Consider the following 144179-nt stretch of genomic DNA (forward strand, 5'->3'; position numbering starts at 1 on the left):
TGCAAGTTGGTAAACCAAGGGAGACTGAGGTCAATGGAAACCATGTTTAGTATATATTTTTTCATGAAGTATTGTACAATTGTGGTCGTGGTGACCACCATCGAAGCAACATTCCTTCCCGCTTTCCAGCAACTCAGAGTTAGTGTTTTTCATATTGACACCACTTTTTCGTATTAAAATTTTTACTCATGTATATTGTTACAATCGCCCCTTAATGAAAGTCGATTATGACACTTGCGAGGGTCAACTGTAGTTCTTTATATATATAAATATATATTATATATATATATATATATATATATATAAATATAAAATGATATCTTGTAGTAGTTCTAAGGTGGATTCAGCCATCAAAAGAATTGACTTAATAATTACTATTTTTGCATAAAAAACTGTTAATTATTGTAAAACTAAACTTGCTTGCTGTTTTAAAAAAATATATAATTCTGAACAAAGGTATCCCGAAAGAAAAAACCCAACAAAGTTATGAACAGAAAGACGCAATAATAATTTTAAAATATTTTAACTATAACCTTAACCTTTTTTTAAAATTAAACTATTAAAAATTGGCCTTTGTTAAGGTGAGAAAAAACGCGAAGGATTACATCGATGGCCATACAATTTTGTTTACTGACAGTATAGTTACATCCGTAGTCATTCTCAAAAATTAATTCCATAAAAAATGCCAATGACTCATTTGTAGACATAACTTATTAGTTATTACATTTCATTGAAGTATATATTAAGCTTTAACGAAGCCAAATTTTGAAAATGGCATAACTGTCAAAACCAAGATATTGTCTATTAGCCCTTTGATTCATAAAAAGGCTTGGCTTCGTCCTCCAATTTTTGTTTTGGTTTACGTACATACATTACAGGTTTCCGTAAAGAAACGTTACAAAAATTATATTATAGAAGCAAATTTAGTATGTGTTACCGAGCTGTGCAAACCCAGGAAATGTAACTTCTCACGAATTAGTGAGACATAATTAGATAAACAAAAATTAGTATGGTAAATATTTGCTTGATTTTTCTCAAAATGGCAAGACAAGAAAAACCAATTTGATACAAGTAACAAAATCCAATGTGTTTGTATGTAGCTGTGTGTATGTATGTATGTATGTATATATATATAAAATGGAACATCTGAACACACTGTACAGGCTAAATAATTATGGCATGAAAATGAGAACACATAGTGGGAGTGTGAAAACGAGCCTGACAGAGCGTGGGAATGTCTGCAAGTGACTTGGTATTATACCCAGGGGAACGGGAGAGCTAGTAGCAAGTTTTGTTTAACTCGAGTGCTAGAGTGGTGGGAGGGTGAAGGGGGGGGGGGTGGAGTAGTTGCTTCAGAGGGAGGGGGTTAGGGGGTGGGCGGGTAATTGATTTGCCTGGGCTTTATCCCTAGGAAAGCACTGGAGAGAAGTGAATGGTCGAGTCGCATGGGCGTAGTGTTTACGTGGGCGAACAGACTCCACACAGAGTGGGTGAGAGGGGGGGGGGGGTGGTAAAAAGTACGACATTTAGCCAACGCTCCATCTGTGGGCGTCTCGGCTATGAGATGCAGTTATGGGGGAAGGGGTGAGAGGGGTTTAAAGCACTATGTCATTTCACTCCCATTTTACCCAAAGATAAACACAGGCTATTTTTACTAAAAAAAAAAAAGTTACAGGCGGAGTTGCAAGAATGTGTCACTATCCACAGAAGCTATGTTCTGAAGGGAAAAAAATATATAAATATAGTAAGAAAATATTTACGGAAGGTTTTCTACCAATATGTTCACATAAATCACAAATTTGACTTTTCTATTGCTCTCTCAACAATTTTAAATATTAACAACTTTTTGTAACGTTCATGAACATGTTTGTGAAAATATAATAGGACAGCTACCACCCAGATATGGTACATTTCATATCCATAAGTCGTTTTCTTTAAACATATATATGGATAAATATCATGGGTGCGTTGATAATATATTTACCTATATTTAAGGTAGTAACTTCCATAATGTCCAAAATGTCTGGAAAAGTTTTTCCAAAAATATTCTAAACCTTTGACGCTTTCCATTGCCTTACTTATAGTATACGTCCAACTACAGTGCAATCTAGCTAAACCGAACATATAGTGTACATTTTTTGACAACCATCACCAGTTTACGAATACACCTAATTCAACTTAAACAAAGCCTGCTACTTCCTTGTTACAACTGACAAAACTATTCTAATATTAACGGATAGAGACGACTTGTAGAGAATCCCCAAGCGACCTCAAGACTGCTTGGAACGCACTGTAGAAGTGCGGGGGAATCAAGGATCACAATGTGCAGTGCAACAGACGCCGCTTCACCTCTAAGGACCGTGGGGGTTGAGTGGCAAGACAATTGCGTCTCAACAAGACGGTTATGGTTCGATGCCGGGTTTTTCGCAAGTGGGAAACGCACGGCGGACGTTTCCTAAGGCGGGTTTTCTCGAGATGATCCCATTTACTCCACCCACATCCATTCATTCCGCCAGAGACCCATTTTTATATCATCATAGATCGTTCTTGAAAATTACATACTTTTTTATTACTGCCAAAAATATCTATATAGCTGCAACATTTGAGAGTATCACTTCTGTACGAAAATGTTGAATAAAAATTCAACTTTGTGGAAAGTAAAATATTATTGTTTGGTGATTGTTAAAAACTAATTCAATTTTCAAATACATACATCCTGTTTTTACTTGCAAAATGATTGACACTAGGATTTGGAAATATAAATTTACTGTACTTACACTACTAGGTAGCACATAAAGAGGGAAATAAATGCTTCTGGTTATATAATATAATCCCAGCAGTAATAAAAAGTGTATTTTACAATAACAATGATTAATTACGTGTTCAGAGTTTTGCTGTCCATAAGCTATTTAAGTGTTTTTAAACAAAAAATAATACTATGGGCTTAAAAGTACCTAATACCACGTAGCACATTTAGTCGTATCAAATAAAATTTTCAGTTCAAATAAACATTACATTAAAATTTAATATATACTAAATTAGAACTCTAAAGCGTACTTATAAGAGGAAAAATACAACGGAACAAAATTGAAAGTATTCAGGTTTTAAAATAGACAATTAGTTTATTTTACAGTTATAATAAAAAGGTTCATTTCACAAAAACGAAACTTACATTTTGCCATAATGCTAAATGAGGCATACAAAAATAAATACCTTAGGTGAAATATTTAACAATATGTAAAAATCATATGCTTGATTAACATTTAAGTTTCCTCAAAATATTTTGAAATATTTGCTTACTTGTAAGTCTCAGAGCACAATAATGAATACCAGGAATGTTACTAACCAGTTTGCTACAGTCAAGTGTAATAAAGGCTCTACAACGAATACCTTCTTAGTGTATACAACAATCTTTTAACTATGAGACAAAAAAAATTCATATAAAACATTGTTCCATGTTCAAAGTCAATAGATTGTAACTTACCAGTAACAAAAGTAACGTCACATACCTATTTAAAATTTTAATAAATGTGTGAAGCTATAAAAGTTCAATGTTTGAAAAAGGCACAAATGTTTCAACACGATACAGCACCACACGCACTAACTGCATCAAGTCATGTCCACTAAAAGGTTCATTTACCCTGTCACAATATAAAACTTTTTTCTTGCACTGGAAATTTGTCTTTGAAAGCACCAAGCTAGACCTGGGATTGTGAACCAAGTGTTTGGCCTTAGTATTGCTGCATTGGAATGTTGATTATTAAAAGCACCAAGTTACAGTGGATCGTAGTCCATAAATGATGGTATAAAACTTTATACACAACTGAAGTGTTGGTCTTTGAGAACACTAACCTATAGAAAGCTGAGAGACAGAAATAATTATCCATGGCCTCTGCGCTAAGGTTCTTGTCCTTGAACCCACCAAGATGGTGAGGACTCCGATAGTAAAGACTTGAATAAACTTGACTTTCTGCATTGGGATGTTGGTCTTGGAAACATCTACTGATTTTTATCCAAAAATGATTGTTCATAGCTACCTATACAGGAGTGTTGATGTTTAAAGAGCCCCAAGATACTAAAAGAATGATCACCACAGACTTCCTGCTACATGATTTCTGTTTTTCAGAGCAACCAAGATACCAACAACAATGATCACCACAAACTAACCTGCACTAGATATTTGTCTTCAAAAGCACCAAGGTTCCAGATATGGCCAGCAAAACTTGATCATGCCCAAAATTTTCTGCACTAAAAAAAGTTTTAGTCCTTGAAAGCACCCAAGTAGCGAGCAGATGCAAGCAAGGAATGACCATCTCCGACATTGTGCAGTTGTTTCGATCCTTAAAAGCACCGAGATACCAGGTATGGCCAGAAAAATTCGTTCACGCCCAAAATTTCTGCACTTTAAAAGGTTTTTGTCCTTGAAAGCACCCAAGTAGCGAGCAGATGCAAGCAAAGAATGACCATCTCCGACATCCTGCAGTAGTTTCGATCCTTCAAAGCACCGAGACACCAGATATCGGCCGTACCAAGACGTCTTGCACCCGTGTTGAAAGTAAGAAGACGATGGGGACTGCAAGAAAGGCATTGCGACCCGGGGACTGGTCCTCGAAAGAGAACGGGCCGACGGGCCTAGACCTCGGTGCCGTCCTCGCCCTCGTCCTCGAACAGGGGACCTGGGGGGACCTCGACGGCCAGCTTCCTGGGCTTGGGCGGCGGCCTGGGGGGGATCTTCTGGGGCGGCCGCTCCTGGGGCCTCTTCCTGAGGCTGGCGCCCTCTGGCGGCGCGCGGGCCCAGTCGCCGGGCGACGCGGAGGGCTGCTCCTCGATGGGCGGACAGCGCAGAGGCGTGGACTCGGCGGGGCTGCCCAGGGCGTTCAGCGACAGCACGGAGCTGCCGTCGGCGGTGGTGCGCGGGCCCAGGTTGTCGTACACGGGCTCCAGCCTGAGGCCCAGGCCGTCGTGCGCGCTGCCCCAGCTCGGCACGCGCGGCCGCCGCGGGATCGTCACGTAGCCCTGGTGGTGGCGCGGCGAGAAGGGCGACTGCGAGCGCGAGTAGGGCAGCGTGCCGAACAGCAGGTGCGGTGGCAGCTGCTGCGCGGGGCTCTGGGGCGGCAGGCGCGAGCTGTCGGGGGCGGTGGAGGCGGAGCTGGCGGCGGGCGACGCCTGGCCGCCCCCGAAGGCGAGCAGGTCGGGCGGGTAGGCGTCCATGCCGTCGTGCGGGGCGCCGCGGTACGAGTAGAGCGAGTCCACGGAGCGGCCCTCCAGGCGGTCGTCGCTGTCCGTCACGCTGCTGGGCTCTGGAGCAGAGAACCGCGCCGTCAGACACTCACACCGCACACATGCATCACTCGTTACTGGCTTTTGCTTCTGCAGTTTCCGAGGCTCTGGGGTCGTATCCTCATAACTAGAGACCTGCAAAATTTCGCGGTTTCGATGGCCTTCAGGATAGACTGCACATACCCCTGCACACTGGGCCAAATAACGCAAATTCATTGGCTGCCGACTTGTGAGTCGGTCTCAACTTGTTTTTTTTTCTGATTCGATCCTTCTTTGGTTGAGGGTTTATAACTGGTTGAGATTCGTCCAGATGAACAGTAATCCAATATAAAAATTATCTAAGAGGTATATGTGTCTGAATTCTAGCCTATCACCGAATGAATCCGCGAATTTTGCAGGTCTCTACTCATAACGAGATAGCATCGGTTGAGAATAAACTGATACGAACTTTGCTAGAACCCAGAAAACAAAGGTGCGGGTTTATTCGCTACTTGGTTATGATGAAATAAACTTTGAACCAAATACATTTTTTTTCTTTTCAAATTGAATGTGAAGCAAGTAGGTTTCTAATTATCTGGCAACCGACTTAAGGACTCGTAAACCAAGGTTGTGTTTGAAACCTGACCTGCACTCGCTCCCTTGCATGGAATTTGAATTAAATAAAGCCAGTTTTAAGCGGCAATCCTAGTCCTCGTTGTACGTAACACGGTAAAAACAATTCTCCATAAAAACAATATTTGTGATTGGGGAATACGTAGGGAAAAAAATGAGTTCTTTTTTTATGTTTGTGAACTCCACATTTACGTTGGGTACCTACAGTCTCTCACAGCAATGTTCTGGAACTCGGCTGAAAGGCACTCGCGGCGGTGGGAATGTGATAACTGCGCGCGCTGCCGGGAACAACGCGACTGCCAGAGGGCGAACAATACGTCAAGGCGCGGTGAACTCGGCAACAACTGGCAGCGCGCGCCCACAATGAGTGTCCCTGCCACCCTTCACCGCAGTTCCACGTCCCTCCCGCGCGCCTCTAAATTACAAGTCGGACAATACCGCGCGGCCTCGCCCAACCTCCAGCCCGGGGCGCCTCCCGTCAAGCGGCGTGGATATGAGGCCTAGCGAGCGGCAATCTGCGGGATTTTGCTCGAGTGGACGCCGCGCCAAGGAGGAAGTACTGTCAGGAGTGGCCTCGTCAGCTGCCTGCTGCCGCCTCACTACACCGCGAGCCGCGTGCATCATACAAACGGGAAATGTGACCTAAAATAGGGAAATTTTACCTAAAATTAGGGAAATTTTACCTAAAACGGGAATTATTTCCTGGAAATACGGAAATTTGTAGATGTGTAGGAAATTTTGGAATATCTAGGAATTTTTTGGAATATCTAGGAATTTTCGGAACCGAGATATTTTTGAGGAATTTCGATGAAATTTGACACCGAAAACGGCCGCCTTAACGTCAGAGGCCGGTCGGTCATTGACCCCAGCACCACCACCACCACCACCACCACCACCACCACCACCACCACCACCACCACCACCACCACCACCAGTCCCAGAAAATACACTTCTATACTACTGTAAGTTTATTTTTTTTTCTATTGTTGCATACACAACTTTTTAGATGTTTGAAAATTAAAAAAAATACGTGCTGCAAACGTATATCTTGAGTTCTAACTGGACGATACGCGCATATATGGACTCTTCCTGTTAAAAAATTTCCGTTCCGCGCGCATTTTTTTTTAAAACTAAAATTTCACCCTCAACTCGCCTTCAAAAAAAATTAAATGTTAAAAGAAATTATTTCACGGCAGGCTTAACTGTTCAAGAATATGATATTAAGGCCGTGTGATCTCGTCCTAGCCAAAGTAAAAGTGTGGGATGGACGTGGATTGCCTTTTTATGATCCCTTCTCTCTTTTTTTTATACGTGATACAAATTTAGGTCACCGCTTTAGCTCCCGAGCGGGAAAGTATTACCTCCGCAGCGCAGAGCCGTAAAGGCGAACGATCATTCGATACACGTGCGAAGGTCGACCATAAAAACATCTCTCGCACGAACACCTGCGCCACCTGTGATCCGCTGCCTTGCCTCGCCAAATGAAATGCAGTCATTAAAAAAAAAAACTTTCAAACGAGCAGCCTACACTACGCAAACGAATTACACGGGCCTTGAAAAAGTCTTTGTACGTCAGTACGTTCTATTTATAACACCATGTCCTTTCAAACGCTTTGAATACTGGTGCAACTGCGTGAAGGATAGGTTTTTTTTATTTTATTCACGAACCCGAAATACATGTTTGTGTTTCGTAAATTATTTTTTAGTTACTTTGTTATTTATTAGTGATCAATTTCTATTCAATTTACTCTAATAGGGCCAAGTTGTTAGAGAAAAACAATCATTAGATAATTCACGGTTCAGAAAAATCTGATATGTGTGCATTGACGAGAAAAGAGACTGGAACATTTTAATATATTTTATTATTTGAAAATTAGAAATCTCTCGGCTATTAGGTGGACATCCTCAAAGTATATTTTTAATGCGATCAGAATTTATTTTTATTTCAATAAAAAAATTAATACACTTAGTTTTTAAAAGTGAATAAACACTATAAAATAACTTCTCCTACAATACAATACAGATTTCTAACCCCATGCAGGTTTCTATCCCCATGAAGATTTATAACCCCATGAAGATTTATAACCCCATGAAGATTTATAACCCCATGCAGGTTTCTAACCACATACAGAATTGCCTGAAAATTTGTGATTGTCAATTGTTAATACCTATGAAAATACTGGTAATATTAACAACAACAAAAAAAGGGTGCGTATACAATAGATAATAGTAAGGAGTGTAGGTAGTAGTTTTGGTTGAAAAAACAAACACAACAGTTACACATCTTTTGCAGTTCAATAAAATTTGTTAGTAACTTAGGTTAACTATTAATGCATCAATTATATACATGCGCCCCACGTTTATTTTTAATATTACAAGTATTTTCATCGCTATTAAAAATTCACAATCACAAATTTTCAGGAAAATCTGTATGGGGTTATAAATCTGTATGGGGCAAGGAGAAATTAATTATACTTTTTAGTCCGTTTTAAAAAAGTGGTATATCTATTTTTGTTACAAAAAAATTCTGCTTTTTAGTCTTGTGTGTGTATTGTAATCCAGTTCTAAACTATCTTTAAAGTTTCAAGTCTCTAGCTCATCGGGAAATTAGTTTAAAATCTATTTCAAAATTTGAACTCAACAAACAAACAGAGACAGAGACAGACAAAGAGAGACAGGCATATGGCAGACAGGGAGACAAACACAGAGAAAAAGAGACAGACAGACAAGAAAGAGTGTTAATAAAAACGTGATAAAATCTGTTTTCTTTCAGCTGTTGGACTGGTTAGACCTTGACATGAAAGTTAAATCGGAGAAGAAAAAAAAAACTAACTCAAATTCAATAAGTGGCACCCTCATGCATAGCGTTGACTACATTCAAACCCAGTGACATTGACATAGAGCTTATATTTTCGCCAAAGAGTAGTAAGTGTGTAACAGAGTCGGGGGAAAAAAAATATTTATGAGTAACTTCAACAAAATGTGAAAGCTTCATTCAGATTCTTAAAACAATTGTTTTTGAATATTTTTCTGTACACTTACCAAATTTTACTAACTAAAAAATTTAAAAAAGTTAATTTATGTTGACGCTAATGTACTTTTCCAACTTAAACAATAAATAAGACAGCGTAACAAATAATATGGACATTTTAAAACAGGATGGGATGATTTGATTCCCTCTGGCTCAATTCGTATGGCCTTCACAATAATTAAACCATTTACATTTTTGTTGCAATGAGAAAAAAAATGGAGAAAAGATAGACAAATTTTAATTGCAGAACTATTTTAAGCTTTTCTTATTATTTTTTGTACATGTGTACATTATATATTTAGGTATTATTTTCTACGACATGTAACTAAATATGGCTGTTAAATCTGTGGATTAAAATTGAAATTTATTCACAAGGCAGTGCAACTATAAAAAAAAAATACGTCAGCCAATAAATAAACTGTAAGGATTCAGGTGGTTGAGTTTAAGACTCGGTTGACAGCAGGGGCGCAACAACTAAATTTCCAAAGGGGGGGGGGGCAATATACCTTTTTTATAAAGAATCATCGATCCCCCCCCCCCCCTATTGAAGCTGGGGGGTTTCGGGGCGTCCTCCCCCGGGGAAAAATTTGTATTCCAAGGTGGAAAATGGTGCTATTTACGCAGTTTTATTATCTAAAAATTGATTACACAGCACTTTCTTTCCACCCGTTTGCCCCCACTTGAAGGTTTCAGGTTGTTGTTGCGCCCCTGGTCGAGACTGAGACTCGGGTGCCCACAGGAGGAGACCTACTGTAGGTGGAGCCGGCGTCCAGCAGGCTGCACTCGGGGTCCGTGCAGTCGGACTGCTCCACGCGGCGCGGCGGCTTCTGCACCGGGTTGACGGCCGTCAGCGGGAACTTCTCGTCGGCGGCGGAGAGCGCGCCGTGGTTGGCCGGCGCCGACTGCGGCTCGGAGCAGCCCTGCTTGGCCCGGCGCCGGCGGCAGCACAGGCACAGCAGGAGCCCCGCGACCAGCAGGCAGACCGCCGCCCCCACGGCCAGCCCCACGACGAGCCCCAGGGTCCCCGGGTCGTGTCCGCCCCCCGCGGCGACCACCCCCGTGGTCTCTGCGACCCGCAGCGCCACGGCGCGCTCGTCCACGCCGCCCGGAGACTTGGCCACGCACAGGTACTCGCCCGCGTCGTCGGGCCGCGCGCCGACCACGGTGAGGTTGAGCCAGCCAGCGTCCGCCGCGCGCAGCAGATACCTGCCGGGCTCCTCGGCCAGCACGCGCGAGCGGAACACCCAGTGCAGCTGCGGGGGCGGCGAGCCGGAGGAGCGGCAGCCCAGCGTGGCCTCGCCCCCGGGGGCGGTCTCCACCCGGGGGGCGGACACGGCCACCTGGGGCCGGCACGCCAGGTCCTCCGCGGTCAGCTGCGGCCAGGCGCGCCCCCTGAGCGCCGCCGGGTCCCAGCAGCTGGTGGGAGCCGCGTACAGGTTCCTGCCCAGCGCCCAGTCCACGAAGGGCTTCAGCAGGCAGTTGCAGTGCCAGGGGTTGCCGTACAGCTCGAGGCTGAGCAGGCCGCGCCCCAGGTGCTCGAACACCGCCGGCCTCAAGGCGGTCAGGTTGTTGTTGCCCAGCTTCAGGTTCTTCAGCTTGGGCACGTTCAGGAAGGTCTTGAGGCCGACCTGCGAGAGGCGGCAGTCGGACAGCTCCACCGTCTGCAGGTACAGCAGGTTGCTGAACAGGCCGTCCTCGAGCTTGCTGAGCGGGTTGGCGCTGAGGTGCAGGTCCGTGAGGCGCGCCGTCTCGCGGAACACGAGCGGGTGCAGCGCGGCGATCATGTTGTGCGACAGGTCCAGCAGGGTGAGGATGCTGAGGCCGGCGAAGGCGCGCTTGTCCACGGAGCGGACGCCGCACGCGCGCAGCTTGAGCCGGTGCACGTTGACGAGGCCGACGGAGAGGAAGGCGTCGGCGGGCAGCACGGCGAGGTGGTTGCGCGACAGGTCCACGGCCTGCATCTCGCCGCTGAGCGAGGCGGGCACGGCGCTGAGGCCGGCGCCCGCGCAGTCGGCGGACTTCTTGCCCGACACCCAGTGGCAGCGGCACGCGGGCGGGCAGTTGGTCCAGCTGTCGTCTGCGCGCAGGCTCCACGCCAGCAGCAGCAGCAGCAGCAGGGGAGTGCCTCGCATCGCGCCGTCAGCAGCCGCCTGCGAGCACACGGTTCCTCTCGTCTCACTCACTCCAGTTCCCAGGGTACAGCTTTACCGTCATCATATTCCTTTTTTAGATGTCACTTGTTTAATACTCCTTATACATTTCCTTTCAAATACAACTGTCTATTATATGATATAAACTGTATTATATTATATAATACATTGAAGACTGTCATGCCAAAACGTTGTAAGTACCAAAACGTTGTAAGTGCCAAACCGGGCGAATTGTGTATTCCTGTAAAAATAGGTTGTAAGTGCCATGCTTTTTCATGTGTTAAAAATCGGTGACGATTGTGGCGCTCCAAGTGGCAAAATATATTATGTGAATCTCAAAATGTTGTAAGTGCCATAGTGCGAGTGCAATCACATTTTTCCTTCTCCTGAACATTTTAGTCAATGGCACTTACAACGTTTTGGCATGGCAGTCTTCATATATAGTCTTGTGTATGTCTATTATAATTTGTGTACTATAGTTAAAATATACCTACTACTCTTGCAAACGTTAAAAAAAGATTATATCCAGAGTAGTTTTTAAGTAATATATATATATATAACCCATAAATAAGTTTCTTTATAAGCTATCAGATAATCTGCCAACACACAGTCAGTCCCCGTCATCACAGCATCACACCCGCCGAGTTCACTCATCACCTTTCCATGACACACGCGACTATTCAAAACAATACTACTGAAGTCACACTTCTTCGCGCGCGTTACGGAAAAAATGATGAGTGAGTTTTTACGATGCAACGAAATTTTTACAGGAAGATGGTGGACCTATGTGTATGAACTTAAACCCATATATAATCACATATAGGACATACCAAACATTTTGATGTGCCAATGAAACTTTTATGTCAGTGAAACTACCCTGGACTATATTTGTCAAACCAAAATAATCATAGTAAAGAGTAATATCAAAATTTACAAAGTTAAGGATATTGGCATAGTAACAATTAATATACATATTCTCCGTACAAATTTCTTTCAGGAATCTTAGCACAGTGGTTATAGCGCGTGGTTAATATGCTAGATAGCTAGAAGAACGTGGATCGAAACTCAGCAGTGAAAAAAAATATATAAATTTTTTTTAACTACATATCACAGGATTATACAAATTGTGGTCTAAGCAAATATATTTAAACTACTTTTGATTTGTTTACCGTATTGCTATTACATTAAATAAATAGCTCAGACCATTGGATTTATTTATTTCATACTAGGTAGGCCTAAATCCTTTATTTTTACTTATGGTAATAGTAAATTAATTATGGTTTTTAGGAAGTGAATTTCCATGAAATCGCATATAAAATAAATATCACACTTTATAATAGTACAATTATCCTTTAATACTCCATTTATAGTCATCTAACGTGTGCGGAAACTATTAACTTTTTAATGAATTTTAACAATGTGGGCAGTATTTTAATAAAATTCATTGTCAAAAATAAATTCCAAGCAGAGGTTTAGAATTTTTTTCAAGTTTTTCGTTTTAATCAGAGACATTTCATTATAAAGTCTAACGTTTCGCTCTGCAAATCGAGTGATTCGATAGTCGACGTAGCTGCTCCAATAGCGAATTCTAGCGGCGGGTGCGGAAACTACGTGAGAGTCGCGTTCAGATATTTAGTGATTGATAATGAATACTGGTCCTTATAATTAAAAACCTTTATTGTGAATATTATTGATATAAATTGTGTTAAAGTGTATTTTAATGTGTATTTATGATAAGTTTATGTTCGCTTGTGTATGATTTATTTTCATTACAAATTATTGCATTTTTATTTAGTAAATAATTACAATTAATTAGAATAAATATTCTGCACATTTAGTGATTTCATTATAAAAATTTCTCTAGATAAGTTTGCTGAATTAAATAATTAATTTTATACAAATGTTAATATTATTTGTGAATAATGAGTATTTATTTAATAAATTTTTACTACAATAAATCAGTGTCTTAAATTAAAAAGTATAACTTATAACGCGTGTACATAAGTACACACACTTTTTGTTATACATTTTTTTTTCGCCAGGTAGACTACAGGTTTCATCATGAATGTATTTACGATTTGCAGTCATTCAAAAGGTGGGTAATGCATGCAACCTCGCTTCAAATATGATTTAACCTCCCTTTAAGAATATTACATTAAAAAATACATACAATATTGTTGGAAGATTTCATTGGAGTTTAACGAGCCCATCCATCGTTGCATACCAAGGGAACAAAGTTACTCAATCTTTAGGCCTTACAATTTATCATTTGGATTTTAAATAATTGAGTAAAAAAAAATAGTGTGTTGGTTGAACTGAATAGTAACTGGCTTCTACAAATAGTTCACCCTGTAAAGTCTATGGTGTTCATTATTTGTAATTACAGGTGTAATAATAAATGGACGAGTCGTCCAGGGCCTGCCAGAGGTCGCTGTTGGTCGCGGATTGGTCCATCAAGTCGGTCGACCGCGAGCCAATAGCGAGCGGGGAGCTGCCGGGACGGTATTCCTCCCCCCACCACCACCACCCGTGAGCAAACAGACTAGGAAACACAAACGCAACAAGCCCCAGACCCCTGTCCCTTCAATGGCATTTCCCCCGACGAGGCTGCTCTGTACCCCCCCTCCCTCGCTCTCAACCGGCATGGAGATGACAGTCGGCGGGGGATGCTGTGCTACAGAGGGGGGGGGGGGGGGGGGAGAGAACGGGGCGACCACATTCTTCAACGCCGCTGTCCAAACATTCGACACACCCGGAGGATGAGGAGGGGAGAGGGGAATCGAACAGTCGACAAGGCACTGTGTCGGGGAGCCTCTAGCTGAGTTGGGGTGGGGGAGGTATGGGGGAGGGAGGCTGCCTAAATAATCCAACACAGGCGAAGCGTCCCAGCGCACTGCCTCAAACACCCGTGTACTCAGCCTGGCGCTGCCTCCTAACTGCCTGGGTTTCAAGGGCGTTCAACCGCAGCCAAACATTATCTGGCACCTACGATAAAGAAATGCCCTAATTGCCGACATTTATGACCCGATATATGATGATGTTTTCGACATTCTCCATTACACTGTATGTCATTTTAACTTCAAAAACAAACCAAACAAGAAAAAATATCAAACACACAGAAATCAGGCTATGCCAAAAATATTTAAAATATGAGACAGCACAGAAATTTCCGTGGAGAGTAATTAGTCCAAACATTATTACACAACAGACGGACACAGTGGGCTAACGAAGTCGAGACAGTAGCAACAAGAACAGTGTAAAAAGACAAAACACGACCTTGGACAACACAACTACAAGTAGAGGAACCCAAAGATTGTAAATAAAAAAAAGATAAAATGGACAGCACAACGACAACACAAGACACGCACGGGCGAACCCAGTGGTGTAGCAAAAACAGCATAGACGAACACAGTAGCCTACGCTTCGTAAGACATCAGTTGCGACGTTTCGGGAACTGAGATGCCTATGTTCCCGTCGTCAGGCGCAAACAGACTCCACCTCACACACATTTTATTATAGTTGCTATTATATTTAAGGGTTATCGTAAATTTATCATAATAGCTGTTTTTCATCTCATGTTTCATCATAATTTTTGTCAACCATACATTTTATAAAGATATAATATTAAGCATGTTTCAGGTTTATTATCACTTGCATCATATTTCCACTTCAAAATAACATTTCGTAATTATCGCGTGATTGAAATTTCGACAAAACCAAATGCAAGATAGCTATTCCTGTACAGTGACACCATGAAGAGTAATGACAAGATAGCTATCCCTTTACAGGAACTACGTGAAAAGTAATGACCAGATAGCTATCCCTTTACAGGGACACCATGAAGAGTAATGACAAGATAGCTATCCCTTTACAGGAACTACGTGAAGAGTAATGACCAGATAGCTATCCCTTTACAGGAACACCGTCAAGAGTAATGACAAGATAGCTATCTGTTTACAGGAAAACCGTCAAGAGTAATGACAAGCTGATATAAACTGCCAGACCAAGCGCAATGAAGCCTCATTAGGTCGCCTTCACGAGCACCCGCGACCTTTCATTTACGGCCGTGACCATCAGACTCTCAGCGGAGATGGCGCTTCATAACCGTACTGACGGGAGAGCGGGATAAACGAGGCTAAGAAATACGGCCGGTTAAACTGAACGCAGTGTGCGACGTGACTGAGGAAACATGGATTCATATTAGTTCGCAATTACATGAACCATTAATAGAGACCGGAAAAATTTGCGGTTTCGATGGCCTTCAGGATAGACTGCACATTCCCCTGTACACTTGGGCAAGTAAACGCAAGTTCATTGGCTGACAACTTGTAAGTCGTCTCAGCTGGTTTGTCCGTGATTCGATCGTTCTTTGGTTGGAGGTTTATAACTGGTTGAGATTCGTCAAGATGAACAGTAAGCCAATAGCAAAATCATCTAAAAGGTACGTGTGTTTGAATTCTAGCCTATCGTCGAATGAATCTGATTTTTCCGGTCTCTAACGATTACCGAAGTTAAAAGCCTGCATTTAACTCAACAGTCTGCGTCATTTAACGTTTTTTTTTTTCGCATTCACAGTTTTCACGTAACAGTTATGAAATCGTGTAAAAGCAGGTAAATGTTTTTTTTTAAATTAAGAATTTTAAATGTCTTCAGTGTCCTGACAAATGTAGTCATCTTCGTTAGAAAGTCTCTCACAAAACAATGGCGGGTGGCGGTGGATGTGGTGTGGTGTGGCTCTTCCAAGCCAGCACTCCGGCACTCGCTCGCACATGCGCGCCTGACGTCACAATTGCCGCCGTCAACAGCCAATTAAGCGCCGGGCACCCTCCCCAGCCCCGCCCCCACAAGAACACAAGGCTGGCTGTTCCGCCAATTACGAGCAACGAAGACAGGAGCGCGCGTCCCTGCAGACCACAACTGAGGCGAGTCTACTGGCTGCTCGTAGGCGAGTCTACTGGCTGCCCGTAGGCGAGTCTACTGGCTGCTCGTAGGCCAGCGTGACGTCACCACCTGAGGACTCGCTTATTGGCGTGAATACGTCTTTAAAAGTTGCTTCCATATTAGGAGGCAATTCAAAAAACGAATGATAAAATCGGGGGATACAGTTTGGTGTTGCAGCTACACATCTATCACCTCCATCCGAAATTTAATTACACCACTGGATAGCTAAAGGATCAAAGAATTCGTTGAGCTAAGTGAGGACTGTGACGTATCGCGCGCGTTGGAGGGGGAAGCGCCACCATTTTGAGGTCATTTTTCAGCGTTTCGAGATTTCCATTTAGTATACCTTTTGACTCGGAGAAGCTACGACGTTCGTTTGAAATTCAATCGTCAGCTCTCGTCAAAATCTATCGATTTCATATATAAAACATCAGTGTAAAATAGTTACAGTGAATATATATGGTGTTAAAATAAAAAAGGCGTATTTCATATTTTTTATAGAAAATATTACTTGTTACGTGCACGTTTTCACGTACAACACACGGCCGTGTGCTTGACACAGCCACACCCCATTTTTATTTTTTAAATCGTCTATCACATTGTATTCTATTAGTCTCGGTAAATATACATCCATATATATATAGGCCCCTAAATATATAAATGTTAAGTTTGTTCAGAATCTTAAATCTCCGAAAGTTCTTCACCGACTGCGTTTAAATTTTGACAACGGTGCATTCTAATACGTGCGTGTTTCTATATCTCTATGTCACACCCTTGACAGGTAAATAATACAAAAAATATAGACAGGTAAATTGATATATAAATGAATGTTTGTGTGATCGTCATCAGTTTTTTTTAAGATAAATATATAGATAGGAAGATATAGACAAAGAGATAGAGACAGAGACATACAGATAGAGCGAGATATAGAGAGAAAGATGTAGAGATATAGTGTGTGATATGGAGAGATATGAATATATATATAAAGATACATAAATATTTATTGGGAGAGAAACTTAGTGAGATTTATAGAGGGACAAATAAGGAGAGAGAAAGTGTACATTAGCCTATATTTATTTGTATAACAAAAACAAGCTACTGGCGGAGAACTGGACTGTTGGATACGCCTCATCAAGCTCGGGCCATGCGGCGCGCAGTGGCGTGGCCGGGACGCCGCAGGGAGGGGCGGGATGACCGCCGGCACGCGCGCTACCCGCGGGATCGATGGGCGGGTAGTATCGAGCCAGGCGCCCGCGGAGAAGCGACGTCACTACTCGGCGCCTCTCCCCGAGTCCCCGCTTGGACGACATCAACGACAAGAACAAGACACAGCGGACATGACACGACAAATATCAATATATTAGCAATGGAAACTTCCCGAACAGGCCGTTGGATGCATCAGGGGTTTATGCCATTTAGGCGTAACACAAATGACATAAGTGAACGTGTAGTGTGAAGACAGTCTTCAAACCGAACGTATAGGGTGAAGACAGTCTACAAACAGAACGTGTAGGATGAAGACAGTCTTCATACCGAACGTGCAGGGTGACGACAGTCTTCAAAATTAATTTGTAGGATGAAGAAAGTCTTCAAACTGAACGTGTAGTGTCAAGAAAGTCTTCAACCTGAACGTGCAGTGTGACGACAGTCTTCAAAATTAATGTGTAGGATGAAGAAAGTCTTCAAACTGAACGTGTAGTGTCAAGAAAGTCTTCAAACTGAACGTGTAGTGTGAGTATAGTCTTCAAACTGAACGTGTAGTGTCAAGAAAGTCTTCAACCTGAACGTGCAGTGTGACGACAGTCTTCAAAATTAATGTGTAGGATGAAGAAAGTCTTCAAACTGAACGTGTAGTGTCAAGAAAGTCTTCAAACTGAACGTGTAGTGTGAGTATAGTCTTCAAACTGAACGTGCAGGATGAAGACAGTCTTCAAACGGAACGTGCAGGGTGACGAGAGTACTCAAACTGACCGCTAACAGGACACAGCAGCTGAGGTCGCAGCAGGAAGCCAGCAGGGAGGAGTATCGTGGACGACAGGCACGCACTGCGGGGGGCGACCTCGCGTGACGGCGCAGCTCTTCCAGGACCTCGTCAAACATGCCGTTATTAATGAGCCGCGGGCGGCGGAGGGGAGACCCCCGGCTCTGGCGAGACCCAGCGCGGTCTGGCGGACACACGGACCCTGCACACTAGCGGCGCTGCTATTCCAAACCCAGGCGTTACTTCTCTTGTGATGCGACATATGATACACCTTCCGACTTACAGGCACACCCACCAGTAATCCCGTTTATTACAACCATAAAATACTAGACTGAAAGAATACTTAACAAGCTTTGTTCTGCTTGATAGTGTTACCTTAGGTATAGTCTGTCTCGTATTATTATTTTTTCTTTCAAATTTGACATTTTCGAAAGTAGTGTAATGACACTCCTATAATTATTTATTAAAAAAAAAAATTGTAACATGCCCACCGACAGTCCTAATAGACTTTACTGGTGGGCACTACACAAGAGACGAGACACAAGTTGTCACTGCTGATAGTGGACTCCCGCCCTCGACAGTAGCGTGGCAGGAAACACGTGCGTAATGGCCACGTGTGCAACTGTTGTGTGTTAACGGTGTTTGCAAACAACTTCATGTGGTTGTCAGCGTTCGAAAAAAAAAAACACCGCGTGACACTTTGCACAACGTGAACACCTGCGTGACTTCGCAGTTAGAAATATATTTGAGTAAATATGTAAACTAAATTTATGACCTAACAACAAATTTAAGAGAGCTGTTATTGTAAATTTACAGTAATCGTTTATTATTTACAGAAATAAATATAAAATGAAAAAACAAAAAAAAACACCTGGCCTGTGATTAACGATTATTACCCCCTTTCTCGACGCTTTGTTAACTAAAAAAAAAAAAAAAAAACTGTTGGCAAATTATAAAAAAAAATCTTGAATATTCGTTTATAATAAAAAACAATGTTCGGATCTTAGTATGCTGTTCCTTCCGTCCTCCCCCTCCCCTTTTTACAAAAACCAACAGAAACGCAATACCCCGAGCGTGAATTGGTTTCGACAGTTCCAAAGGTCAGCAGCGGGTAAAAATTCGTGGACATCCAATAACCTCCAAGGCCAGCCGAAGCACTTCCGCAAAACGAAGGGGAAAGACAAATGGGTGGGGTCATCAAGGAGGAGACCTTGTGGAGGGGGAGCGCAGTCAGGGGAAAGGAGTGAAGGAGGGGGAAGAAGGGAGGGGGAAGAAGGAAGGAGGAAGGGGAAGGAGGGGAAGTTTTACGAGCAAGAGACCAGTCGAGCAGATCGTCTTCAGGGGCGTCTTCCCCCAGCGCCGCCGCACCACGACCAGCCCACCCTCTTAACGCATGGCACGCCAAGTAATTCCAGCGCCGAAACGAGGGGCTCTGGCGCCGCTATTACGACCTGGAGGAGAGAGGCCGCTTCCATTTACGGCCTTCGCTTCCCGGACAAACACAACCTGATCCAGGCGGGGAAGAGGAGGGAAAATCTATCCGCAGGAACCTGGAGGTAATCAATGTTTCCGCCTCAGAAGACTGGTCGTTCCTTTCGGAGGTACACTCAGCCCGACGGCGAGGTTGTCGACATGCCGTTTGTGCCATTTCCAATATTGCCTATCTCAAATTTTACTGTTCTCCAAAGTAGTTCCAATTATAGGTATCCATTTCAAAAATAATGCTTGCGAAGTATCTATACAACTTAAAAAAAAAATCAAGAGCGCAATTAATTAATAAAGAATGACTATAAGAAATGGTTCTTAATGTCAAAAATTATTAACAGTTCTTTATGTAACGTAAGTTATTTGGAACTTTTTTAAGCATTGAAAACTGCGCGAGTTCGCTTGTATAGCATTCTGGGTTGATAGGTTTCCGATAACATTATTTCCACGCAAACTTTACGCTTCTAAGGCACAGCTACAGCGTTACAAGAAATGACAGCTACAGGGAGTGACTAGTCAAATCAACAATCTAACTGAGGCTCTGTGCCAGTGGACCATTCTAAAGTCATGCGGGGAGGTCCGTGCGGGCAGTATCCCCCAAGACATGAAAACAAGCGAAGACTTAATGAAACTACAACAACTTACCAAGGTAAGGTGTCAAGATTATTTTACCCCTCACTGGGCTGCCGTGACATACCTCCAGCCTCCCCATTTCGACCCGACAAGCCTCGTGCACAGAAGCGGTCGTAATTTTGTTTCCACGTAGTCTATATTTATTTAATGTCTGTTTGCACACGTGTTACTGTAAATATGTTATTCATACAATCTGGACTGTGTGTTTCACGTTTTAGTGACGATTTGTATGTAGGTTACGGCTTGTTTTCATAAAAACCCAACAATTTACTTGGTGAATAAAATATTAAAAATAATAAAAACCTAGTCTACTAGTTGTTATTATTATCACCTGCGTTAACTTTTAAAGCTTAAAATAACGTTTAGTTTATCTGGTGAAAATAGTTGTGGCCCAATAACAAATGAACGAGACCTATTGGAATACTACTGTATTTCAGTCAGTCACTCTTTTCACGCATTTTCCAAGGGGCCTCTTTTATAAGACTTACTTTGTACAATCTGACGTAGGTAGTTATCTAGGACGTTGTGTAATGCAAAAACTGCCTTCTCATTGGCCGGTTGACGAGACATACAAGCTTCTTTCACCGGGGAGAGTCAGTCAGGTGACGAATAATGTAAACATTAAACCACAAGTATATTGGCTGTGTTATATCTTTAATACGATGATGAACAACTTGAATCATGCGAAACAATACCAGCGCATAATCTTGTTCAGTTAATTAAAATAACAATCGGATACTCTGAAAATGTGATAATCTGATTGGTGTCGAGGAATACTTGCTTGACGCTGATATATCGCACACGCAGATGGAAACCACAAATAACATTATACAATTTTACATACTAGGTGACGCATAAAAACAATAAATCTGATAAAGCAAACATGCACTTCGCTATTTTTATATTTGTTTTCGTTTCGGTCAGATTCGACAACACACACTTTTATCAGATTTATCAAAATATTTTAACTTCCGATATTTTTTCTGTTAATTTTCTGATGAAAACTTTTCCGTAAAAATACAACAATTAAAAAAAAATAAGTTCAGAGCCGTTAATTAATGGGATTGATTCAATAACGACATTTCAGCATTCCAAGTATTTTGTTACGTGAGGAAGGTGTTATTTGTCACAGGTTTGCTTTTGTTAGGTAAGTGACATTTAAAATGATGTCAAATCTGTCAAATCGTTCAAAAGGTTGGTTGGGTTAAGTTAATGAAAAGTCGCTACTCCAAGGGGCATGCATTTTTCACGAAAATACTTCCGAGACTAGCTGTGTGTTAAAAACACTGTAGCATCGTCTCTGTTACATGATCAGTTGGGCTTTTTTCATATACAAACATTAACTGATCCGACTCAAATAAGGCATTGGCTTCTCTTGCAGACGGCCGCAAGCTACAAAGAAGAAACCTCTGACGCGGGTATAAATAGCTGCTGTCTAATGAGCGTTTTTAATTAATTTTTTCTTGCGAATAATGCCTGCCTTCACTTATCTGGCGCATGATGCCAACAAAAAAATCGCAAATACGTTTAAGTAATCTCCGGCATCCTGGTAAAAGATAACATATTGGGCGCCTTTTTTAACTTGTGATACACATAATAATTTATTTTACCACCGCTAATAAAGACTGGTACAGAAAAATCCTACCAAAGAAATTATGATATCAAAAATGTAAATCCTATTGTGGCTCCGAATAGGTCGCAAGATATTTCAATGTCTATGCGTCGAACAAATAATGTTTTAATTGATGAAATCAACATGAAGTGATTTGGATAGTTAAATGCACCTAATTATTTCTGCAGAGATAATATAAAATAAATACGCGACAGGAGGTTCAAGAATGGCCAAAAATCATTGTGAATTTAATTTGACTGCTAATCCACAAATTAATTTTTTTTAGGAAAAAATTAAAACAATTTATAGTTTCAAACAAAAATAATATAACATGTCCCAAGTCAACTTCAAAATCAGATGACACCGGTTGTATTCTAAGTATTTAAAAATGACACGAGTATTTAAAGAACCTCGTGGGATGCCAGATGGACACTTCTGTTGAAGAGAGTAGAAGTTTTGTTACGAGGAGGTTTGTTTGTTCGCAGGCAGTCTGAAATAACTCTATCCTGTAGGGGATAAAAGGCATGGGCGCAGTAAGGCAAGGGTGTCGTGTCGATATGTAGACGCACGCAAGGGAAAATAAAAATACGGATCTGGGTACCCTCTTTTAGCGCAAAAAAAAAAAGCGCGGGAATTCTGCCACTCTTCACAGATCGTAAAATTCGGGCCGGTCCTCAAACAGGATTTCCCTTTCCCCTCCCCTCTTCCCCCCCTCCTAGGGTCCTCACACCATCTTTCCCCAAGTGCTAATACCCGGAGTAAACATCCCCTGCAGGACTTACTACCCCTATCTCCCTCCATTACTCCAACCCCCTCCCTTTTCGCGACATGCCATCGCCCCGTTCTATTTAATCAGCCGCTGGGGAAGCGACGATACGGGATAGAGGGAGTGGGAAGGAGCGATTACCGACCTTATCGACGAGCGGATGGTTCGAACGCCATTGAAGGGCGCAAAGCACGGGCGGGGGCTTAGTGCAGACGACAGAAACTTCGCGCGGAACGACACTTCAAGGTAATAAGCATGGGGCGGATACTCGCGACCATTTCAAAAGAAGGGGGGAGGGGGGTTTGTAACTGAGCTTAACACGAATGACTGGAGCTGAGCTTGCACCGTCATTATTCCCGCTAAACTCACTGTTATCGCTTGCTAAACAGCAGTTCTGGTAATTTTTTTTTATTCAACCCTCACGTTCGTTTTGAACTAGGAACAAGTGGAAATGGTTTCGACTCCAGTGTCAAAAAAAAAAAAAAAAAAAGCCCGTCTGTTTCTGGTGCAGACACTGCGTGTGCGAGATCGAGATTGTCCGAGCGCCAAACGAATAAGACATCTGCTTCATTTAGCAACTATTCTCAGCTTCCGCTGTGTGCAGTCGCGAGCAAGACTCATCACAGTTTACTGTCAACGTGACCAAATTCAATACTATGATCGTCAACCTTTTGGCATGGTTTACTTTAGAAAACTTATTTTGGCTTCATACCGTATATAATGATTCAATGAATAAAATCTTAAGTGTTTTTTTCTGAGGACCTAAAGAGGGTAGTTTCTTAAATTAGTTTACATCTATTTCGTATTTTTGTATAGGATAGTAAATAAATTGATAATAAACCACATTTGATTTTTTATAAATATTTTTTATCATAAACTGCTCCTTATTTAATAGTATTTTAACGTATTGTTTAATTCTTTTTCCAGTTAATGAATTAACACTGCCTTTCTGGAATTTTCGAGCGTCGGGTCAGCCCGGTACGACGCGACTCGTCACAGCCGCTCTCGTCGGTTCGAGAAGAGCGCCACAAGCATATAAGCAGCGACGCCGGCCTCCACGGGAGTTCCGAGAGTTCGGAGAGTTCGGAGAGTGAAGGGAAGTGCGACATCAGCGAAGAGGGTGAGAGACCCCTTCGAGAGAGGCGTAGTAACAGGATCGAAAGAGTGCAACTGAGTGTGTGTGTGTGTGTGTGTGTGTGTGTGGACAGGCGCGAGGTGAGGGGCGAACCACTGTTGAGCCTAGTTCCAGTGAGGAGTGCGAACTGAGGAACTTGACAGACATTGAGTGACTTGCGAACAAACATTTTTAAGTGCCAGTGATTGGTGATCGAGCATTTTTAAGTACAATTATTTATTAGTAATGTAAATATTAGTTATCGTTTTCGTGAAACATTGTTGTGAAACGTTTATGATGCGAAAAATACGGAGAATAGGTTGCGGACGGTGCAGAGAACTGATCCTGTGAGCGGGCTCCACGTGGCACGTGCGGCTCAGGTGTAACCCCGCCACGCTGCAGGGATAGGCGGGTCGCGCCTGCGCCTGACGCAATCCGACTGGCTTACATCTAGTAGGGGAGTATTTGGGCAGAGGGCAACACTACGAGGTATGAGCTTATTTTAAAGTAATAATTCGGTTAACTCATGTTTTATTTAGAAAACTCTCATTTCTCTCTTTTTCTCTATCTCTATCTCTATCTCTTTCTCTTTCTCTATCTCTTTTTATCTTTCATTATCTCTTTCTCTATCTCTCTGCCGTTTCACCCCGTACTATCTACTTTCGAGTCGAGGCTTTGAATTCACGTGTACTGAGTTACACGTACTCTTTTTTAATTTACTTGATTTCCTCTGGCGTTATTTCCTTCGAATCTTTAGAATGCCCAGTATTTGACGGTACTTGACTGGCCCACGCCTAGCTATGGCCGGTACATGAAGCCCGGCAGGGTGGATATCCGCTTCTGTAGGCGCGCCTGCTCCGTGCCCCCCCCCCCCCCCCCCCCAGACAGACGCCACGGCGCGCTTGCTTACGGAGCGTCTCCCGGCGTCGGGACGAAGAGCAGGCGCCCGGAGATCGACACTAAATATAACTACAAGCGGATGCGAGATTTTTCTCATATTAATAGAGTTGGTGACTGTAGTCTTTCCACCCCCTCGGTCCGATCATGTTCATTCTCTAAACAAGAGGTTATCTATCCCTGCGTTAAATGTGTCAGGATGGAAGTAATTTGCCAGGAAAAATTCGGAACAGTTATCGTATCCGTAAAATGCTATTATACCCATTTTGTAAACATATGTTTTCAGTACACTGCCAAACGTGACCAAGTCAAAAAGTGGCAAAACGTAATAGTAAATTACTATCGCCTAGTAAATGGCAGAAGTAAAACTCAAAAAAATGTCCAAGTCAGTATCTCACTCAGTAGATAAGAAAAAAAATTATGCCTTTTTGACCAAGTCGCAGTAACTAAAATAGTTTTGTAAAAATAATCATGAAGTTTTCTGATTCAGACTGCCACATTTTTACTAGGTATTTTTGGCAGTGTACCGACCATATATACCTACATACAAACCTGGAGTTTGATGATGGTTTAGAACCATGAAACAAAACAAAATTGTTTAGATATATTCCGAAAATAACGTCTCCACCTCCCTGTTCATGTTGACAGATAGGTCCTTGTTGCAGTGGAAGTCAACTTCCACGTATATCTGAGAAATTTCAACTTGCCGACCTCGACGATATCAGCGGAGGTCTCCAAACCATCGAACTCGAGACGACTTCAACACGTTGGTATCGACTGTCGACCTCAACGCACCGCTCTCAACCTTTTATCCTCCAGATGTCTACAGTGACAAGTCACTTTCGACACATCGAAACAAATTTGTAAGTAATATCGACCCATCGATCCCGCCTCCTGCGACACCACAGGCGCACGCAAGCCCTCCACCACCGACCACATTTCAATTGCAATAAGGCGCGGGTGAAGTTTTACACTGCACTGCAATTTCACGCTCATTTTTACTTACCATTATATTATGACGTTTTAAAATAAAATCATTGAAATATATTTCGTTCTAAGATTTGGCTATCATAGATGAGTTTCTTATGTGATTTTGATAATTTTAAAGACCAATTTTTTCCCTTCGTATTTGTTTATTTTTTGGTTACAACCCTTCATTTAATAAAGAACCGATTGGAGTTATAAAAATATCTGACGATCTTGCTTTTCGATATCTGTAAGAATATCAACCAAGGACAGGCATGACAAACTTTATTCTAAATCGCCACTCATTAGTATTGGGAGTGGAAATGATAAATGGTGAATATTTTATTCTCTCTCGTCATTACTGTTGAGAACCATTTCTGTAGGTTTAACATGACACGGCTCGCTTGCACTCGCTACTCCGGAACAAAAATTCAACGGACGTTTACCAAGTGTAATTAATACGAGTGTGAAAATCACGCAAGTTATAAAAAAAATTACGACTGTTCAAATTTTTTTTTTTCGATAGAGAATCAACAAAAATGCAACACAGGCATCTGCGTTAAATTTTACAGAAGCAGCCCTCACAGAAATGTTTATGACGTGAAAAGAAAGAAAAAAACTAAAATTTTCTGCTGTCGCCGCAATACGTCACAGATAGTTGTCAGCCGGGCTGGGATTTTCCCCCAAACGACACGTTTAGCTGGGAGTCACAAAGTCACAAAGCGGAGGAATGTAGTTTGTCGGAGGAACAGGGAAAAGAAAAGAGAGGGGGAGGGGGTTGGCCATAAAAGTAGCGACGCCGCGCCACCACAACTTCCCAGGCCATCACAACTTCGGTAGCGTTATAACAGATCGCCGAGTTTTTGTCTTTCCGCGAGAGGTATGGTCGAAGAGGGAGGGGGGTGTAGGAGGCAGAAGGGGCGCCAATGAAGAGGCTCCAACTCTAACCCTTCCCGAGGGAGGGGAAGTCGGTTGTTGACAGACCTAAATAATTCCCTCCCCCGACTCGACCACGGGCAGGATGTGTGAGGAGGGAAGAGGGAGGGCGCGGGTATAGTGCCACGCGGAAACTTCTGGCGGCTGCGAAGTCGCTCTTCCCCGGCTGGTTGAATAATTGATGGCGCGCCCGGGGCAAAACAAGCGCGCAGCTCCGCGCATGCGCGCAGCTCCCCCCCCCCCCCCCCCCAGATACTCCCGCGGGAGACAGAGACGTCCACCCCTCATCCACCCCACTCGCGTCATTCCCATCCACCAATCCCCTCCCGATCCCAATTACTTACCGCTCGCTCTACGTCCCAAGGTCGCGTGAAACTACAACCCTGGGTTGTTTCGGGTGGGAGGGAGGGAGGGAGATTATACCCGTACTTTCTGACGTGATAACGTCTTATAAATCGATGAACGCCGGCTGCACGCACGAAAAATTGTCACGTTCCGCCTGAGCCGAGCGTGCAAGATCCGGCCAACCACGGTGCGAGAAAATCTTTTATAATATCAAACAGGTTAAGGCGGGCTTTTTAACTAATTGTTCGTTTTTATATTTAAACAAATTATTTAAATTAAATTTGCAAAAAACTGTAAATAATATTTGAAAATTAAAAAAATATGCAATTTTTTTATCAATGTTTTTTTATGACGTTATCACGTAAAATTACCGTCCGTAAACCGACTTTATAGACAACCCACATGTTTCCTTAATTTTTACTTGAACGAAAAAAAAAAATATTCGCCACATCTACAACAGTACTGAAGTGGTTTCACGTAGAATACTGTAGAGATTTTATCATTAGAGAAGAGACGATGCAACACTATTTATGTTACTGCCTTAACCGTTTAAAAAAAAAATTAAGTACAGTACACTCCCTATTTAACGCGGTTGTCGGGGGACATAACTTTTACCCGCGTTGTTGCATAACCGCGATGTTTCGATGTGACCAAGGTCAAAAGGCATAAAACACCGCCTGTGTTCTAATAGGTCGGCAAGCACGCACAGTATAGACGGCCCGCCTTTGTGCGGACTTTGCATCCGCAGTTTTCACTAAACTAAAAAATAAAAATAATAAATTTTAAAGATAAATATTAAATGTTAATTTTTTCTTTCCGCATGCCGCGCACAGTTTGTCGCACGGCCTACGAGCGCGCCACACGCCGCCATACACACGTGCGGCACACAAGCTGCTGCCAGTCTCGGGGTGTCAGCCACAGTATCTGCTTCGTCTGAGTGTCCGTAACAAAGTGCAGTGTGTGCGGTTACACACGATTCTGTGGTCAAAGTCTTCTAAATAGAAAGGCCATAGTAAGTAATACTTCAAACCGAATATGAATCGCAAAGTACCGAGTTTGATTGACAAAATAAAAATTCTAGATTTACGTACTTACAGATAGCGTGTCTTTTGCAAAAGTATGCAGCAGATACGTGAAAAACGATTCTAGCATTCGTACAATATAAAATAAAGGATCGTCTATCGTGTAAAGTGGTTAAACTTTGTTATCCATGCTTACAGTAAATTATAAATGGTCACATGTGGGTTACAAAAATTGCGCCAAAATAATTTAAGCGCAATCAGTGGCGCCGTATTAAAAAGTCTGTTAAACGTTGTCTTTACTTATTCCATCAAACGCTGTGTCGAGTTGCTGAGTGTGTGTGGCTCGGATCGGCAAGTGTTATATTCCCCAGCCTCTGGTTAAAGGTCGGGAGGCCGCTACACATAAACATTTCCGGGGCTTGTTTACTACCTCACGGCAAAAGTGGTACAGTATGGTTCACGTAAGTATTGGACCACTGGGAATTCCTCGGCAAAGATTAAAGATTAAAAATACGCTAGCTGATTTACTTTACTATTTAATGTTAAAACATTATACCAAAGTAAAAAGATGAACGTGTATAATACAACGAATAATATTACGTCTGTAGGTTCAAGTTGTAACAAAACATTTATATGTCTCCGCTTGTCAACACACGTGACCACGAGAAGTGTGCAGACGGAAATGAGTGAACTACTCAAGGTCACCAGACTTCCCCCCCCCTTTCGGCTTAATCGCTCGCCCCTCTCATCACTGGCGCTTATATTCCACTCCTCCCGTCTACCCGGGTGTCTTGGTCGCATATTCTCGGCTCGCCTCTCCCCTCCCAGCGCTTGCCGTCAACCAAACCTATCCAAAATCAATCCCCAGCCGAGTCACGCTGGATAATGTCGCTGGACGGTGGGCTTTATCGGGTCCCCTGTCCGATGCTTTATTTGTGGGTTAAAAAAAAGTTAAGAACTAGTGTTTCAGAAAATAACACTGGGCTGGATTGGACCATAATTTGAAAACACTACAAGATAGAGGAATAATGTACGGAGATATCTTTTTTAGAATTTCACTGCGGAAATTTTCTACGCCTAGGCTTTTTTCTGCCCGATGCTTAGTTTGTGAGTTACAACGCAAAATTATCCTAATCGGCTGTCAACCATTTATTCCATTATTATTACAGTAGAACCTCGTTAATCCGTGACGCGCTAATTCGGGAATCGGATAATCCGGGACGATTTAAAAGTGCAGAAAAAAAAAGAGAAGTAAAAATTGTCAGCGCTTAAAATTAACGTCACGCGGGCCGTCCGCCGGCAAACACTGCAAGCCTTCGCATGGGCCGCCAAACTCTGCAACGCTGTTTGTACCGACCCTTTGTGTCGTCCACCTTTCAGCTGTCACATTTGTCACTCTTTAAACTTGAGGGGGATGTCCTGACTTCTGCTTCCCGTCTCCCTTTGTTTGTTTCCACCCGCCAACGCACGGCAGGCGCCTGGCGAGTGACGTGTCTGGCTGGCATTCGGCTGGACGAAGTGGGATAGGTGGGGGGAGGGGGGGGGGGTAACCCAAAATTTATGTGTGCAAGTTCAGCACAATCTTATCTTTCTCTCTTCGGCTGTTGTAAATGACCCTGAACTAATGGCTAGGCAGTGCCGTATTATTTTAAGCCGAGACTAATTCGAAGACGGCCCTTACCGTGAACAGATTATCCGGGTTTATTACTTTTTTTTTTACAGGATTTTAATTATCCGGGCATCGGCGGGTCCCAATTAACACGAATAATGGAGAGTTTACTATTTTTTATCCATCTGCTGCCAAGGCGCAGTAAGCCTCGGTAGATGATACGTCACATGACCTTGGCCGTAACCCAGCTGCACGCCGGTGTCTGAGAAGCTTGACAAGACCTTCCGGGCTTTTAATCGTTAGTCCGTGAAATTCGGTAATCCGTGATTATCTCGGTCCCGACCATCACGAATTAACGAGGTTCTACTGTGTTATTATTATTACTATTCATTTCTGATTGGGGGACATGGTTTGACCCGCGATATACCCGATTCCGCGATCCATCGGGGCGCGGTATACCGGGAGTTTACTGTAGATTTGCGGACTTTATTTTAACGAATAATGCACCTGAAATCTTGCCACTGACTGCGCAGTTACCTCGGCAAAATAATGTGCGGAGCGGAGACGAACCTGAAATCTTACCAACAACACAGCAACATGAGGTAATAGAGACGATTCAATTCAACAGAAAAAAAAAAAAACTAAATTTGGATATCTGACTTCTTACTGAATATCGTGTCTCCCAGAATTTTTTTTTTTTTTTCGAAATGTGTAAAGTTACATCCAGTGTGAAGTGTCGGACCAGAGTGTGCGAGGGACAGTCCCTAACTTCTCAGAAACCAATACCCGGCAAGTCAACCCTTACACAGCTCGCTGACGGTAGGGGGCAAATGGAAAAGTTTCAGCGGAGATTTTTCAAGCGCCCCAACTCTTAAAATAAGTTTTTCAGCACCATAACTTCGCGATAAAATTATGGGATTTTTTTTTTTTTGCCCCACAACGTGCAAAAAATTCCAGTCCTCTGGAGCATGTAAGGTCTAGTATTCCACGGCCGTGAGTTAAAATAAACATAGGTTACTAGGCAGAGAGAGAGAGAGAGTGACGTATATAGAGATGCTTTGTGTGTGTATCTACTTGAAACAAATTGCAAAAAAAAAGTAAAAGAGGCATAGCAATTCATTACCTGGTGAATAAAATTAATCATAAAAGCACACCAAGAACAAGAATCTAATTTTTTTTAAAGACAGCTGTGTTTTGGATAGTTTTTTACTTCTTTTCTGCTGTGACACTCTTTTTGAGTGTCCCTTCCCTCTTCTTTTTCTCCTTGTGTTTTTGTTTGTTGACGGATGATGCGCGCAGTTGGTGGACGCGTTCCTTTTCTGTTTGCAAATGCCGGTTTTGTTGTGGCTTCTGCCTGGTGGCGCCGCACGGCGGTGAGTTTGGTAATCCCTGAGGTGTTGTTTTTTTACGCGCGCGGCCTTGGGTTGGCAACTGCGTGGTCAGCTGTGGGAGAAGTGGTTTCTCTGGCGACTGCTGGGAGAAGTGGTAAGTCTTGCCGCCTCGGCCGCTTTGGTGTGACGAGGTTGAGGTTTTTTGAGAGGGGAGTTGGAAAAGCGGCGTGTGAGAGGCAAGTCTTGCCATGGAAATTTTGAGAGTTTCAGCAAGCAATGGTTAAAATGGGTTGGCTGTTGAACTTTTGATGCAGAAAAGCGATCAACGAGCGTCATCACGGAAATGTTTTGATGGAATCCGAGATTGTGTTTTTTTTTTTGTTTTGTTTTGAAATACTGTAATACGGATCTACGTAATTACGTTTTGCTAACGTGTGTGTTGGTAAAGTACGAGAATAGGTCAAAGTTGTGGTGTCCCAGTTATTGGGTCTACGAGCGTACATCCCGTGTATCTGTTACAAGATTTTAAGTCCAATTTATTGTAAAATTTTTCTAAGAACGGTTTGGTAACCAAGATTATGCTAGGGGCACGGAGAAGTCTAATGGGGCGTTTGAAGACAAGAAGGGACGTTCTAAAGTTGTCCGCAGTCGTCTGACAACGGGACTGTGGCGTGAGAAAGGCGAAATCTACTGAGGCATGCAAGATACTTCAGATTTCGAGTTGGTGCTCTTAGTTTTTGTGCAAACAGCTTTAAATTGAGGGATGCAATTTTAAAGGCTGTTCGTCATTGTAGAGGCTTCTAGAAAACTGTAACTTTTTTTGTTATAAAATTTTGAGCCTTTCAGGGTACACCACAGTACATCAATTTTATTTTTACGCACTTTGTAAATTGAATTTATAATTTATAATTCTGATAACGTCGCTGTTTAATAATGTCTTTTGTGTGGTAAATGAATGTTTTGTGTTGTGAAATTCAATCACTTTTATATATATGTTATATATATTTTTTTAATGATGAACATTTTATCATATTTTTATATTTATTTGCTGATTATCTGGTGAACTTTTATCAGTCCTGTGCGGCTGAGGATGGAAAGTGAATATAATACGAGGATTTGCTAAATCCTGGCAATTGAGTACAAAATTATAAACTGTGGTGTAAATTTTATTTTTGCGCTAGAGATTTTTGAGGCACAAATAAATTTGTTTTGAGGTTTGGTCTATTAAACCATTATTCTTATTTATTACCATATCTTAAATATTATTCCTATTTGTCTTTTTGAAACTTAGTACTGTGTTATATAGTTAATTATTATAAATTTTTGATTATAAAATTACCACCTGAGATTAGTAAATCTTTTTATAATAACATTGTAATTTTGTGTTCTATAATAATTCTGTGGGGATCAAGGGAATTGTTTTAGGGGTGCACCTTGGGGAGGGACAAGAAAGAGGTTTCTTTATGAGTGAAGTCACTGATAGGTATGGTCTTGTTTTTTGAAGCTAATGCATGTGAATGCAGTGGAGCCGCCTGGACCCTCTCAGAGTTTAATGCCCTTGGCCCCATTTTTGGCTGTTAATGCTTTTTTATATGTGCATATTGTTGGTTTTTCTCTTTTTTAATATTTTTTTATTTAATTGTTTTTGTATTGTAATTTGTTTATGAAGTGGAAGTTGTTGACGTTGATTTTAATTTGGCCAATTACAACTAGCATCACACTCTATTCCCTTTTTTCTTACAACGCCACCCCCCCCCTCCCCCCTTTACCTTTTAATTCTTAATAAGCTCTGGGGGTGCCACACAACAAAAATTAAGGAACTAAATGCGATGAGGAATTTAATGTGCTTCCTCTCAAAATAGGCGGAGCTATAAAGTTAAATAAGCGCGAAGGCACAACTTCAAAGAATCTTGTGAAAGTGTAGTTTGGTGTGTAGCCAGGCTACCATCAATTTTTTGAAAAAAGCTAGTTTCCTTATCTTATAAATTATCGAGGAGAAAATGTCAAGTAAAAATTAAATGCAATACCGTAGTAAACCATTAAGTATAATTGACCTTGGCCTGACCTTAACCTGGGCTCGGGCTTGACCTTGGGACGTACTTGGCCTTGGCTTGGGCTCGACCTTGGCCTGACAACTTTGACACCACCTTGGCTTGATCTTTGCATGACCTTTACCTAACCTTGGCCTTGACCCTGTTTGGACCTTGGCTTGGTCTTAACTTTGGTTTGACCTTGGCCTGACCTTGGCCTGGTCTTGGGCTCGACCTTGGCTCTATCTTGGCTTGGCCTTGGCCTGAACTTGACCTGGCCTTGACTTGAGCTTGGGCTTGACCTTGGTTTGACCTTAGGTTGACCTGGGCCTTGGATTAACCTTGGATGTACTGAACTAAACAGGAAGCATCATGCTCACAGGATCAAACCACCAGGATCATGCCATTAGGATGAAGCCTTCGGGAACCAGGAATAATCTTCAATAAATGAAATGGAAAAATTAGCGTAATTTTAATGCTCGTTGGCTACAGTTGTGCTAAACAAAGAGATGCGGCGGCGACAGTGTGAAAATACCGGTTTGTGATGTAAGCTTTAAACTGTTATTTTTCACGAACCAGTAGGAATTAAGAAACCACCCCTTCAGGATAAATTTAAGGACGAGTGTAGTGTATTAAAACCACATTTCCTGATCTATATTCTTGCCGTTCTAAAAAGCCGCGATGTCCGAGTATTACCAATTTCAGGGTATATATACTGCGCGGTCCTCTGTATAATCGGGAAAATAACGCAAATTCAACGGCTTACTGACTTGTACGTCATCTCAACTGGTTAATTACCTGAGATTCTATGCTTCTTTTGTTCAATGTCTCTCACTAGCCCAGAGTCTTACAGAATAACAGTGAGCCAATAGCGAGAGCAGCTCGAAATGAATCCGCGAATATTCTTAAACTCGGTACTGGACAAGTAGATAAGAACCAACATATTTTTATTTAAAGAAGGAATGTAGATATTTTTGACGTGACGTCTAATAAATCTATGAACGCCGGCTGCACGCACGGAAAAGTGTCCCGTTACGCACATTGTCCCGTTACGCTCATTGTACGCTTGCGCCGCATATCTATCTCTCTTCCACTCGATTGGAACAACCATCGATTTGACTTTTTCGAGGCACATTAAACTTAATGATTCAATTTTACTCACAAAAGTATGCAATCATTTCATCAATTTTTTGTTATGACGTTGTCACGTTAAACTATCGTCCGTAAACCGACTTTACAGAAAACCAATTTTTTTTTTTTTAAACTTACGTGTTTCTTTTCATTACTAGCAGGCCAATGAGATGGCTCACACTATTCCGTCTATAAGCCGCCCTCTCTCTCACTTGTACAACTGAGCGAGCGACGAGACGAGCTCATCCCAAGGGGGCTGAAGGAAGGTTACCTCTCCCCCGCAGGTCGCATGCCAGGAGGTAGTTGCGTCCGGCGTCAAACTCCCCGTCCTCCCGGCGGAATGAATCGCCCGCCCTTTCCCGGAGACGGTTTACACGGACCTGATGGGGCCGCAGCGTCACGAAACACAATTTTCTTCTCCCCCCTACCCCCCCTCCAACTCCTTCCTCCCTTCATTTCCTGGTTTCTTTGTATTTGGGTCATCCGCGAGCGAGCGAATCTCATCCCCCCCTCCCACCCACGCGGGCAACGTGATACAGCAAGTGGGGAGGGGTGGTAACTACCCTCGTGAGCTACATACAGGCCAACCCGAGACATTTCTTGCAAATATATATTTTTTTATTTATGGTGACCTAGCTTTTTTTTTTGTGTGTCAGATTACCTGGGACCCACTACACAAAATAACACGTTTTTAAACTAACAAAGTCAATATTTTTACAAGATTGCGAACACACGGCCGGTTACGACTTGTAAACTTCTAATGTCAAGTGAATTTTCCACAAGTGTGCAAGTGATTTACTCGTGGGCTACCAAAACAAACCCGGATTATTGAACTCGTTCAATTTTCTACCTAGCTTACGTCTTAGTAAACTTGTAAATGTAACCTTCCTAATTAATTCTCCTAGAAAGATATGGTCTAGTACTTGCTCAACATAGATTTTTTTTAAAAAAAGGAGACATGAAATAATATTATATACAGATTTATGATGCAACTAAACAATCATTCTTAGCGGTACATTAATCAAACAAGGTTATGTTGCCAAATTTTTTAAATTAAAGTGTACCAACTAACTTGTCACAAAGATTAAAAAACGTATTTGTTAGTGAAAACTTTCTGAACATATATGTGGAACGCCTGTTCGTAACAACTTTTGATTTCAATATATTATTTTCTTGTGAAACGGGTCCCTGAGAGTCACTTTGGCCTTGAAAGTCCCAAGACACGTCAAAGACATTATGGAAACACGTGGGAGGTATGAAGTTTATTTCCAAACACTCGGTGTACTGAACTACGTCATCAAGTCGGTGTAGCGATACGGCGTGGCCAATTAAGACCTCACAAGGCTTCCTCCAGAAACGAGCCCTGTCACTTGGCGAGCGAGCAGACGCCAATCAAAGCAACCTACAGCTATTTTTTTTTCCTTCTGATGCGTCGTAAAAAAATTATGCGTTTGATCTTCCGTCGACACAATGAACTTCAAACGATTTTGAAGTGTCTGTGTTCGCCACAGAGCCGCACTCAAGTCTGGCTTGGTACGAGGTGAAAGGTGTGCAATTGTGAGGTGCGACGACGATCCAAACAATTGAGTGATCCAGTTCAAAAGCGGCACATCACACAAAACGATAAATTAACAAGAAGTAATGTGAAGATAATTGACACATAGATGACATAGTGGACAGTCGAATCTATATTCGAAGCATTATCGTTGGGTCGGGCGTATATGCAAACTGCGTATATCGTTGTGCGCGGCGATATATCTCTGCGTCAGGAAGCCCAGGCTGCCGATGAAGAGATGGGTGTCACTCGTTTCTTCGATTTCTTCACTTTTGGTTTAGGCATTATTCCTTGTTGCTTGCGTAAAGACATATTGTAAATGGAATACTAAAGTATCTTTTTTACAAAACGTCGTTTACAATCTTAACGTGAAAAATAAAAGTTGTCTGGAGCACATCGACCAAGTACTTTCGTTGCTGGCTCGCTTGCCACTGAACGCTGGTCGCGCCCACTACGCATTTCAGCGTTCGCTCCCACAAGGTTACGTCGTTGCGGGGGCCACGAGGGAAGTGGTCGTCAGAGCGGGCTTCACGATGGAGTTATTATTGGTTTCGAGTGTACAGTTTGGCCGCAGCGGGCGTTAAAAAATATCATATTTTCGTTTCGCCAAGATTATGTCTGACCACCCGTACGAATCATTAAGACGTCCGTCGAATTCATGTAAAAAAAAAAAAATTAAAGTTAAGAAATTGATTGTTGGAAATACAAGTTTCGTTACTTTCAACTCCTCTACTGTTTATTCGTGACTTTCTTGACCCATCCTTCGGTAACCTTATTTTTTTCTTTACTTCCGTGACTTATGTGACCTGCAGACACCCTGTTATACCGTGCACGGGTTTGGGCGATTGGATCGAGGTCCATTTTGTTTTTATTCTTCCACGTCGGGATATATTGTGAGACCAGGAGTGCATTCGTCCTTGGTGGTGGGCGGGTACTATTACCACCCACACAGGGCGGCAAGGACCCCTCCCCCGCGCCCGGGAAAAGGAAGGGGGTGGTGGGGGGTCGACAGACGTGATGCGCGACCCACGTGCGCGCTGGAGACTTCGACGCAACATCTACACACGAACCTTCCGCGAGCAGATTGTCCGCCACGGTCTACATGCCATTTGTGAGCTGGTGTGCTTACTTAGACCAACTAATTTATCAAATTCAATCAATTTTAACTCACTTCTGACTTCTTGTAACACATTAATGCACCTACGCTTATAGAATGTAAACTATCTAATATTTCACCCACTATCTCACGAAATAAATGTAATCCAGACTTTCATGTTTGTATCTGTACAGTGCCAGCTGGTTTAGGGCAAAGTCTGTTGGCTTGCATTAATTAAATAAGGGTTCGTGTGCAAATGTACGCGCTTTAGAAATTATATTTAACTTGGCGTTATAAAAAATGTACTTTAATTTTGCCTGAAAATAACTAATAGAAATAAAATAATAAAAGGGCTGGAGTGATATTATACATTCGGTTGGTATGGTATAAATTAAATTAAATTAAACAATTTACATAAAACACTCAGTATTTAGTACCTATCAATAAAAAACACGTGTAAAATTTTAAATAAATTATAATAAATAAATATACTATACGGTTTTTCAAAATTATTAATTTTAATTTATTATATTATATGGTAATATTTTATGATTTTGAATGCAAATAAATTATACACACGGTAAAATAATCTTAATTTAATTAATGATCTTGAAAATACACATGAAAAAGTTTATAAACACAATTTCTATCACTAATATTTACAATAACTAAATATATGGACCAGTATTCTATATCAATCACTAAAAAATAATTCAAACGCACCAATATAATTTTAATATTTTTCATGTAGCCTTTTATTCATCTTACGAAAATGCCGTGAAATCTCACGTTCATCGTTCTTTCCATAGCGCGCCTAAAGAAGCGTGACTGCAACAGCACGGCCCTGCCCGGACCTGCGACCGGCCGCTACGCTAACCAGGAGGCGCGGGGCGGAAGAGCACAATTACCGCGCGCTACGGAAACACAGGAGCTGAGGAGCGGACCGGAAACGCTAAGTGGGAGGGCGCTAACGCGGAACTCCTCGTCCTCTTGCGGAAGAGACCCCCGTCTCGGCAAACAAGGCTCTTCGAGGGAACGAGTTCAATTTGGATTCTGCCGAACGAACAACGTTAACGGAACTGAGATCGCCTCCGCGCCGGGATGCTAGTGCATGTACAGTGCGGGCCAGAAGTATGGCGAGCCGTCAGCACGGCTATGAGCAGCCCGAGGGGCAGAAGGGGTGGGAGGGGAAATAGTGTTAGCTATCACCTTTAAAAATATTGTTACCTGTGAGAAAACAGATAGTCCAATTAATTAAACGGTTTCATATTACTACTATCAACACAATTTAATTAAAACATTTAAAATATCTGTCTGCAAATTAATAGCTCTTTCGTTCAGTCCACAGTTTAATCTCCTCGCTGGAGCTTGGCTCGTCAGTGGTTCGCCCATTACCTCTCACTTGTCCACACACAGTCTCGCGCCACTCGGTCACACACGCACGGTCCTGTCACGCTGCGTCGCGTAACTCTCAAGAGGGGGGGGGGGGGGGGGGGGGAGGGTCTCGTCCTCTTCGCCGAACTCGCACTTCACTCAACCCGCCTGTTGCAACTCCCGCGCAGGCCGGCGTTACCGCCTTTATAACCGTTGGTCGTCTTTCTGGAACTGACTGCAGTATGAAATGTCGCGTCATCCCAATGCTTGACGCATCCAGAACAACGGCGCGTTATTCACGCCACTACGCGCGCTGAATTCCCAGGCCACTCAGAGAAAGATGACAGCGCCGAGGAAGGATGATTCGGGGGCAGGAGGTTGCGAGGTCGGGCCGCTCTAATCCCCGACGGTATGCGCGCGTGACGTCAGCCGCCCTGGTTGAATGACCAGCAGGCACCTGGTTCCAGCACTCTTTGCAACAATATTAAAGTAGCTTTGCACATAATGCATTATTTTTGAACCTATTTCGTAAAGATAAAAATTGTTATGATTAATCCTTAGAAAATAGACATCTGCCATCACGGACCTTTTCAAGACCTCTACAATCCTGTAGTACATCAATTTGATGTATATGTAATGTATGAATCAGCATAAGCCATGTAAGCGCCCAAAATGCTTCTTTTCAAGACTTGATTACAGAACATCGAGATTTCTCAATTTAATATGAATGAATTATACACATAAACCTTACGGAACAATTTCTCTGAATGATGGTGAAAATCGCATCAAATTCCATTGTGTAGTTTAGAAGTAGTAAGCGAACAAACAGACGCGGATATCGACTTCGTTTTAAACTGTTTAATGACAGCAGTATTTGGGATATAAATATTGAGGCGTAGATATCAGCGATGTAACAATTCAATATCGATCGCTTCCGCGTATTGAAACGTTACTGGGTTGAGGGGGGAGGGGTGAGGGGGGGACAACCGTTATCTCCAAGATGCTAGAGAATTTCATATAAAAAAAATGTTCCGCTCGCATTCTTCGAGTTTTTCGAACTCTCGGTGCTGCGACTCCACCTCGGAGGGAGGGAGGGAGGGAGGGAGGGAGGGAGGGAGGGAGGGAGGGAGGGAGGGGAGTTCTGCTCAACACTTCCCTCGCTCCTCGCTTGTTTCCTTCCTCCTCGCTGCTCCTGGCTCCATCTCCGAGGACCAGAGTTCGGGAGTTCCCAGGACCGCGCCAAGACTCTTGCAACAAAGGAGGATCTGGAAACTACGGAGAGGGGCAGCGGGCAGGAACACCGCACACGAAACTACTTCCCCTCTCCTTCCTGTTTCCCCTCCCTCGCTGTCGAGGAATGCAGGTAGCAGTGAGCCAGGGATGTTTCGGTCGCCTAGGATTCATAAAAATGACCTAATTTCACGTTAAAAAAAACACAACTTTTTTTTACGTACAATTTATTTAAATTAAGACTACCAAATGATTACTCAGTAACATCTGACCAGCAATACGTGGGCACAGGTTTTCAACATATAGAGAAGTAATGGTTAAATAAAAATTTTAGTTAACCGTTCTAACGAAGACACATTTTTATTTACAATTCTCGCTAGTGACTTATAAGTAAAAAAAGCATTAATTAATTTTTGAAGCAGGAATTATACCCGAGCATTTCAATATCTCGACACTTTCTGGCGCAGGATGATTGATTGATACATATGAACAGTTCCTAGGCCCGTAAAGTAGAGTACAGTGTTCCGAGTAGAGTCCAACTCTGTACTCTCATGGGCTGTAGCACCATGCGTCACTAACAGAAATAAAATACATTCATTTTCCTCCTATGCACACGACTGTCCCACGCGCTGTTTAGAAATCACTAGGTTATAAAACATGGCGGTCAAATCTTGGGCGCACAGGTCGGCGCGCGTCGAGGCTGTAACGGAACGCCGCCTCCAGACAGCCTGTTGGAAGGCGTCGACCCCGCCTCGATGGCCCGGCGATAAAGCCCACAGAACCAAGTCTTCCTTCTTTATTCCTCTCGCGCTGCGCGTTAAAAAGCACTAAAAAAAAAAACGCCCGACGATAACACGGCCAGCCGCCCGCACCAGCCGAGGAGGTTCAGAACGGGCGCTATCTACGCGGAGGGCGGGACCGGCGATGATACGTCGAGAGCCGTGTGGGCGGGAAGACGTGGGACGTCCCCTCACACCCCCCCTGGCCCTGGGGGAGAGTGGATCACCTTCCCGCGACCTTCCTGCAAGCCGGCCGTCTGGACTCCCTGTCCGAACAGGCTCGCACAGGCTCGTACAAGCTCGCCACTCCACCGCGCATACTCTGTCCAACACTTCATCCAGACCATCCTGTCTCCTGTCAATTCCTACACGTAATGCATGCCAATTTGCATCCCGCATGAATGCGCCCAGGGTTTCCCCTGCGTCTGTGCAGGTTTTACCTGGGCCCAACCTATCTAGTTAAAGTCCAGATTTAAGAGTGAGGGGAGTTAGTCATGGCGCCAATCGCTGCCACGGCTGGCCAATCCCCTCCTAGCACATGATGCATGCGACCCTCTCCCTGCATGGCTAATCCCCGCATGACTAGGCGTATAGGCTTCGGCCTGAGACGCACCTAGGTCCCTCCCTAACCCGGACCCCTCCAAAATACACTTAGTTTTAGTTAGGTTAATTTTTTTTTAAACAACGATACACACCGCCCGACGGTAGCATGCTTGGCATCTCTGGAGACATCACGGAATAGTCGTGTAAATACAGCTCACTGTTTGGAACCGACACCATTGCTGTACTACTATGGCCGTCATAGAAAAAAAAATTCAGGAATGAGTAACAAAAATGAATACTTACACGGATAACAAACCAATATCAGATGACAAATGTTACTTTCCTCGACAACACAGAGGATTTCGTGGAAAATATTTAGAAAACCTAACAGCCCAGACGAGCACAGCATACAGGATGAGACGGAATGCCACCGAGAAACTACGGCTGCAGGTTGTTTAAGGTGGGGGTAATTGTGTTCATCTACGCGTTGGTTACAGTCATGGAGGTCAGTTGCTTATGAATATCATTGAGGAGGCGCATACAAATTTCATAAATTGTCCTTGTTGGGTCCAGATAAAGTAGTCTGTACCCATGAATTTAGTTCCTTTTTATTTGAGTTTTTTCTAATTAGTTTTTTTAATGAATTCTAATCTATTTTATTAATACGGTAAAATAACTTTCATTATTTAAAACAGATTAAAATTGGCGAACGAAACGTTATCCAATATGGCGACGTATATAACTTTATAAAATACAAAACGGTAGCATTTAAAATAATGGATTTTTCTGAAATTCAAAATGCCGGCTGGGGTCAATGTGATCCGAGGCTAAGGTCATCCAAGATGGCGGACGGCTTCGACTCCACCCCCTGGACCGTGGTGCACGAACCCCTGTTGTCTACCGACTACTGTCGAGAACCAGGGAGTGGTACAGCAGAGATGCTTAAAAATGCTGGGTGGAATTTTTTCATAAGTACACCGCAAAACCGCGGTCAGAGAACAAACAGTAGCTTCCGCGGTCTAGATTTCTGAAATTCTCTCTCGTGCGGTGAAAAATAAAAAAAATAATAAGGAACAAAGAAATTGTCAGGGAAGAGAGAAAAGATAAAAGCCGCGGGAAGAGCAGACAATTGCGACGGTCGGATAATAAATCTCAAGCTCGCACATAAGAATGCCATCCGCCAATCCTAATTAGTTCCTGCCCTCATCACTATCTCACCCCCTCCCCCCCCCCCCAAACAGGTCAGGAGCACAGCGACGCACATGCATTCCTAATTAGAGACGCAGTCGGGGTCAAACCTTCTCCCCTCACTAACCCCCCCACCCCCCGGCTCATGTTGATGCTGGAGTCACAATGGCGCGATGGAGCGGCGCGACAGAAGCACATCGCGTTACTGTGAACATGAGGGTTTCGCCCGCGCGGCAACCAAAAAGAACACGATTGTATATATAGTCGCGAGGGTTGTTATTGCGTGGCGGCGTAGGGGGGGGGGGAAAGAGCACGCGCGCTCCATGACAGTTACACGCCTGACCGGACTAGCACAGGCTCTTCGCTAACCCCACACCCCGTTACCCCCTTCCCCGGCGCCTCTGGAGGGTTAGGGACCTGCGTGATGAGGCGTAACTGGGACGCCACTGTTCTGGGAGCTTCGGGTGTCACTAGGTGTCATGTGTATGTCATATATATGTATATATGACACACACATATATGACACACACACATATATGACCCACACACATATATGACCCACACACACACACACACACATTATATATATATGACACCAGCGTGGCCGTTGCAGAATATTCTGTGGAATTTCAACCTGTGTGTGTTTTGTAAAAAAACCTTAATTATTTCAATATGACGTGTGTATATATGTATATATGTATGTGTATATATGTATGTTTATATACATATGTATGTAAGTATATATATATATATACATATGTATGTAAGTATATATATATATATATATATATATATATATATATGTGTAAGTGTATATATATATTAGTATTCCCTCAGGAAACAAAATTACTTTAAACTTTTACGTCTGCGAATTTCCGTCGCGAAGTTCTGGGGCCGAACTCCGCGCCACCTCGCCGCTATGAGGAGGGATGAGGAGGGGTGAGGAGGGGTGGATAACACCGGCCTCTTAGCGGGTCGCGACGCCGTAGAAACACTTGTTTGCGATCGTGCCAAGAGCCTGGCGGCGTCCCAGGAACAGAATCTCTCTACAAGAAAAAAAACCAAACTGCCGAGGATTGGAAACGCATTACCGCTGCAACCTTGTCCTCCCAGCGCCAGCAAGCGAGCCAAGCTACAGAACACGCGCGAAGTGAACACACGTCTACCCGGGCCGGAGGGACTGCTACCGAGGTACGGCATACTGGTTCTAACAGAGCTACTGCTGTAACCATTTCCTGTGTTCCGATATTAAAGATTTGCCTGCATTAAGACAAGAGACCACACATTACAATATTCATAAAAACCGATAAGATAATTTATACTGACAGTATTATTAAAGGTACACTCATTCAAAAAATTAATCAAATAGTAAACGCCAACGAAGCCAAATTTTGAACGTCAAACGACGAAAATTTGCTATGGAAAAACTAACGTTGAAACCATCCTGTTCCTGTCTCTTGCTCAAAAAAAAAAAATCACAAGACGTGATTCAGTCATTTTCAAACATTATCACTTTCGAACAAAAAAATATCACTCCGAATTATAAGAGAAAACAGCGCGAGAAAGTATTTTAACGTAAAAATAAAGAAACACAAACCTAAAATAACTTTTTAGTACATTTTCTGTAACAGAATTATTATTCTTTTTACAACGCACAGTAATTTTTTTTTGTTTGGAAGAGAGATTGTGATAAAATGTCTGAAACGTCAACTATCAATATTTAACGTGTGAACCCCCAGCCCGGTGCGTGGCAGGGAGAAAACAGTATTGCATGCAACCACTTATACACACTTAAATCACGCTCACGCTCTGCCACGCTCGGATAGACATCTCGCACGCACAACATTCTTGCTGATTCAGCGCGTGGCAATGACTCACTTTACTGGCGCCTCCCTGACATTTATCAAATAAATGTTAACGAACAGCAAACTGAATTTAAAGTTAGCATCCAGATACCATTTGTTACATTTAATATATAACATATTTTGTTTTCAAAAATGTTTTGTCAATTTACAAATGTACCTATATAGGAATATTATAAATATTCACCATACATATTTTTTTTAAACCATGTTATTCAGTTTTCTCAATAAATATCGTGCAAAAAAATTACGCATGATTTCAATTTTTTTTTTAAACCACAGAATGATTAATTTATATTCATAATTTAACTACCTAGATTATGGTGCAAGATGATGTAATTCATCTCAGAGCTTTAGAATAAAATTATTGCACTATTTTGAAAAGGGTAAATAGGCACTGTTTTGGTTTTAAAAAAAAGTATAATTGCATTGGTTTCAGTTAACTCAAGCGACATGCGAACAGAGAGTAGATTTAAACACACAAATGTTTAGCTAAACATGCACAGAGTTCAGAGGCCCACACTTAGCCATGTAGATTAATGTTCAAAGTACGTGAACTCAGCACCCAATCTATGAAGATCCCTGGATTATTTGTAAACTTTTAGATGAAAATTGTTAAAACAGTGTGAATACGCAGCAAGTACCACACCGGCCGAGTTCGCGCGACGCAAGGCTGCCAACCCGACAAACAGCAATCACGCGAAAAGCCCCCACTGTCGATAGAGCCGGACAGGACCGTAGCACGGCCGATCAAAGCGGGCATCTGTGGGGCAGGAGGAGGGGAAGATGAGGAGCGGGAGAGGGGAAGGGAAATGTAATCACGGGCCTGAGCGCATGCGCACAGCCTACAGGTGTTTGCGCCGAGCAAGAACTCTGATTGCTAATTACCACAACAGTCCAATTACGAATTTATCACCACGAAGCCCTGGCTGGTTCTTGTTGGTTCAGTGTTTTCGTTTGTTAACTGCTGTGGAAAGGCGCGCGAGAGATAATAATTACGAACCCTTGCGCGAATTTTTACCCCCATTGCGTAACACTCATCAAATATCTGTGACGTGAAATTCATTTGTGACAGGACAGCAAACGCAAGGGCGGGATAGTGTTAAAATTCACAAATATATCCATGAATAACAATGAAAAAAAAAAAAAAAAAAAATTCGTGTGAAACCCCACACTGAAAAAAAAAGTGTAATTTTACACTAAATTTTCCACTTAAATGTGTTCATGTATTTTTTCTTGTGGACAAGTAAAAATACTATAAATTGCTATGGTTTGGTAAATATGTTGGTGTAATTTCATACCGAGATATATAAATTTACAGTATTTTTGTCGCAACTGTCAGCTAATGTGTGTTTCTTCTAAATATTATTTTATTTTTTGTAGTATACAGCTCTTATAGCTCTTTCAAGCAATTTTTTCTTTCAAATTTTACCACATTTAATTGTTTAAGTAAATACTTCTAATAAGTGAATTAGAAGAGTAAAGAACTACTGACTTTTGCTTATTAGTCTATCGTATTAACCCTTGCACCATTGTGCACATTAGTAACCATTTTAGGAATGGTAATACAGTAACCTAATTTTGTGTTTTGTAAGTATAATTGAAAAATACAATACATTACATATTTTGGAGTACTTGGTAGTATTTAACTTAAGCCTACTCTGACAAATATTGCACATTTACAATGGCTAGCGTCTGGAAAAATTCTCACTGGCTGCTGACTTGTCTGAAATGGTTTACCTGTGATTCGACACTCCCTTCGTTGAAGGTTTCTCACTGGCCCATAGTCAATAGCGAGAGCAGCTCAAATGTATGCGTATTTTAATTCTAGCCTATAGCGGAATGAATCCGCTGGGAGCGGACGAGTAGTTCTGCTCCAGTATCTCGTTTTTAAGCTGTATTTTTAGGAGAGTGAATATAGCTAAACCACGCGATTTCAGATTAATTTTTAGGCATGATATCCGGCACAGATTCTTTAAAGCACTGAAGAGACTTGCATTTTACCTTTATCTTCGTTTCTCCACCATATTATTTTATGGTTAAGGTTAAAATATCACAATTGTTATATGCACGACGAGAAGACTGCGCGCCAGTTCAGAACCTTGCGCTTAGAGGCGATACCGCGCTAGAAGCACAAGCGAGCGTCGCACTTATCATCCCGCCTCACTAAAAATATTCACCCCTGACTAGGCAGGCCCCTTAAGAGCTCTTTCGTGTAGCTTGTAATACTATAAACGTTGATAAATAACTCAAAACTTAAATTCAGGAAGAAAAAAATTCTAAAATATAAGACTGCGGGTCTTAATACCACTAACGTTTAGATTGATAGCCACCATCTTACAAGTTTACCGGCATAAAATCATACAAAATAACAGGAGGGAAAAAAAAGAATGACCGATAGAGACCGAATTTTCTACTTGAAAAGGAGAGACTTCCTACATCTGCAAGACGACAGTATGGAACATGATTGGTCCGCTGCTCCTACAACTCGCCCCTAACAAAGTGCATCTTGGCCGGCGAACAAAACAAACGAGAGAACATGCCGCAGATGTTTCCGCAGCGCAGGGGAATGAAATCCTCGACCGTCTGAAAAGAGAGAACCCCTATTTCACTGTGGTTAACCCCAATCCCCTTTCCCCCTCCCCTGCACAGGGAAGGAAGCCCCGCCCATCTGTGATTAAAAGCGATCGCTCTGGACTCAGCGGCGAGAAAGCTTCTGGAAACAAGGCGCGTGATCGACCTATACAAAAAAAAATCTTGATTGGCAATTTCCCAAATTTTAATATAGTTGTAGTAAAAAAATCGTGGATTAAAGGGTAAATATACAAATTTATTTTGCTTGAAATATATATCGCGTTTTTATTTCATTAGGTTTTAAATAAAATCATAAGTAACCATATTTAATAATTCATAAAATACTTTTTTCTACTGAACAAGTCCTTAAAGCAATTTTTTATGAACTTTAAGGATAATTTTGACGTCAGTCCTAGCATGTACTAAACGCATGAAATAATATGGTATACAGTTTTGGAATAACGGTTCTATGTAACCTTAAAACTCTTCATTAGGTATTCTTAAAAAAATGGTTTCTATGATTACAGTAAAACCTAATTTTTATTAATTTATGAATGTTATATTAAATAAGGAGTTTGAAAACGAAGGCTGCATACGAACTATATACCAAATGATTTCATGCGTTCAGTACATGCTAGGACTGTCAAAAACATTTGCCTTTAAGTTTATAAAAACCGTTAAATAAGGAATTGTTTGGTAGAAAAAAAAACATTGTATAAAAGTTAAATATGTTTATATTATAAATTGACTCAAAAACTCGAAATACAAGCAAAATAGGCTACTACTGCCTTAAAGCCGATATTACAATAGACCGTCGGCTACATCCTCCATCAATCACGTGACATCCAGCCAATCAATTCGTCCGTCCATCAAAACCTTACCTAGCTTCAAATACCAATGGACGAACTGATGAAATTATATAACCTCCAAAATGTTTGCACGACATTTTCTGTCAACTATTATCATTTCTGTGAAACTGTTTCTAACTTTATTTTGCAAATTTTAAATATTTGATATTTTAAACAAAAACTTATAGAGAAACAGAAGTGCAACTCGTATTGCAACAAGAATACATTTTTTTTAATGTCTGGAACATAAAAAAGTTAATGTAGGTACTATAAGTTCACAGATAGCTTATATAATCAAACTATCTCTTACATAGTCATAAAACTATCTAGCTTTTAAAGAGTGATTTTCTCAAAAACAAAACTAAGCCTTCTCGTCAGTTGGCAGCAGTGAAATGAAAAATTCCGGCTTAACGTTGGCGTACATTAAAACAAGGGGGGAAACCGATTATGAAACACGGGTGCATCAAGTTTGGGTTTCATTTTTTACGAGTTTTCTGAAAATGAAAATGCTCATGTTAAAAAGTAGGTTGGAATGTGAATACTCTCAAATATAGCAACATTAGTTAAAGCCTAATGAAATAATAAGTTCATCAGTTCTTTGTAAATTTTCGTGAGAAAAACCATTAGAACACAAAACATCTTACCGGAGACCATATGTGTAAAAAATGTAACCGGTTATAATAACTAAATTCACAAGAATTCGGCTCCCTGCAAATTAATAACTATACATAAAAACCAAAATTAAAATTTTTGATTACGAACAAGGCTCATAAATCTAAGAAAAAGGAGCTCAGCGTAAGCGTTAAGGAAGCCTAATTGCACGAGCAAGAGAACATTAATCATCCGAAAGGAAAAATCAATCCGACGGCCGGACAAAAGCAACCGCCTCGCTTCCAGACGGAAAAACAAAAGCACCCGCCGATTGCTGGTCTCTGGAGAGAAGAGCTGGCTGGACGAGTCTCGATAAGCGACCACTCGCAGCTCCCCGCTTTCTCGGCGGTTCTCCTGCTATCATTCATCTTTATACACGACGTCCGCCTTCCACGCGGCAATCCTCCCCGCCTTCGTACACCGGGCCGGGGGTAAACTTTTAATACCACCCCCCACCCGCAGCCCCTCATGCCTAGAGCTGGCCACAACTTCCAGGAAAACAAAGAATCGGTTCCAACTTTCGTCGCGGCAGCTACTTTATATAAAGTTCCTCCGCTTCGGCAGGCAAACGAGACAAAAAGGAGGTTACAGGAGGAGTGATGGTGGTGGGGTTGGGGGGGGGGGGGGGAGTTCACAGAAGTCGAAACAAACTGTAATATCTTAACGCCAAAAAGTGTAAAGGGGAAGGAGGAGGGGGAGGGATGGGGCGCAAGAAGTTAACTCGGCGCCGATAGCGGGTGAAACACGGCCGAATATCTGCCTCGCCCGAACGCCACTACTTCGGAGGGGCTGTTTCACAAACGATTAAAAAAAAAAATTTGAAGAGATCGATGGAGTTTTATCGGGATGAAAACTTTTACACTCAGGATTTTCATCTGGATGAATTGGCTAAAGGACCCCGCCTACCTGAACACACATATGGTGTGCAAGTCTACTAGGAAAAAAAATAGGATTTTTAAAACTGCTGAAGATATATGAATGAAGTCAAGTAGCTTGGCCTCTGGGTTGTAGCCGTGTCCCTGGCGAATAATTCACCGACGTTTCGGTCGACATTACAGTCGCCATCATCAGGGAGCAGTTACCTACTCAACTGCTCCCATATGATGGCGACTGCAATGTCGACCGAAACGTCGGTGAATTATTCGCCAGGGACACGGCTAAAACCCAGAAGCCAAGCTACTTCGGACAATTGCCGTGAAAGCCTCCGAACGTTATTAAGAATTAAGTCTGTTTACGAAAATGATTTAAGAACACACCTAAGGCGGAGGAATATTTCCGTCCCCGTGCTTCGGTTTTAACTGTATTTTTGACGTGATAGCGGCTTATAAATTGATGAACGCCGGCTGCACGCACGAAAAAGCACGACTCATTGTCACGTTCCGCCTGAGCCGAGCGTGCAAGAACCTGCCAACCACCGTGCGAGAAAATCTTCTATAATATCAAACAGGTTAAGGTGGGCTTTTTAAAGGCAGTAATTTAAAAAATTTGATTTATTTGTCCAATTAGTCATTTAAAATTAACAATTTATTTACATAAATTAGTTATCAGTTTATTTCTATAACTAATAGTTTGTGATTATATTTAAACAAATTATTTAAATTAAATTTGCAAACACTGCAAATAATGTTTGAAAATTAAAAAGTATGCAATTTTTCATCAATGTTTTCTTTATGACGTTATCACGTCAAATTATTGTCCCTAAACCGACTTTACCTGTTTGATATTATAGAAGATTTTCTCGCACGGTGGTTGGCCGGATCTTGCACGCTCGGCTCAGGCGGAACGTGACGAGTCATGCTTTTTCGTGCGTGCGGCCGGCGTTCATCGATTTGTAGGACGTTATCACGTCAAAAAATAAAACTTATTATAATTGACGACGGTATACAAAATAAGATATCTAATGTTTACGAAGTCTGACACAGGCGCCATCTGTCCTGCGAACTATATACGCTATATCAAAGTAGTGAACAATCGACCGGCTCCCAGGGGAGTCTATTCGCGTTCGATTTCCAGCGCAATCGAATGCCAGTTACTAATTTTTTTTTCCTGAAGGTGGTACACGTGGCGAACGTTGCTGCGAGCAGGCGGGTACTTATTTCTCGGGGGCTCTTTCTTACATCATTACTTCTCATAGTCTCTAATGACCCCTGTGTGAGCGAGACCTTACACATGTGTGCATGGACACCAATCGCGGGAGAAGTGAAACTTCACACTTCAATAATATTCCACTCGAACGATAAAAAAACAAAACAATGAAGTAGTCTACACGAAAGAGGTTCGCAACTGTTAACAAACATGGCGACGCAGAAACCCGCTAAACAGTCCCCCTCCCCATCCACCCTGCATCGAGCGCCCCAATCACCAGAGCGTTGCACTTCCCGTTACGTCCAACGTCATCGCCACGACCTACACGAACTGTCGTAAAAAAAAAAATAAGTTTCTCGTGTTTCCGTCGCCGGTGTCACACTGCATGACGTGTAGCACATTCAAACGATCGCCTCCGGCGTTAAGCCCCTCCCATCGACGGTTTTTTTATCCCTCCCATGTATCGGTTTACCATCCCCCCCCCCTCCACTACCATAGCGGGAGACCGGAGCAGCGGGCGGTGAATGCTAGACCTTATCGCGAGGACGAGACCCACCACACAGACCCCTTCACTGGCGTCGTCTCGATGATCGATGACACAGCCTCGCGGTGACGCGATGCATTTGGAATGGCCTCGGGGCTGGAGGGGGGGGGGGGGGCTGATTTCCCGATAACCCGATCCAAGCCTCTTCCCCTCTTCAACACACCTCTTTCTACCATTTTATTTTTACCTTCCAAAAAAAATCATCTTCGTGACGTACTTCGTTCCGAACAACGCGGTAATAGATGTTGGTTATTTAATATATCTCATTCTTTATTCCAGTGGCTCTCACGCAGTTGTTGTCGGGTCGCCATTGCTTCCTCGCATTTCTGACTGCGATGTCAACCGAAACGTCGGAAACTATTTCGACCAAATATGACGCGACCGAAAATCCACGAAACAAATATATATATATATATATATATATATATATATATGTATATATATATATATATGTGTGTGTGGTGTGTGTATGTATATATATATATATATATATATATATATATATATATATGTGTATGTATATATATATATATATATATATATATATATATTGCCTTGCTGGAGCCACGGTATAGCAACCGTTTCCTCGACAGCTATAAAGAGGTGTGTACCACACGCCATACTAGTAATTATTAGTATCCCCAACAACATTTAATCTTTCTCGGGATTAAACTGGTGAAAAGTTGCGGAAAACCACGCTGGCTTTTTCTCTTTAACTTTCTCCATAAAGCCCGGCGCAGCTCCTGTTAAACGAGCAAGGGGAGGGGGTTATTCATCAACCTCCTTCGACACGGTGTCTTCTTCCGGTAACCACACCTGCGTCACACAACACTTCTTAACTTGTTCTCTTTTTAAATGGCTTCACATTTACAAATTAATATGTGTAATTAAAATAGCTTATATTTTTTATAGTTACAAGCCAACGCTACAGTCATAAACGTTTTCCTAAAGAACCAATAAATAATATTAAATGTAAAATATATATATAAATATATATTTTAGATTTAAAGCAATTCTATAGGTTAATATACTCTATGTTCGAAATTTATTTTAGGAATTGTTTTAAATTTTGACTTATTTTTCACAATTGTTAAACTTTTGAGGATTTTGGCAGGTAATTTTTTTTCTAAAAGAAATTAAAAAAAATTACCATGCACTAAGAAGAAGCATTGCCTTGAAACCTTCAAATTACTTTCAATTCTCCTTATTGACACACTATAAAAACATTTTTTTAAAAAGTAACTTAACAGCTAATTAAAAAAAAACGTATATTCACACAATAAGTCTAAAATTATAACAGTGCTTAATTTAAAGATACAATAATCACCTTAAACGGAATTATGTACCGCCTTAAAGACTTCGAGGGAGCCGAATAATGTAGCTCTGCAATATTAGAAATAGTCAGAAACGAAAATCACGATTGTCCAGATATTACGGCCTCTGATATATTTGACAAAAAAAAACATACAAAAAATACATTGGTTATTGTTTTTCTAAAAGCTTGTGATTATTTTCATAACACAGTGTAAACTTTTAAAAATTACTCCAAGTACGCATAAAATAGATTAAAAGCACTCATGAAAAGCTATCTTTGGTTAATTTTTAACCCTTTAAGAGGTAAGAGAAACAGCAGAGACCCACTGACGATATGAGCTCCATTGGTGAGAGCAAATAGTGGATTTATGAAAGTGTGTTAATTTGTGGACAGTCATGACAATAATTTATGAAAAATGTGTACATAGTAGTTGAATAAAACTCCAATTCATAAATTGGGCTAATCTTCAAGACCTCATTCCCACTCTTAACAAAATTTATTTTTTTTATACGCCGTACATATATTATTTCATGGTAAGTAATTATTTTCGATTTTCATGTTTTTTTTTAAATTTTTAAATCATTATTTGTATTATAATTATTTTTCGTTACTCCAAATGTCACAAATTGTATTTATCTAACATTTTGCAGAACCATTAAGAATTAAATGTTTTAAAATGTAACATTAATTCATGTTTCTGGCCCCAAAGAGCATTCTGGTCTCAAGTGTAGAGAAAAATAATCAGACTCTTAAGTAATTGCAAACACTCACTTGAAGTTCAGAGAAAAATAATTTTTGAGTTCTTAACTGATAAAAAGAAGCACTTACCAATCCTCATCGCTGTCTTCAACTGCCACGTGGTCACTGCAATATGGCCCCAATTGACTTCTGGAACACAAAAAACAGGTTCTTCAGTTGATTTCCTGAACCTTTGAAATAATGCTTAAAATTCACAGGACGTGTGTATTAAAAACACATCTGCGTTTAAAAAAAAAAAGTGGAACTGCGGAATGATGGAACAAAGAAAGAAACTAGTCAATGGGGATAATTGTACTTATACGGCAAGGTTAAACCCAATCATGCTTACACGGTGAGTACAGGTCACGAGAAGAGTTTTTGCGAATGAATTACACTGGTGATATTTTTTTTATGTCTTTATCTGCGCAGTTCCCCTTTGGGCACGGATTATTCTCCAAACACCCCCCCCCCCCCTTTTTACCTTTTTAATTTTTCGTGCTGTCCTTAATTAGAGCAGGGATTTAATTTGCCTGTAGATCTGGTAGAGGCACTAATCCGATTAAAAAGTGGTGTTCCCTTTTCGTCCTTAGTTTTTTGCCCCCTTATTTACCGAGTTGTAAAGGACTTCTCTGTTTACTCTCTTCACCCAACTGCCCTTCAATTTCCGAAGCGAAGGGCATTAACCCGCGTGTGGCAGAGACTGTTGGTATTTTACTGCAAGCGTTTCACTGAAGTGTACACATTTAAAAAACATTTTTGAAAAATAACGAAACAGTAAAGATAACAACCAAACAAACAACCAAATAAAATTTTAAAAAGGGAACTTAATAAGAATTATAAGAATGTAAGAATGAAAAAAAAAAAAACATTAATTTTAAATGGCTTAGATTTTAAACTTTAACTAGAAAACTGGCAGATTGTCAAAATAACCTGTGCCGTTAAGATTCTTCACATAATGGTTGCTGTTAAACAAAGTGTACTTTAAAATAATACATTCCAAGTAGACTATGTTTTTTTTTAATTTTAAGGACTTTCGAGAATTTTTTGTCTGTTTGTGGTGGTTTACACCAACTTATTTATCTTCACACAATTGTTGCTTGTTTTTTTGCCAAAGAACACAAATTTTCGGAGTTTTTATTCAATGAAGAAAGCTTTGCGTGGCTTCAGTAGTTCGGGAAGTTACGTGTTCGAAATATAGGCTTTTGTAAATCAGATAATCCAGTTTTGTTTATTACGAACCATATTTACGTAAATTTATGGTAAATTTAAAACAGCGTGGAGTTGGATCCCGTTTATTTCAAAGTGAGGATTTTTATAACCGTATGAAATGACTTATTTCGTTAAGCCTGAGATCACATTTAACAACCTTTGAATCCTGAGCGCAGCTTGTAGTATTTGTCTGCATTTGTTCGTCCTCACACTTCTTTGGCAAGACTTCGCAAACCATTTAGACTTTCCTGCCTCTTTGCTTTTATCCCAGCAGCTTCATCGTGGATTGGATTTTTCGGGACTTTTATTGGTAAGTAAAATAATAAGTGTTGACGCGCGTATGATACAGACGATCCTTCTGCTGTATGAAACATCAGTGAAAATTCGAATTGTGCGTTAAAAAAACAGTTAGCCGTGTGCAAAAAAAAATTGCGGCTGTGTAAAGTTCCGTGGTGATGTGTGAAAACTTGTTTTATTTCCGGGAAAGTGTTATAAAGATGTGAACAAACACAATAATTGTGTTTCATAATGATGCGCCTAAAATACAAAGTGCATTATTCATAATCGTTTACTTTTTTTTCAATCAGTAAACACGGGGAAAAAAAATAAAGTAACGTGTTAATGTAAACACAATTATTTTCTTGTCACACGGTGGCTTCTAATAACTTTGACAGATCGTAAATAGTTTAGTTAATTTTTTTAAAAACCTTAACTGTATTTTAATAAAATGCGTGTTGTATTGGAAACTTAATTTCACGGGGTCGTGTTCAGATCACCTCCCAGCACCAAGGACTTCCGAAACCGATGCTACAACTTGTATTAATATATCGGCTTTCTTTTTTTAATGAGGTAACAAGGGGTTGCCGTGAGACGGTGTTTTTTTTTTTCGGGATACTCAGCTTTCCCGGATGAAAATATAATAATTTGGCACCATCGAACTGATCTGATGATGGGAGCCAAGAGGTGGAGAGTGGAAGTCTTGCAGAGTCTACCAGCGAAATCCTCGAGTTTTGGGGTCTTGTGGTTTGTTTTAACGAAGTCCCACACACCACGCCTGGTGACGAGGGGCATCCTAAAAACATATACTTGTAAAGGCGATTTTTAATCTGCGATTCGAAACTTTGCAAGATTTGTGCACGTGGTTCGTTAGTTGCGTGGCTGCCCTGGAGGCAACATGCTGGCGTGGTGTGTGTTTATTCAGTCCCGAACCACGAACCAGGAGAAACCGGCGCACCGCGAGGCGACAGCGGTTATCGCGAACCGCCCGCGCGGGCTCCCGGGGCGACAGGAAATGGCTGAACATGCAAATGCGCGCGCCATCCATAAACATGGCTTCTGTCCTCGTGCGCAACAACACCGCTCCGCTGTCGACGAGTCGTCGCCGCTAACTCGCGAACCTCAGCTCCGCTGTCGACGAGTCGTCGCCGCTAACTGCCTTCGCGCGCGGACTCGCGAACCTCAGCCACCCCGCACGCTCTCCTGATCGGCGAACGATAAACGATAATAAACTAGTGAGCGTTACAAGTGAAACTTCAACAGACACTAACGGCGCTATGGGTTTCCAGCTAGAAACTTTATAGCTAACTAGCTGCCCGACCCGGCTTCGCACGGTTGTATTAATGGGGGGAAAAATGAGACCAAATCTCCTATTTACAGTAATAATAAATGAAATAAAATGAAAATTAATTAATTTTGACAAAAACTTAATACAATGCTTACCGAAGAAAAAACGAATAGCACCGATGGTTTCCCGACTCTAGAGCACAAAATGTTGTCATGGAGACTAAGTACCCACTGTTTCCCGGGCTTAAACACCAATCAACATTGATAATCAGTTTATTATTAAATATAAATTATTAAGACCATTAATCGAAATAAAAACCATCCTATATCTCAAGTTGGAAAAAATTACACATAAATGCCAATTTTCATCGAAATCGGTTGACTTGGTGAAGAGTTCACTGGAAACAAACATCAGGACACTGGATTTATATATATATTAAGATGTAACATCTCAGCTGTCGGTACACGGCATTCGTTATGAGTGATTTCTCGAATGGAACGGAAGCCGTATGGAACAGAAAGTGTACCACGGCACTGTCATCTGTGGAAGATGGCGCGAACCAAGTTCACAAAGACAAAGAAAAACTTTATATTATGTATTATTTAATGCATTTTAATAAGATGGGCAGTATTTAAATAAAAATCCTTGCCGAAAATTAGGTCCAAGCCGGGGTTTAGTTAGTTTTTTCCAGGGGTTTTCGCTTTTATCGAGCCATTTCATTACATAGCTGAAAATTTCGCTCTGAAAATCATAAGATTCTTTAGACTATACACAGCTACTCCGGCAGCGAATTCTAGCGGTGATTGCAGAAACTACGTGTGATGAGCGTCCATAAATTTCCGGTGCCGAATCTTGAAAGCACTTAAGGGTCTTGCAATAAGATATAATGTCACGGTCACCGCCTAATGCACTGGGAGAAGACTTCACGCCAGTCCAGAGGAGACACCGCGCTAGAAGCACCAGCGCAGATACGCCCCTGACGAGGGGTGCTTCCAGACGAGTTTATACCGCGCTAATAGATAACTCGCACCAGCTAACCGACTGGAAAGCAGAGTTCCAAACGCACTGCTGCCATCCTGCCGGGTGATGTCTCCGGAGGACGTGCCCTGCTCGGCACGAGGGTCACGGCGCGCTAAACACGGCACGCGCGCACGCGAGCACGTGAGCACGCTAGCACGTGACTGGCACCAGGCGAGAGCCAGGCGCTACGCCGGTGTCTGCACCCGCTCAGAGATCCGCCAAGCACGAGTATTCTTCCGATGTTTAATCAACCAATTTGTCCACTTGGTGTTGGGTGTCAGTGGGTGTCAGTGGGTGCCAGTGGGTGCCAGTGGGTGCCAGTGGGTGTCAGTGGGTGTCAGTGGGTGTCAGTGGGTGTCAGTGGGTGTCAGTGGGTGCCAGTGGGTGCCAGTGGGTGCCAGTGGGTGCCAGTGGGTGTCAGTGGGTGTCAGTGGGTGTCAGTGGGTGTCAGTGGGTGTCAGTGGGTGTCAGTGGGTGTCAGTGAGTCGGATTGTGTGAATTAACGTGCATTCCTGGACCTCTTATGTTTTTGCACGTACACACCCTCGCATATCCCTTATCCCGTCATACTAGGACAGTGTAACAGCAGTAATACCTGGAATTCTCGCTAGAATGTGGGACGAGTCTGATTATCTACCTTCAGACGAAGTGCGCTGGAGGGGGCATTGGGCATTTGTTAACGGTAGTTCTTAAATACGTATTACAGCTGACCCGAAAGATTCTAAATTCATTAACGTTATGCTATTACCTCGTGAAATATGATGAATCGTTAAAAAAAATATACTTAATAATAGTCGTGTTTGGGTCCCAATTCAATGATTCTTAATTTCTTGAAAATAAAATAGTTTTGGAAAAAATGTTTATAGTGTTACTAGCAAACTAAATGACGAGCAAATGTTGTAGTATTACTTTTAAACTTTTTTTTTCAAAACGCTTCACTCCAAAAGGACAAAGGAAACTGCCGGTTCCCCTACTTTCAGGATGGATAAAATGCATTGTTGATTAGATTCTTAATCTGTAATTAGAATATATTATTCCAGGAGAAAACTATTTTTCCAAACCGACAATCAACTTTTGAGACAAAATTTATCCTTCACGTTGCTCTTAAATGCCGCGAAGAGTAAGTCGGGGAGGGAACATTATTACATTATTACATTAATACATTAGTCATCAAGTGGCGGAATCCCAAAACCAGGTTGGCACAACTGAATAGGAAGAAAGTGGCCTCTAAAACAGCTGTGCGATTAAGAAATGCCAAAATCCAAAATTAGGTTTTTAATATAAGGAAAATACAGATATATGTGTGTATGTGTATACACACACGCGCAACTCTAATATTCTAAGCATGTTTTGTATTTGAAAACGTTCCAAAGTCTAGCCTAGTTTTAGTTACACTCCACCTTTGACACCGGCAGCCCGTATTCACGTCCGAGCATGAGTGACGCAACCCCGCCCGCCTGCCAGGAATGCGCAGGGCCAGCATTCAGAGTGTGGACAGCAGTGACGCAACGAGGCGAGCTTGCGCCATTGAAAACTTGCGGGCAGACACCTTTGTGTGTGTTTGTGTAGCGGAGTCGGGGGAGAACTGACGAGACAGGTGTCGGGTCTTATCGGCGAGCTAGCGCAGTCACCGCTCCGACTGCCAACCAACTATCCCGTCAATAAGCTACCAACAGCATTCAAGTCACATCATGATTATCATCTATACAGCCATGTCTACGTACATTTTTATTTACGTGACTCGTAAGAAAACATATTTATTTTTACTTTCTAAATCTAATAAATTCACTTGTACTTTGGAGAAACTTTTTTTTCTTCAAATTTTAAAAAGGTGCAAATCAGATAAAGTTACGCCTCAGATGCGAAGGCATACATGAGACCTCGTTCAACGATGCAAGTTCATTTCCAACCTTTATGTTGATTCACTGTGTGCAAATGCAAATTGGAAAGAAACGGTTGATTCTTAATAGGAACTAGTGGATCAAACATTGTATGTATGTATATATAAAGCGTTAATGTAAATAAACAGATTGTGAGCTAAAGAGGGCTGATGCCAATAAGACTGCAGAAACAAAAGTGTCACCGCTTACAGCAGGTAGCATCCTGTTGATATAAATATCCTTATATGTAGATAGTCAACGTGAAATAATTGTTCTGTATTTCGTTATTACTGTATTTATAATTTAGTCAGAACTCTTAATTTACATTTAATAAATTGAACAAAAAATAGCGTATTGGAGTAATACTGGCGGGATAGTGTCTGCAGACGCCGTGATTCGCGGGTGTACATTAGTGAAATCCAAAGAACGTTCGCCTTTTTCATCGCGGAAAACGCCTGCCACTAAGCGTGTCGTTAGAGAACTAAGCGCACAGACGGTTCTGGGGGTTGCTCGTGCTAAGTCTCGATCGCTGGGCCAATCAGAGAGCAGCGAGCAACAACCAGGCGCAGCGCTGTGCCGAGTTCCGACTAATTTATCGACGGGCGAAAGCCGTTGGCGCCAATTAAACTTGCGTGTGAACCCTCGCCGAAAGCATTATCCAATGAAGCAAGCGATTTAAATTACTTCCTCGCAACACACAGAACACCAGTCGTTGGCTTTGCAGAGAAGCTGTACAGGTCCAGGGCTTGTGACCCACATAACCACACAACCACATAACCACACAACCACATGGGGAGGACTCTGTGGCGATTCTGCACGCAATCATCGCGAGAAAAAAAAAGTGAAAACTCATTCCAACTTTTCACAATGCAAAAATACGCATTTACCCGTTTTCCAAAACTTTTACAGTTAAAAAATAGTTAACTACATGTAGTTTAAAACTATGAAAATATCACAAAGTCGATGCTATTCTAATTAGTCCTGAAATACTTCGTTTTATTTGGGTGTAAAGGATTTATTTTGTAAGACTTATTACAAAACTATACCACTAATAACACTGGTAATTTGCCGCTTTTTAAAAATAAACGCTATCAACAATACTCAAGATTATATAAAAATAACAAAAAATTCAACATAAAATGATAATCTTGCAGTTTAATTCAACGACAATAAGTCACTAGAACAGTGATCGGAAATAAAAGTTAAGTAGCTCAATCATCTCCCGGCCAAAATCAAAACAAAGGTTCCGTTAAATTTGCAGCAAATATAGATAAAAAATATCGCAAAAATAAAAAAATACCCTAACACTCAGTATTCAGCACGCAGGTATGTACGCGCACAATGCATATACAATGCAGTAAAACAGTTAAAGTAGCGCGGGTATAAGCCTCACGAGCGCCGAGAAACTTATTTCCATTTTTGAGTAGATACGAGTAATAGTGTGCAATTCAGCTACGAGTAGTTAACCGTAAATATTATTCATAGCCAATTTAGCTTCATACATAATTTTTTTTTTAATTCTCCAGATCCGTTTACCATGTGACAAAGTATAAAAAAATAAAGATTAATAAATAAAGCAAGGCAGTAGAATCTTCCCCAGAGAATTTTTCATTATTCCTACCGAATTTTTTCGGCGCTGTCGGCATGAATGTTTTATGTTTCTTCTAGGCGACATCAGCCCTACTTCCGAGACACCTGATCCCTTTAAGCCTTTCTGACCTTCTACCCTATTTCCTGGCAATCCCTAGCTCTGAAATGCTTTTATCCGAGCCGTTTCATTATATTTTTTTTCAAATTCCGGTCTTCTAATCAAATGATTCGATAGTCGTTAACTGCTCCGGGAATTGAATTCTAGCGACGGGTGAGGAAACTAAATGTAATTCGTGTCCAAAAATGTTGTTGATGTATTAGGTTTCCGACTCATTTCGGTATTTGTGGATTAATTTCATTTCCATTTGTATCGTTTAAAATTATTTCGGTTATTTCACATTAAAATGTACAGTTAGGAAACATTACCAGACATTTAAATTATTTCCTTTGATTTATCTCGTTACAATATACATTTATCACGCTCGGCATTATTTGAAAAACTTCTACATTAAATTTCGTCTCCGAGTTTCCTATTATAAGTGTATCTGCAACATGAGAACACAAAAAAAAATTGATCGTTACAGAGGTTAGACGTAACATATCTGGCGATTAATGAGAGGGCTTACATTTCATTTTTATTTTACGGAATGCCTTGTTATTCATAATGACCGACTTATATAAATAGTGTCACCTGTGGAAAAAAAATAACTGGTGTTTTGCTATGATTTCTTTTTCAGAATAACCACAACTGAAGACATGCTAATTTATGTTTTTTAAAAATCTAAATATGGTATAATTTAAATATATCTATATAATAAAAGTTATTATAATTAAATGTGGTAGCCTATACAAAATTAACGTTATCAATGTTAACAAGCGTTAAGACGGACTATACCACGAGGCAGACTCGGCGAACGCGAGCTGCCGAAGAGACCAAGTCATCCAGATACGCGGCGTTACTTCGCTTCTGTGGGATTGAAGGCAGGGGGAGACGAAGAGAGGGAGACGAGGGCAGGAACAGGTGTAGCGTGAACACGCGACCCGAACAGCCGCGACCCTGGGCGTGGCAGAGCAGAGGGTGGGGTGCGGGCAGACCCACAGCACCTGGCCACGAGGCGAACAGCTGCTAGGCTGGTCGAGGTTATGTTCGGCCGGCCGTGGACCAATCACGTGCGGACAAATTCTTGTTTTCTGCGCACGAGGTCATCATTGGGCTAAGATTAACCATCGCGGCTGTCTGAATCAGACCTAAAAAATTTAAGAAGTTACATTATTTTGCTAACATTATTGAATGGAAACAAAAATGCATTAGTTCGAAAATATAAAAAATTTAAACGAAACTTGAAGAACCAAAACTATATAGGTATAGGTTTTCATAACCTCTGCTATGTACCAGCTGGGTCAACCAAGTGATACCATTTTGACAGTTCTATCAACGAATAAGCAGTTCGATGCAGTTTGCACGCGCGGCCAATAGAATGAAACTCTATTCCACCGACGAACTTTGACTGATAGTTTTTCGTGAAGAAGAAAAGAAGATTTGAAAACATTCACACGCCTTGCGGTTGGTGCACGTTGTTGGAGATGGAGCTAAGCAAATGGTTTATTGTCGTCGGGCTGAAAATTCCTAAACTCGCCGCCATACTTGTCATCGTAGCGAAATGATTTCATTGAAATAATTCTGATGCCGTCAATAATTCACGTAAGTTATCGCCTAACTAATATTATTCAACGTGAGAAACAAATTATTATTTTTTGATTGTGTTAGCAGTCGAACGAGGATGATGAATACGCGCTTGCTTGGATCACAACACTTATTTCAATACACGCACGAGAACATGAGAGTGTTGGCGGTGCCGCCTGTAGACGCGAGGCTGTGTACTGGACCCAAGGTTAGCAGCTGAATTCGTCGTGCACATAAAGATGAAACCAGAAGTACGCGTGTCATGAGATCGCCTCTAGGACAAGTGTGTCCAGGTTCGTCGGGACGGGAGTGCAAGGTCAGAGACGGTGTACTGCACGTGACGTCACTCCGCAGCCTGCGCAGAAAGATGCGCGGCGCCCGTGGACCAGGGCCGCAAGCCGCAGCTGCCAGCAACAGGCCGGAGGGAGCCGGCAGATACTCAAGGTCGCGTGGCAGCTGCTAGCTTCCCCCCGCCCCTCCTGCACGGCACACATGCCCCTCCCCACGACAAGGGGCAGATGGGGCCAGGTGCAAGCGACGAGCCCCGACACAAACTTGTTTACTCCTCGTATCCTCTCCCTCCCCAGCCGGAACTAAATAAAAATAGAAATAAATGGACTCGGTAATAGATGGACATCATGATAAGAGAAGGGGGAGGGAGAGAGAGAAAGAAAGAACCCCGAGACACACCTACTAGTTTTTTTAACAGATTGACTTTTTTTTTCAACTGTAGAGAGAACACAAGAGAGATTTTCAAAAACCACAACCGTATGTCCATTTACAAGATTATTACAAAACTCGTAATTTAAAAAATAATAATAATAATTAAAGACAATGACTTCGCGGGGGATAATAATTGCATCAGTCGGCCACTACTCGCTTCAGGCATTCCACTTTTAAAAATTTAACCGCATAAACTATTTATAGCCCTAAAATTGTCATAACCAAGATAGACTTTTGGCTTCACTCTCTTGCCCTTAAATGATTACGGATACCTATTCATTATTTTTTTTCAACTCAATTTTTTTGTTAAATTCGCGTGATGCAGTGTTCGACTTGAAAACATTTGTTTATGTAAACTAACTTCCAAAAAAAAAAAAAATATATATATACTTTCCTTTTACCACCAATTTTTTAATTTTTCGTTGACCTACCTGCAAAAAGAATTTAATATATTGGCCAACCAAAAACTTTCCAAAATCTAACGGACATTAATGCTTTCAAACTGTACTCAGTCTTATGTCATTTGTTGACTTCTTTATGATGATATTAAAGTTTATCTAAGAGAAAACTAGGGTACTTTTCTTTCGGGTTAAAGCTGCTTACATTTTCTAAAGCTGTGGACACCCAAATAAAGAACACTGAGTGTTCTAACAGACGTGTAATCCCGCTAAGCCACGCCCAGGCCACTGGGACTCCAGACAAGAAGAGCTTTGCTTGGGCACATCCGGAGCTGACCTCCTTCCACTAACAGAGCTCTGGGAGGGCGCGTAAACCAATACGGGCTTATGAGACCAAGGGCTGATCTAATTCCCCCCTCGCCAGCAGTTTGCCCAAGGGAGATTGATTGGAGTAGGAGAGACCAGCTGTCCCGAGGAAAACTCATTTGTTAATGTATCTCCTTATTTGTGGGGGCCTGGTCCGAGTAGAGCCGTAGAGCCGTAGAGGCTGGTTGGGAGCACCGACGTAACATCCAACCAGCCCGCACACACGTGACACGTTCGCTTGACCAACCTACATCAAGGATGTGTGCCGACAAAGTTAACAGCGGAAAACTTCCTTTCTTTCTCTTCATGTAAACATAACCAAATAAACACAACTCAACTTGACTAAAGGTCAACTGATTTTAATGGGGGGAATAAGAAATGAAATACAGCCCTATTATCTCAACATTGTTTCTGCTGCTAAAAAAAAATAATAATTTTGTTTTTTTCGCTTAAAATAGAAAATTTTCGTTCGTTGAGGCAAAGATCGCACATTAAGATATTTTTAAAGACTATTAAAGTGAGTTTATCGACAATGTTATTAAAATTTAAATTTCCCAAAAAATTTTTTAGTAAACAATAATTACTTCATATTTTGTAGTAGCATCCAACTAAAATATATCAAATAGCAAAATTTTGAAAATAAAACGGTAGTAAATAGCTTTGGACTTAAAACAGTTGAGATCAAGATTTGTTGATTTTCGTTACTGTCTCCTCCCCTTCAACGCATTATTTAATTGTACGTTAGCATCCAATCACTAGAAAAAACTTCTAAACTTTTGGCATAAACACGGATAAAACGCTAATATCGCATAACTGGGCTCGTATTCAACCCCACGAGTGTTCTGCCAGCACCGTGACGTAGATATCGACTAGGCTCGCAGAGGCCTGAGGCGCTCTGTACCTACAAACCCTCGACAGGGAGATCAGATCGGTATCTCGACCGACGGCAAACACGCAACACGCCGCAAAAGATAATCTATGCAGGAAATCAACATTTTGACATTCCTTCAAAACATGTCTATTTGAATTAGAAGGAGAACGCAGACGATACCAATCAATACGCAAACAAGCGAAAGAGCAGCGCAAGAGTTGGCCGACATTAAAATTCCTTACTGCACAGCACACATACAGAGAAATTCACCATTTCCCGTTTACTGCTATTGCTTTGTATTTTCTCGCGTGTTTCACCTGTGCTTTGGAACAATTCTATTCATGGTAGAGATTAATGATGAATAAAAAACGATATTTTATTCATAAAAAAACTGTTTCAAAAAAAACATCACTAGGAAATTAACAATTATATTAACTATTTGTAGCACCTGTCACTTATCTTCAAGCAACCACTAAATTAGATACTATTTTTTTAACGAAGCCAAAATATTGACAATAAACGAAAAAAATTTTTTAGCTCCGCCCGTTTGGCTCGGTCTTAAACTTTATGTTCTTTTTCTCTAATACGTTTAATTAAAGGCTATTTATAAAATTTTAACTTGATACTTCCCTTACATTGTTTGTTCTGCCACAAATATATTTACCATATAATATTACACTAGAAAATATCTGTTGAAGATATTGGTGGTGGAGAAAAGGTGCAGGGAAGGTATCCAGTTGCATTTTTATAAACTTCCCCTTAAAGAAAGGAATAACGGAAAAAGTTCAACTGGACACGTGAACTAGCGCACCACGCCAGTGCTTGAAGGAAACTGCCTCGAGGCGCGAGCGAGTGTTGACAGGCGGCAAGAGCAGAGCAGCGCAGAGTGTTTACCGCCGCCGCTCAAAGGAGCGCTGCCGTCGCGCAGACAAACATGGCGGCCCTGCCCCCTCTCCCCACTCCTCACTCCTCCAGTGTCCGGCCCACACAAACAGTCGCAACCCGATGCTTTCACGGACGTTCATATTTTCTTTGGATATCAGCAAACTCTGCGGTATTCACACACAACCTAACAACCTACAAGTCGTTAACGTTTCTTAAGTAAATGTTGGCAACCTTTTATTTTAGTCGTTCTTTTTTTTGCAATACGGAGCAACCAAAACACTAAGTTAAAATGCTTTATATCTTGTGTCAAAAATTAAAAACTGATAGCCGCAAATAAATGAGTGTTTGAAAACTATAACCTCGGTTACAATTGCAAAAAAAAAAAAAAAAATACGTGCACACGTCTGCACATGCAGCCATGCTTCTTTCATTATTACAAAGTATAATATTATGCCATTATGCTCAATACGCCACTCCGTTATTACACCAATCATTTCATATATACTGGATTAAGAATGTTTGTAAAAATTACTTTTTATTTAGGTTATTATTATTTTTTTAAATTTAAATCTTTTCTTTATATGCGTTCCCTAAAAATAAGGGAATGGTCATGACATATCGTGCACCAGGAATACGGTCAGGGTATACAGGCTTCAAAGAAGTTAGCGCCCATACACGCACACATAAACTAGTTCTTTTCTCAATAGTCTTTCTTTTCAGGGAGGTTTTTATTTACAATTTGCTCACGTATTTCCCTTTCCTTTTTCTTTTTTTTGAAACAAATTCAAATATAAATTTAGAGTTACCTAGCAACAAAAATCACGAAAGTACACGCGTGCACAAGACTGCACACACATTCCACAAAAACTAATTCAAGTCAAACTCCGTGACAACCCTTTGGAATTGTTTTATAAATATCCACAATAAAGGTGTAAAAATTTCCATACACTGGAATTAAATTTCTTTAAAACAGAACAAAAAAAATTTAAGCTGTAAACAAATTGTTTTAGATCATCGGTCGAATGCAAAACATTCCCTTATAAGTCCTTCTGGCGGTGCTGTTTAGCATAGGGAGTTAGGGACGAACATAAGAGCTGTGTAGTGTCAGCCCCGGTGCCGCAGGGACTGGTAGAGGGGAGGGGGGAGGGAAGTTTGCAGGCGGAAACCGGAAGCCGTTATAAATATAGCTCCTTCGGGCGGCGGGTCCCAGGGTGGCAAACCTCACCCCGCTAAAAGCCGAGGCGGGGTCACCAGGGCTGGAAGTAAACAAGGGGAAGGGAGGAAGTTAGGGAGGGAGGGAGGGAGGGAGAGAGAGAGAGAGAGAGAGAGAGAGAGAGAGAGAGAGAGAGAGAGAGAGAGAGAGAGAGAGAGAGAGAGAGAGAGAGAGAAAGAGAGAGAGGCCAGTGAACGTAGCTTCTCTCCAACCTCCCACCACCCCGGAAGTGATTTTTCTCACTTCCGGAGACCGCACATGCCACCCAAAAAGGTACTCTCGCGCGCCCGGCTGTGGAAAACTGTCTCATCCGCCGTGTTGGACATTTCATTTCCTCGTCGTAGCCGTCATTTAAAGGCTATTCCTGTAAATTTATCACCATATATATTTTTTCTCTTTCTCTTGCGATTTATCATTCGCCACAATCTTTGACGCCGGACATTCAACAAACGTTACTTGCGAGCCAAATAAATGTCACGCAAGTGATAATGTTTATGAACCCTTGAGTGAATTTTATTAAGGAACGTTTCTGCGGACGTCATTAAAAAATCTTTCTCCCAAAAATATCTGGAACAGGTACAAACCCAAAAATCGACACGGTAATTCTATTTTTAAAAAAAAAAAAGGCGCGGGATAAAAGCATAACTCGCAAACTGGTGTTCCGAAACGGTCGCCTGCAGAAGTCTCGACGCGGCCCGTAAAGAGACGCTTCCAGCGCCCACTCTCGGCTTTACGCGCCATGAGGTTAGCGCTGAATTAAAACTCTGGTTGGTTTACGACGCAGCCTCTCGCCGTAAACATTTCCTCACCTCTTCGCCCATCTTCGCAACCATGTCTTAAACCCCACCCGCCTGAAGAGCTGCGACGCCCGGAAATAATAACCCAAAACCCTTTACTTGTCGCTGGTAAAAACCCTAGGACTTCCCGCGACACAAGCGTTGCTTCACTGCTTTCACGGAGCTCATTTACAAACATTAAAAAAAAAAAACTTCAAGCCTTCGGACATAACACCATTACAGTTTTGCAATGTTTGACGTGTGGAAACAATTCAGGAATTAATTATAAGAAATGAAAATGAACAATAAACCCCCAGAAAAAGCCTGAATCAGCCCATGTCGAACAGTTAGAACTCAACGATGAAACTAAACAGACAGGTATCATGGACAAAACAACGGCGACAGCACATATGAACACACTCAATCTTAAAAAAAAATCAGACAGCACAAGAAACCCGTGGAAGGAATTTAGTCAAATAAACAAAAAAAACAGCGCAGAAGAACATAGTAGGTTTCATATGACGAAACAGTTTAGGTTGTTCTCTGAGAGTTTATGTTTTCTTTTTTATTTCTTACTTTGCATTCTTGAAATTTTTTCCCCCAAAACAAACAGTGCAAAACTGGAGAGGCGTGTTTCTAAAGAAATCAATTAAATCAAAATCACGAATTTCATGAATCATTTAAGAACTTATCAATTTTTTTTGCAGTGACGAGAAATTTTATTTTGATTTCTGTCAATACAAAGAATTGCAGGTCGCAGGTTACGCACAATTGAGACAGGAAGTCAAATAATTTTGTAATTTGGATTAAATTTAAAAACATTTAATGACAATAATGTAAACGCACATACCAGCGCGGCAGCCGGTACCACTACCTGATACACCTGTGCCTGACCAGACACACCCCTTCTCGTGGGTACGCCACTGCTACGCCTTCAACAAACAAAAACTACATCGAATCACGTAAATAAAATCATGATAAAAAATTATCAAAACTAAAATAACAGGAATACAAATAACCCAAAGACGCCACCATGCATTCAGCCAGTCTATATGGGACTTCCAAGTCCGCATTTATTTAACCAACAATACCGTGTCCATTTGATGGCAAAGAAAATTATAGAAGGACTGGATTGATAACAGAAAATGAATAAAACATTTAAAAAATATATCCAGTAGCCTTAACCATGGAGATAAATGAAGTTGAAAATCGGTAAATAAAAATTTAATTATTTTCAAAAAAAAATCTATTTGAGGTGGATTTAAATCTAAACCCACGTACCCAACATCGTCTTACGCCATCCTGTTACCGTCAATGTTAGACTATATCTATGGGTAGGGACCAGAAAAATTCGCGGTTTCGATGGCTTTCAGGATAGACTGCACATTCCCCTGTGCACTCGGGCAAGTAACGCAAGTTCATTGGCTGCAGACTTGTAATTCGTCTCAGCTGGTTTGTCCGTGATTCGATCCTTCTTTGGTTGAGGGTTTATTTATAATTGGTTGAGATTCGTCCAGACGAACAGTAAGCCAATATAAAAATCATTTAAAAGTTATATGTATTTGAATTCTAGCCTATCGCCGAATGAATTCGCGAATTTTTCCGGTCTCTATCTATGGGGCAATGGTTCAAAAGGACTTGACCTGTCGTGCTGACGTGTGCAGTGTAGAACACGGCTGTGCTGGGAAACAGCGACTATGACGTCCGACCCTGGCCAGCGATGACGCGCGAGGCAACAACACGCTCCCGGGAGATAGCGTCAGCAAACAGGCCCACGCACTCGGCTGCGCAAGAACATCCACTAATAGCCCGGCCAGTAAGACTCTTCGACAACAAACGAAGAAAACAACTGTCGTCTGTTCGAAGCTGCGGGCGAGAGAAAGGAACTCGATACACGCTGAATTGTTTTCCACAGTTTTTATGTCAGCCAAGACCACAACATAGATTTTATCATCAGAATTATTACAACCAGCGAAAGCCAGAAACTGCACATGTCCGTGAAATAGTTTCAAAACCAATCTCTCCCTCCTCCTCCTCCCCCCCCCCCCCGGCGAGATTCATTTGCAGTAATTTACCAGGAATGAATTAATTACCACCAAGCGTCGATGATTTCACACAAAAAAAACTATTCGTAGCAGCCAGTCTCAGTTTAACTTCGGGCACTTCATTAAATTATGTACCGCGAAAGAGCCACAGCTATTCCGAATGGGCAATTTTTTTTTCCCGGATTACAGAACGTTAATATATAGTTCGATCTAAAATAACAAACGTGAAATACAACCCGCTGGAAAATTTGAAACACTGTACTGAAACGTAAACCGACGGTAAGGTAGAACTCCTGGCTACTATTACCGCCGGCAGCGTCCTATCCGGCTCGCTTGGTGCCGGATTAGAGAATGTGCCGAGTCACAGAATGCCGGATGGAACTCCTTTCCGCGATTCTGGCATAGCCGTTTTGCTCGTTTTGTCGTCAGGGTTAAAGCATGTGGCCAGACTGACCGCTGGGAGATGGAAATCCGGAATGCTCCCCCACCCTATGTCTGTCTTGCAACTCCAACTCCTGGAGGGGGAGGGGGCGGGGTGTCACGGGGAGGTACCGCAGATACAACCAACCACAGCCGTCGCGTGACGCGGCATGGCGTGGCGTGCGGGCGGAAATTACCCCCCCCCCCCCCCCCCCTCGGTCGGAAACAACCGGAACTACACGAGGATTTGCACCGTCAGTTCGGCGGCTCTATATTCCCAACTGCCACTTGCAATACAACACGCGCTGTTTGTTGATGTACACTCACAATCACAATAAGTTGTTTACAAACAGTGGCGGAAGAATACGTACATAACCGGTACTACTCTGGTGAACTGTCTAATTTGAGACAAGCTAGTTGACACATAACACCCGAACGACGAAATGAAAAAAAAAAAACACTAAGGATATCATTCGATATTCGTTATGGTAATTGTGTTTAGTAGGAACTAAATATGTACTTTTCGGCCACGATTTAATTTGGATGAATGATTCCGAGTATTCGTATGTTATACAGTTTTGAACTAACTGTTGTATATAGTCTATCATAAAAATGTTTAGTTTTAGCATTTCCTTCGTAAATCTCTACAAATTAGTTTTAGAAAAAATTAATTCACTTACTAAAGGTCTTTGAAGGTTCGCAACCAAAACAATATTACAGTTATTCATGCAAGTAGTGTTGAATGGAATTATTTTTCAACCGATATTTCAAAATTTTCATAAAAATTGTGTTTTTACGCGTTTGTGCAATTATGGAATTTGAAACAACATGACCCTACAGACATGTTTATAAAATATAGGCTGTGGCCCCTTGGGTTTTCAAATTTAGACAACTATAGAACTAAAGGGCCAAAATGTTCGCCAAATCCAGACTATATTCAAAACTTTAAAAGCAAAAGCATCAACCCTAGTGTTCGGACTGAAATAGATTTTCCCAAAATCTAAAAGTGTGACGTCGGGCCCAGAATAATAGCAGGTTATTTAAAACGAAAACGATAATGCAAATAAGTTGCGCACAAAAGTTTATTAAAGGAACACACATTCGCGAATGGCTAAATAAATACACTGCTTTACCGTGAGTTGGTACAAATGCTGAAATACGTACATATTTACAAACTCCAACATGCATACATGTCACACAAAAAGAACTGCCGTTGTTTTCTGCTTTAGACGAATTACAAACAAAGTTATTCAACAACCAAACTAAAATGGAACGCAATGTTGCCTTAATGACCAAATGTTGAATCATAATTCAGTGTCCAAATAATTGCTGAATCCTTCAGTCATTTAGTATAAATTGCAATAAAAAAGACACATAATGCGTACAAATTATTTTACAATCGGGCAAAAACACGACTATCAAATTTTATTCTTCGACACTTTTTGCGGAATGGTCAAAAACATGCCAATGTTAATTCTGTTCTAACGGCTCATTGCATGTCTCACGTACGCAAAAGACGTAAAAACGTAAAAGCAACTTGAACAGCGTTAAGGTCAAACGCCAAGTCTGTCACTATAGACGTCGGTGAATAAGCTAGCTAGCGACGTTTAACTATGCAGACGTGTTTCTTATCGAAAATCGACGGCTCGTCAAAAAGAAATACCGGAAAGTCCTCGAGGAAGGGACCGCAAAACCAACTGGTCAGTCACTGATCACTGTCCGCAGATCAGCACTAAGAATTTACCGAGTGCCAGTCAAAGCTTCATAAACACGTCCTAAGCAATCATCTGGTTCTCCCACTCGCACGTTGCTTCGCTGGTGAAAGTTCACGGTCGTGTACGTGTTCGAAGCTGAGCGAAATTTCACACAGCGCGAGCGCCCACCTACAAGAGTTACTGACAGAATCGAGGGTTCTGTCCTCCAGTAAATGTACTTAATGTACGTTTTTTCAACTATCTTGATTTACGTAGAAGTCTAAGAAATTTACAAGTTTCACTGTAGGGACGTCTAAGGAAACGTAACCAAATGCACAGACTTTAGTCTTGCCAAAGAGTGTGGGAGCGTCTGGAAAAGTGTCGGAGTATACATGTGTGTATATATATAATATATATACATATATATTTATATAATATATACATATATTTATATAATATCACATGTTTGTTTGCGAGGTTAGGAAGAATATCAAAGCAATACGCTGAATTTTCAGAGAACATTTCAATTTTTGAATCTTCATGATGAATGCCTCTGACGTCCGATCGGATAGTTTTAAAAATGTCTATATTTATATTTAGACTAAACAAACAAAAATGCATTAGTTTTTATTCAAACAAATATCTCATTCAATGAAACTTGAACCAAAAAAAAATATTAGTTGTTTTGTAAGCTGGCGTTTTTTATTTCGCTCATACATAAAAGGTTTAAGCCGAAGTAAAAAAAAAAATATTAGCCTCTGCAGCATTGTAATAATAATCACGCATTCGAAATGGAAAAAAAAATTGTAGTCACGCATGGGGCTTTTATATGGCATTTCTTTTCCAGGCGAGAGAAATGTAATAATCGGATCAACAGCAGGCATCCCAGGACAATGGAGGTCGAGTTGAGCTTCCATTAGCAGGCGCCGGACTGTTTAGGCCCATTACATCCCCGGGTGAGGGGTGTGTGTAATTGGGGGGGGGGGGGGGAGGGCAGGTACGTAAACATTTACATCCGAACTGAAGTATCTGAACTCAGTTATCTGTTGTTCTGCAGTCCGTGCGTGTGCCTGTAGTATAGTTGTGCACTAGTGGTGAAGCTATCAATTTTTTTTTAATTCACAAGTTGACATATTTCATCTGTTTACAACGGCGAGGCACACATTAAAAATAATGTTCACAGTGGGTTCGGAAATCGGTGAGCCTAAATTTAAACGGGTGGAAAAGAATTCCGAAACCGACAAAGGTTTTATTTTTAAGTAACACGTGTTCCATAAACCAAAAACTGCAAGTTACGGGTGCTGAAGCAAAAAATTTGAATTCCGCGCGCAACGGGCCAAGCGCGATCTCAGCCAATGGCGTTCACACGCTTCGCGGGCACCACGTGGTTAATTTTTGGAAAATAATTCAATTGTTAAAATTTTATTAATATTATAAATATAACAAACACTGCAAGTAATTAATTAGGCTATTATTTCGGGCCTGTATTTCACACACTTAAAAATAGCATAGTGTTAAAGTTAACCGATGACCACACTAATAAAAAATCTTTAATGGAAATCCGTTCAGTAACTATCCATTGTATGTCGAAAAAAAAGACAAAAAAAATTTTAAACTACGTAATGGTGTTCCAAATAATATAAATAGTAGTCTTCAACTTTATCTTTAAATTTTATTCAATAAAAATAATTTATTCAACTCCAAACTGTTAATAGTATAGATTTTTCGTCGAATAATAAAATCACGCAATATCATGATAAACTAAAAAAAAAAAAAATCACAAAATAAGTAATTGAAGCCTACAGATATGTTTTTGTGTTTATTTTTTTAGTAAATTGGTGTGTACATCAAGGCCTACATATTAACCTATATATTCATACATATTATTTAACTACTTCTTGTATATATGCATGCAGGAATATACATAAGAATATGCATTAAAATACAATAGCTTATTCCAGAGAAATGATTAAACTGACGACTGCGAATGCACAGTAAAAAAAAAAAAAAAAAAGATAGCCCTTAGTGAAGAACCAAGCGACCGGCTCCGGCATAAAGCGAAGAATGAAGCTTAAAGCAATTTCATAACAATCTTCCCTTCTCCCAGTGTCTCTCCCCTTCGCCCGGATATGACAACAGCGACCGAGGCGGATGAACTTGCCTGGAGAGCCGTAGAGCGAGCGAGTGTGTGTGTGTGTGTGTGTGTGTGTGTGTGTGTGTGTGTGTGTGTGTGGAAGGAAACAAAGGTGAAGGTTAAAAAGGGGAGATCATTTCCACTGGACGTCGGAGGGAATAAAAAGAGAGACAAAGAAGGAAAGAGTCCGAGAACAGGTCTGGCCAACGACGCGGCGGCTTACAGGCACCGCTCATTTCCCGCGCTGAAATATTCATGGATATTCGCGCAATCGCTGCCCGGAGCCGCCATTAATATCGGATGAACCTCTCTCTCTCTCTCTCTCTCTCTCTCTCTCTCACTCTCTCTCTCTCTCTCTCCAAGGAAGGGCTGGTGTGGGGTGGGAAGGGGAGTTCTTCCCGATGAGCATCTGGCGTGCCGAGGAGTTTACAACCACCCCCACCCCAGGCGCACATAAAAGTCTTTCCTACCGCCATTCTACACCCTTCCAGGACTGGAAAACTGAAAATGATACCTGCACCCACGGAGCTCGGAAGTCAGGGAGAGAGTGTGTGTGTATGTACAATCTTCGCCATGTCTATAACTGCCATAACCCCCTTCCCCCTTTCATTCTAGATAAAACCTTATTTTTGACGTGAATACGCCTTTATAATCCGGATTCTAATTTTGAAAACTTAAGTCTAACGAAAAATAGATTGATTTTGAAACGTTGTAAAATGTAAACCAGTCTCAGCATTTTTGACTTTCACATGTAGAGTTTGTCGCGTACCTTAACATCAAGCCTGAAATAGTTATTACGCTAATAATCATGATTTTGAATAAAAAAAAATCGCAATTTAAAAAGTGTCTTATTTTTAGAGTTGCAAAAAAATTTAATATCCCCACTCTGCACCAAATTATACTGTAACAATTATTTATTTTTTTGCTACGCAATCATAAATATCCCTGTTATTAATAAAAATTAAAAATACAATCAAACGCGCTATATACACTTTTAGAGAAAACAATTATTTGCGTGACATATGCAGCGCAATTTTTAATCGGGTAACTAGCTATTCACGTTGTAAATAAATAATTACTCAGCTAACGTAGCAATTCATTTGCTTTAATCAGCCATCCTTAAAGATAACTTGAGAAATTTATCATTTTCACACTTTCTCAGCGTAATTATTTTGGAATAAATCACAATAAAATTATTGAAAAAATTCATTGAAATTACTCTTTCATCTATAAATTTGTTTTCACCAATTAAAAATATTAACCATACTGTTAACATAGAAATTAAAATTAATGACAATGTGTTGTGGAAATGTGCTCCAATGTGAACACAACTATACATTTTCGTATAGGCTATATATAAACTAATGAGCTATTTTTGTTTTGACTTTGGGGTTGTGGTGAAAGTAGGAACTAGAACTATAAATATATATTTACACGTAATGTTTTTTCTTCCACCAGAAACATACGATTTGAAACGACTACAGAGTAAACCATGATTATATTTTCGTGCTATACCATGCTGGGCCAAGAAATTAACATAAGCTATGGGAACTTTAAAATTGAATTTACATTTGTTAATATTTAAAAAATAATTTTATTTACAATGACCTATTTTGTTAGAAAATAAAGACTAAATTTTTTCGAATGTTGGTAAAAAAAAAACCTTATTTACTATTTAATGGAGTGAACGCACACTTTTGGCTCGTTATGTACACAGAAATAAACTACGCTTAAAACAATTTCCCAAAACGAATTAGCAGGCGAGGATTAACAAGAATGCATTCTGCGCCGCAAAACATGCGAGATTTTTTTTCTTTCAATAAACCCCACTGGCAGCAGAAAATTTTAATAACTGAAAATTAACATTCAAGACCAAACAATACCATTCCAACATGCTTAAAACTATTAAATTAATTTAAATATAAAAAAACTAATTTCTAACCAAATCACAGGATTTTTAAATTTTTCATCTCAACACTTAACCGGAATTGGAGGCAATGTCCTGTTCACTAATGAAAACTAAAGGAAAAAATATTTTAGACAGCAAAAATTGGGGTAAAATCAAATAATAGAGAGTGAAAGTTCTTGTTTTTACATTAACTAGTGGCCTTATCTTTTATCAATTTTATTTTTGTGGTCAGCCCTCGCTACTTAAGGGGGTGCCTTCCATTTTACGTCAAGATTTTATATTTACGGCAATTACAGATAAACTTGTAGACTTTTTCAATTGTTTAACTTTCACGAAATGAAAAATATATACAGCGCATACTTTTTGTATAATTAGCTGCCAAAGTAACATTTTTAACTTTTTTGGGTTGTACAAATAAGGAGAATTTAATTTATTGCAGAACTGAAACTTTTTAGGTTAACTGCAATGCCACTGGCTACTTCAAGAAATGGTTTTAATTTCTTTCAGAAAATTATTATTAATTTTACCTGGCATTTCAAAATTCTCAAATTTGTTACGATTTTGACAGCCAAGAAACATGAAATGAGTTTTTGTGATTATTTGTATTGTGTTATGTACAGTATGCCCATTAATACACTCCCAGATTATTTTAAAGGCACGGAAAGAAAATAGTAAATAAAATTCTATTTAAAGCGATTTCTGATACTAAGCTTCATAAAAGCTTTGTAAATAATATTTAAAATTTTTTAAAAAAAAAACTGGGTAAGTATTCAAGTGTTCACTCGGTCACAGGCACCGCTATCTTGCGTAAACGTCCTCCGAGCACAAACAAAGCCACGGCTACACTTTGGCCGCAGGGACATGTTGCCTGACTGGTCCGTTCTTCGGGTCAAGCGACGCTTACGGAGAACTATCTGTGGTGGAAGATAAACAAGGCTACACAGAGCAGCTTCAGCTTCAATCTACACGACTTTGAAGATGAGACTGAACTCCAGTTTTACTGTAAATAATAGAGGCAGCAAATATTAAAGGCTGAACACTAGGCGTCAGGATTATGTTTATTCAAATGACGTTCTCAAACCTTGGCAAATTTTGTCACTGCTTGAAAATTATTTAATTTAAATAAGTGTGTTGTAACACGTCATAGAACTATGTCGAAAATACAGTCGTCACTAAGTTATTCAATAAAATATTTTTTACAAAGAGACAAAATTCAGGATGTATGTATAACATCATTCAATATAACATCAGTGTTCAGTCTTAAATACTTTATTGTCAGTCCCAACTTAAAAGACGTACACCAGCCTTGTAAATTACTAGTCCATAAGTCGTAAAGATGTTTCCAACTTATTTTTTCGTGGTAAACCTGCGGCAGAAATTTGTTGGTTTGATTCTGACTCATCCTGTATAGTTTATTCGCGGTAAAACTGGACACTTATAATGTGTAATGATGGGCGCTATTTTGATCACACTAATTTTTCCTAGCTAATATGTATCCCATCAGATTGGTAGGAAGGAAATTTATTACGTAAATAAAATGCACTTAGGGTTTGTGCTGAATAAGCGCCTGTTTATTTTGCAAGCGAGGTTAGCTGAAACTTGATGCAGAGTTGCACAATATTGCGGCACTGAAAATAAATTACCCGGATTAAACCGGACATTTTACGACCGAACGCCATGTACACACACCCCTTCCCTTCTCAGCTACATCAACCCTGGGAATGGTTCGGCTTCGAATACCAACGCCCACACACACACACACGCACACACATACCAACACACACCTACACACACAGACACACCAATAAAAAAAATGTTTTTTTTTTTTTTTTTCTTTTTTTCAGGTTCGAGGGATAAATCGGGCGCCCGACGCACTACATTATCAGTTCCGCAACGTTTAAGATTTATGGAGGTCGCCATGGTGGGGGAAGACTATTCCCGCGTAAGCGCTGCAGTTTGTCCGGAGAAACGCCGTGCAAAATGCCAACCTCGTGGGGAAAGGCAAAGTATGTCGTTATCGTCATTACACTCGTACCGCCCGATTATTTGGTGGAGAGGGGAAGGGGGTGAGGAGACAAGAGGAGGGGGAAAGCCCGGCGAGTGGGGAGTCAACCCTCCCCCCTACTCCACAAATGATATAAACTGGAATACAATTACAGTCGTTTAACGACCACCAATTCGACACGCCGACCAAAAAAACAAAAAAACAACTGAATAATGTCGCTCTAGAATGATTGTAAAATCAACAGTCCCTCCTGAACCATTTGCGAATAGCTCGTTGGGGGGGGGGGGGGGGGGTTTGCAGAGAGCATAATTACTTACCCGAGTGTATAGTTCTCATTACCTAGCAAGAGTACGTATTAATATGAAACATGATTCCCCCCTCATGTACGCCGAATGGTAAGCGCAAATTACTACAGCACTGCGCATGAGGCAAGTGCTCAGCATGAAGCCCCATTACCAACGAAATTAAGTAACCGAAGAAGAGGTGCAGGAAGTTAATTATTAACTAATGAATAAGCAGTACAGAATAAATGAGAAACACAGAGATAAACAGAGAGAGAAAGGGAGAGAAATGAAAAGAGGACATAGAGAAATCAGCTTCCAAACGTTAAATTTTAAAACACGAACTTGGCTTTAACTAAAACATGCAGATAACTTATACTGATTCTCGGTGTTTGATATTTGGTCACGAAGCTTCGGCGATGCGGTAAGCGATGTGATCGGCGGTTGCTTGCCAAAGCCTTTTAATAAACGCCATATTTCAGTAGCAGCCAAAACGTTTGTAGAGTTGTCACGATAGAGAAATAACTTGGTAGTGTCTTAAAAAGTCTGGTTTTTTGGTTCAGATTTTGTGAAACTAACGAACTATCTTGTGGCCAGTACAAAACGAGTTCGTTGCTACCAGAGGTGAAACCTCATTATTTTTAGAATGAAAGCATAAAAAAAACTTCTGGAAAAAATACTATGTTTACCCTGTGCCAGTGATTTTAATAAATAATGAAAGCCAGAAGCTGCAGTAAAAAAGATCACAAAAAAAAAAGGTTTGAATACACAACACTGTACCTCCATTTGTTTTTATTTTTTGCATTATTTTCTAAATCACCGTAGGAATTTCTAGCTGAGGAGCCCACCTAGTGAGGCGGGATGATAGGTCGTCGCTCCAAGTTGTAGCATGGTATCACCTCTTATCGTAGGGCGCGCGCAGTCTTCTCGTAGAAAAAAATAGAAGCGTGTACTTTTGTACCAGCGTTAGAAGTTGTACTTATTTGGCGTAACTAACTTTAATCTTGAATGCAAATTGATAGAAATAAAATAATACAAAGATAAGCTATAAGTACGGTTGGTGAAGTATAAATTCAACCAAATTGAATGTTTTTTAAAATAAATACTCATATTCAATATTAATATAAACACGTATATGAAATATTTTATTTAGTAAAACAGTCAAAATAAATTTTAATCAATCATGAAAACCAAAATATGCTGAATATTTATTTCAATTTATTAATATATTATTTATTAAATATAAATGTAATAATTTATGATGCAAATAAATTATACGTTCGGGAATATAACCTCGCAAACACTCCCATGCAAACGGCCAGGAGACTACTAAACCTATCAAAACACTCCCTGCCAGCGACAATGGAAGCATACAACCTGGCATCGTTGTACATACAGAAACATGCACAATCAAAAATACACTTGAGAAAGTTTGTAAGCACAATTTCTTTCACTAATATTCACAATAAATAAATGTTTAAATTATATTTGGACCAGTATTAAAAATCAATCACAAAAGTATATGATTTAAAAGCATATATATAATTTTATTAGTATGTAAACTTTTTTTATCCTGTCAAATTTTGCTGTGTACTGCGTGCACATTGTAAAAATTCGTTATTTTTTCATAATTTTTTTTATTATAAACAAATAAATATGATCATATTATTAATTTATTAATAACGATGAAAACCACGAAGCATCAGAACCAAAACACTCTCGTGTGCTATTCCCAAAACAACGCAGGAAATGGCTCGGCGAGCAGTTGTTCGTGCCACCGCCGCCAAAGACAATATTGAACCAGCAGCAGCAGACCTTGACCTCGCCTCCTCCCCCCTCCTTCCATCCAACACTCCCCCTCCCCACCCACCTCATCATCGTGGTGTGGTACAGACTGCCGCGCGACCTCCGACTCGGAATACCAACTTTATACTTTGGCGAAACACGCTACGACCGCTTTTTTTTTCTTTCAAAAGTTGCTACCGACTGCGCACGCGCAGTTAGCAGCTGCGGCAGTGTTCCCAACCGCTGTTACTTGCCGAGTCTACGGAAGCAATATCATGTCTTCAATAAACCGTTCAACATCAGAGTCGAATCATTTTGCAGCGACTTCACTGGTGACGTTGGAGAAGTGACATGGTTGGCAACCCTGTGCACAAAGACAATGCCACCAGGACACGCGTGGTGACCACCAGCTTCCTGGTTTTTGCGAAACGCAGCGTTCGGAAACACGCTTCAATGCGGGGGGGGGGAAAAAAGTCTCATTTGGTCCAACGCAGATTGTAACGATACGAGTGCTGAAAGCAGAAACGGGCACTAAGGTCGACACTGGCTCTCACATTGTCCGCCACTTCGCCTCTATGCGCCACGAACCCGCCTCTTCAGGGGTGTACGTGTGTCGGTGAGGCGGAATGATAAGCGCGACGCTCGCTGGTGCTTCTAGCGCGGTGTCTCCTCTGGACTGGCGCGCAGTCTTCTCCCAGTGCATATGAGCGGTGACCGTAACATTACACGGCGGAGAAATGAAGATAAAGGTGTAATGCAAGTCCCTTAAGTGCTTTCAAGAACCTGTACCGGGTGTATTACGCCTAAAAATTACTCTGAAAACATGCGTTTTAGCCATTTTAACTCTTCTAAAAAATACAGTTTAAAAACTTAATCCAAAATCAAAAGTACTTTACGGCCCTCAGCGAACTCTTAAAATGCTTTTCGTGAGCAGAACCCACTCGGATATGTTGAGTAGTTTAGAAATGGCGTTGTTTTCCCTGGAGCTCTGCGCACCGCGTGTGTGCCCGGGTGGGCGCGGGCCTCAAGGGACTGTCTCCACAGATTGGCGCCCCTGGGCGGGACTGCCCGGCCAGAGAGCCAATCAGCGCCCGCCTGAGCGTCACGGCGCGTGCTGCGAGGTCGCCCACGCGTCCAGCGGCGCTGCTCGTTAATTAGCGGATTACCGGCGTCGACGGAGTTGCCTCGTGGGGAGGGGTGGGGTGGGGGAGCGCCCACGTGACCGCCACTCTAATTACGGCCGCTCGCTAAATATTAATGTCGTCTCTGTGGGAATAACTCCGGCCCACGACCTCTGCTGGCGGGTCTAGCGACGCTCGGTTCGATGCCCGCGCAGGACGTTATCACAGTTGAGTCACGCTTATCTTATCACTGGCTTGGGAGGGAGGGGGGGCGCCGTTCAATAACACATCATTTCTTATCTTTATTATTATGAATATTTATCAGAATTGTCACAACAAAGCATCAACAATACCTTTGCTCGTTGTTTTGCTTTAGTGTGTAAAAACAAGGTCCAGCATTTCATCACCAGAGTGGGTGTAATTGATGTAAGAGTTAAACTAGGCCACGAATTTTGGTGGCAACAAGACAATCAAGCTTGGTAATGTGGTTTGTTGATATATATATGTATATATAAATTACATCCGTTATTAACTTAAAATCACTCAGGTGCTACGATGAATCGTAAAATAACAAACAAAAATTAAAATTAAATTCCATTATAGCGAGAAAAAAAAAGTTTTGCTATTCAGATCAGATGGCACAAGGAAGGAGGGTGTTGATTGATCGTTTTATTTATCATTCCCATGGCCAAGACAGCATACACCCATTCGCAGCCATCTTACCTCCATGGCTACAATTGTGCTGCAAACTTTGGAAAATTAATAAATACGGCAGGTTTTAATTCCCATCAAACGAAAACGGGGATCTGCCTAGTCAGGCGGAATGATAAGTGCGACACTCGCTGGTGCTTCCAGCGCGGTATCGCCTCTAAGCGCAAGGCTGTGGTCTGGCGCGCAGTCTTCTCGTCGTGCATGTGGCGAATAAATAAAAATAAAAATGCCTTACAAGTCCCTTCAGTGCTTTCCAGAACATATGCAGGATGATTCATGCCTAAATGTATATTTTTTTTCTGAAACACGCGTTTTATTCATTTTCATTTTCCCCCCTTGAAAATACAGTCTAAAAACCGAACTACTCAACCAAATGGAAGTGTATTCTTGAATGGGTTTCGTAAACAGACGCCACACTGATGTTTTCTGAGGCCCTTCACACTACATGTGTGCCCGGGTATGCACCGTGTGATGCTGCTATGAAGCCTACTAGCATATATGCCTCTAGTGTCTCCCCTCCCCCTCCCCACCAGCCAGCAGGAACCTTCCTCCGGGAGTCCCGACGCACTATGTCATCAGGAAGTAAAAAGGGGGGGGGGGGGGGGGGGCCTAGCTTCGTCGGCGACCATTTCGCCGTCGTTGAGCGGCGGGAGTACGAACCATGTGACCAACTTCGCATTGACTATAACACAAAATACGTATTAAGAGGCCACTCCAGTGTTTCAGGGGCACTACGCAACCCGCGTTAACCTCATAAGATTCAATGCTATTTTCATTTTGCTTATAACTAATTAACTAATATAGATTTCGAAATGATGCTTGCTTGATATGTATGACCACGATGCTCTTATCAAAGCCCCTTTCTTCAAAAACGTGCATAAATTATGGTTCAAACCTAGACAATACACTTATGCATATTAGTAAAGATTAGAATAACACCATAATTTATGCACGTTTTTGAAGAAAGGGGCTTTGATAAGAGCATTGTTGTCATACATATCAAGCAAGCATAATTTCGAAATCTATATTAGTTAATAAGTTATAAGCAAAATGAAAATAGCATTGCATCTTATGAGGTTAACGCGGGTTGCGTAGTGCCCCTGAAACACTGGAGTGGCCTCTTAATTATCCCGGATGATAAACTAACAGCACACATATCCTGCTAGAGAGTCTTACAGTCGCCTGACTCTTACTTTATTCGTTATTCGCCTTCCGGCTTGTTCACCATCGAGAGCCTCACTCAAGAGTTGCACCTTTTCCTTTATTTTCCGTTCCGGCCTGATGATTCATCGCCTGGACGTATCCTACCAACTGAGAAGAAATTTCACTTTAAAACAAACAAAAAAAGTTGCAGGCAGAGAGAAAGTTGTGGGCGGTAAGGTGCTATAGATAGTGGATTTGGGAATGGTCACGCTGTGAATTAGTTGAAGTTACTTTCCACCTCGCAATCTCGTATCGCAACACTGGAAACATTGCGGAAATAGTGTGTTGACCGCGCCTGACGACGCAAATTGCTGATGTCAACAGGATATGAACACCACATAATATTCCATAACAGGAATATATCCTGTTGACAACAGCAATTTTTTTGCTTAATTTGTGTTTTTGTCTTTTGTGTATTTTGTAGTTTTCTTCTACAGACATACACGTGGTTAGCAATGGCGTATGTCCAAAAGCTTACATCAAGCCTACTTTTATACATAAATCATGTGTGTACATACTTTCTCACTCGTGTTATTTCCGCACTCCTGTTACTTGCACACGTTCTTGTACAGTCTAATGACAGAGCACTCGCCTGTAAGCTTGTATTAATATGAGTGCGCCCTGCATGGTTGCCAGCCCTCTATCCCGAGACGCGCATGGCTAGAGATACGGAAATTTCGCGAATTCCTTCAGCCGCACCGTGTTCATGATTGGACTGCAGTTATTTGGACACGCCCTTTTTACGACCGCGAGCCAACGATGCTCAGCTGGGAGGAAAATAAGCGAATCATGTAGTGTTTTCGCTCAGAAATCAACTAATGGGAAAGTAAACATGGGTGGGGCACACCTATGGGCCTGAGGCCAGACGAATCCGCGAAATTGCCGGGTCTCTACGCATGGCGCTACCGTGTGCTCACCGCGCGAGGACGGGCCAATCAGGATGTCCGAGTGTTCTGCCCTCCCTCCCTCTCTCTCTCTCTCTCTCTCTCTCTCTCTCTCTCTCTCTGATCCCCGGAGGCAGATTGCCGCCCAGACCGCCCAGAGCCGGCTGATCCCCGAACAGAGATCGTCTTCGACGGGGTTATTGGTCCGAGGGGTCGGATGAGCAAACGACGAGCTGCGAACGAGTTCCGAAAAGAAAGAAAAAAAGGTGGGGGGTTGGAAAAGGGACAAAAGTTTCGCAGCATCTGACTCAGAAAAAAAAAGCGTTCTGTAATCTAGACAACCTTCTACGAGAAGCGGATGTGGTTACGTCACGATTACCGGGAACCGTCCCGACAGTATATTTAAGCGCAGAGGGAAAAAACACCCTTGTTTTCTTAGAAAGACAGTCCAAAAATATTTATATATTTTATTTACAACCATTGTAATACATGCAACACACAAATCCTGTAACATCACACTAACAAAATTTAAAGCCGCTTATAAAACATGTTTCATTAGCATCAGAGTCCATCTTTAAAAAAATGTAAAATAGTAGCTGATATCTTAAAACTCGAGTTAAAGTTTAATTTACGTGTTTTATTTTTTCCCTTAAACATTTGTTCTATAAAATGACTCTTCTAGAAAAAAGGTTCGGAAATAGGGAATGTCTCCTGCTGTTATGACGTCAGTCGACGGTTGCTTAAGTTTGTGACCCAATTTTCAATTTTTTTTTTTTCATAAACCTTCATTATAAGTCCACTAGCGACTGATACAAACATGAAAGCCTATGTTCAACAGCTACTGAGAAAAACTTATAAATGCATCTTAAAATTACAGTAAATTTTTTTAAAAATGCTAAGAAAACAAAGCATTAAAATTGTATTAATTACTTACTGTGAAGAACCATTAACTTTCTGGGTTTTCCGTCAGACTATACAATGCACAAGATTCACACGCAGCATGACACCAATCACAGACCTAGCTTCACTTACGTAAAAGGTAAAAAAGTGGTTAGGATTTACAGTTTCTATAAAAAAAAAATATGAAAAAATTTTCTCGCTCTTGGAATGACCATGAATTAACATTAATAAAAAAAATTAACGAATCGACGTGATTCTTATATTTCCTGGATTTGTTTAATTTCCACCAGTGTTAAATAAACATTTCATTTTTTTTATATATACTCAATTAGTATTTTTTTTGGGACATACTGTAGTATAAGAAGTTCCGTCCGTCATCTTCCTGTGCAAAATAGTGAAAAGTAAAACTGTGCATATTCCGGGAAGCCTACGAAACACTGAGTACTCAGACCATTCGCGAACATTTGCGTGGTTCAGATTGCGCTCGCAGTTATGGTCGGGATAAATAACAAAATTTCATGGTATTTCATACATTTGGACGATTTTTGAATGATCTAAATCTTTATCAACTAACATAACAAAAAATTAAATTTTGAGTAGCCGTCCCACAGAAGTGGGGTAGAAAGTAGAGGACAAATTTTCCGCGAAAATCTAATTGCATAAAGAACGATTTCACGAATTAAATATGTAACCGAACTAACCTTTTAATTTTTTTATTTTATAACATCACTTATGATACGTGCAAAATAACATACCATTCTTGAAGAAGAAAAAAATTGGCGAGAATGTAACAGTGTTAGCAGGCTTTCACGGCCATTGTCTGAAGTAGCTTAGCTTCTGGGTTGTAGCCGTGTCCTTGGCGAATAATTCACCGACGTTTACAGTCGCCATCATCAGGGAGCAGTTACCTACTCAACTGCTCCCATATGATGGCGACTGCAATGTCGACCGAAACGTCGGTGAATATTTCGCCAAGGACACGGTTACAACCCAGAACCCAAGAAACTTCAGAATGTAAAAGACCTAGCCTAACCCAACCAACCCTTCTTTATACTCTTAGTCTAGGAAAAACAATTCCGAGGATGCGCTATCGATAATCATTCGGGCGTCTAGTTGCGACTAAGTTTCCCGTACGTGCAATGGCGGCTTCACGATGATTTTTCGGGAGGGGCTATCACACAAAGAAAGGTCGTAGTTGCAAAAAATGAAAGTGGTCATATATTGGCCTTGGAATATTATTCACAAATTACAGGTTTCAAATATAGAACCTTAGTAGCTCCATGCAACTTTTGATGAGATGAAAGTTAAACATATGAAATGAAATATTTAAGTAAACATAAATATACACTAATCAATAAAATTGGTTTCGGGAGGGGCTATCGCCGCGCTTGCGTACGTGTCATTATGTTCAGGCGCTTGATACGCAACACCGGTAAGACTGCTCTCAGGCAAAACAGTCGCGAGCAGAGGCGCCTCAAAGAACAGCAGGCAAGGGGACAGGCGGGGGTGGAAGAGCCGACATCGACCGCCAAACCGGTTCGTGGAGCGGATCGCGCCGAAACACGAGCACGAAGCGACGAAGCGACCAGGAGGTGGGTTGAGCGGGGAGGGGGCGCGTGGGTGGAGGGTGAAGACGGTAGGAGGGGGGGGGGGGGGGCGGAGGGGTGATTGCGCGGGAAAATTTGGAAAAAAAAACTCTGTAGCAAGTATTCAAATTTATCTCTTGTTCCTGATGACATGATCCTGCATCCATTCACTGATCAAGTGGTACACAATACTTGCTCTTTTAATTTAGTACAAAATTTAGAACAAAAAAAATTATCATATAGCCTATATATTAATCAATTATGATCGTTAGCTTAATACGAAATAAGAATTTCCACGAGACCCGACATAATTTCTTTGTATTATAGTTTGGATTATTTTTTGCCCAGGTTTTTTCGAAGTATGTACTGCATTAAAATAGCAAGCATCATATACCACAGGATCAATGTACACAGGATCAAGGAATAGACTTGGACAAATGAGACAAAAAAATTACTAATTATTTTTGCCATCGCAATAATTATTATTAACTATAGGGTTAGTTGTGAAAGAGGGCGGGATGGTTCCTCGTACAGCAATAAGCTTACAATGGCGGAGTACAAACCCGGGACTCGGTGTGTGCGTACAGCTCCGAGGATGCGAGTCGTGGGAGGAATAAGAAAGAAGGGTTAAGGGAAGAAAGAAGAGAGGGAGGGAGGGAGGCATTCCTGCAAGGAGGCGAAGTCACCAGGGAATGGCAAGGGAGGTGGGGGTTGTTCCGGCCCGCTGAGCCGACGAGGCCTCATTACAATATCGATACCATCGTCGTTCGGAAAAGGTGGAGGATGGAGGGGGGAAATCACTAGGGGGGGAAAAAAGGCACTCCCCTTCGGCGTCGGGGCGACGATTTAAAACGTGGTTTTCTCGCCCACGTAATCAACGGTGCGTGGGTTCAGGATGCGGTGTTGAAAAGGAAGGGGGGGAGGAGAGACACGAATACAGCCGTAAGCACTACATGCAGAGAGACAGAGATGAATAAAGAGAACGTGATTGAAAAAAAATAAGTATAAGAAACAGGAAGAAACGGAGAGAGAAGTATTTGAAGGCGTGGTACTTCACGTCTCTGATGAGACATGTAACGGCAGAGAGGGGGGGGGGGGGGGGAAATGAGTGGGAAGTTTTCTATATATAAATTTTTTGACTCCGCATTATCATACATTCTACCACAGCGGCTATAATCCGTTCGTCGTGATGTGATTCTTTCAATACACAAAACCTCAGAGTTGAGGCAGGACCTGCGACAGAAGTCCTTACAGGGCCATCTGAGGTTCCTTCGACGATGGTGTCCTTTGGCGAGCTGGGAGACGTGGCGGACGTTGTCGTGTTTCCCCCTCCACACCCCGCCCAAAACCATGCTTTATCCTCACCGCATTGTCTTTGTCTCATTGTCTAAAACGACCTTTATAGTGAAGTTAGGAACCAAAATACGCCATATTCTTTTCAGCCATGTTTATGCCATAAATATTCTTTATAGCATAATACTGTCAGTTTGACTTAGTTAAACCAGAGATCGTTAAGTTGGGAGATTTTAAAAGACCACAATATCGTGTGCATTACAGCAGTAATACAGTTGTCATTCTCACGAATGAATTATAGACCAAACGCCAATGACGAAGGTTGTAACGTTTGTAGCAGTCAGTCACTGTCTACACGTATTCCACCAGGTTATATGTTATACTTTTACAAAGCCAATTTTGTTTTAATTTAACGATACAAAACTGGTTATGGTCTAACATCTAAACACGTCTGTAACAAAAATGATTTAATAACATTTGGTTAAATTTAATTTCATTTATTTAGTTTGATACTTTAGGTTACAATTCAATTCCTTTCATTTAGTGCCATTTCATTTTCCAATTCAATTCTTTTCATTTAGTTCCATTTCATTTTCCAATTGTTTCGTTTCAAATTATTTCATTTGTATCATTTTCATATTATGTAGAATGACATATCGGCTTGTGTGTCCTCAGAGCCTGGTTCACCTGAGCACGCCCGGCCAGGCAACACTCGGTAGCAGCGGGGCTACAGGCGGTGCCTCAACAACACAACAGGACACGACCTACACTCTACAGGAATTTTGGCAATGTCCCTAAACATGTTTGAACTGTCTGGTCCTTGTTAGCCTACTGTGCTCATCTGTGCTTTTCATGGCTGAATTCCTCCTACGGAATTTCTTCTGCTGTGTGATTGTACTAACCCGGGGTTGCCTGGGCTTATTGCATCGTGCAGGGACTTCTTTTAGCTTTTAAGTCTCATGTACGCAGTAGATTATACTTGAATAGAAAACAAACAACCAAACAAACATTTTTAGCTACACGTGTGCAGACGAATTGGCCGCCATGTGTTCGAAGCTACTGGTTCACAACAGCGCACAGGACGATCGTGCGCATAGGAGGGAAATTAATTTATTTTATTTATGTTAGGGACGCATGGCGGAACAGCCAATGAGGGTAGAGCAGGAAGCCATTTTGGCGGAACTATAGAACTGTTTATGTTTATAAATTTTATTTTATGGCAAAATTTTTCGATATATTACAATGGTCAGGTGTGATTCCCGTTTTAAATAAAATTACTTATACAAAAACTTATCTAGCAATACATGTAGTTAAAAATTAAATAATTTTTTTTGTTAGAATGGTTAGCTAAAATTGTTTCATAGCCCAAATTAATTGAAAACCTGTGCTCATATGTCACGGGATAATCAATGGGTAGTTACTATAGTTATTTAATAACACTATCTAGCAACAGGTGTCTGATACTTCGAAAAATTTTACTGCCTATAATTAATAATATGATTTCTATTGTGAATCGACTTCGCATGGCCTGCTATGCACTCGCTTATGGTTTTTGGTTGGCTTGAGGGCTAAGGACACTGTCAACGGTCTGGTTAGCTGAGTGAGCTAGGTGGGATGGGTTGTCTCAGCTCTCGTCACAGCCAAGACTAACGGCTTTCCGACTCCAGGGCGAAGGGCCTAATGTCTATGAGCGCTGGGTCGAAAAATAAAAGCGAGGGAAAACCTTCGAACCACGTATATATTTAAAGGATTATGGGAAAAGGAACAGGGGAGTTATCAGAGATATTGCGCAGACGCTGACTTTCCTCGAGATCAGAGTAAAAGTAATTGCAAAAACGTACATGGCTGTGTCTTAAATACCACACATCCAGACCTCACATCAGTGATATTATTTTTACAATATTTGCGGCGTGTTATAGCGTTGTATTGTGTAAATTCGTGCAATTTGTCACTTGGCAAATAAACAAAGTAACTTAGTAATACAAGGTAGGTAATATTCAAGGATACAGACTAGTGAGTCCCATGCCTAATGCTTAGTGGCGCTAACTACAGCTTACAGGTCCTTCAAGAGGAAGTTAGTTCCGTCTACCGCCTCATGCCTTTATGCCACTCTTGCGCTGACACAGGGACAAGAAACATGGCGCCCTCCCAACCCTGGAAGCATTCGAAGGCTATTCAAATTAGATGGTTTCTTCGCCGCAGAAGAAGTAACCGCAGTTTAACAACCCTTTAAGCGTTCAAAATGAAATCTTCGCGAAGAGACATTATTGGATCCAACTGAAAGAAGCGGGCGTAATTTAATGGAAATTCACGGTAATTTACCCTGTTCTGCTGAAAAGTTCCAGAGAGCCGGATTGGTCGACTCGATCTCCCTAAATAAAACGCAACAGCCAACTTCCAAGACTTCACAGAGAGAAAATACGAGGTCCCAGAATTAAAAAAAAGGCAACCAAATTTAATTCACATATAAAGCAGTGAATTTAATTTATTTTGTATAAATGTTTGTTTGAAATGGGTCTGAGTTTACTAGTCTATTTCATGTAACGTGACTAATTTGACACAGTTTGTATTAGTAATTTTTGAGAGCTGTCAATCTTAAAACTAAGTTACGTAACAGAGACTATAGTTCATAATTGTATTGATTTGTAGTTGGAAAATATAGTCACGAATTTTATGAATATAAGTTTATTATTATTGTTAATATTTTTTTTCAAAAACTTTTATAAATAGCAAATTTGGAATATTTCGACAGCTAATCGAAATGCCAAGGGTTAATTTTTTTTTGCGTGTCTTATCACGAGTTCACAAGGTCACAATGAATATAAATGACTGTACTTATAGCTACACACAAAACTAGATAACTCCGCAGGCACGAACAGCACGTGAACAATAAACGGACCAACATTTACATAAGCGTTTTCCTTGAAAACCACCTATTTGAAAGGTTACAAACAAACCTGAAAAAATGAAGACATTAAAGTTTGTGCAGTTAGAGAAGGCATGCAGCACGAACGCTTAACACGAACATAAAATACGCCAATTAAAATCTAAGGTATGTATTGAAGTTACACTTCTTTAGGCGCTTTAAGAAAAAATTATGAGAGAATCTTTAGAAAACGCGCGCACCATGCAACGGAATTTTCACACGATGAAAAAAAAAATACGGTTGCATACCAAAACATGGCTACACACAAATAAATATTATATATGCACTTTAAATCATACACTCTAGTGATTGATATTGAACAATGGTATATAATAATTATTCATCGTGAATATTAGATATATAAATTGTGTTTATAAACTTTTAAGTGTTTTTCCCCGTATGTGTAACTTATTTGCATTAATAATATTATTAAATAAGTAATTTCAATTAATAAATTAGAATAAAAAATCATTGTTTATGATTTTAATTATTCATTATAATTTTATACAAGTGTTTAAATAAATATTGAATGTTTCTTTATTTATTTAAATTTGTTAATTTGATCGCATTTATACTTTACCAACCGTATTTATAACATACTTCAGTCCTTCCATCATATAATTTCCATGGAAAGTATATTTTTACACATGCCGTTGTGAATGATGATGTACCCGACGGTTGTTAATCGCCCTTGAAGATGGCTGCAACAAACCATGCCAAAACGTCGGATATATAATAACAAGGATGTGGCCTCGCTCACACGCCAAGAAGTAGGTACAGGTATGTGTAGATGTTTGCTTTTCACCCAGCATCAAAGTATAATCACATAGTCAAACCAAAATAGAACCGAGAAATTAGAAGTGTCGCCTTGCCTGGAATATAGCCTGGCATGAGATGCGTGATTGTCGCCGTCTTGGTAATGCCGTGCTATCAGAAGGGCGGCATTCCCAAATCTCCTGACTCCCCCCCCCCCCCCCCTTCTCTCCTCGAGAGTTGTGGAGGCGCTCCGCCGTCTTCACTCGGCAGTTGTGTCACGTGACTGTCGATGCGCCAACCACCCTTGCCAATCCCACGCCTCAAGCAGCTCAAGGTCGACACACGTGTGAAGGAAGCGCTCTTAAGGCCCCCGCCTCGTCAGGGGTGTATGTGTGTCGGCGAGGCGGGATGATAAGCGCGACGCTCGCTGGTGCTTCTAGCGCGGTGTCTCCTCTGGACTGGCGCGCAGTCTTCTCCCAGTGCTTATGAGCGGCGACCGTAACATATTGCGAAGAAATGGAGATAAAGGTGAAGTACAAGTACCTTAAGTGCTTTCAAGAACCTGTGCCGGTTGTTTTACGCCTAAAATTTACTCTGAAAACACGCGTTTTAGCCATTTTAACTCTTCTAAAAATATAGTTTAAAAACGCAATCCAAAATCACAAGTACTTTTCGGCCCTCAGCGAATTCTTAAATGATTATCGTAAGCAGACCCCACTCGGATGTGTTGAGTAGTTATGAAATCATGTTGTTTTTCCTGAAGCTCTGCGCACCGCGTGTTTGCCCGGGTGGGCGGGGCCTTAAGGCCTCCACACACGATCAGTCCGAACAGACGGAACTGCCGTGTGTGATGATCAGTTACACGCTAAAAAATAATGGTAAAGAATTCCACTATCCACCTCCTGGCTCATCATTCAGATCTGTTCAATTGTACCAAATTATTGTATTGTCATCCGGATTACATATACTTGCAAAGTTTCAAACAGATACAATTAGAAGTAGGTTAAAATCGATTTACACGATTTGTTTACATAGTTCGTTAGTTAGTTACAAGTGAAGTTAATCTATAAGGAGTTTAAACAAATGCAACCATTAATTTCTTTAAAAACAAGAGTTTTTTTTAAAAGTTACATTCATTATCTTTGCGTAAATTTTGGTTTTTATGTTTCTGTTTAATGAGTAAATTTAAATAGTTTACTGTTTCTCAATCAAAACACAATTGCAATACATTCAAAAGATAAAATTGTTTCGAACTATCTGACCAGGCTGCTTATGTCGATGCAGATTTTTAACGTAGCTATAAACAAGAGAAACTATTTGTAGTAACCAATCACTAATAACTTCAGACATTCCAAAATTCTATATAATTAATTTCAACGAAATCACATTTTGAAAATTAAACTACCGACACTTGTGATGGCCTAACAACTGTTGAAACCAATATGGGGTGGTATACTGTTCCTATCTTTCACCCTTTAACGAAGACCTAGAGGTGCGGTCGTCTAAGGCTTATTGTGTACAACACTACAAAGTGAAGTACTTCCTTGTGAACGTTAAATTTCATTAAGTCTAGTATTTTCCAAGTCGCATCAGAGTCGGTATTTCTGGACGTGTATTCCCTGGCTAAGGACAATTTGTTTTCGCTGCGCTAGGTCAGCCATGCAAATTTCAAGCGTTGGGTTGTAAGGAGGTGGATACCCCCCCTCCTCCTTTTTCTCACTCTGGGTCCTTGAATTAAACATGTAAATGGGGGAAGGAGAGGGGGAGGGGGGTTTACCCATCTGGCTCTGTGCGCGGGCTTTTGCAATCGGATGCCACCCTGCATACCGGATGGTGGATGAATAAGTCACTCCCTACCCCTTTTACAATTCCTCAGTTGTGGCTAGGGAAGTAGCTAGAGGGTGGCGGTGAAGACAAAGACTTGGGTTTGTTTGCATTTTCTTGGCAGTAAAGAAACAATTATAAGTGTTTTATTCAGACTTAAGTAATTAATTGTTGTTTCCGCCGGCAGGAGGCTTGCATTAGTCGAGTTTCCCACTAGCGACTCGCACCAAAACGACCTTTGTTCGAATCTCGGTGCATGTAGGGTTACCAGACGTCCGGCAAAAAGAGGACATGTCCTCCTTTTTATGTATTTTTTTGCGTCCGGCCGGATTTTCCTTATTGCTCTAAAATGTCCGGCTTTTTTATAAAGTGAGATAATTCCTGCAGTTATACTCAGAGTAAAGCGCGCGGTGCGCGCTAATGCGCTGTCCGCATAGTCACCCCACTAGTAAGTAGTTCTATGACATCTTGACAGGTAGCAGCACATGCAGAAGCACGTGTTTTTAATATGCTGTATATGCGTAGTTTGTTTGATTCTTTATACTGAAACTGTATTAAATGCCAAAACATTGTAAAATATCGTACTCCATTGTAATTAATTCATGGCTTTAAAAAAAAATATTGTCCTACTTTTTAGTGAAATGTCCTCCTTTTGCGAGGTGAATGTCCTCCTTTTTTGCTATCAGTGTCTGGTAACCCTAGGTGCATGCGACCCGCGATGTGACAACTGGCGCATTGTGATTGGCTCGTTGTGTTCCAGCCGCGTCGAATACGATGGTTTAGCAGACGTTTCGGTAGGCACTGCAGTCGCCATATTCAGGGTAGCTGTTACAGATAATCATCGTACATCCGGAATAGCTGGGACCAGAGGCAATTTGGACGATTTAAAATCCGGATAATCCGGGTAATATGGGTAGTAAGGAAAACAAAATCCTTAAATATGCAGACTTACTACTTATTACGATAGTGAACTACGTTTTGTAACAAAAATACATAGTATACATGCCCTATATGGTTCAAAAGACATTAATAAATATGAAGAAAAAAAAACTTTTCATATCATTTCTTAATACAGAATTCGCTCAATTTTTTTTTTCTATTTCAAACATGTTCAGTGTTTAAATGAAGCACGGTGATGCAAACGCTTCATCAATAGTTCAGGTGTAGTGTCGGCTGATGCTCAAAAACGCCATGATGGAGGCACAACATAGAATTCGTACGAATTTTGTATTAATCTTATAATTTTGATCTAATACTTTTGTCTGAAACAAATTTTGATAATACAAACCACTATTGCAAGGGGTTAAAAAAACTTGGGGTTGGAATGAGAAAATAACTTATCTACCCGGTACACTATCTAATCCATTCTTATTTTTGTTTTACTGTCAAAATATTGGCTAAAACATTTTTAAAAGAATTTTTGTTCACCCAACCATTACTACAAGGGGTGGAAAGAACAAGGCTTGAAAGGAAAAAATAATAATTACTTTTATAAAATAGATACAATACCTTATCCGTTTTAATCTATTGTATGAATCCTAAACTTCGTCTAAAACTTTGGCATAAAACAGTTTTTGATGAAACTAATTTTTACGGTAAAATCATAGGTCAAAATTGAAAAATATATATTTAAAACTTACTCAGTATCAATTGCATTTGAATTTTTTTTCAAACCATCATAATATCTTAAGCCTTGATGGAAAGAAAATTTTTATTTGAGCACTTTATTAGTGCAAAGGATGAAAAATAGTGTTTGAAGATAAAAAAAACTTAGTTGGCTCATAATATGAAATTCTTTCTAAGCTATTTAACGTTTAATACTGAATACTTTGAGTTTAAATTATTTGTAATATTTTCGCTGCATGGAAAATGGGCAAATATTTAATCGAACTATATATATATATATATATATATATATATATATATAGTGTGTGAAGAATTCGGACATCCGTTCACAAACAGTTTCTCATTGAAATGAAATGATCTTGTGGCTAAGGTTCCATCGCTAATGGTCACAGGAATATCCACACAGTGATGTTGACGAATGCGCAGGTCGCACGCGCTGTCTACCCGACTGTTGGTCCATGGTGCGGTCGAGGGTTCGAGGCGCGCTTACACGCTCACGCAAATAGGGCGCGCGCAGACAAGGTGTCGGGGCCTAACGGCGCTGGTGGTCGGGTAACACCGGTTTCCACTCCTCGCGTCGACGTGTTGTGAGGGGGGGGGGGGGGGGGATCGATTTAGAGGGGGGTGGAGGGTGGGGTGAACTTTTCTTTCCCTTCCGCGCCAGATCGAGGGGACACGGTCCACAGGGTTTCGCAGGCTGACCGCAAAACTGCTTACCTAGACACATAGCAGGAATTTTTATGGAATTTTCTCGGCATACGAACTGAGCACGTTCACAAACTATTTGTGCGCATACGAACTGTGCTAGTTCACAAACTGTTTGTTCTCATACGAACTGTGCAAGTTCACAAACTGTTTGTTCTCATACGAACTGTGCACGTTCACAAACTATTTGTGCGCATACGAACTGTGCAAGTTCACAAACTGTTTGTTCTCATACGAACTGTGCAAGTTCACGAACTGTTTGTTCTCATACGAACTGTGCAAGTTCACAAACTGTTTGTTCTCATACGAACTGTGCAAGTTCTAAAACAATTTGTTCTCGTACGAACTGTGCAAGTTCACAAACTATTTGTTCTCATACGAACTGTGCAAGTTCACAAACTGTTTGTCCTCATACGAACTGTGCAAGTTCACAAACTATTTGTTCCTGATGACGGGAACAGATCTCAGAACCCGAAACGTCGCCACTGATGTCATGGGAAGCCTCCTATTGTTCGTCTGTGCTGTCGTCGTTGTGTTGTCACAATATCTGTTTTAATTTCATCGCTGGGTTCGTTTGTACTTCGCTATGTTGTCGTTGTTGTCCAGATTATAAAGTTAGTCCCATCGTTGGGTTCCTCTGTTCGTCGCTGTGTTGTCCAAGATTGTCGTTTGTGCTTGTCTGTTCTTGTTCATTCTTGTGTATGGAATACAGTTAAAACCCGCAATGGGATTTGTCCACGGAAGTCTTAAATCAAGCTTCCCCAGTGCAAAAAGCATTCAAAGAACGCAAAGAAAATACTGTGGGATTACAATGACTGGAGTTACACCAATAACAGAAACAAAGAAAACCAACAACCACTGTCCTACGTGCTCGTCTGTAATATAATTTTTTTTTCTGAAATCCCTTTCACGGGATTATCAGTATGTAACATTTGATAGCTGATACTGGAGTTTTCTACGCCGTGTGGTATACATTGCGCATTCTTGATGTCTTTCTACGACAGCAGTTGCAAACCGAGACAAACGGGGATATTCTAATCGAGATATATGAACGACGAGGAAAGAGGAGAAACGTGCAGTAAACGAACACTGCGCGCATTTTCTCCCCATAATGGGGAATGGAAGGGCTGGGAAAAGCACCTGGGAAAAAGGTAAAGGGAAAGCAGGAGGGGTTGAAGAGGATCGGGGAAAATCTCGCGGGAGAGCCGGACGCCGCAGTGCCATCGGGCGTAATCGAATCAGCGACCTTTTGAACCTCGCGAATGCTGGTCAGGTCCACCAACCACCCGATTAAGAATTCCCGGCCCGACCGCCAGTGGAGCGGTGAGAAGGTGGAGGGAAGGGGCGGGGGGTTATAGAAATCTTAAGGTTCGGCGACCGCGCAGCTAAATTCGGGACTTTAGCTTCGCAGCGTTTCGCGGGGCAAAAAAAGGACTCCAAGTCTTAGGTCCTGCGGGATGATACCACGACGCCATCTTGCTCAACTGTCTCTTTCCTACAAGTCTCCCGCGGTCTACATTCCCGTGAGGCCAAACCCGAGAAGGAGTGAAGGATGGTTCTTTTACATGTCCTAAACTGGAATAGATTCACATCAAGGGCATATGGATGCATATATATGTTATATATAGCTATAGTTAAATATAGATATATATTGAGATGAAGGTTTTGGGGTGGCTACATTAGGTAGTGTTTCTTAGGGCGCGGTTACACGGGAGTCTGAACTACTTCAGGTGAACATGTTCAGCTGTTGAGTGCGGTTACACACAGTCTGAACATGTTTCGTTCGAGGCCATTTCTCATTTAACTTAAACAGGTTGGCAAAGTAGTTCAGATCGACATATCTTCTACATTAGCCTCTGATTGGCTGGTTAGAATATAAACAGTCTTTTGCAGAAATTCTAGATGGAAAGTGTTTCTGGCACAAGTTCGAGTAATATTTTACCGAATGCAACAAAAAAACCAACAGATAATTATACATATTTTTTAATTTATCCTGACCTTAATTTTCTTAAAACTGAGATAGGTACTCTCGCTCAAAAAATAATAAAAAATAAGTTTAAAAATTTTACTGTGCATGTTTGAATTCCCGATTTGTAAAAAAATATTGAGCAATATGTAAACACATTTCATTTATGCTGATAATGCTGTATAAACAAGTGAGAAAATCCCGCGTTTTCTGGATGCAATTAAAAAATAGAGATCAACAACACAGTCATTCGTTGACAGTAGACAATCGGTTTTAGAGCTAAACACACTTTTCAGCAACTACCGTGTAACCGCACACTTTCGCGTTTGTAAACGTGTTTACTTAAACATGTTCACCTGAAGTAGTTCAGGGTCCCGTGTAACCGCGCCCTTAGACATGTGCCCAAAAGTTGTCAAATTGACTTGAGACTTGTGTTGTTAGGTTGCTTTCAGTTACTTGATGTAAGCTTTTGGATACACGCCATTGCTAAGCTCATGTATGCCTGTATGTCTTTTGGGTTTTTTGTAGTTTTCTTCTACATGAGCTTGGCAATGGCGTATGTCCAAAAGCTTACATCAAGTCATGCACTCCCATTGCACAAAATCTTTCAAAGCTAGTTGCTTACAGTTAGCTCGCAGCAGCAGTGAGTGGCAGGCCTGGGCTGCGTGTCTGCGTGTCTGCGTGTGGCGCTCTGCAACACCGCCCCCCACCACTCCACCACACCACACACCACCTCGCTATGTCCTTGTAAGGAGCGAGCCTGCTCCCTTCCCCCGCCAGCTGTGAGTCACGGCGAGGCTACACTCGTGCTGCAGGTCTGAGGCGCCCGGCTAACAGCGGCCACTGGTCGTGTCTGCGTGGAGGAACGTGCCGAGGGCGGATTCTTTCCGTTTTTAAACTGTATTCTTACAGGAGGGAAAATGGATTTTAAAAAAAAGTCAGTCATGGGGACTGTTCACAGAAGTGAAAACTTAAAATTTTGTTTTTAAATGTGTAATATGAAATCATTTCTACGTCAAATGTACGCATGAAAATGATTTTGGTAGTATTATATCACTAGCATGTCGGTGACGCGAACCCATAAGTTTTGCCCCTACCAATAATAACTTTAAAACTAGAAGAAATGAAGTTTTTTCATTGAAAGAATAAAAAATAATAATTAACTTAAATCTACAAATAATCAACATTATCTCTAATAAATAAATAACCTGACTTTTGAAGAAATTCACATCCTAAATAAATAAACAAAAGAAAAAACATAACCTCAACTGAACTACCTACTAAAAAATATCCAATACTCGCAATATGTACCACACAATAACGTTAAAATTTCCTTGGGAAATAAAGAAAAATTAAAAACTTGTATCTTTAAAAATAGAATAAATTAAGTTTTATCCTTTAAATATAAAAAAAATTAACACGTCACGTGACCATGTCGATGACGACTTACATAAATTTACTCCCTATCCAAACCTTCCTATAGAAGTTTTCACTTCAAAAAAATGAGTGTTCAGGATAATTATTAGACATGAAACACCCGACTTCACGAAAGACTAACACGAGCGTTTACAAAATTTTGAACAATTCTAGCCCAGATTATTTGCGCATCCGACTGCTCTCGCTGATACCCACAGTTACAGCCGGACCCTAGACTCGGTATCCCCGCCCACAAGACGCAGCTGTGTTCCTGCAGCGCGACTGCAGAGTGGCGGGGCTCATACACACTCTACAAGCTCATACATGAGGTCGCCAGCGACACACCACTACCACTTACCCTTATGTGCAGCCACTTGTATATCTGCTGTACTCCTGTTTCATGTTATTTTAATATTTAATGTTATTAACTGTTGCTTGTTAAAAGTTCTTTAGCAGTGCAAATGTCTTAAGCTGATAAGGGTAGGTTAGTTTAGAACATGTCAGTTCATGAAGTATTTGTTAGGAGAAGGCTAAAATCCCTAACTTCGTCACCAAGTCAGTAAATAAACACAATGTTACGGACTGATGGTGAGAGATGGTGAGCTGGAGCCTCCATGCAGTCGCCAGGAAGACCTCTGGAGGCGTGACTACGTCATCAAACACGGCTCGTCGCGCGCTGATGAAGAAGAATGCGCGGTGGATTGCCCATGGATCCGGGCTTTCACGGGCGGATGAAGCTGTGGTGACGGGAGGGAGGGAGGAGGAGGAAATGAAAAAAAAAAATTCCCGCACTGTGGTGGCTGTATTGAATTTTTGCAATGTAAATGCCAGTTCGAAGTGAATTCCAAATCAAGTTTTACCTTCGTTTTTGTTGCGTACGAAATTAAATTATGGCGTATGGAAATATGGAAATTCAATAGTGTTGGCGTGATGTGTGACGTTGACGTCCGAGCCGGTGCGCGTAATGCGATTTGCATGCGCCGTCGCAAAACAAATCAATGGGTGCCTTGTAAATTAATTCGTGCTTGGCTAACAGGATGCTTTTAAACCCCCAACGCAAATATCACGAACCCTCCCCCCCCCCCCTTCCGAATTGGTATTTCCTCACAACCAAATGTGTTTTCGCTGGCAAATCGCTAAGGCAAAGATGCGCTTACTTTTAGGACTGATCCTTGACCTTCAATTTCTCACCCGTATAAGAGGTCGCGTTAGGCAGCAACACACGCCTTGTTTTTTTTTCCCCTCGTCATTACTATTATTTATAGGAGTTTTAAAAAAATTATACAAACACGTTACCTCTCTAGTTTGCTGCAAACAACATTTAAATCCACTTTTGGTCAAAAATTAAAAAAATAGTCAGAGTATGCGTAATATACAATACAACAGCGCGCATCTTGTGGTGAAAGAACCGTGCGGACTTCCTGAACGAAATATGGACGTCATTTCAGAAATAGCTCTTAAATAACATTAATGAAGAGGGGGAAAAAAACTTTAAATAAACACAATGCGATTTGAAAAAAAAAAGCTCGAATCCGAGTGGAGTCTTGTGAGATAAGAATATGCTTGAGTATTCCCCCCCCCCCCCCTGTTTTAATTGTTAAACTGTATTATTAGGAAAGTGGAAATGGCTAAAAAAGCGTATTTTCAGAATAATTTTTAGGCATGAAAACCACGTAAAGATTCTAGAAAGCACTCAAGAAACTTGCATTACACCTTTATCTTCATTTCTCCGCCATGTAATGTCACGGTCACCGCTCATATGCACTGGGAGAAGACTGCGCGCCAGTCCAGAGGAGACACCGCGCTAGAAGCACCAGCGAGCGTCGCGCTTATCATCCCGCCTCACCGACACACATACACCCCTGGCGAGGCGAGGGCCTTAAGAGCGTTGCGAAGTACCGTATATGAGTGATTATTTTAATTCTTCGAACCTTTTTTGCAACCTTGCTTGAAAAGAATTATTTAAATTTATAAAACACCAAATTGAGCATATTATTTTCGGGTAAGGTGAAAATAACTTGAAAATACCAACTACTAGACAATATATTTCTAATGAAAGTCTTGTGTCATAAACTGGTATGGTCACGTGGTATGTTTTGCCGAGGCGTTGCTTCGTACGCTCGGCCGAGTGACACTGGATCCCTGGCAAGTACTTCCCTTGAGGCGGTCTCGCAGCCTTATCGCCGTCGGGGCCGGAGAGCCGACAAAGGCTGCCACCGCCGCCGGAAACTCGACCCTATAGACCTGGCGGCAGGAAATTGCCACTTAACGGTGGATGGTCGTGGGGCGGCCGAGGGCTTTGTGGGCGTGTTCTTGATAGCGGGCAGCTTAGCCCCTCCTCCTCCCTCTATCCAGAACTCAATCCCGCGAAGAGAGATCGCCAGGCGCACCGTCCAAGCACACCCCGAGGACTGATCCATCCAGAGTTGCCAAGTTGCAAGACCTCGCTTCCACGTCGCCAGTCGGGGAGATAACCAAATAAATAATAAAAGCTGATTATTTTTTTGACGTGACAACGTCTTATAAATAGATGAACGCCGGCTGCACGCACTAAAAAACATGACTCATTGTCACGTTCCGCCTGAGCCTAGCGTGCAAGAGACGATCGTGCAAGAACCGGCCAACCACCGTGCGAGAAAATCTTCAATAATATCAAACAGGTTCAGGTATGCAATTTTTCATCAATGTTTTCTTATGACATTATCACGTAAAATTATCGTCCGTAAACCGACTTTACAGACAACCCTCTTTTTTTTTCCTAACCTATCTAAAAACAAAGGATACATGTAGAGGGTGGGTCTAATATGGCAGCCAGTCATTGGTCTCCATCCACAATCAGTTGTGCCGACTCGACATAACCCCACTAAAGCAACACTGGCTAGCAACTGGCTTGCTAAAAAAAAAACGTAGTTGTAAAGATTCTCGCCAGGAAGTCGTAAAAATGCCATCATGGAATAAGTATATTTGAAACAAAAATACTAACGACACATCAGCCAGGAATTAACGTTATGTTCATTACAATATTGTCACGAACGCACGAGATAAGATCGCGACATGAGCCAGGTTCGGAGCTGGCTGAGCGGCCACTGACGTCACCCGCCGTCCATCTGACGTAAGGCATGCCACACGTGCCTGGCCGGATTACAAGAGTCCCCGTTACCACTTACCCCCCCCCCCCCCACCCCCCCCCTGGATCCACGCGCATCATCCCGCCTTGTGCTATTGTCAACTTTTAGCGGCCTGGGAATTCCAGAGAATTAAAGAGGCGCCGCGAGGAGTGGCGTGAATAAGCGTCGCTGTTCTGGGTGTTTCGGGCGTCGGGTCGGCACGGGATGACGCGATACATCGCAGCCACTCCTGCCAGTCCAAGAAGGACGGCTGGCCTCCGCGGGAGTTCCGAGAGTTCCAAGAGTGAAGTGTGAGATGGGCGAAGAGGGCGAGAGACCCCCTCGAGAGTGGCGCGACGTGGAGCGACGGGACCGTGAGAGTGCGACTGAGTGGCGCGAGACTGTGTGTGTGGACAGGCGCGAGGTTAAGGGAGAACCACTGTTGAGCCTAGCTCCAGTGGGGAGTGCGAACTGCGGAACCTGACAGACATTGAGTGACTTGTGAAGACATTTTTAAGTGCGATTATTTATTAGTAATGTAAATATATTATCCTGTATAATACTTGCGGAGCCCGCGGTACAGCAAAACCACGAGGAGGCCGTGGTACAGTGAATCACCCGGTACCCGACAACGCACGCGTTTGTGAAAAACGCGGGACGATTGCCCGCGCGCCGCTCGAAACACTCGTCAACTCTCGAGCGGGACAAAAGGTAGTCACGTGATCAGCGCGCCGGCTCCATTACACCGGCAGCCACGCGCCACGGGCGGAACACAGAGGGAAAACAACACGCTTCGAGAGATCGTGCAACAGAGCAACGCTCAGGCGGCGAAGGGCGCAGAGCAGGGGGAAAAAAAACCACCAGCCATTCTGGCCCCGAGCTGTGCCGGCACAGAGTCGCGTACAAACGCACACCTAGTTACGTGCGTCGAAAGCCAATTTTTTTTCCCCCCAAGTGTACTTCACAGCAGAAAGGGACGGCGTTACACAATGACCGTGCGTGATGGCTGACGCGGGCAACTCACGTCAAAAGCGAGCTACGTTCTTTGACTGACTCTCGCGACGGGGAAAGATTGATTTTTTTTTTTAAAAAAAAGGGGGGGGGGGGGGTTACGGACGATAATTTTACGTGATAACATCATATGAAAACATTGATGAAAAATTGCATACTTTTTTTAATTTTCAAATATTATTTACAGTTTTTGCAAATTTAATTTAAAATAATTTGTTTAAATATAATCACGAACAATTAGTTATATAAATAAACTGAAATCAAATCAATGTCAATAAATTGTTAATTTGAAATGACGAAATTGGACAAATAAATCAAATTTTTTTTTAAATTGCTGCTTTTAAAAAGCCCGCCTTAACCTGTTTGATATATTATAGAAGATTTTCTCGCACGGTGGTTGGCCGGTTCTTGCACGCTCGGCTCAGGCGGAACGTGACAATGAGTCATGCTTTTTCGTGCGTGCAGCCGGCGTTCATCGATTTATAAGACGTTGTCACGTCAAAAAAAAAAAGGAACATTCACAGAATATCAAGACAAATATTTTATATGTGCGTCTTTATCTATACGGCACACATCCAAACTAAAGTCCAATACTTCCCACTCTTTGGTTAACACGTCAGGAGTGATGGAAGTAATAGCCTCCTCAGTTCTGTGTCTCAACTCTGGCAAATAATTGAGGCAGAACGTAGACACGAAAAAAAAAAATCACAAAAAAAATCACATGGCGTTATGTCGGCGAAAAAAGAGCTCTGTCGTCTCGAACAGCCTATACCATCGGCGGATGTTCGTGGCACATGGCGATCACAAAGTTTAAACGAAACGCACGTTGAACGAAATTTACAGAATTAGCAAATTGCAGAACACAAAACGCTTTACGCTCAAGAGTCGCCATTTCACGTAGGTGGCGCTGTAAGCGAGAAAACAACAAAGCAGTTCTTCGCGCATTCGCTTATATAAAACTGTATTGAGTTACTCTTTAATTGGGACCTGGAACCAACACTCCACAACGCTTTCAGTTGATACAATTAAAATTTATAACTGGGACATCTTTTATGGACATACAGTAGGGGAGAGTAGGGTATAACGGGGTACTTAGTATAAATCGCTTTAATTTATTGTTTTAATATTGCGGTATCTGTCTGAAACCATCAGCATGCGTAGATTAGAATGTGAGTTTAATTCTGCAACTAGTACTGTGTCTTCTGAAATATTATTATTGCAGAGATTTTTCATTATTTGAATGTATGCACACTACCCTGTTTTACCCAACTGGTTGGGTAAAACGGGGTACAGAAAGCAGATTTTTAAATGATTAAATATGTGCATTATAAAAAATTCTGAACATCATGTAATATGACAAATAAATGAAATTGTCAGTAAAAATATGAGAATTAAAAAAAATTCAATTATAAGCCTTCACCTTACATGTTCCTCTGTATTTGCAGTAAAACTTCACAAAAACATTGGTTTGCGGAAAATCACAAACATTGTTTGAACAACAATAACATAACACTGTTAATTTTGAGGAAGTGGTTAGTCTAATAGCATAATCTAATTATGTATAACACAACCTTGCATATGCGGTTAACCCAAATATCTGACAAAACATATGATTGTTTAATTAGCCTAATATGTCTTAGTAGGCCCGTCAGAACACAAAATAAGGTCAGAGTCTATATTCAAAACTGGCAGAAATCACATTCAAATGGCCTACAGTCATCTGTGTCTACACCAGCACATCCTTCATGGCTCCAAGAATGACACTTTAAGCATTGCACCCAACTTTCGGCTGATTTTGAAGTGGAGAACTGTTCAGCGCAATACATGCAAGGAACGTCATCATCATCAGACACACGCAAAGTTACTGTTGGTATGGATTTGTTGCTGTCTTATTTATTCTTATGTTTTTTAGAACTGTTTTGAGATTTAGACACACCATCATTTTTTTCCTTTTTAAAGATTTTGGTGAAGCTGACTGAATAATAATTAGTTCGTTCTTATATGGCGAGTCGGTCAGCACAGCTGCCTTGCCACGTCGTCGTCCTCTTCCTTATGCAGGTTTCTTTTGGCATGGGGAATCGGCATCACTGTAGTCGGTGGAATTGTGAAGCTACTGTTTGATGAAGCATTTCGATTGTTTTTATCAGATAGGCCTAAACGAGATTCAGTTGGTGAAGATACCAAACAAGATGTACCAGGAATATTACCAACACTGACATTTCCATGGGACTCTGAAGGCCTTGTGTAAGCTCGGTCAGTTGTTGCAGCAGTCACTGGAATATCACCTGCACTGTCATTTCCACTCGGTTCTGAAGGCCTGGAGTTAGCTCGGTCAGTTGTTGCAGCAGTCAGTGGAATATCACTGACAGTGTCATTTCCACTCGGTTCTGAAGGCCTGGAGTTAGCTCGGTCAGTTGTTGCAGCAGTTAGTGGAATATCACCGACAGTGTCATTTCCACTCGGTTCTGAAGGTCTGGGGTTAGCTCGGTCAGTTGTTGTCTTTTGGGTGACTGTATAAATGTACTGTAGGTAACTCTGTATAACATTTAGTATTCATAAAAAAACTGTTTTTAATTTTAAAAGTCATTTGCACAATTGATCGAAAAGATGGTTAAAACAGGAAACTGGTTGGGCAGAACGGGGTACTACCCCGTTTTACCCATTACCTGTGTACCCTGTTTTATCCTACATGCAGGTTCTCAAGCAAAAACGACAACAGAAAATCTTAACACCCGTCAATTACATCGGTTACTATGGCACAACATAGCAAATATAATACTTTACTTGAATAAATCTTACCATAAAATATATCTGCAACCACTGATTAAATATTGTATAGCCAATACACGCTAAACATTTTAGTGAAACATCATAAATTTGTAATTTCCATTATTACGCACGAAATAATACTGTGCGACACTTCATACTACCTCACTCTAGTGACGACGTGTAGAGGAGTAACTTACCAAACGTACACACAGATATCAGCACGTGTACGGAAAATAACAGTGGTACCCCGTTCTACCCAACTACCCTGTTTTACCCAACTCTCCCCTACGTATCGAAACAGATTTCAACTAAACATAAAATGCCAAAATAACAATAAAATCTCATCTCGCACAATACACAGTTTAATTATCGTCATTTCCATCACCGCTACGTGACAAACGTTGACAATCTGTAATATAAAACCACTTTATTTATTAAACTTTGAAACAATGCAATAATTGTGACCAGGTGAGTATCGACTATCGACATTTGATCATGCTTCACATCATTAAATCAAAGCACATTTAACTCATTTATTTTTATTTTGTGTTTAATTAAAACCGATACTCACGAATGGGATTAAAATATTGGCTGGTTTTAAGACTTTAAAGAAATACATTAGTATTAAAAATTAGAAATCCTGATGTGTAAATTAACCTTTTTTTCCCCTCTATGTACCTGTGTTTTCCAGGTTTTCAATACATATGTACAGTTATTAGAGGTTTTTTTCCTTCAACTTTTCAGACTTTCCTTGACTGTGGGAACCCTGATTTGAATTTATTTATTTATTTATTTATTACCTTATTTTAAGTGGCGAAGGTGAGGAGTACCACCTTGTCCTACACTTAACCACATACATGTTTACTAACTAGGTACGTGCAAAATAAACCCGACACAATAATATTGTAGCCTAGACATACTAAAAATTGTCACAAATACATTTGAATTTTAAAAAAAACTGAATTAACATTATCAATACAAATATGAAAATAACAAAAAAACTAGCATATAAGATACACATGAGCTACCTAAAGTATAATGGATTAAAGGCATATTTTATTGTTTTTAATGCTATCTAATGCTAAAGTTGTAAAGATTTTAAGATATTTAATGACCTAAACATTTTATTTTATTTGATAGAAGTTGTTCTAGTTGAGGCGCGACCTGAAGTGAGCTTCAAGGTCATGTCACTGGCTCTCAGAGGCAGAGTCTCCCCAGGGTGAGGGATGAGTGGGGGGGGGGGGGGGGGGGGCCCTTCATTAAACAAACAACAATCGCGAAATAAACGCGTGGCGCGGCCATTGTGCGCGCTCGTCCAGAGCCTGAATGGACGGGACGTGACGCGCATGTACAACGACGGGGAGGGATTTATTCCCTCGCCGGGCGACTGCAGGCGATAACAAGACCGCGCGGAGCGCTTCGACAACACGTGAGCTCGTGCGAGCGGCGGGGAAGTGATTAGGTCCAGCTCTGCTTCCCACCCGCACGCGTGGTTCGCCCTTTCGCGACTGCAGTTTCGTGACACGGCTTCCCGACAAGTTTCCCCTGGAGTTACCACGAGCGAAACAGGTTAAAACCAGTTTGTTAGTGTCACTCGCTCCCTCGCGCAACCGTTACTTTATTTTATTTTTTTAAAATTTATTTAAACACAGTTATAATTACGCACTGGGCCGTTTACAGTTTGTAGTTTTTAAACAGAGTACGCTGAGAATGTTTCTACACATTAACGAACACTGTAACAGAAAAATAAATTTAAAAAAAAAAAACACAATGCAGAGACTCTTATGTACAAAATTAAATGAATCTCTTTCTTAAAAGAACCTACATACGTATGCATTTTATGGCATATAATGAAATTTATATAAATTTAGCCTCCGTATGTTTGCACTGGAAAAACTAGAAAAGCAGCCCATCGTTTTTACTTGAAATTGTTGACACAGCGTTGCATTTCAATACTCAAGCGTTTTTAAGGCAAAACTAAAAAAAAAAAAAAAAAAAAACTGAAATTTTTTGAGTAGTCCCGTCATTTTAAAAGTACGAAGCACGAATATTGATATGTATGGTGTTCGGTTAGAAATAAACAAAAAAGATACGTTTTTATCAATGGAATATTTATAATTTATATTCACATTCTGCTAATATGTAGTTTAGAATCTCATCATCTCTAGAAGGTTTAGCGCGAAAGGATATTAGAATCTCCACGAAATGAATATATTCTCCCTGGATTGCGCGCGCGAAAAAGAAAAGGACGTCTTTTGTTTTAGCCTGCCACAGTACAATAGTACGCGTTTTACAAGTTGAAAAGAGAAAAGTTGTTGTTTTCGTTCACATTGATGTGTAAGATCAATGTTGGAAGTGATTTGATTATATGAAAAGTAGTTTGATTATCTGTTAGAAAAAAAGAAAAGAAATGTGAGTTAATTTGTTATCGAATGTTGTATTCAATTCATTTGATTCATGTCTTAGAAATTATTTAACTATCTGTTTTTTGAGAAGCAAAATGCGAGTAATTTGGATTATAATTGTTGTATTCAATTAATTTTGTTTACAGTTGATCGTAGTGTTTTCGCAATGAATAGTAACTCGAGACGAGGCAGCACAATCGTCGCCACAACGCTAAGAACAATTATATTGAAAGCTAAGTAGTTTACAGTTGCAGTATCTGTAATGCCTCGCCGTCGTAATGTTCAAACACAGACAGCCGTTCTCGACCCGCAAGAATAGAACGTCACTGGTCAATGCATATTAATGTAGAAAAATGGACCAACAAGAAATGTAGTCGTTCCACTAGCTTAAAATTAAAATTAAAAAAAAAATTCTAAATGAAATGAGCTATAAGCTTTGTTTTCTTATTTACTTTAGTTGTACGGATCCACTAAAAAAAGTGTAACTAAATATATCACTGAAACGAAAACTTTCAAGTTGAAGTCAATGCCACGTCACCGGCAGTTATTGCTTTTCCTCCCTTCAAAAAGTGGTTTTTCGAAAGTGTTCGGAACGAGCCGGAGCGGTGAACGAGATCCACGGAAAGTTTCCCAGGAACCGCCGCGGGCGAGACGTGGCAACAGCGCGCGCCACAATGCCGGTATACCTGAAAGGCAAGGCGGCAGATGGCACAAGGCAAAAGGGAATGGGGAGTGGGGAGTGGGGAAGGACTGGTTTGCTCTCCCCCACCTCCACCACCGCCACATTCTCTGCGACCCAACCTTTACACCGGCAGACAGGCTGCTATGCGGCGCTCACCCCCACTATTCCACTTCCCCTCCACCTCTTCCCACTCTTGCTGCACGACATGTGCCCCCTACCCCTCCCCACTCTCTTGAACCTTGGGATCCTCAAACAGAGCCGACAAGAACCGAATCACGCTCGGAGACAGCGGCTCGACAGGCGCAGCCTTGCGCGGGCACAGCTCGACCAACGTAGCTTTGCGCCGTTCGCTAGTCATCACGGGTAAGAGCAATCGCAAAACAAAATCTGCTCCTCGTGGCTAGGCAACAAAATGTGGTTCGGGACTCGCAATATACTAGTAGTGAGTCAGTGTGCCCATGGCAAAGGACGGACCGGGAGGTTTTTTTTTAAGTTAAGTTTTTTGAGGCGCGATGAGGGTGAAAATTTAGTATGCAACGAAAATGCAATGAAATACGTGCGCATCCCATATTAGGAATTTAACAGGTTCAAACTCAATCCGCATGCGCGTTTCTGCTGTAGTTACGAGCAGATGTCGACAAGATGGCGGACCCGCGTGTGTGGCAACATGCACCCGTAAATATTAACTTTCGTGAACAGCGGGGGGTTAAAGTAAGCGTATTAGGTGTGCCAAATGCAACCTTATGAAAGTGAAATTACCCTGGAATACACTTAGTGAACTTTAGTGTTATAACAAGACAAAATGGCAACTTTAAAAATTACATAATTTATTAGCAATGAATATTATGGCGTCAAAAAAATTTTTTTTTAGATTATGTTTATTCTCTATAACATCACGAACGCTTAAGTTATCTTTAATGTATATTTCAAACTAGAGGAGGAGTCAAATGGGTACATTAAAAAAAGTGTAATTTCTAGCGCGTGTACAGAAATAGGCCTGCACGCAGTTTTTATTCTTATTTTATACCAGCAATGCTGGGTGATTCCGCAGAAATGGACTGCTACCAGCACGGAGGCCTTGTTCCCTGAAACTCGCCGCGCAGGCAGGAGGAAGCCACTAACAGGAAGCGAGCAATTACAAGGAAAACCCAGCACGCACTGCGTGACGATCCTCCGACGTCACGCACGAAGAACAACCCCGCGTGGAAACTATCGCACGATCATCGCGAACAACTGACGAATTATCGTACGACGTATGTGAACAGGGGGAGAATTTAGCGTACGCTGGTGGTGAATTTTAAAATTATAGTACACTGGCATGGCAAGTGAGAAATTATCGTACGCCGTATGTTAACAGGGGAGAATTTATCGTACGCTAGGAGTGAATTTGAAAATTATAGTACACTGACATGACAAGTGAGACATAGAACACAGTATGTGGACAAGGGAGTAATTATGGTAAACCATCCAGACCAGTCACACCTCCAAAAAAAAAATTTTGTCTGCTGCTACAGTCTGTTATCGACGGCCATTTTCTTTCGAATGTCAACTTTTAGGCACCGCTAGTGCAGACTGCAGGTGTCGGCCATTATTGATGACGTCGCTGATAATTCCAGGTCCCGCTGCTAGGAGGCGCTGGTGTATATTTGTTATACGCAGAGCGAGGGAGTGTGTGATGTCACAGCTGATCGCGCGTGGAGCTGAACTGCCCATCGGCGTGCAGACATTTACAAACCTCTCAACCTTTATCAGAAGTGTCTTATTACTAACAACATATTTTAAGTATACAAAATTTCGTATCATGGTTTCATTTGTAACATTTTTTTAAAGACTATAAAATTCAAAAACTGCTTTCTCATGGGCCGTTAAAAATTCTAAATCTAATATTGTAAGCAGTGTCTACGAGCAAAACTTCATCACGGAGCACTAACATCTGCTTCAAGAGGCGGGAGAGGAGGCGGATGGCGGATTTTCGAAATCTCGTGACTTTTTGAATGTCAAGCACTCAATAAAACCGTAGCTATCTACAAAAAAAAACCTAACAAATACAATTATTTATGTAGACTATTATTTTCACTGCACAGTTTGCTCGGGTGGTCTATTTCTCACTATGTCTAAGGCAGCGCCACAACAGAGACACAAAACTTAATTTCGAGTAACATATAAATTAGTTTTCTGTGCATCTTTTATCCTGGAGCATTTAGTTAGCATTCAAGTTAGTTTCCTATCATGTTACCTTCTTTATCGTAAATTCTATTAGAGTTGTGATTTATCGTTTTCTTTTTTAAAATATAATGTTAACGTAAAGAATCATTAATGTGGTTAACCAATAATATGAATAGATAAACAAAATATTGAGTGGGATTGTGTAGATATGTTCATCAAGTAAGTGATGTATGACTACAATGGCGGCACGCGCTTAGAACATGGCGGCGGATATATCTATAGGCAACTACGTATAGATCAAAGAGACCGCCACACCATTTCGTCTGCCTCGCCTTATTGGAACCCCATACCACCGGCAAACTGCGCGCAGTATTCACGGCCGGGAAGTTAGATTCACACACCCCCGATCAGTCACGAACAAATCGGGAGTCGCTTGATCTACTTCGCGATTGGAATTTAAAAAAAAAAAAAACTATGAATATGTTTTCTCCATTTCAGATTATTTAAAAATGTCTCGCTCATAATCCAACACAACTTCCATTAAAGTTATTACCCACCCATACGAAAACATACTTTTTCGGAAAAAAATATATATATCAGAACGAATTATTGCGATACTTTTAATTCTGTAGCATTGATTTTTACACTGAAGTATCTGAACTACCCAAACTGTTTGAAATTTGATTACGATCACATAGATGTGCGCAAACATAGCCTATCGCCCCGCGCGTAACAAGTCAAACTTCACAGATAAGAGGTGCAGGGCATTTGCAGCGTGCGGTGATTCTGAAACAAGTGTGAACAAGTGTGAACAAGTATGTAGAAGCGTATAGGCGAATGTACAGGTACGAGGGGGTATACGAATGAGCGCAGGTACACGAGAGCGGAAGTATGCGAGAGAGTAATTTCCTGAACGGAACGAAAGTCGCACGGAACGGAAATGTGTAACAACGGTGCTGCCATCTGTGGCGGATGGCGCGAACCAAAATTAATATAGTAATAATTTTTTTAATGAATTTTTAACAAGATGGGCAGTATTTTAATTGAGATTTGCCAAAAGCAAGTTTTAGTATTTTTTTCAAGTCTATTTCGCTTTTATCGGAGCAGTTTTATTATATAGATTAAAATTTCGCTCTGCAAATCAAATGATTCGATAGTCGATGTAGCTGCTCCGGTAGCGAATTCTAGCGGCGGGTGTGGAAACTATGCATGATTCGCGCCACGAAATGCAGCTGAAACCACAATTCGCTTATACTTATCACGCTCGGTGTTATTTTTAAGAATTCTACGTTAAATTGCGTGTCCTAGTTTCGTATTATAGGTTAATTAGCAACACGGGAACACATGAGTTAGCTCGTTACCGAGGTCAGATATGTACACATCACCGGCGAGTTATGAAACACTCACTCAAATTTTATTTCATTTTGACGTGACAACGTCTAATAAATCGATGACCGCCGGCTGCACGCACGAAAAAGGATGACTCGTTGTCCCGTTACGCACATTGTCCAGTTACGCTCATTGTACGCTTGCGCCGCATCTCTCTCTCTTCCACTCGATTGGAACAACCATCGATTTGACTTTTTCGAGGCACATTAAACTTGAAACACATACATTCGTTTCCTACTTTTCCTATCATCGTCCCATCCTTAACAGAATAACACAGATTGGAAGAAGTTAAATAGCAAACATGTATAAAAATTATAGTTAAAAAAAATCTCTTCGTTAAAGTAATAAACGTATTTGAATTAATGAGCGCAAATAAAAGTAAATTTATCAATTAAATAGTAGATTTCATTTCACTCCTTCTTTGTATACATACAAAATAGTGATATTTCAATAAAAATGATTTAATTTTATTCATAAAAGTATGCAATCATTTCATCAATGTTTTGTTATGACGTCACGTTAAACTATCGTCCGTAAACAGACTTTACAGACAACCAATTCGCGGGTGCGCGGGAAAAAGGGGATATGTCAAAATTACTTAAATTAAGATATTAAACATTTAAAGTTCTTCCAAGTATGCAAGATCAGTAATTAATCATTCCAAACGTCCAGTGCCATAGAATAATAACACACAAGGGTGCTAGACTTAACCCATTTGGACCAATTCGTAGAGCTTGTTCTCCTTTATTCATACCGGTACCATAAAAAAAAACATTTTTGCCAATATTTGACTTATCCCCTTATTCCCGCGCACCCGCGAATTTATTTTTTTTCGTTGCGCCCTGACCTTGACTCGACTGACCCTAACAGCTGAGGGAGTTCTGCTCGAAAACAAGTCCCAAGACGCGCGAAGACGGGTTGACCCGGGGTCGGTGAATGTCGTGTTCCAGGGCAGGAAACACGCCATCTGGCGCGTGCCGCGCGCTTCAAAGGCGCCGCCATTATCTGCCCGCAGGACAACCAGGGTGGGGGAGGGGGGGGAAGGGGACCACCACCGGTTTGGTTCGTCCGGTTTCCCCCCTCCCGCGGCACAGACAATGTCACGTGTCGAGCGACCTCTGGCTTCGCAATCAGTGCCATCTGCCGCCCAGACCCCGAACATCCAGTTTCAACCTGCGATGCTGTAGTCGTTATTTAACCGACATCTTCGTAGGTGGCGAAGCGAATACGCTTTCTCTTACACTTAGGCCAAACACATTTACAAATGAACTACAATTGCACTAGTTAACACAACAGAGACAAGAATTCACGAATAAATAAGACGAAGTTAAGGCGTCACGCATTCTCTTACGCTTAACCACATTTTCTGCTTTTTACATCACACATCGAAATTTAAAAAAAAATAGTATAGCATAAACCTAATAGATGATCAACTACGTGATAAGATAGAAAACACAATTAAGCTTTCATTAAATGTTAAAAGATAAGAGGTTTGCATTACAAAGTTTACCAAAAAACTAATTTACAGGTAACTAAAAATTAAGTATAGGCATACACGTGCTGGAAAGTAGTTAAATTTAAAATATTCTCCGTTAAAAAAATAAATAACAAAACCAGATCATAAGTAATATAATATTAAGACCAGTCACTCGCACATTCGCACACAGATTCAAGTAGTAGGTAAACCGCGAAGAGATAATGGTAAGTATGAAATCCGAATTTTTTTTTTTTTTTTCATCCTGTGTTTGAAATCAGCTGGGTTTCCTGACTGTCTTGTCGCCTGGTGCAGTTCCATAGCTGCTGCTCGAGGCTACAGGAGATACTGACAAGCATTTGGATGAATGTACGGGGATTGCCAGCAGTTGCGTGTGGATCGTGTATCGTGACTATGTGGGTATTAAATATCGGCCGACAGATAGTGAGGTGATACCGGCTGCAGTGCTTTGTAAGCAAGGATAAGTGCGTGCGTGCGTGCATACTACGTCTTTGAGTGAGTTGAAACCATTTCAGCTGCAGACAATATTGGGTTACAAATAAATCTTACACCGCTGATTGGAGCTTGAGGAGTCGCTTCGCTGGTTTACCTGTCACATTAGGAAACATGTTATCGCAATAATTAAAGCGAGGAATAATTAAGGCTTAAACAAGAGTGGAGAGATAATTTTTAACCGTCGTAAGCAATGAAGTGAGAATTGTACTTTCTTGCTAATTTGCATTATCTGCGCCTTCCAGGTTGACGTTGTGTTTATCAGAACCCCCAGCTCCTTCAAGCAATAAGTTACTACGTTTGTTACAAATCGCTTTGGATATATACCCTGGGTTTTATTTATACTCAAAATAAATTTATTTACTTTTGTCCATTTAGAAATTGAAGCGATATCATAATTGACATTACTAAATGACCGATTGGGGAACAAAAGGATGGATATGAAGAAAAACATTGACCCAGTAAACTTCAGAAGTAATCAGTGTTGAATTTTTTTATTTACTTTATATCCTCTAAAAGTTTTCTTAGAATCTTTTTTTCTCGAATATCGAATGTTTCGAATACAAAGGAATTGGGGATTTTATTGGCCCATCCCTATCGCTCACCAATTATTTTCTTCATTCCAACACCAGACACTCGTGAAAAATAACATATGAAATGCGTGACTGCCACTCGAAATGTGTACTTTTACTCCAAGGTCACGGTAGGTACACGCAGTCACGTCATCAATAGTAATTGCGTCGCACTCGCGTATATATGTTGTTTTTCGGGTCTAACATCACATAATGTGTTTCCACAGCCAACTCGCAGGTAACATGCGACGATGCGTCCCGCAAACAGTCACGAGACATCACGACATGCTCCGGCTAGGCCATGTAGCCTGGCGTTAATGCGAACATCACTTCACGAGACACTACAGCCGCAGGAACACTGACATTTACTATCGCCGGGACGCCGCAGAGCCAGTGTGTTATAGCATGACCTTTCGGGCGTCATTTGTACCCGGGTGAACCCATAGTGGCGACCAGGTGAAGCACATACCCCATTTCGTTATCAGATTGGCTGGCGTCCGTGGAACTGCATTTTCCCTTGGTGAAGAATTTAAGGGGAGAGATAACAACTGAAAGACGCCATATTGGTTGCAAACGTTCAGGCCATAATGTTTTATAGATGAACATTGAAAAATTTCCTTTGTTATGGCAGAGATCACACGTTAAATATATTTCGAAATGTCCATAACTATGTCTACTGACTGTACTATTACAGTTGCAGTCATAAAAAAATGTGTTTAATACTAAACGCCAATGACTTCACAGGGGAAACTAATTATATCGTACAGTCACTGTTAATTTAAGGTATTACAGTAAATGATAGTCTATACCTACTATATTTCAGTTTAGCCAAAGTTTTAAAATCAAAAGATAACAATTGTAATAGCCTAAACACTGGTGAAACCAAGCTGTGGTCTTTCGGCACCTATCTGTCCATTTAAGGCTCGGTATACAAACGAAATGTTTTATAAAATATGGGATGAAGAGAGTAACTATTACAAAATAACTATGGTCCAATAACTTTAACTGATGAGTCTTTATTTAGGTATGCAAGTTGAGGCAACATTGTCAAAGTCAGTGTCCAAGATATTTTGTAAAATATATTTGTCAAAAGAACTTTTATAGTAGCATGCCCCGGTCTGAATGTTGCTGTAACGTAGACCGGAATAACCTTTAGTTTGGGGTCGTGGCGGTCACATTTAAGGGCTCAAAGCTGCTTCGTTAGCGGCTCCACGCAAACGCGCGAAGCATGCTCTACTCGCGGGAAAGTGGCCTGCCTTTGAGGACGGTTAAGTGGGACTAAACGCGTCCGTTTCAGGAATTCAGCTCACTTAGGCCGGCTTGTCCAGTCGTGACTTGAGGAAAACTAAGGCATTTCTCCATTTGATAAACCTGCAAAGTTATTGCTTGGATTTCGTATACCTGACACTGCAAGCGGCCCTTAGAAGCTAAATTATGGATCTTTTTAAAGTGACAAAGCCGCGACTTGAAGGGAAGAAAGGCATGTCTCCAAGTGAATTGCCTGCTGATTTTAGACTAGATTTCACTCACCTGATGCGATACGACAGCAGAATATCGCATCATTGTGAACTTAGTTTTTTACCCCCGGAAGAACCAAAAATAAACGATTGCATATAAAAAAATTTTCTTGCCGTTACACAAACACCAAACATACGACAGCTATCAAATATTGCAAATATGTTTAAACGAGCAATTTGTTCAGTTCAAATTTAACAGTCAGTTTGTCAAAATTTCTGTGCATGAACACGTATTACATATAAATTACTAAACAAAAACTTAAAAAAACACAAGAATATTAATGAAATTACCGATCCGCCAATTAACCATCTTTCGAAAACAAAATAGGGACCCGCATTTCAGTAACGCCCCGCCCACGAAGCGATGGAAACAGGAAATATTTCTAATCTGGAATTCTGTCGTCTGCAATTATTTCTTTCGCGCTGACGTCATAGCTCGGTGGAACGTGATTGGTTGTCGGTGTTGGCGTCGCCACACCGCGCTGTGGCGAGCCTAGCTCGACTCTGCGAGCGACGCTAACTCCCGAGCCATTGCGAGCTGGGGAGATTGTTAGTTGGTAAAAAAAATACAGTTAACTCGATATTCATGAAATGTTGTACAGTCAGATTATAAATTTACCAAATTCAAACATTTTGTTTGATGCTGATCACAAGATTTAAGGGCGAGATTTTCATGCCAAAGTTTCCACACACTATACTCTAGTCAAAATCTTGCGTTTATCCACGTTTCCCCTGACCAACTAAATTTTTGAAGTGAAAACTTCTATGGGAAGGTTTGGATAGGGAGTAAAGTCATGTAAGTCGACATTTGACATGGTCACGTGACGTGTTAACGATAACACTATCTGTTCCAATTAGTATAACTTATTGCGCTTTTAAATCTTAGGCAGCTATACAATTACTGTGCAGTAAAAAGTGAGCATAAAATATATTTATATTCTCATATAGATATATAGTTTGAATAGGCCCTAACGAAGAAAACGGAGTCTTTGTAGCAATATTACCTAAAAATTAAGATCATTATTAATTTTTTTTAATACCTACAATTACTATGCAATGCGTATTTTATAGTTATTTAGGAGTTATTTTACTAACGTGATAAAACAAATTTTTGTATGATATTTTTTTTTCGTAAAAATTGCGAAAAGGTTTTCACTTCTGTCGGCAGTCCTCATTGCTGCTTTGAAATTTTTTTTTTTCCTCGTGTCATCAATCACTCTTGAATAACAAAATATATTAAACTAAAAATACTTAATGAAGCACATTTCAATATGTCAAACAGACCATAAGAAATTTTCCCGATGAGTGCGCAGTTTTAATTGCTACCAATTCCATAAAGCTGAGCACAGACACCCCCAGTCTGCATGTAAAACCATTACATTTAATTAAACTTTGTAACAATGATCACGCGGATAACGATCAACAATACATGTTGCTCAGAATCATCACATAATTAAAACACACACATTTTATTCGTTGAGTGTTTCTTTACAGATTAATTAATTATGAAAAGAGATGAGTTCAACTACACATTAATTTGTGATTTAAAAAGTCTGGTTTTAAGATATTAAAGGAACGCGCTAGTATCAAAATTACTAACCCAGTTTTGGTAACTAACATTTCGTTCATTTTCCTGCGTTTTTCAGGTTTTGCAGACTATTTCCCTGTTTTTTCCCCAGTTTCCCATAATTTCCCTGAATGCGGGAACCCAAGTCACTTGTGATTTCAAATTTGTCACTAGATAAATGCCACACGCTACCTTATTGGTAAGACGCAGGACACGTACATATTGCTAAACTTTAAAATCATGTCTACTTGAAGGGTCAGTATCTATCACCAGCTTATTTCCCGAGTTTCCACATCTGTGCAAAGCACACCACCTTAACTTAAAATGTTTCATCTTAGAAAATATTTCTTCCAACAAATCTTAAATTACAAAAGTAAATGTGTGAAAAAGTGGATGAAAAGTTTCCCTTGAACTAAAAAATAAATTAAAGCCACGCCTATGAAACAATTTAATAAGGCTTGTGTATCAGATTTTGACCGTAATAAATTCCAATACATAGTTTTTCTAACATACTCTTATCGAAATGACAATTTCCATAAACATTGCCTTCAGGTGGTAAAATATGTTTCCCTATTTTATTGACAATGCAGAACATTACATTCGATATCACCAAACTGATTAACTACTCATATTTCTAGATTATTCGTCAACCCAAAAAAAATGACATTAGCATACGATGAAAGTCGTGTGCGACAAATTCGCGTGGAATCCAGTTAAAGGTAAGTGTAATGTATGACTGACGGAAAAGTCAGCACTGCGGACTACGGCTATTTGCTTAGCGTTTTCAATACGACAGATACTGTGGGTTTGATTCGGAGGAAATAAAAAAAAAAAAATTGCGCAATTATTTCTGCTAGACTTTTTTTTTTCTCTAAATGAACACTATCTCGTGCGTCGTGCACAAATAAAAAATTCTCGTTAAGCACAATATAACTACCGCTACGACTAATCATAACCATGTAACCACAGAAACTTTCTGTGGTACAAAATGGTCACGCAACCAGATAAAGATGACCAAATACGTGACAGTACTTTGGCGATATGCATTTTGCTGTTTGTGGCCTTTGAATGCAATAAATAAACGAAAGCATTTAAGGAAACGCAGCGGGCGGATGAGTAGTTATGTTTCCGTATTTAATTTTCAACCTGTATATTTAGGAGAGTGAAAATGACTTAATGCGTGTTTTCAGACTAATTTTTATACATGAATAAATTCTTGAAAGCACCCAAGGGCTTTGCATTACACATTTATCTTAATTTCTCTTCCACATAATATTATATAATATCCCTCAGATTTCACAGTTGCCATATGCACTGGGAAAAGACTGCGCGCCAGTCCAGAGGAGACACCGCGCTAGAAGCACCAGCGAGCATCACACTAACATTCCGCCTCACCGACACAAGGCGGGCCACTCAAAAGTTAATACACTAAGTGTTCACTACAAGCTTTTCTTTCTCACTTGGATCTAGCTGACCCAGTGGCGTAGCCAGGATTTGTGTATGGGGGGTGTTAAGAATCATGCCCCCCCCCCCCCCCCCCTGTATTAAAGCTATTTTAGCAGTTTTCGGTACTTAAATTTAAATATTGTAATGGTAAAAATTTTATTAATTTTAGTATGAAATTTGTTTCAGTGATGAATAAGAAATTAATTAAAGATTTGGTGCTAAGGGGGGTTGAACCCCTAAACCCCCCTTCCCTGGCTAAGCCCCTGAGCTGACCGGCTACACTCAACAAAGAGCCTGAGGTGATTTCAGAAATAAGTAAACAAATAAATGTGAATTTTTAATTGTTATTTTATTTTTAAAACGTGATTTAGTGAAACTAACACACAAAAATAACCCAGCAAGTGGGTACAGAAAAACCCACAAACCGAATCCCTTGACTTTTCTCGGACTCCTGCGGTTTTTTTATCATCCAGACATAAAATATTTAATGAAAAACAATTAATCTTACATTTTGTTCAGTACTTCCTAACACTGGCAGCCACAGTGGGCTTACGGTTTCGTCAATGTCGCGACGAAACGGTTTGCCCAGTAACAAAACGCCCGGGAATCATTTACACTGTCTTACGTCATACTCGGGAGGCACCGTCACATACGGAATTCTGCCTCGCGTGTCCAATCACACGACTCTGTGCAAAAAAAATACTTGGCGCCACGCAACAGAACAAAAACTTAACTGAAGCACAAAATCCATGGAGCAGTCAACGAGTTAAAACGAATATTTTTCCAACCATTTAATTTTAAAAGCCGAGACCAAGGAGCGAAAATCAGTAGGTTTTCTCTGGAAAAAAAAAAGGAAAAAGGGGGGGGGGGGGGGGGATTACGATTATCATTCCCGTTTCAAAGACACGATTTTGAAAGCAAATACGTGCCCCTTTAGAGTTGGGCAATTTGATTCCGGGGGGGGGGGGGGGGGGGGCACCGGTCAAAAAATTTGTATTTCCTGATAATTCCCCGTTTTGTCCAGAAATGATTAATTCCCTGGTTATTTTCTGTTTTCGTTTTTCCCTGCCTGGCGGACGCAATGAACTAAACTTCACTAAACAGACCAACTAATTGTGACACGGTGCGAAACCAAATTGTCGCACATGCCCGATTATACCCAATGAACAGAATCCACCACTCTTCAACTTACGAAAACTGGCAATTTCATGTAAAACAAGCCTACTAGGTATGTACTGTATGAGAGTTCTTAGGAATTATGAAATTACTTTCGAAGTTAAGGCAAATTTGTTTTAAGATAAAAGATTTTTTTTACATTAAAACATATTGTACAACTAGTCGAGGAAAATTGTGTTGTACCTTAACGTCAACGCCGCCATGATGGTGACATCAGCATTGTTATGGTATCGCATTGTTGACTACTCCGTTTCTTAACAATCGATAGTTTTAACAAAACGTTGAAGTATCATTTGTAAACAAACGTACATGCCAATGTTTACAACATCGGAATTAGATAGTGACGATAAATCGGACGCTATCTGCCTCGTCCGCAGAACAAGAATCTGTCTATATAGTATCATTCGTCTTTAATTTGTAAACTTTAACGTTGCTCTGGTGTCAAGATTGATTATTTCCTCTCTCCTTTTTTTTTTTTTTTTTTTTTTTTTTAAGTTTCTTCCCATACATTAAAGATGGTTGTAGTCCAAACATACGTTAACTCCAGATAGAGAATGTATTAGTGAAAAGTGAAGCCAAAAAAACCGGACAGTTTCCAGTGCAATAACCAGGAATTTATTCCCAGTATGGCGGTCATGATCCACGCAATGCATTGTGTATACAAATAGTGGCTTTTTTTAATAATATGGTGTAGCTGCCCCCTATCAGACCTATTCTTGGCTTCTGCTCACGGGAGAAACGTTTACAATTTTCCAAGAGCTGGTATGTTACGCTTAAGTAAACAATGCATTCTCGATTTTCCAACGGAAACGTTTTTGTCCACAATATTAATGCGCTACTAAGTGATAAAATCTCAAACATGGCAGCAGGCCCTTAAATAACACATGATTTTAACAATGCAACTTTCAAAACAACTTATATAAACCATCGCACATTCCAGCAGGCCTATGGTTGTTAAAATTTAATCATTTGAATCAGTGCACACTATCTGCCAAAACATCTTTTTTTTGTTATATTGAAAAATAATCCATTAAATATAAGGTCCATTGATTTGTTTCTGCGCTTCAATCAAACATACACGCGAGCCCAACGTTCTCTTTGCGATTACAACTCGTTCTACTACCAACCATCTAACACGGCATTTACGTGCAAGTCAAAAACAACCAACAACGAGCAGTCCAGCGCTGGTGCCATGTTGCCAACCTAGCAAAAACAAGACTCAATCAGCTCGAAGTTTCCTGTAGCGTATAGTTCCATACTGCTCACTATTCATTCGCTTATGAAGTCTTCAAATGTACTAATCATTCAAACGTTATATTTGTTGCATAACTAATGTACGCAAGACATCTTATAAGCGGGCGAATGGGAACAAAAAATATAAGTTTAGTTTCCTACAAACAATAATTAATCCCTAATGGAGTTATTGCCCATTAAAAACAATAAGGGAGCCAGGGTTTAGTTAAATCAAAATAATGATTATTTTGAAAGGAACATAAAACTGACGGAAAAAGTTTAACGGTACAGTTAAAATCTTAACCCATGCGTGAAAACCATTTTAAGATAGTTAAATCTCGTTTTATGTTTCCAACGGCTTTTTTTTTTTTGGGGGGGGGGGGGGGTTTCCTTAGTTTTTAATGAGAATCGCAAATCATTCGGTTCGAAATAAATTTATCCTCATTTAACTTAAACAATTTAAGCTTGTGGGATATGTTGCTCGACAAACACACACGACCGTTACCAACGTCACGTGTCAAAACAATGACCACATGTAAGTTGGCAACACTGTTCAGTTACACAACTGTACCAGAGGATGAAAATGGAGCACGAAAACACGAATCACGTAACGAAAAGCACAGCTCACCTGAACAAAGAAGAACTGAGTGTAACACGAACGATCTGCTTCGGTTAGAAGGCTGGGTAGATGGGAGAAAGAATAAAAAAAAAAGACGATTCTCGTGGCACTTTCACACGTGGAAGTGGAGATTTCTTTTTCGGTTCCCCTTTACTCCGTTCTCGACATCGTGGTTGAAGGGGAAAGCACCACGTAGCGGGCAGGTCGTGTGAACCGGAGGAGAACTGTAGCACCCACAAACACACGCGCGCGCTCGCTCGGGCGCGGAACCACAGCTACCAACCTCTCGGACGCTCGACGCGCGACTGACTGGGCCGGTGAGCGGTGACTGCAGCACGCGGCGATGGATGAGCGGCCCGTGGAGGGGAGGGGGGATTGAGGCAGGGGTGGGGGTAGGCCGTCTCGGGCGGGGCGTGACTGCAGCCGAGAGCCGACCTGGTGACGTCACCCGACCTCCCGTCCTCGGACGACAAAGCGCCCTCGTCAGCTCTTGGTCGTTCGAGGCCCGCGTGACTCACCGGTCAACACCAGTTCACCCTTGGTGTTGTCGCGTCGTCGGTCCTGGAATGCGTCACCGGCTTTCCGGGTCTGACTGGGCCTGGAGTTGGGCATTACTGCCAGGACGTACGTAGTTGAAGTCATCACCACATTGCAACACCCAAGACATTGCGAGACCTGGGAGCTGTCACTGCACAGGGCCTACGACGCGCTTATTTTACCCTGAAGATTCCGTCTATAACAATATCAGAATGTCATGCACATCCAGAACTGAATTGTAAATAAGTTTTAATACTGTGACTTGTAAACGAACTGTGATTTTACTTTCTTAATATATGATTATTTTAACTTGTACGAATTTTTTAAGCATTGAGGATCGTGGATATCAAGAAACGAAAATACAAATTAAACTATATTTTACAAAACATATAAATTTATTACAGATTCTAGGTCATGACCCAGAAGAAATTTAAAATAACCTAGGTCCTGATATCATTCGGGACAAAACTAAATTTCTTGGTTTTATGCTATGCGGTTGGTAGTGTGACAATAACTAGTGATTGGTTTCAAAAGAAAGTGTGTTTAACTTGGGAGTGAGATCTCTGTTTACTTGTACACTAATCAGGGTAGAAGGTATTTATGGGGGGGAAGGGGGGGGCGGGGGAGGGGGGCTGGACTTGCTAGAGCCATGAGCTATTTACTTCCTTTCCAAATATTTTAGAGAGCGGCCTTATCGGGGGCCTGGAAGGTATGGAATAATCATCCCCCGTAAAATTTGGGGAATGAACTATTTATACCAACGTTTTTTATCCAAATTTGAACCTAGAATAATTCAGCTAATGTTTTGGCAATTTGGCTTAAGCAATCCTGATATTCTTTCGTAATAAATTGCACTCGAGTTATTTTTATAAATACTAATGATCGAATTCCAGTGAAGTTCCGTCATTACACGACAACAATAAAATTTTGGAAAGTTTTTATAATAAAAAAATCATGAAAACCCAATTAAAATCTTAAAGTTATTGATCAGCACTTTGAATAAAGGAAGCCTAAGATGTACATCAAGTTCTGTCCCTGCCCGAACATGCCCGAATATTCACCTTCGGCCAACCTCGGGTTTATTTATATATATTTATATTTCTCTGTTTATTTTAATGTAGCTATACTAACCTGACTAAACGTCCATAGTGTTTTTAAGTGTTTTAATGTAGCTAACCTAACCGACCACTTTTAATATTTGAATTCATTTTTTCCTGCGCGATTTTTTTTTCCCCTAACCTAACTAAAACTAAGTGTATTTTGGAGGGGTCAGGGTTAGGGAGGGACCTAGGTGCGTCTCAGGCCGAAGCCTATACGCCTAGTCATTCTGGGATTAGCCATGCAAGGAGAGGGTCGCATGCATCATGTGCTAGGAGGGGATTGGCCAGCCATGGCAGCGATTGGCGCCATGACTAACTCCCCTCACTCTTAAATCTAGACTATAACTAGAGATAGGTTGGGCCCAGGTAAAACCTGCATAGACACAGGGAAAACCCTGGGCACATTCATGCGGGATGCAAATTGGCATGCATTACGTGTAGGAATTTACAGGAGACAGAGGATGGTCTGGATGAAGTGTTGGACAGAGTAGAAAAGAGTCTACCATGCGGGGGTTGGGCACTTGGACTCGTGGTCCGCTTTTCCAGTTGTTCAGTACTGGATTTAGTGACCAGGGACGCAAGCTCCCCTGGTGGTGAGTGGTTGCACTGACCACTCACTCCGCCGCCAGTCAGCACCTAAAAAACTAAGAAACTAAAACAGAAAAAAGATAAATGACTTACAAACTAGGCATTTCGTTACGAAATATGCAAACACCCAACTCAGGGATGGACGTGCAGTGCTTAAGATAAAACTAAAATAAGAACTAAAAATTTTTTTTTTAGATTTTTTATTATTATTTTAGAAATATATATTTTTGATGACTATTACTAAGTATCTAGGACTTATTACTAATTTACAAATCTCTAATATCTACTACTATACTACTAGTTAAATATAGAGGAACTGTCGGTGTATAAAGTTACAGGTGAATTAAGTCAAGACCTATTCGCATTCTGGCATTGTTGCAAGCTTGTAATTCAAAATCCCATGTATTTCAGAAACACAACCGGCACTGAAGGTGAAGCCTGCCAGGCGGGCCATGCCCATCGTGCATAGGGAGTCAGCCCTAACACAACAGGCAGTGAGCTCCCGGGAGCCGAACCTACACCTGCGTGCTTAGGACCATTTTGAATTAGCAAATTATTCATTAATGTCTATAATTTAAGTTTCAACTCGCGGGAGACTGATTGGCCGATCGCTCAGCCAGCCACAGCACACTACGGAGGTCTGTGAGCCAAGATTGAATTTGGCATTTTATATTTTCCATGCAACTCTGGATCTTGTTCGCCCAGTGATGAAATATATGGGTTTCTGCTTATGGCACATTTATCATAGAATTTTTGCGCAGTTCGGAAATAATAATGTTTTAAAAGTTCGAGTTTGAGATCTCTGTGCATAGCCCTTACGGGGCAATACACAGGCGCATCTGTCGCAATACGAATACTCTTATTCTGAATTCTCTGAAGCTTGATTAAGTGAGATTTCGCTGCTGTTGCCCACACCGGCGCTGCATACGTGATTATTGGTTTTATTAGTGCGTTATAAATTATTATTCCGTTTTTAACAGAGCTACCTAAACGTCTGCTCATGACGGGGTAGAGGGCCATGAGCCTGAATAACATGCTAGTAACTATTGAGTACTCCCTTGTTTCGTAATAAGGCCCGTATTTTCCATAGGAATCCAGACACACAAGGAAAATGAGAATGTGCAGGCCTCGCGTGGGTTGCAGCAGTGTTGCCAGCCTTGGCACACACACTTCGGGTACACTCGCCTCTACGTTCGGGTACTTCCGGCTCCAAGAAGTTCTCATTTATTTAGGCACATACACAAAAAAAAACCAGATTGAAAACAAAATATTGCTGTCGTCATTAATACAAATATGTTTACATATATTTGTTTGATAGTAAAGTACCTTGCTTGTCCTAGGCCCCAGGACCTCATAAGGAACGAGCTATAAACTGACCAATCCCAGTGCACCTTGCCGGGTGCGCGGCTCTGGTTCGCGATCCCAGAGCTTCAAGTCAGTTCACGAACGAGTGAACTTTTCCGATAGGTGACCACCAACGAATTTATTTAATTTCAACGACTAAATATTCTTGGGGCTGTTATAAAAACAAAATATTGACTAATGGTTTGCTAGCCTTGTTCTTAAAAAAAAATACAATGTAATTTATTTTACTAGTGGGAATAATTAGTACGGAATGGCGACTTAAGGGGGGACATTAGGACCGAATCACACTATGTTTCAACAATGTTTAGGCCATAACCGTTTCTATCGTTAATTATTCCAAATTAATGTACTGAAATACCTTAAGTGGATAATGGCTGGCCGCTACACATTAGTTTCACCCGTGAAGTCATTTGTATTAAGTATTTAATTAATTTTTGTGAATGATAACATCAATAAAAGTAATTTTTAATAGTCACTAAGTGGTATTTGTAGATATTTTAATGAGTGATCTCTGTTTTAACGAAGATAAAATTTTAATATTTAGCGTCAATAAAACTGTTATGGCATGAAAAATAGTGTAACCAATATGGCGTCATTCGTTTCATATCCCTTCCCATCAACGCATCACAGTAATGTGACAAAAAGTGCGCTTATTAATGGGATGGATTATCTACAACAACCTCTGGCCTCGCCATATTAGAAGACTGCTTTCCTAACGAGCTCTATGCCCCCTGACTGGAAGCCTGTGAATAACGCTTGCGGTGATCGCGGAAGGACATCCCCAGAGGCGGAAGTCCTGTGTCTGTTTGCGGACATGACGTCACACGGCCCGAGCGAGCGACGGGGAAACGGGACATCCTAATTACGCCGTCGCTTCTGCAAACTGGGCGCAGTCGTGCCACACACTCTTCCTTTTCATGTTCACTCCGAAAACATAGAATATCGCAAGTGTGCGAAACTCGAACTTAAATACTGGTAACATCTCTATAATCCGGCACGTGTAGGGACAGTCTAGCGGTCTTGCCGGTTTACCGAACGCATGCGCGTTTATATTATAAAAAGTGGAGGGGGTTAGGGGGGGGGGGAGGTCATGGGCAGAACCACTCTGGCCTCTCTTTGCTTTCCTTTTGTTGGTGTGAATGATATATACATAGGTATATATATTTATATATTTATTTATTTATTGTCTTTATTGGTGGCGAAGTTAAGGCGGTACGCCTTCTCTTACACTTAATCACTTTTCTGCAATTACATCAAAGATTTGAATATTAAAAACTAAGCATGATATAGACTAAATACTAAGAGAACAAATTAAAATTTTAACTTAATGTTCAAATATTAACTATTACAAAAGATTCAACCATAACTAATTATAAAGTAATTAAAAACTAAGCATAGACATACATAAAAAGGAAAGTGATTAAACATACAGCAAATAGTATCAAAACCGAGAGAAAAAAACATTAGGTGCTACTACATTAAAACCAGTCACTCGCTCATTCACACACAGAATCAAGCAGTAGGGTAGCAGCGAAGTGGTCATGGTAAGCAGTTGTTACAAAGATGTTTTTTCAGCCTGTACTTAAATGATGCTAGATTTTTTGTTTGCTTTGTCGCTTGGTCTAATTTATTCCAGAGCCTGGTACTCACGGTTGCAAAAGATCCCGACAGACATTTGGATGAGTGCACTGGGATAGATAGCATTGGGTTGCATGTGGATCGTGTGTCATGGCTATGGTAACTATGTAGGTAATTAATACTGGCTGAAATATAATGAGGTGATACCTGCTGCAGCACCTTATAGGCAAGATTAGTATGTGCATATATATATATATATATATATATATATATATAAAAATGATTTTTGGGGGTTATATACCCTTTTTCCCGCCTTGCGTAAGCCCTTGTATATTCTTCAAATAATCATAAAAGAAACACTGGACCAAAGAAACTTCCGGTACTGATTCTTGAAAAAACCATAGATACGTGAATCGTATTATATTCATTTATACGCCATGAAATGTTAAAGTTGCCTTTTCCAAATATCACAGTTCCCTATGCACGTCTACAAGATTCTGCGCGCCAGTTCAGAGCTTTGCGCTTAGAGGCGATACCACGTTTGAAGCACCAGATAGCGTAGCACTTATTGTTCCGCACCGTTAACACAAACACACCCTGTAATAAAAAAAAATTAAATTTAAGTTATTGATCCAACAGCCAAATAATGCACCACAACTCTGTATAACTCTGTATAAACGTGGAGTGTTTGATATCGTTTGTCTTAAATTTTGTATCACTGATTTTAGAATATAGTCATAACGAAAATGAAAGAAGAAAGCACCCCACGCTTTTAGTTATACAGATTGTGGTGCATTATGTGGCTGCTGGACAAAAAAAAATTCAATTCAGTTTTTTTTTCATTCAACGATAAAAAAATTTTTTTAAGTTTTTTAAAACTATAGGTTTGATTTTTTTTAGTCTCAAAATAAAATACAAATATTGAATATGAGTAATTGAAACAAATTAAATATATTAAATATGAGTTCTTAAAGTATTCATTTGTTAAAATGTACTTAAAATTAGTCATTAATGTTCACGTAATCTAGTCAATTCAGCTAATGCGTCAAAAATATATGGAACTTTTCTCGTTACATTAAGAGCAATCAGTTTGTCTACTTGGAGACCACCCAGTGACTTTACGCGACTAAGAGCTACATAAGCCTGTCTGGCAGCAAAGAGACGCGATCCCAAATAAACAACTGCATAATCTACAGTGCATTTTATGCGCGTAGATGCCCAACTCAGTAGTAATGGCTCACCTTTCAGCAGTACCATAGCTGTATTTCGCTGGAAACTGAATGGCTATTGGATAAATTATATGTACACCATATGTACCGTAATCAACACAGGCTGATGGAATGTCCTTATCATACACGTGATCTTGCCGGAAGAGTGGTCAGATAATTTCAGGTACAGTACCTATGTATATTGTCATTAACGAACCCCGGGCACATATTCCACCATAACCCGACCTCGGAAACACTCCAAATAAAAAACAATATAATTTTGAAATTTTATAAATTTAGGGGCAATTGCCTCTCCCCCTCCGAGGGGGAGAAATTGGAAATCCGGGCATATTTTTCACCATAACCCGACATCAGAAACACTCTAAACCGAAAATAATATATTTTTTAAATTTTCCAAATTTAAGGGCCTTTTTCGGTAATATTTTCAACAATGACCCGACATTTTTAATCGGAAATGTTTCAAATCTAAAAATATAAATTTTTAAATTTTTCACAATTTTGGGTATTAACCCTCCCCCCCCCCCCCCCCCCCCCCCCCACCTTTGGCACAGTTGACCCCGGGGCTAATTCCCACCATGCCCCGACCTCATGGCCACACAAAAAGCATCGTTATTACTCATAGCTAGAGACTGGAAAAATTCGCAAATGCCACCTGCTCATTGGTTACCGACTCGTGACACGTGTCAACTGGTACGCTTGCAAATCGATACTTTTTTGGTTAAAGGTTTTTCATGGGCTCAAAGTCCTTCAGATAAACTGTGAGCCAATTAGAGAAGCAATATAAAAGTAGTGTTGTTTGGATTCTATCATATCGTGAAATGAATCCGCGAATTTTTCCGGTCTCTACTCATAGCTCGAAATTATGTTGTTTTGACCCTCTGACCCCCACTTCCCCTTAACACTGTCTTTTATCAAATATTTGTAGTGTCACCGGTTCTTTATGTGTATGCAAAATTTCAACACAATCGGATGTCAAAAAGTGGATAAAAATTGAATGGAAATATTTTATTACATAGTCCATTCACTCAAACATACAGGTCAAGCTAACAAAAGCGTGGTAAAAACTTCTGTGCATTTATTTTTGCCAGTTGTGGCCCTATTGGAGGCTCATTTCCCTCCTCAAAACTCCCAATAACATCAATAAAGAACTGGTGTGATAAAAAATATAACGAAATTTACTTGTTGGTAACGTCTTTTAACACGACTTCATACATGCATTAAAATAAACATTTTATGGGACCTTTTATGTTTTATTTTGGACTTCTCATCTAACTGCAGGTATTAAAAACCACCCAAAACCCTTCGGTAATCAGAACACTCACCGCTTTGTTTTTCATTTTTCATTTTAAAATAAATGGGGCGTGGCTGTGTCAAGCACACGGCCGTGTGTTGTACGTGAATACGTCTACGTAACAGGTAATAGTTTCTATACAAAACACCATATCTATTCACTGAAACTATTTTACACTAACGTTTTATACATCCAATCGATAGATTTTGAAGAGAGCTTGACGATTGAAACTCCATTCCAAAAAAGAAATGGACGCTGTACCCGCGGCTGGATCTTGCCCCCGTGTGGGGGGGATGGGGGGGGGGGAGAGAGAGCCTGGAGGCACTTGCGGCACACCCTGTGCTCCGCCACACGGGCAGAGCCGGGCCTTTGACTTCACATCACGCTCCACGCGGCGCACGGCAACACACCAACTGTTCCGTTGTTCGCCCTCGGCGAGTGCTGGTGCGGTCTCTGGTCGCACCAGTCGCGCGCATTGTGCACACACACACACACACGCACACACACACACGCACACACACACACACACGCACACACACACACGCACACACACACACACGCACACACACACACACACACATATGGGGAGGGGGGGGTGTGAAGGGAGTTACAACAAATAGAACACAGGCTCGCCCTTTGGGAAAAAGGTTACTTGTTTTTTTGAAAAGAGTAGGGGGAGAAAAGCGTTTTTATCAATATAACTGTCATAGGTTCCAGACATTTTTCAGCTATTATATGAGTGTCTTCTGGGAAAATAAAAACTGACGTGGAACATCGGTAAGGTTAGGTTTGCTACGTTCTTATTACGCAATATGTATTAATTACTTATTAAATACATGTGTTTGGTATAACGAACATAGTATAATCTTGTTATTTGCCCTTATTCCCTTGAAACCATCCATCTGCAGAGTTAAAACAAGGTGTGAATTTGAAAAAAAAAACCTAAGGCGTTACTCAAAAAATGTCTTCTAGTTGAAAGATATTATTGGCGTGTTTTATCTGCCGCTAAGAAATTACTTTGGAATGATTGCAGAAAAAAAAAAACCTAAAATTCAGTTGATGTTAGCCATGTGTCTTAAGGGAGTTAAATATATAAATATATATAAATTTATACGGAACTAAAATATACTTTAGAGAAAATAAATACAAATTGAAATGCTGATAAATCTCACTTATTTAAATGCGCATGTTCGATTGAAAGATTTTCATCTCAAAACTATTTCGCAAGTAGTTATATTTTAAATTTTTTCCCCTAATTTTCTAAGACTATTTGAATTTAATTGCTCATAAACATTTATCAAAAACAGCTCAAACACATCTGAAAATAAGTTGACTGTCTTCAATAATCGCATAAGCTTCAGTTCTTGAAAAATAATGACAGTAATAAAAAAATGATAGATATTTAAAACTGTATTTGTATCAGAATCATCACACTTCATTTACTTTCATAGAAAAATACCTAATTATCGTAAATGGACTGTGATTTTGTATGTGGTTTAATTATTCAATACAAATTTTGAAGGAAAAAAATAACAACATACAGTTTCTGAACGTGTTCTTGTCACAGTCAAAAAGGATTTCTATTTAATTTGAAACAGCTTGCAGTAAGTAGGCTACAGTAAAATAAATACAGCTTTACAGGACATTGATTATTGACGGATACGTTTTTTGAGGTGGACATAGTTTGAGCTGATTAGTATTATTATTGTATATGTGCCCATCCATAGCATCCTTGATTACAAATTTAATGACAGTTAAACTTGATCAGGTTGAGAAATCTTAGGAAACGTATGCCATCCTTTCCCAAAATTTATATACTACATCGAATCAAAAATTGTAGAAAAACTGCACTGTATCAAATGAGCGTTCGTGCTTCTCTTGAAGAACAGTACACAGACGAGGATGCCTCTTCATGCACACAAAGGCGCGGGTCAACAGGTCCACAAGATAACAATGGGGAGGGGGGAGGGGTCATAAAGGGACTTGTGTACCAGCTCGGTGGTAATCGTTATCATGTCGAAGACTGGGATGAAGCCCTTTGTTCTGTCTCGTGAGCGTTATGCCTTTGTGATAAATGTTTGACTCGTTGGTGATCCCACCCTTAAAATCTTTTTTTTTTTCATTGACGTCCACTTGTTTGACACGACATCTTTGCCGACCATGTGATGTACGTATCTTGTGACGAGCACAAGGCCACGCCCCACCCGGGACTCGAACCCACGCGCCCAACTGCACCACGGAGGTCGACTACAGTTCCGTTTCCTCCAAGTCGCGTTTCAGAACTTGTGCGGCTGTTTATTTCTCCTCCCCGTTTAGGTGGCAAGTGGGTCACAACAATATTTTTTTTTTTGTTACGAAGCAGACGGATTTTTCTTTCAGCTTCAGTCATTCGTGTCGAGACACGAGAACCCTGTGCTTCGGAAGAGAGAGTTTCACTCGCGACATCCGTTCGTGATCTACATTCCCATCGACGTGGCGGTCGGAAAGAACGTTGAGGGATTCCCCCCCCCCTCCCCCCCATTTTCCAAAGACTGCGAACTGGCCGTACAGGGCAATCTGCCGTCCGCCTTCTGAACAGGCAAGGGCCAACTTCCGGAGCATCGGAACAAATCACTGAAGGAAACCTGGGTCACACACACGACGTACTAGCTTTGAATAGTTACTTCATCTCCTTGTCATTACTTTGGTTGAAGGCTCTTCATGTAATTCAAAACGTATAAATTAGGTGTAACGAGCGAAATAATTGTTTTGAAATATTGTATTTTACAGTAATCTTGTCTAGATTATGTCTTTACATTTTCCTTGGAAGCGATTTGAGGTAAAATAAAAACAATTTCAGTTTGAGGGATTTGGGTGATGGATTAAGTAAAATTGCTAAAATAATGCTTCAATTCTTCTTTGAAATGATTCACCTACTTTTTTTTTTTTTAACTATTTAACATTAATATCGTCGAGTGTTGCTGGGAGCGCAAACCGAACTGATAGCCTACCTGCAATATCACAAATTACCAAATTACGACTCCACCAATTCCAACACGACCTTAGCTTATTTTAAAGCGAGGCTTTTATTTTCTTTTTTGTTTTCGTGTCGCACTTTAGTTTGTTTTCTTTTCCCAGCGGTTCACTCTCGTGACGAGAGGAGAAGAATCTCAGAGAAAGAAGGGGAAAAAAAAAAATTTCACGGGGTCAGCTGCGGAGAATAGTCAGTTATACTACGTGGCACTCTTTTGGTTTCTTTCTCTCTCTCTCTCTCTCTCTCTCCTCCTTCTTCCACCGCATCGCCGCCACTTCTTCCTCGGCTTTATCCGGTAGTTCCTGTGCGCTCTCCCAGTGGTTCTCCTGCTGTCCACCGCGGGCGCTCCCAAGGAACTCGGGGCCCCGAATCTTTATTATTATCATCATTATTACCATCGCCGTCATTCCTGGCAGCGGTCACCGTTTGTCTTGCCCCCAACCACCCCCTCCCTCTCCTTCCGTCGCCGCAGCTAACCGCTGGAATGTCCTCGGCCGGGAAAAACAAAAGAGTTGACTCCCTCGCCCCGACTGCTTCGATTACAGACGGCACGCGCCGAGCAGACCTCCGGCTCGCCAGAGCAGAGTCGGGAGGGAGCCGTCTGCTAGTCTGCCAGTCAGCTGGGGCTCCGGCTCGCTAGAGCAGAGTCGGGAGGGAGACGTCTGCTAGTCTGCCAGTCAGCTGGGGCTCTGGCCGCTAGAGCAGAGTCGGGAGGGAGACGTCTGCTAGTCTGCCAGTCAGCTGGGGCTCTGGCCGCTAGAGCAGAGTCGGGAGGGAGCCGTCTGCTAGTCTGCCAGTCAGCTGGGGCTCCGGCCGCTAGAGCAGAGTCGGGAGGGAGCCGTCTGCTAGTCTGCCAGTCAGCTGGGGCTCTGGCCGCTAGAGCAGAGTCGGGAGGGAGACGTCTGCTAGTCTGCCAGTCAGCTGGGGCTCTGGCCGCTAGAGCAGAGTCGGGAGGGAGCCGTCTGCTAGTCTGCCAGTCAGCTGGGGCTCTGGCCGCTAGAGCAGAGTCGGGAGGGAGACGTCTGCTAGTCTGCCAGTCAGCTGGGGCTCTGGCCGCTAGAGGAGAGTCGGGAGGGAGCCGTCTGCTAGTCTGCCAGTCAGCTGGGGCTCTGGCCGCTAGAGCAGAGTCGGGAGGGAGACGTCTGCTAGTCTGCCAGTCAGCTGGGGCTCCGGCCGCTAGAGCAGAGTCGGGAGGGAGACGTCTGCTAGTCTGCCAGTCAGCTGGGGCTCTGGCCGCTAGAGCAGAGTCGGGAGGGAGCCGTCTGCTAGTCTGCCAGTCAGCTGGGGCTCCGGCCGCTAGAGCAGAGTCGGGAGGGAGACGTCTGCTAGTCTGCCAGTCAGCTGGGGCTCCGGCTCGCTAGAGCAGAGTCGGGAGGGAGACGTCTGCTAGTCTGCCAGTCAGCTGGGGCTCTGGCCGCTAGAGCAGAGTCGGGAGGGAGCCGTCTGCTAGTCTGCCAGTCAGCTGGGGCTCTGGCCGCTAGAGCAGAGTCGGGAGGGAGACGTCTGCTAGTCTGCCAGTCAGCTGGGGCTCTGGCCGCTAGAGCAGAGTCGGGAGGGAGCCGTCTGCTAGTCTGCCAGTCAGCTGGGGCTCTGGCCGCTAGAGCAGAGTCGGGAGGGAGACGTCTGCTAGTCTGCCAGTCAGCTGGGGCTCTGGCCGCTAGAGCAGAGTCGGGAGGGAGCCGTCTGCTAGTCTGCCAGTCAGCTGGGGCTCTGGCCGCTAGAGCAGAGTCGGGAGGGAGACGTCTGCTAGTCTGCCAGTCAGCTGGGGCTCTGGCCGCTAGAGCAGAGTCGGGAGGGAGACGTCTGCTAGTCTGCCAGTCAGCTGGGGCTCTGGCCGCTAGAGCAGAGTCGGGAGGGAGACGTCTGCTAGTCTGCCAGTCAGCTGGGGCTCTGGCCGCTAGAGCAGAGTCGGGAGGGAGCCGTCTGCTAGTCTGCCAGTCAGCTGGGGCTCCGGCCGCTAGAGCAGAGTCGGGAGGGAGACGTCTGCTAGTCTGCCAGTCAGCTGGGGCTCTGGCCGCTAGAGCAGACGTGGACCTTCTGCGGCGATTCAAACTTCTACACGCAAGCACATCGTGAGGGGTAGAACGACAGAGAGAAAGAAGACAATTATCTAAATAAACATGAATTAAAACAATAATTATTACTCACATTAAAATAACTGCTCAGAATATCAATAATAATTTATAATTCAAAAATGATTAATTAACAATAAATTTTAATCACCGCGAAAAAAAATTAGTTACACGGCTAAAACAATACTTATACAAATAAAATACAAGTAATTAAAATAATACGTACTTGAAAGAACATTTTATTGCGAATATGGCCCGTAGCGCGGTGCTTAGCAATAAGTTCAAACCTCCTTTGTGTTGCACTTAGTTTAAGTTAGGTTAGGGGGAAAAAAAGAAAAAAATCCACAACGATGTTTCACAAAAATGCTGCATTAAAATTCGGCCTTGAAATCCCACTCCCACGGCTCCCAAAGAAGTTTCACTTCAAAATATGAGCGAGTCTTTCAGTTCTCGCCAGTGATGTGTGAACATCTAGCCTCGGTAGCGAGCACATTCATGTGTTCTCATGTTGTTCATGTTGGAATAGGTTTATAATACGAAAATCGGACACAAAAATTACCGTTGATTTTTTTTTAAAATAATGCCGAGCGTAATAAAGATACGCGAAATGTGTTTTAAACTACATTTCCTGACGCGACTCACATGTAGTTGCCGCACCCGCCGCTAGAATTCGCTGCCGGATAAGCTACATCGACTATCGAATCATTCGATTTGCAGAGCGAAAGGTTAAATTATATAATGAAACGGCTCCGATGAAAGCGAAAAGGATTTGAAAAAAATGTATACTAAACCCCGGCTGATAAAATGATTTTCGACAAGGAATTTTATAGAAATTAATGCCCATAGTGTTGAAATTCATTAAAAAGGTTTTTCTCAGTGAACTTTAGTTCTTGCGATCCGCCACAGATGGCAGCACCGCGGTTTCACATTTACGTCTCATGAGACTTCCGTCCCATTCGCGAAAATACTCCTAATGCAGGCCGTGTACCGAGAGCTGAGATGCTACACGCCGATAACGTCATTTAGATCTTGTTGGTCGTTTATCGCGGTCTAGCGCATCAAGTCACGTACTTAAAAAAATATCTCAGAACGAATACTTCTAGAAGCACCTAACTACGCAAACATATACGCAACTGGGTTTACAAATTAATTATACTAAAACGACTGCATTTCAAAAGTTAACTAGTTGAACAAATATTATAATTAAATCTCTGTGTCTTGGTTTTAGTTTCATTACGACTTTACTTAGTTTCGCACGATGTGCCATGAAGCGCAACCATCCAGGAAAGCAACTAGAGACGGTATTCTTCCTCTTCCCCGGGATTGTGAAAAGGTGACGAGCTGCGTGACTGCAGCTCTACTGTTCTCGCTAATTACTCTATCCCCCAAACAAAACAAAACAAAAAGTTTAACTAAAGAGAAAAAACAACTAGCTTTTTTTTTACTGGCCGCACGTATTAATTTTTGTTTCCCTCTCCACACTGCCCCGTGGGCCCAAGAAGACACTTTTTAGAAAGTCTGCGGGGCAGGGGTGGTGGGAGAAAAAAAAAAAAGGAACCTTATTTTCTGTTCGCGTCGCAATTCCCAAGTCCCTGACTCACCCCCTCCCGCCCCCGGAACCAGCCTAATATGAAATACCTGTCTCCGAGTCGGGCCTAGAGGCTTCCCCCCCCCCCCCCCCCCCCCACAATCCAGGAGGTGCGGATACTCTCGTCTGGGGAGGAATTTAAAACAATGCCGTTTTTCCTCTTTTTCCCTCTTAAATTTGAGACTTGTTTAAAGCCAGCCGCGCGAGTCTTGGCGAGACGTCGGGAAAACGCAAGCGCAACGAAAAGTAGCCTAACCTAACCTAACCTAACCTAATCTAATCTAACCTAACCTAACTTAACCTAACTTAACCTAACCTAAACTAACATAACATAACCTAACCTAGCCTAACCTGACTTCAAGTCTGTGACTTCTTGAAGGGTAACGGCCTCCCCCCTCCCCCCCCCCCCCCCGCATGTTGGAACAAAACCGATCATCCATTTATTCGAAGATTTTCATTGTACGTTTTTACGACCGATGCTTATTAATTCATCTTCGCCTCCACAAAAACATTCGTTCATAATTAATATTTTAGACGTGCTTTAAATTCGAACGCTATTTGCAGGTTGAGAATCGTGTTCAGCCTAATAAAAGACGTATTGACAGTTTCCAGTAGTTTTAATTTAAAAAAAAAAAGAAATAGTGAAATATATGCAGTTAATTATCTTATGGCGTGCAGATCGGCTGAAATATAATTGTGGCGTTAAAAAACTTCTCCCAACAGCGTTCGCATGAAGAGGAACAATTACTGCGCCTCAAGGATTATCGCTTGGAACAGTCATTCGAGAGAAGCTTTCATTTAAGCGGGTTATAAAAGGGCTGACTGACCATTACAGCACCGAATATATATTCAAGCATAGTAGACATTTGAGTTTAGCAGCCAGGGTGCAGAGAAACGCAAAGATATTACATCTCGCTGCGAAAAGGGAAAAACAATGGCTCTTAACCATAAATCTCTACTTTATCCCTGCAGACAGTAAAACTTCCATAGCACCTTTTGAAAACAACTTTGAGTAAAATCTACAAAATTTTACACGAAGTTCTAGGAATAAATTTTTTTCCCCCTGGTAATTTCAGTGTTTTCCCAGAAGAATGGAAGAAAAGTGGAATATTTTTTCTGATTCACAGTTAAATAATTACTTTTAAAATACTCTTTTTTTTCCTTAACCACTTTGTATTGTTTCGACTCACATAAAATACTCTGTCCTGCAGCCTAGATGTACAGAGATACAGCTGATGCGAGAGCTTAGAATCAATTTCCATTAATCACCCTTGTTCACTGCTGCACAAATTGTACGTAAACAAAGGTATCCCAACTGACAGAAACAGGGCAAGAAAACAGCAAGTATTTCAAAGCGTTGCCATTAGCTGACTCAATTCATACGTAAACATATGAAAAATGGTTACCTTTCAGCTTACTGTACCGTATTTCTGCCGAACCCTGTTCAGTTTGGAGATGTTGTGAGCTAACTCAGTTTTGATCATCCGCTTCCGAGGCCAGACCTAACTACTTCCTGGCTTTAGAGTTGAGCCTTCGACCCAGGAAACAGTAATCCTGGTCACGTTACTGCCATCTTCAAAGGCGATTAATAACTGAAGGCCAGGTTTATTATTTTTCTTATTAGTTTTCCTAACCTAACGGAGAGGTCTGGGCTAGGAAGGCACCTAGGTGCGTCTCAGGCCGAAGCATATTCGCCTAGTCGTGCTGGCGTTAGCCGTGTGCTAGGAGGGGATTGGCCAGCCATGACAGCGATTGAAACCATGACTAACTCCTCTGCCTTAAAACTATGCTAAGTTGGGCATAGGTAAAACTTACATAGACGTCGGGAAAACCCTGGGCATAGACATGCGGGATGCTAATTTGCATGCATTTAAGTGTAGGAAAATGCAGGCCAAAATGAGAAGTTACAGCAGACTCTTTCTGATTGGCCTAAGTGTCATCCAATCATGGTCGTTCAGAGGGACCAATTACAGCTCGGCTGTGTATGGCCTTCGGTTGTTAATGACCTTTGAAGATGACTGCAATATGGCAAGCCGAAACTTCACTAACATAATCATTATTTATTATTAGTTTCATTATTAATATTTTAAAATAAAAGTTTTTGTAGATTCAGAAAATAATGTGTTACGTTAGTCTTGTCAAGTTGGACGTTTGATACTTAAAATACTTCGATGCGATTACAAATAATGGCGTTGTTGAAATTAAATACTTTTAATAAAAAAATTTTATTAATTTTTATTAGTGGTATCACATTTTTTTAAGTGTCATAACGTTTGTTGTTATTTTATTGCATACAATTTAATTTCAGGATTTAGTAAGTATAGAATGACCACATGTAAAGATAGCATAACACTGCTCAATATCCATACCTCCCAACACTTTTAATTAATAGAACTTTCTATAATATACTGAATACATTTTACTGATTGGTTGATGAAAATAGACCTCTCATCCCTCGTAAAAGTATCCTCATAAGCCGAGAGGAAAGAAAATACAGTTTCATCATTTTGCCTTCCACATGACAACCATCCGTAGAACACAGGACTAGTCCAGTATTTAAAAAAAATGTCTGGCCTTTATATTCCGAGTCTATCGTTCCTCTATATATATAAAAAAAGTATCGTATGGGATTACGTTTTGCAATATTTTTTTTTTTGCCGGCTTGCAGGCATTCTCTCGCGCATCACCGCATAAATTCGCCCTTTCTCTTTCGCCTTTCGCCGAATGCCACAAGACCCGTATTCGCAAAATAAATATAAAAAAAAAAGGGGTGTTTAAAAAATTGGACCCCGTTATTTTTTTTTTGTGCGTTTAGTATTCACGACGCGTTTTCTGCACATTTTCAGTTCCTGCCCCAGCTCCTCGCAGTTCATTAGTAAGCATGCCGCGTCGCCATTGGCCGCTATAGCCATGCGCCCCGCGCGGCGTTAAACCTGCGACGCTACTTTATCAGGTCAATATTCCCGCTCCCCCTCTCCTTTCCGCCTTTCGCTCCGCCTCCTTGCTCGCCTACCAGGAACCTGCCGAGGGTCCAGCGAATTCCTTCGCGCGAAAGGGCGTAGCTTCCTCCCCCACCCTCCAACACAATTTTTTTTGTACCAGCGCCGATGGTCACGTGAAATTATCGCCTCGCTCTGACCTGCGGACCGCAGCGTGTTTTGAATTATCCAGAAATTATTGCTTCTGACGGCCAGCCATGCATCTTCGAGGAAGGGATATATGTATATAGCCTATATATTTTTAGTAGGGGTAGGGGTTGAGGTTGAACCCCCTCCACAACCCATTTACGACCGTTCACTTGTGCGGTGCAGTTCGATTGTGGGAATGAAATCCTCTCTCAACCCTTCCTCCACTCCCCCCCTTCTCAACAACAGCATTTTTTGTTTTGCTATTGCTCATCCGTTACGAAGATTTACTGCAAAAAATTTTTTAGAGCTGCAATAATAATTTCGCTGCGAGGACGGTATTGGCTCGGCCGTTATCTCTGGAGGTAAGGATTCTGACTGATGGGTTATAATATCCTGAGTTTGAATCCAGTTTATTATTATTATTATTATTATATAGGCTATGCACGAGGGTAAACATACCAAATCGGCATACAGCAAAAAAGCAAGTAAAAATAAATAATAACTATAAAAAAAAGCATTAACAAAAATACAAAATAAGGAAAACCCAAATAAAAATAACAAAATAATACTAAACCAAATGAACTAAGAGTAAACGTGTAATGTCAGCTCAGCTGATGGCCTCTTGATCCACGGTGGTTGGACAGTGAAGCAGCCAATCAGCAGGCAGCTTGCCAATCAAACTAAAGGATAGCACTAGCCCACACACCCCCAGGAAGTGAGGTCCAGGGTGCTCCATATCACACCGGCGCCCATCTTGAGTGCAAGCTCGGGGACTCAAGCAAACCAAAAGAGTCTTCTTTCAGTCTGGCTGTGCCTGTGGACGGGAACAGATCTCAGTTCCCGAAACGCCGCAACTGTTCTGTCTTGGGAACCCTTTTGTGTTCGTCTGTGCTGGTGTCGTTATTGTTTCCTGAACGGGGATCGTGTTGTCTTTGGGTTGTTCGTGTTATCTGTTTTGTCTCGATGTCGGGGTATTCTGTTTGATTCTGTGTTGTCCAAGCTCGCTGTCTGTCTTTATGTACTGTACTTGTTGCCACTGTCTCGTCCGTGTCCGTCTGTGCTATGTTTTTAATTTTTTTTTACATCGATTGATTCTGGCTTATTTTTCTGTGTGTTTTTTTTTGTCTTTTATTGAGGTTTCTTAACGTAACACAGCGTGATCGTGTGATCAGCAATGGCGTATGTCAGAAACAACCTCTTGAAGCGGGCTGCACCACCCACAGTCCGTGGCGCGCAAGGCAACTGTTACTGCGACTGCAAGAGTGGGACAGTTTCTGCTGCACGAGTCCCAGTTTGTATTCAGTTGATTGTGAAATGTGGTTTTATCGTCCATTGATTCAGTTTTCAAGCGTGTTTTTCCTCCCTGTATTTAGAATCACTTTGTTGACAGGCAATTAAAAAAAAAAAAACAGGGCTCGTGCTTCATACGACGAACGCCGCGCAAATAAAAAAATAAACAAAACAAGAGGGACTAAAGAATATTTACATTGATTCCCATTAAATTTAAATAAACGTTTCTACCAGCCACCCTCTCGGAATTTATATTTCAACTAGTACCAACTTGAAAAAGTAAGCCACATAATCCCCGATGGCCATAATTCCTGCGAGATATATGAATCCAATTACACCCCACTTTAATTGAGTAGCATTGTTTTATCGTTAGGCGTTCTTCATTTTGCCCAACCATTTAGTGGAGGTACATCCATTAGAGAGTTTTAAAGTGAAAAAATGGAAAAGAAAATGTGTTCGTACATAAAACCTTCACAGTCGGACGATTATTCAAAAAATTCATATAGTCACATTATGACAGTAGCTAAATCAATAAAAGTAAAAATTAAACATTTGTAGAATTTGTGTGTGTTTCAATAGGCAATCAGATAAATACATAGTTCGTGAAAAGGTTTAAGTATGTTATTTTTTTTACAATTGTTTTAAGGAATTTCTTTTAAATGTACTGCCGGTTCACCTACTTAATTGTTTTAAGTGCATTTCTTGGAGCTTCCATGCAAGCATACAACCAAGTGAACTAGGTATAAGTTATATCATGTATACAAAAATGTCTAAAATAAGTGATAGTTATGATATGGATCTGTGAGAATCGGGGAAAGTGTAAGTTAATCAGTTTTAAGTTTCATTTACCTTTGGCATATATTCTAGCCCTGAAATACAATACAATGCAATAAAATAAATTATAAAGCCTTAATAATAAAGTGGTGTCCTTGCGTAGTTTGTTAATCAAATTTTTTTTTAATTCTTAACAGACTTTACACGCCATCCAAAATAAACTGTTTATATAATTGAGGCCGTTAACACGCCTCCGTCTGGTATTTTGTCTAATAGTTATTATTATTATTATTTTTGGTATTTACACTCAAGGTCCATGTCATATCCAGGTCCACCAAGCCCCACCCTTGTGGGGGCCATGGCAATAGGTAGAGACCGGAAAAATTCGCGAATTCATTCGGCGATAGGCTAGAATTCAAATACATTTAACTTTAAATGATTTTGCTATTGGCTTACTGTTCATCTGGATGAATCCCAACCAGTTATAAACCCTCTCAACCAAAGAAGGATCGAATCACGGGGCAAACAAGCTGAGACGACTCACAAGTCGGCAGCCGATTAACTTGCGTTACTTGCCCGAGTGCACAGGGGAATGTGCAGTCTATCCTGAAGGCCGCGAATTTTTCTGGACCCTAGCAATAGCTTTGAATATATATACTGTATAGAAGTCGCCAGCCAGGTTAAAATTTCTAATACGGTTTTGAGGTAGTTGGTTAATTCACCGCCGCAATCGCCACCACCTCTAGGGCATCGACTTGTGGTGGTCCCTAGCGGACAAGTGTCGAACTCTTCAAACACCCCTTCCCCCTCCTGTTGAATGACGTTGAGCTGCAGTGAATGATGGATGAGGGGTGCGGGGAATGACAGCAGGCGACAGCGCTGCGCTCTAACGTGTAAATAACAACTAAGACGATACAGGGCGTTACGGCAGCGCACTGCAGCGGTGAAGTTCCCAAGCTGCTCATCATACGCTTCTGAAAAACGTAGAGTAAATCCTATCCACTCGCGACTTCTATACAGTGTATATATTCAAAGGCAATAGGTAGGGACCGGAAAAATTCGCGGGTTCAATGACCTCCAGGATGAACTCCATAGTTCTACGTACACTCGGTCAAATACCACCCACTCATTGGCTGCTGTCTTGTGAAACGTCCCAACGTAGCAGCCTGTGATTCGATAAATTTTCGGTCGGGTGTTTCTCATTGGCCCAGAGTCCTCCAGGTGAGTTGTGAGCCAATAGCAGAGGCAGCACTTAGGTATAACTATTTGTGTGTTAGCCTGTCGCGAAATGAATTCGCGCATTTTCCCTGTCCCTAGCAATAGGTGACCAGATGCACGCCCGCTGTCAACAGGAGATGAAAGGGGTTTTCGCCAACAGGTTCGTCGTCTCGCAGCTGCGGGGAGGGGGGGGGGGTGTACTCGCCGGCGAGTGCAGGCACGGACTGCACTCGGCGAGCCGCGAGCGCGTGACGGGCGCATACGGGGCGACCCGCGGACCACGCGCCGCGAGACGACGGGGCATTGTGCTCGCCGCGACCCCCTCCAGGCTGCGTGACCCGCGCAGTCGCCCTCGCCACCGCTCCAGGCCCTGCGGAAATGTTGCTCGACGACGTCTGAAGATGGCCAGTAAAAGTGCACCATGTGTAGAGACCCGGAAAATTCGCGGGTTCATTTCGTGTTATGCTAAAATTCAAATAATTATACCTTAGTGCTGCTTCTGTCATTGGTTCACTGTTAATCTGGAGGACTGACGGCCAATTAGAGACCCTCACTCATAGAAGTGTCGAATCACAGGCCACCCAGTCGAGACGACTCACAAGTCAGCAGCCAATGTATAGTTGGCATTTGCCCGAGTGTGTAGAGGATATTGGAGTCTATCCTGGAGGTCATTGAACCCGCGAATTTTCCGGGTCTCTAACCATGTTTTCGTCGTTAAAAACAGCCACTTTCATAAAAATGAAAAGAGCGCGTGTAACTCGGTACACGTGATAGGAAGGAAACTTCTTTGGCAATTGAAACCTCGACTCGTTTGTATATCGTAAGACGTAAAACTCCAGGGAGAGACAAAGAGAGAAAGAAGACATTTTTTCTGAAAATAAAACAACGTCGGGTTTTTTGGGTTTTCATTTCTTTTTCAAGTATTTAAGGATCCTTACCTTTTATGCATTTATAAGAAATTTGATAGAAATAAAAAATGATTTCATAAACATGAATTAACAAAATTGTTACTTCAAAATAACTGCTCAGGATATCAAAAATAATGACTAATTAACAAGAAATAATTCTCACTGCTGAAATACTCACACCATAAAGAAACAAACTGTGCATGTTATTGCTTCTTGAAACAATTCTGCCATTTCGAACACACCAAATCTCTGAACGAAATATGAAAGTCAATAACAGGTAGCGCTATCTGTGCGGGAAATGCAGGGACTGTCTCAACAGCGCTCTCTGCGCTGCTGGTTGAACAAGGAGGAACGCGAGCGTGCTGGTAGCAAATATAACATTCAAGGCAATCACGGCTGACTTTATGGGATACCTATATCTATTTTCTGAAACAAGAGTATGCACATAACCATCTATTTCTGTCGGTTCAGTTTATTTTTTAGTGGGGAACGAATCATCGCACAAAAAAAAAAACTAGCCAAACAAAATATATAGCCTAGTGCTCTTTTTTTTAAATAACTCTTTAGTAAATTACCTGTCCTCCGAATTATTTTTCGCGTCAGAAACGTTTAGCAAAACGTTTTCCCGAAAACGTTACATTGAAATTCGACCTTAAAATTTTACTCTGTCCCCAACGGGACTTACGTCCGTATTTTAAAGCACTGACGTCCACTTACAGTTGTTTACAAACACAATTAACAGCAGAATGATACGCAATTCACTGTTGCTACTTTTCTTTTTTAGAAGTGTGAAATTGAGACACGTTACCATGTCATAGACTGCAGCAAGCGTAGCTAGCACTGGTGAAGTAGTCACAGGGTTTTCCAATGCACTGTAGCCCTAGGGTGGGATATTTATCGCATTCGTGCGATAATCGCCGTACGGAGACCGATAAAAACGCGGATAAGGGGGAAAATGTGTGGTTTTATGCGCGAGGGGAAGAGGGTGAAGGAATGATGATACCCTATGTGGCGGGGGAGGGGGGATGTTGGTCAGATTACGAGCCACGCACGGGTGGACCAGGCTGTGTAGAGTGCGTTTCAAATAGCAGGAGCATTCCGGGAACCGCCTGTTCGCAACCGCCCCGGTCGGTAAACGCACACGCACTACAAAAAGGTATTGTATTTGGAAGTGAAATATGTTTCGCAAAAATAACAAATCTTTGTGTAGATGAAAATAGACACGTGTTTT

The 144179-nt window shown here is 41.3% G+C and overlaps 1 protein-coding gene across 1 annotated transcript; it reads right to left on the reverse strand.

Moving 5' to 3' along the window:
• Positions 1-3102: 3102 nt before the first annotated feature.
• LOC134537104 (leucine-rich repeat-containing protein 24-like) lies at positions 3103-121578 on the reverse strand. Its single transcript, XM_063377388.1, has 4 exons — positions 121279-121578; positions 52345-52404; positions 9675-11073; positions 3103-5300 (listed from the first exon to the last, which is right to left on the reverse strand). Exons 3-4 carry the CDS (start codon positions 11053-11055, stop codon positions 4633-4635), a joined length of 2049 nt encoding a protein of 682 aa, XP_063233458.1. The 5' UTR covers positions 11056-11073; positions 52345-52404; positions 121279-121578; the 3' UTR covers positions 3103-4632.
• Positions 121579-144179: the final 22601 nt, after the last annotated feature.

This window comes from Bacillus rossius, chromosome 11, assembly GCF_032445375.1.
Source record: "Bacillus rossius redtenbacheri isolate Brsri chromosome 11, Brsri_v3, whole genome shotgun sequence".
NCBI classification, from domain to species: domain Eukaryota; kingdom Metazoa; phylum Arthropoda; class Insecta; order Phasmatodea; family Bacillidae; genus Bacillus; species Bacillus rossius.

Bases quoted from the DNA above. Each gene is read 5' to 3' on its own strand.
- LOC134537104 (XM_063377388.1), bottom strand. From the start codon at position 11,055: ATGCGAGGCACTCCCCTGCTGCTGCTGCTGCTGCTGGCGTGGAGCCTG. The intron at 5,301-9,674 runs GTAGGTCTCCTC...TCTCTGCTCCAG, and splicing joins GGACGCCGGCTCCACCTACA to AGCCCAGCAGCGTGACGGAC.